This window comes from Cyclopterus lumpus, chromosome 13, assembly GCF_009769545.1.
Source record: "Cyclopterus lumpus isolate fCycLum1 chromosome 13, fCycLum1.pri, whole genome shotgun sequence".
Classification (NCBI taxonomy): domain Eukaryota; kingdom Metazoa; phylum Chordata; class Actinopteri; order Perciformes; family Cyclopteridae; genus Cyclopterus; species Cyclopterus lumpus.
The window spans coordinates 2,566,824-2,711,002 of record NC_046978.1 but is presented as its reverse complement, the minus strand read 5'-3'; the positions used below and the strand labels follow the sequence as shown (position 1 = coordinate 2,711,002).

The window sequence follows — 144,179 nt, the reverse complement described above, 5'->3', positions numbered from 1 at the left end:
TGCCTTATTTTGTCAAATGTTCTAGTTTTAGTTTAAATTATAGCTGGATTATTCTGCATTTGAAGACTTTTAGTACGAGCACACGGCGTCCTGACAACACAGATGTTCCCACAACAGATTTATACTATTTAGTTGACAGACTTATGCGATTGCAGTGCATCATTTTTAATCCTCACATAAAATGTAGGGCAAACAGGTGAAGGCTTCTAACTTGTCCTCGGCCATTCTGCCACACAGGAGGCAGAGGATGATGTGATTTAGCATTTTAATCCTGGAAAAAAATACATATATCATGGGTAGCAAAGATGATTATTACTACAGCTAAATTCTGCTCTTTGTAGAACTGTGCATCTCATTTTATGGTTTGTCTATTTTTCTGAGTACATTCCCGAATGACCACTGGTTGCATTCAGTTTAGAGGAAAGTGAAATAAGTCGCTTCCTGAAGACATACATATTTCTATAGAGGAAGTTTTGAGTATAACCTGACCCTGATCAATTATATAGTTTCAAGTTATGTGGTAGAATGTTATCCCTTTTAGGTCTCTTGTCATATTTATACAGTGAAGTACCTCCAAAATGTATTACAGGATTATTATAGTTAATACACATTATGGGCTGCTCTCTTCCTGAACAAGCCTGGAAATCTTAATGTAAACATGGCAACCGTCCACTGTGAACTGAGTCCCATCAGCCTGCAGAATGAACAAAAACAGGGGGAAGAGCTGAAAGGTGAAGGAGGAACCACCAGAGTGGCACACACACAGGCAGGCACACACACGCACACGTGCACACTCACACACACGCACGCACACACGCACACACACACACACGCACACACACACACACACACACACACACACACACACACACACACACACACACACACACACACATAGAGACAAAATAAGGCTAGTGTCCAGTGGGAGGAGAGAGAAAGAGAGGGTGAATGAGAGACTATGGGGAGGAGTGCAGCAGTGGCCTAGATGTATGAAAAGTCAGGGGTTGCTTATTTGGATCACTGGTCGACGACCAGAGGCAACCTAATAGTATACCAAATGTAATGGGGAAGGTCTGAACAACAAAACTTAAAGAAAAGTTTTTAACCCAATAATTTGGCAACTTTGAAACTTTAGTTTTGGAGGCGTTCGTCACTGACCACTGTTTCTCTATCAGCGGCGCACACAACATGCCCGATGATGGGAGACGCAGACACAGAGGCTAATAACTCTGTCGTCTTCCTGGACGGCCCGGGCAGCGTTCCGCGTGACTGACGGCGATGGCCTTGGAGGCACACGGCGACAGAGCTTCATCAAGAAGTGCTCATGAAAAGTATCCCCGGGCCGCGTTGGAGCGCCACGGCTACGTGAAGACGTGTGCCACCCCGTTGCGCCGGGACGCAGGGAGCCGGTCGCGGCTGAGACTCGCTGTGACATGGACTTGCCGAGGAGTGTCGTCTGCGGTCTGCGTCGCCTCCGTCTCCGTTGTTCTCGCTCTGCTGCTCAGATTGGTCGACTGGGACGCGAGCGGCGGCAGCGGCAGCAACGGAAATAGCAGCGGCTCCGGCTCTTGCCTTCATTTGGCGTCGGGCTACGCTGCGGAGCTGCTGTTGACTGCGTGCTCCTGCGTACCCCCCTGCACTCTCGTATGTGCCTTCTTCTGGGGCGTGCTGTATTTGATTCGCTGCGGGGTGCTCATCCGCACCGCGGTGTTTCTGTTTGCCGTGTGCCACTTGGGCGAGTCCGCGGCGCAGTTCCTCCTGCGCGGCGCCGAGGAGCAGCTGCTGTCCCACCCCGTAACCCTGGTAGTCCTTGGCTGCCTGGGCAGCGGGGCTCTGCTGGTCGTCCGGCTGCGTCAGGGAGTGTTCATCATCGTCTTCATCAGCGTCATCAGGGCAGTCTCTCTCGTCTCTCTGGACAGATTCCGGGCCAGCTGGAGACCCTACCTGGCCTACCTGCTGGGACTGCTGGGGGTTTTGCTTGCGAGGTATGCTGACCGGCTCCTGCCGGCCCCAGGGACCAGCGGGACGGGGTGCTGTGGCTCTGTGACCGGGGCGAAGGAGGAGGACATTCCTGTCTTCAAAAGGAGACGGAGGTCCAGCTCCATATCGGCCTCGGAATTGATGGCTCACAGTCAGAGCAACAGCAAGTCCCACCGCAGGACTTCGCTGCCTTGCATTCCGCGGGACCAGGTAAGACGTGTCCAGCTTCGGAAGTCCGATCCAGAGCCCCACGGATGTGTTATTGATTTGTTTGTGACCTTTCAGCTCCTTAAAGCCTGCAACACGTTTTGGTCTCTTTCGCTGATGGCATGTGTGACACCTTTACGCGCGTTCCCTTCATGACAACGGGCAAGCCGAGGGAACAGATCGTAATAACACACTTTATTATTATGATACTAATGATGTATGTGCTTCATAGACCAACATCTACCCTTTCCAAGACCCACTACCAGCTTAGTATTTGAGTGATTTACACCTGCTTATACTTCCTTTTCTCTGACACTGTTAATGCGGTCATCGCTGCGCTGTGTTTTTGTCTGATAATCAAATGCATGGCGCTCACAGCACACCAAGTCACCGTGTGCCTGACAGAGCACACGTGTGTGTGTGTGTGTGTGCGTGTGTGCTTGTGTGTGTGTGTGTGTGTGTGTGTGTGTGTGCGTGTAGGTGTGAGGTCACATGTACATATTTTGAAAGCGTCTGTTTATCCTGGGTGCTAATGGCGTGGTGCATGTGTTTCCAAGCCAGATTTGATTCAAGTGTGTCCTCATAAGAACCCCCTATTGTAGAGCATGATTATTACAGTCAGTGGAAATAAAAACACAACATAGTCACAGTCACATTGTATTGCTATTCTGATGTGTTAATTAAAATTAAACTTAAGAATCCCTTTAGTTGTTCCTGGAGATATATACATGTGTACTTTTTATGTAAACTATGTCTAGAGTATGCAGCGATGAGGGAAAATGTTTACATTGTGACCATTATAACAATTCTGTTTGATGTGACCAAAAATCCATTAATGAGTTGGATGTGCTCTGCCCTGCATACTTTTCCGATGTGCACTTGGAGCTTGAAGCACACTCTCTATTTGTTATCCAACTCGAGCTGCTCATACTAAAACACTGATTTCAACTTCTGAACATACACATTGTGTTGGTTTATCTATAATTGAAAAACGTATTTTTGGCATGTTAGTGAGACACTGTTTTGGATAATCAGCATGTAAACATCTAGCTTGTGTTCTGATTTTAAAATGTGCTTCTAATTGTGATTGACTCCTGCCTGCGAACTGATATGACATAAGAATATATATATTTGTATATTATGCTAGTTTATATATATATATATATATATATATATATATATATATAGACACTCTGGTTCTTTGTCTGTTGAATCAATGATGTTAGCTTAACCTGAGCCATAACAACTATTCATGAGTTACCTACTTTGCGATTCAAATTTTAGTGCCACATTACTTAACAAACAATTGATTGCTCACTAAAAAGTGGTACCCAATATACATCACTTTTCAGATATAGCATGCCCTGCACTTACTTCCACATCAAATCGTATAGTCACTGAAGAGCATATTATCATGCCAAAAGTGAGCTTAGAGATCTGTCACGATAATCAATTTGATAACACAAATGGGTGGAGGGAAACTTAAGGCTGTAAATGCATTGCTTGAACAAAAAAGGAAGGCCAACATTAATTATCTTTTAGGCCCGGCAAGTGGTCCAGGTTTTCTAGCTTACATTGAAGCATTTTCTTCGTAGCAACTTATATGCATGTCACTCACCTCACTTACATTTGCATACCATGAAAACGTATCAAATCATATTTTGATATAATGTTCTTTTCGGGTGTTTCTCTCCCGCTGAAACAAGTGATGCTTCCGCCGTAACTGAAGGTTACTTTCTTGCAGTCTTTGCCCCTGAGTGTGCTCGTGCCCTCTAGTGATAAACACCAAGAGATTTGTGGGGAATGAACAAGGAGTGGCAATGTTTTTGCCACATGGGAAATAGAGACGGTGATCCATACACATGCATGTGCAGTGGGGAATTTAGAGAGATAATGCTAAGTGGGTTTTATCGTACTCACCCATGTATGGCTGTAGAAGCAGCATAATCCTAACTGATGACACTGGTCTTTTCTCTCTCTTGGCAACATTGCCCTGATCTCATTTGCAGAGTTTGTGACGAGAGAAATAAATAAATTGTGACTGAGACAACAAATCTTTATAGCAGTAATTAAATGGCTCATTAGTCCTCTTTTCATTTCGCATGTAGCTGACAGGCCAACTGTTCAAAAGGTATAGATGATAGGTTGTGTTAGGATCTGTAGTGTTGTGTCGTGTTTCCTGTTTTATTTTGAAGTCCTTGTCTCTCGTGTCCTCTGTTTCTCTGTACTTCCTGTCCCTGTGATTGTCTGCTCTGTCCCTGATTGTTTCCTCCTGTGTCCAATCACCTGCACCAGCCCTCTGTATTTAAGTCTTGTTTGTGTCATTCCCCTTTGTTGGTTCGTCTTGTCTAGATCGTGGAAGATCTTGTGTACGTGTTTTGTATCCTGGTTTTTGAAGCCTGTTTTTGGAATCCTGTTTAGCAATAAAGTTGCTTTTCCATCGTTGACGGCGTTTGGGTCCAGTGTTCCTGTCGAGCTGCACATAACAGAACGAACCGACCAAGAATGGACCCAGCCTACAACCTCTTCGAAGGGACCCGCTTGGCCTATGGGGGCCCTCGTAGCCTCCAGAAGTGGAACTACAACCCCCATAGGGTCTCGGCACCAGACCCCTTCAACGGGACCCGTTTGGCTTATGGGGGGCCTCGTAGCCCCAGGGGCAGAGGTCACCCAGGCCCAGCCCCGGAGTGGGGGGCGCAAACCTCCGGACCGCGTCGGTGGAGGGTTCCGGCTGCCGCCTCTGTGCCGCAGACTACTCCGGTTCCCGCAGTCGCCTCCGTGCTGCAGCCCTCGCCCGTTCCTGTTGCCGCGTCCGTGTTCCGGCCAACCCCAACTTCCTGGGACCTATTGGACTTCCGGCCGGCCCTTGCTTCTTTGCCTTGTCCCAGGACGCTTTCCGGGACATGATGGAGTCCCTCCAGGCGTTAGACAGGGTCCTGCTTCGGCCGCAGTCCACGCCGGTTCCTGCCGATGCTGTCCCGTCGTCGCCCCGGCCGACTCCAGCTCCCCGTGTCCCGTCGGCGCCCCGGCCGACTCCAGCTCCCCGTGTCCTGTCGGCGCCCCGGACGATTCTAGCTCCCCGTGTCCTGTCGGCGCCCCGGCCGACCCCGGCTCCTCGTGTCCCGTCGGCGCCCCGGCCGACCCCGGCTCCTCGTGTCCCGTCGGCGCCCCGGCCGACCCCGGCTCCTCGTGTCCCGTCGGCGCCCCGGCCGACCCCGGCTCCCCGGGTCCCGTCGGCGCCCCGGCCGACCCCGGCTCCTCGTGTCCCGTCGGCGCCCCGGCCGACCCCGGCTCCCCGGGTCCCGTCGGCGCCCCGGCCGACTCCGGTTCCCCGGGTCAAGTCCCCGCCCCGTCAGACTCCGTCTCCTCCTGTCCCATTGCCGCCCCAGCCGACTCAGGTTCTCTGTGTTCGGTCGCCACCCTGGCCGCTTCCGGCTTCTGTTCCCTGGGTTCCCCCGGAGCCCGTCTGTTCGCCTGGTGGTCGCCCTTCTGCCCGTCCCCCGGAGCAGGTCTATCTGCCTGGTGGCAGTCCTTCAGCCCGTCCGCCTGGTGGTCACCCTTCTGCCCGTCCCCCGGAGCAGGTCTATGTGCCTGGTGGCCGTCCTCCTGCCCGTCCTCCGGAGCAGGTCAGTCCTCCTGGTGGTCGTCCTCCGGCCCGTCCCCCGGACTTCTTCTGCCAGGCTTTTGGTCCCGCCTCCGGCTCCCCTCCACCCACCCTGGGGGACTGTGTTGGGACGTCTGGAATCCGCCCCTTGAGGGGGGGGGGTTTATGTCAGGATCTGTAGTGTCGTGTTTCCTGTTTTATTTTGAAGTCCTTGTCTCTCGTGTCCTCTGTTTCTCTGTACTTCCTGTCCCTGTGATTGTCTGCTCTGTCCCTGATTGTTTCCTCCTGTGTCCAATCACCTGCACCAGCCCTCTGTATTTAAGTCCTGTTTGTGTCATTCCCCTTTGTCGGTTCGTCTTGTCTAGATTGTGGAAGATCTTGTGTGCGTGTTTTGTATCCTGGTTTTTGAAGCCTGTTTTTGGAATCCTGTTTAGCAATAAAGTTGCTTTTCCATCGTTGACGGCGTTTGGGTCCAGTGTTCCTGTCGAGCTGCACATAACAGGTTGAGTGTTACCTTTACATTGTATAGCTACTTTTAAAGCTGCCATGGCATTTTCAAATCAGATTTTCTATCTGAGTTTTGTTGATTCTTAATTGTCTTAAAATGTGTTTTTCCTAAAGCTTTTATTAATCAAAATATAGACTGATAAAATATATATATATATATATATATATATATATATATATTTTTTTTTTTTAAGGTCAATACATTGTCACTGTGCAGTTTAGCAATAGTCATAGATTTAGACCTTTATGAAAAAGCCTGACCTTTATCTTAGTACTAGTCTGTATGTGATGGTGAGTCACCAATGGCCCGGCTACAGCAGATCACAGACACCTTTCAGAGTGCCCTGATCCAGAATCACACATGTCCCATCTCACCCATTTCATTCTCTCATTTAGCTAGCGCTGATCCCTCGGGTTTTTTTGGGGGGTGCTGCGGGAGTATGGGGTGCCGGACCCGTTGGCACGGGCCATCCGGTCTCTGTACGCCTGCAGTAGGAGCTGTGTTCGTCTCCTCGGTAGTAAGTCAGACACGTTCCCGGTGGGTGTTGGCCCCCGCCAGGGCTGCCCTTTATCACCGGTCCTGTTCGTGACCTTCATGGACAGGATATCTAGGCGCAGCCAGGGGGCGGAGAGGATCCGGTTCGGGAGTCTCGGGATCGCCTCTCTGCTGTTTGCGGATGATGTGGTCCTGTTTGCCTCCTCGGACCGTGACCTCCAGCATTCACTGGGGCGTTTTGCAGCCGAGTGCGAAGCGGCAGGGATGAGAGTCAGCTGAGGTGGTTCGGGCATCTAGTCAGGATGCCTCCTGGACGCCTCCCATTAGAGGTTTTCCGGGCACGTCCAACTGGTAGGAGGCCCCGGGGAAGACCAAGGACACGCTGGAGGGATTATATCTCCCGGCTGGCCTTGGAACGCCTCGGGATCCCCCAGAATGAGCTGGAAAGTGTTGCGGGTGAGAGGGAAGCCTGGGTCGGCCTGCTGAACCTGCTGCCACCGCGACCCGACCCCGGATAAATGGGTGATAATGGATGGAGCTAGCGCTGATCCCACATCAGCTGTCAGACTTTGGATGCTTGGTTGTTCATTGCTAATTGGTATCCAGGGAACGGTGACTTAGTGGACTATCTGTACTATTAGAACAGCTCCATTACCCGTTCCAGCCCATCATGTTTGGAACAGAACTGATGACAAATTGAACTTTGAAAGTGAAAATACCTCAAAGTTGACCAGATGCTGAGGACAGCGTGTCATCCGGTAGCCTGTCCTCACTGTCATCTGTGGGACCAGTGAGAGGAACATGGAGATTGATGGAAGGCACAAAGAGAGAGAAACACAAACAAAAGGATTGCACCTTGGGTTTCAAAGAAGTTTTTTAAATTATTGAGTCATTGTACTTATTTTTTCTCATGAATGAACATTTAAATATTTGTACAGTTTATATAGTATAAAAATACTTAAACGATGTGCCAATACCCAAAAACAGAGGAGGATTTCACTTTCTGGCTCATTGATGAATGGGGAATTCAATGTTAATCTTGTCTTTTTAGCTCCATTATGGTCTTTTACCTTCCGAGAGATTTTACTTCCTTCACCATTTGGTCGCAACGTTTGTCCTTCTGTTGCTGTTTGATATTGAAATCAATATACAGCTTGTCAGAGCTTGTGTGTTAAAAAAAAAATTGTTTTTTGAGTGACCACATTTTAAGTGTAAAGTACAGTCACAGTTGTCGTCAAAAGTTTACATGATGGAATGAAAATGTGCACCATGAACATTACTTTTTGATAAATACGCAATATTGCAATTATTAGCTTTATAGATGTATAATTTAATGTTAAAAAATATGAGTTATTGTCAAACATGTACAAGCCCCTGTAGAGTAAGCTTCAGAGGGTTTGGCAATGGTGAATGAGTGAACAAGGGAGTGATTACAAACACAGCCCCAGTCTGCATATTGTGGTGTCACGGGCTGTCGCTAGGACAGGCTAGCCTGGGGCAGTGCAAAAAGAGAGCTGGACACAGGCACGTCCGAGGGTATTTAACAAAAAGTAAGGTTTATTTCCCATCCCACCAGCAAGGTAACGTCCAAAAACAACAAAGTATCAAAAAAGGGTCCAGTTAGACAACACAAAACATCCCGGAGGAGAAAGTGGTTAATTAACCAAACAAATCTCCACACTGGTGACTCCAGGCTACGAGGTCCTCTTCCTTGTTGTCCTCTTCCAGGTGCTTGTGGGTTCACCTTTCGCTTGTCCGTTTTCTCCTTCCCAGGTGCTCTCTCTTAAGTCTCCCAGCCCTGCCTCAATCAGGTGCCTTAAGCAGCTGCAGCTGGATGAGCGGTGAGGCAGGCTGGGAGATGTAGTTCTTGCACTGGTGGCCATTTTGTAGCGCCCCTCCAGTACCTGTCCCCTTGTGATGCCACAATATGCATAGAGATACTGCCATAAGGATTTCATATTTGAGCACTATATTTTACATCTAGTACGGCATGTTGTCAAACTGAAATGATTGTTCCTTTGCATGAACACACATACACATTTGTTTTTGTGTGGTCGTGTACCTAACATTTGGCCATTGGCTTGTTGTGTTGCAGAACAGACATTTAACAAACTAGTCAAATCAGTTGCTGACATTTTCTTTCTCTAAACGTCTTCTTTCCTTCTTCCACAAAGTCTCTCTCTGACACAAACACGTACAGTTTGTAGGTACAGTTTATCTGTACTGTAGATAATGAAGCTCTCCAGAGTGCAGTTGTACCTGAGAGAAGAGGAGGTTTTCATCAAGCGTTGGTTGTGCAGTATTTATGAAGCAGGCTGGTGCAGCCTGCCAAGCCAGAGGCAACACAGGCACTCTGCTGAACTAGTAGCTGAAATATAGCATCAGCTATGTTGCTGTACTTCTGTGGTATAGTTGAGAGGGATTTATTCTTTTTGGGTTGTACTGCTATGCAGAGCAAATTATCTTATAGAAATGTAATGAGAGGTTTCTATACTATCGATACAGTATATGATGACAAGTTGAGTCTGATTTTGACATGAACTTTACTCCACTGTGATCTTTCAGGGCTAGCTCCAGACAGAGGTTTTGTGTTTTAACCAAAGTTGTTTGTCTTTTACCCAGGGTCTCGGTGGGATAGGGGGAGGGGGGCTCTAATAGAGTTTTTTGGGTCACCTGCAACTGAAAGGCGCTCGCTGAATGCACGATAACAATAGCCATAAATAGAATGTCTAAAGAATGCAACAATGTTTTCAAATTGTTTTTTTCTTCTTTTCTTACAGTTTCTTTCCCTCTCTGTTACAAAGTCACACTAGTTTATTACATAAATGTTTTCATTCAGTTACTTGTTTCATCCAAGGACATAAACGATGACAATGTTTCTGTATGATAAGAATAAATAAATAAATTTCTAAAACTTACCTCCTAATTTAAATTTGGAGGTCAGACCTTGAATAAGGCCACATTGCATAACATATTCATCTCATCCTCATATACAGTATCTGTGTGAGAGTGTGGGGTGTGGGGTGGGGGCAGATTTTTTTGAGGAGAAACATGTGCTCGGAGATCTATTTGAGTGAAGGCCCACATTCTCTCATTGACGCAAATACATTTCCAGTATACAGTGATACTTCCATCCAAAATACATGCAGATTAGTTATAGATACAACTTGTATTACTGGTATTAATATCTCAGTAAAAAAGATAGATGAATGCTAATTCAATCAGTGCATAATCCAATGAAATACCAAGTGTCCTTAGGGACTCTTGATTGTGTATTGCTGGAATAAGGGAATGAAAGAGTAGTGTTTAGCAGAGAAAAGGGGAGAAGGAAGGGGAGTGAGATGTGCAGCATCTAGGCATGTTTAAGGAAACACATGGTTTGAATTAAGTAGCCAGGTCTGTGTGGCCAGAGATGTAGCTGTGGCCTTTATCATGTCATTCAAAAGAAGCACAGGAAAGAGGGACAGCCACCGAAGACAGTGGAACAGAGATGGAAAGATGGATTAAAAAAAAAGTGATTGAAGGAAAATAACACACTGGCATTAGCACAGGCTCCATCCAGCCCCAAGCAGCAGTCAAATAGACGAGAGAGAGAGAGAGAGAGAGAGAGAGAGGGAGGAAAAGGAGGGGGGTGGACAAACTAGCTTGAGGGGACCTAATGAGCTTCTGCGTGAGAGAGGAGCAGGGAAGGAGGGAGGGGAGGGGAAAGGGAAAGAGAGTGTTGAAAGATTTGCCGTGGAGGGTGAGGGAAGGAGGGGGAGTGAGAGGAGGTTTGCTGCCAAGCGCAGCAGAAGTGTTGATGGTAAAAGGACAACTATCTGGTCCCTTTGACCAACCTCTCTACTTAAACACACCATCGCTCCGAGCTCTAACACAGACTCACAGACAACACTGTTGAGTCAAGTTCGTATTGATCGTATGTTGTTTGAACAGATATTGCATGTGTAAGTTTGTGTTTTGTCTACACATGATGTGAATATGGTCCCGTGCCATATGCTCCTGTCAGAGGAGAGGGCCGGGGAAAGAGAGCAACACAAATGTGTGTATGTGTGTGAATGAGAGTGGCCTCCAAAGGCAGCAGCAAACAATTTTAACCTGGCCTGGCCACTACTGTATACACTAGCACACACACACACACACACACACACACACACACACACACACACACAGTGGCGTCCCTGCTGGCTGTCCAGATGAAGTTTGATGGCCCTTGGACAAGGATGGCCTTGTTACTTGAGTCAATGGTGTGTTTTAGCTCCAAAATATGCTCGGTGAGGGGGGAGTGGGAGGGGGGAAGGTGATTGGCCTGGTCAGGGGGCAGCATCGACGAGCAGAATCTAGATCTGTCCATATGTCCATATGCACATCTGTCTATGTTTCTCTTGCTCTACAGTAAACTCTGTCGGTAGAAACAAGTTATAAACAGGTCTGCTCTGACTGTTTACTGTGAGTGCTTTACTTTCAATGACATTTGTCAGTTTGAGAAGTGAATCATCTTTCCAGATCCTAACAGATGTTGAAGATGTGACTTTGCATATGATTTAATGATGATGACATGGAATGATAAAGTGTGTGGACAGCAGCGTGTGCATTTTTCTATTAGTTGACACCTCCTGACCTACCTGGGAGATGCTAGTGTAACAGTATTTCAGTGCTACTGACTGAGCTAGCTTAAAGAATCATACCGGTTTTAGTTGATCATTAGTATCAGCAAATCCCATGCAAATCAACACAGAATGTGTCCTGTAAACAAGCAACTTCAGGCTACAGGCTTCAGTGCCATTATCTTCCAACAACTATTAAAAACACATTAAAGAGCCATGCAGTTGCACTGGATTAATTGTTTCTTGATCTACACTGATAATACAATTTAATCTCAGCTCTTTTGTGTTCCATGTACTTCCTCTTGTTAGCAGGATAAATTTGTTGTATGTGTTTTAGTATTTTCATTGGATTTGTTGAAAGTAAAAAAAAAAGATAAAATAATGTCAGCCTAAAAGCAATTCTCGCTGATCTTGGAAGAGAGGACATTACTTATTCAGTAATCTTTCACAGTGACACAATTTCAGAGGCCATTTGTAAGAATCCTAATTTAAATGTAGAAGCAATTAAAAATTCTGCCTTTGGCCTTTTTTTTTTTTTTTTGTTGTGTTGTATGACGACAATTTCTCCAAACCTCTCTTTCTTTACAGATAAGTGAGATTATTTTTTTCACCACACGTTAGCACTCCCATCTAATTGCATTATTTAGGTCTAGTCAAAATACTAGGATGACAGAAAACAAAATATGAAGTCTGACTGGACTCATGTTCAACTGGGAAAAGGATGAGGGGTAAATGAGGTTACATGCATAGACAGTAGGTGATAGCAACCTGTCAATCTCAAGGTAGCCCCGCCCTAAAGCCTACCATGCTTTATGGTCTATTATACTCTAAATGGGCCAGTAATCTACTCATCTTTACTTATCATGCTGTATTGAAGAGGACCTGAAACTAGCAGTTGAGATCATAAACTCGTGTTTGCAATGTTTACTGGGGTAACGTGACCCTAGCCATCAATATTAACAATGGATCAAATGACATGTGAAGGCATCGTTCGTATTATGCAGTTCCCCTCAGTTGTGCAGGTCTCATGAACATGATTGTTCCCAAAACCTATTTGCCAAGTGCTCTCATGTGATCAATGATACAACTGTGTTTATAAAAGTTCCTATTCAAGAGATTATGACACATTTTAAGATGAGTTTTCTTTGCACTAAGCACTCAAATAGATAAATTACCCTATTTTGCATAGAGAATGTGTGTAAATCTCCAATTTACCGTAGTTTATTTTTTTACATACTGCACTTAAAGCACCCTTTGTTGGTAAATTAAAGTTAAACCTTCTTCCTTTACTACATCCTATTTGGTGTTAGTGATGCATGTATAATTAACATTGCATAAAGATACGTGCGGACAAAAACTGTACACACACACACGCACACTGAGCCTGGCCTTTGTGAAGCTTCCAGATGTGCTGTGTCTTCGTAAAGCAGGACCTCTTTCAGATTGAGTTGAAGTGTCATTGCGGGTTAGATCACTGACCCAGTCAAGCGATGTCTCCGTCTCTTGTGCACACGCACACACGCACACGCACGCGCACACACACACACATACACACACACACACACACACATACACACACAGACAGCAAATGCTGTCAGCTGCCAGCCTCATATGAATGGATGTTGTTTCACATATGTTACATTACAATCAGCAGCTCTGTTTCCTCAGCTGGCCTCCATAATAGACAGATTCTCATTCCCTCTCCCTCGCACGCACATGCAATATAGAGAAGACCCTCAAATGCAATTGTTTGTTTTGATGTATACAAATCACTGCTGCTTTCATCACAGCTTTTCCGCTTGGCGTTTACTATATCTATGCATCTTTGAGCACTGCTCAAATACAGGTGTGGGTGGATGTGTGAGTGTGCACGCGCTTCCTAGTGGTTATACTCGGTCAACAGTCTGCTGACAGTGTGTTTGCCTTGGACGCCTCCAGCCTGCCTGTAGATTACCCAATCAGATAATCAAGGGTATAATTGCATCACGTGCATCTGGGAGTGTTTTCCCCTTCCATTATCCCTCATAATGCATGCATATACGTCACACATGGACACACACACACACACACACACACATGCTGCAGACCCACATTGATGACGTACATACAGCATTTGATTGCCAGAGATTGTCTGTGTTGTGAGACAATATGTCTGTTTGTCGTCATCGGGACATACAAATGCGAGGGCATTTTTACGTGCTGCACTCTGTTTCCACAGGAGAGTGTCGCTGAGAGAGACTCTGGCATACCTGCTCCTTTGAAACTGGGCCCGAAGTTATTGTAATGATGGGGAAGTGGACCGTGAAATGATGGATAAGAGAATACAAAGTTACTTTTCCTCTGATGTTTAAAATAACTCGCAAGGGATATTTCGGTATGAAATGGCCCTCTTTTCGAAACAGGTGATGCGATGGACTCATTTAGTTACATACATTGTACCAATGAACAAGGTTTTTACATTTCACATTTGGTCCATCACTGAAAGACATTTATTACTCATGCCATCACATAAATCATGAATTACCAACGCGATGGCATTTTGTGGTGTAATGTAAAAAAACCTTCTTAGTTGGGCGACTGTGGGTCAGTGTTTAGCAGTCCGTCTTTCAATCAAGGGGTTGGCGGTTCAATCCCCGCCCTAGTCGATGTGTCCTTGAGCAAGACACTTAACCGTGTCTCCAGTGTATGAATGTAACATTATTGTAAGTCACTTTGGATAAAAGCGTCAGCTAAATGACATGTAATGTAATGATATAAGTTACATAAGTGTATTTTATAACTTATCATCAAAATACAGAATGAGAATCTCATTCCCAAATCTGTTAGCAGCTCTTTTAATACTGGGAATAACACTGGGTATAGACTAAGTATAACATATGAACACATAGATACACATAATACATTTGTCTGTGCCCATTATTATTACACACCACTGGAGTAGATATGCAGACATCACAGTCTCATCAAAAAGGATGTCTTAAGTTTCAAAGGGCAGATATGTCACTTAATACTTGACGGTTCCAGATTGTAACTAAATTCCACCTGGATCTGGGTTGTTCTTCATAAATCCCAAATGAGTACATTGAGGATCAGACCTCTTCTTGTGCATTAGCTTGCAAAACCCCAAATGTACCTTTTTCTGAGATGCAACTGTTTTTAAAAACACAACGTCTGAAATTCAGCGTAAAGCTAAGCAGCTATTAGATAAGCCTACATCAGAAGTCCCAACGGTCTAAATTGGGATGCATCTGATCTCCTGTCTTAAAATGAAAAGGATTTTTTTTCAGTTTTCAAGAGGACTCTGATTAACCATTCATGAGGAGTCATCTTAAATTAAATATGTGCATGTCTCGTCTGTAAATGAATTTCACTTCCCAAGTAGACCTTGTGCCAGGAGAATTGTACTTATTTTAATCCATCTACACATTTCTTTTCATTGTCTTCTACAGTTCAATATGCGATGCCATTATTCATTCCTATAGTGTTTTTAATTTGGTTACAAATGTATCATTCATTTATTATATCTGGGCCCCCAACCACAATGCATAAACCTCCGCCGACCTCACCTCAAAAGTTAGTTAGTTTATGTTTTAGTATGAACTTGCTTTAAGCATTGAAGGGTATTGAAATAATGCATGAAATATAGTTATGTATAAAAGTACTTTAGTTCTTTAATTCATAGTCTCGAGCTGCAGTGCATAGTCAAAAGGGAAAAGCTTTAACGACTCATGATGAAATAGAAAGCTGCAAAGACATGAAGATGACTGTACTGCAGGATTAATTTGGGTAATATTTTCCCTCAGGGCATTTTGCCCCAGGCCATGGGCAACTGTAGTAAAAAATCACTCTCTCTCTTTCTCTGTTCATATCTCTTTGATTCTTTCAGCCTTTGTCTGACATTCTCTCTCTATGTCTCTCTCTCTCTCTCACACACACACACACACACTCACACACACACACTCACACACACACACACACACGTTCTGTCTGTTTTCTCTCTCCTCTCTGTCCAACTTTCACAGGACAAATGCCAAAGGCGGTATTATTGTGTCCTCAGCTGCCATCACTCACTGTGTTATGTAAGACACTGTTGATATATGTGTGTGTGTGTGCATGTGTGATTGTGTTGTTGCCCATGGCTTCAGTCCTGATATGTCTTCTCTGAATTCACAATCATCCCAGCGTATCCAAACTAAGATCTGGCTTGTTTCAACCTTGATCTCTAGTTCTATGGCTACGCTCAGTTTTAAATCTATAGAAGATTGTCTGGAGTGGGGTGGAATAAGTAAAGAGAACCATGTTTATCTAAATGATGCCAGTTGTACTACTTTAATACACTGTATATTAAAGCAGATCTTCTATAGCATTAGCATTTGATGTTTTATTCCTTATTAGACAAGTTGTGTCCAACTAAATGGTTGCGATATAAACTTTGGTATCCATCCATAATTGCACCTGGATCGTTTATAAGCCTAAATATGATTTTGAACTGTTAAAGGAAGACAGTTAGACAATGTTTTAAGGAGAGGAAGGTAGCTACAGTGACAAGGGGCAGCTAAATTTACCATAGTCAACCTGAGTGTGGGAGAAGTAAATCCATCATGATGGAGAGAAAGGGTACCTGTGTTTTACATTTCACATCAATGCTTTTTTATTTTATTTTTTATTACATACAAAACTTGTAGACATGTAGAAGATATTTGTCTTTCTTTCAGTTATCTGTGTTGACAGTTTGCTCATCTTTGTAACTTAAGTTAAATGCACTTAAACATGTGACATGTTATATTGTCGATCTCTTCCTCGACTGATGAGTGAGTGGTTATTAATCAGAATGGAAACCAAAGCATTAGCCAGTGTACCCTGATCAGCCTATGTATTCTTACTACACTACATACTTTGCAATGTGACAATTGCACATGCACACAGTACACATAAAACCACTCTGTTCAGCCCCACTGTAACTGAATATATTGTCAAAATAAAAAGAGAACAGGGATGTGACTGACTTATAATTAGACAGGCCAGACTTATATTTAGCCATAATTAGATTGCATAGTTAATATTTTCACTTTTTTATTTGTACTAGTGTATATCAATGTGAACAGACTCCTACACAAATCCATAATGATAACGAAAGCTCTTCAAATACTAGAACATCAGATTCCTTATCTAATTTGACAGAAGTTGCTAACACTTTGTTCTGGCTATATATAGTTCTGGCTTTTGTAGTGAAATGGCTCATTAGCCACTTCCAAATGTACATTTCAGACTCAGCTTTCATCTTTTCCGGAGTTGATGATGGAAGTTGATCGGGGTAGCGAGTGTCGCGTGTTGTGTTTGTTTCAGTGGAGAGTAAATGAGGTGATAAATCATATCACGTAAAATCGGTGCATAGACTCACGATCCAGCTTTTTAGGCTGTAATGGAGGCATTTCCGAAACTGGTATTGGTATCAGAAAAAGCTTGATGATAACTAGATACTTCACTAGAAAATGCCCTCAGACTTCTGCCAAGAAGGCAGTTCGCAAAGAAGTGATTGTTAAAATCTGTAATTATATAGATGTGACTGCAGAATGCAGTCATATTATTCCTGAATGGCAACTCGTGCTTGTTTTTACAAGGAAGACGCAACAGACATTGTAGAGCGGCTTAAGCACTTTGACCATATTATGCTTTAATTCTGTTGGATATATATAGACTATCTTGAGAGCTCATCACCAGCGGTCAAGGTGAATTCATTAATATTCTGCCGGGTGGAAGAGAAACGTTGATGTCAGTTAACAATCACTGTCGTAGACAAGATCTTTAATTTCTCTAGTGCATTGTGCTAAATTGTAATACATTTTCATGAAGTCTCAAACATCTTTCAGGGTATGTTTAAACAGGTATAGAGCAGAGGGTCTATTTCAGGTCATTTATTTATATATATATATATATATATATATATATATATATATATATATATATCTATATCTATATGTGTGTGTGTGGCCTGTTTGGTTCCTTTAGGACTGATTAGCTTACGCTAATGTCAACGTGTTCCCTTCGTTCATTAAGCTTATTTTCACCAACATCTTTCACTCTCTTCTTCCTCCTCCCACTCTTTTCCTTTTCTGTCCAATTTCATTCAACAAGGAATTCAATGAACACGTCTTTATTGGATGAAGCTGCTCTGGTGGGAAACAGGCCGAGTGTCTTTGTTTAGCCTGAAGACAAGGCTACCCAGAAAAGCCACTTTCTTTCGAAGGATTTGTTCTCTTTCAAGTTTCATATTCTGTGTCTTTCTTTTTGCGTAGTAAGTGTTATCTTTTGTGTTCACACACACACACACACACACACACACACACACACACACACACACACACATAAACAGGTAATAGCTTATGTACGGACTATATACCAGCTTCTGTATGCATCGCCATGAATTGATATAGAGAAATAATCTTATCATCATTCTGTTATTTAATGGATACTCCATTATTATTAATAATATGTTTTAAATGTGTATCAACTAGGGGGATATTGCTCAGATAAACAGCTATAAAATACAATACGACTAGATTCTAAAATAAATATATTTTGTTTTACAAAAATAAATAGTTAGAACTTTGGATGTAGACATGTTCCTGTTTGATATTAACAATATTAAAGCCTCCACACATCCGTAGTCCACTATGCTTCCACTGAGGTTGACTGATTGGAACTCTTCTTAAGACGGTGTGTGTGTACAGACTGCGCTTGATTAAAAGCTCCCTCCCTCAGCAGTTTACACCTTTATCATTGTTATTGGTTCAAATCGTTATATTTATATACTGTTTGAATGCTGTACAGACACTAGTATGGGTAACCGACATGGTCCGTGTTGAACAATGAACATATATATATATATAAAAATCTGCATACTATTAGGAATATTATTTTCTGAACAGTTTGCCCAGCTCATGGGTGTATTATAAAATAGAAAAAGTGATGAAGTAAATCAAATATAATCATTATTACAGCTGGTAGGAAGTCGTCAGAAGTGGATATGTCATATTGAGAATGCTGGGCGGAAAGGTCACTCATTATCGGCTTGGCTATTTGTGAACAACTATTAGGACATGATAATGATGTAAATGAGTACTGGAAAGTGGAATTACCTAGAACAAAAAGGTCCTCTGATTTCCAGATACCTTTATACATCCATGAGCCGTATACATGGTGTTGTATCACATATGTTTTGTGCTGAAGAGCTGAAATGGTATATTCACCATACCATTTCAGTTGGACGCATATTTTCGATCGTCAGCAGGAATTGATTATTGCTATTACGTTTATGATTGCTTTAATGTTATTTTGCTGCTGTAGTAGCACCAACACAGGTGTTTACAGTACAACAATTGTCAGAATATGACTTCTATCTTTTCAAATATGTCTGTCCATAGAATACCAAAATACATGTTCATTACCACAAAACAGAAATGTTTGCAACACAAATTTGAATCTGAAGTATAACAGAAACAGTGTTGTGGCACAAATGTCTGTTATGAGTTTTCTCCCTTAAAGAGTATCGTCGAGGAGATTTTGGTGAGGGAAACTTGGAAAAGCAAAACTTCAAGAAGCACAGACACAAAGTGGGATGCAAGTCATTATACATGCAGCTCCAAATGGAAGACCAGTGTCTGGACGCTCACATGGTTTTCTCATGGGACTCAGCCTGAAATGCTAACGGTCGGCAATGTCGGTGTCAATCAGCGACAGCAGAAAGCTGACAGAGAGAAGAGGGGAGTGGGAGCTGTGACGCACTCCCCTTTCACAGTAATAGGAGTAGAGAATGACAAGCTGGCGTCAGTAGCCTAACACGGGTACAACAACATGAGGGAAAAGCACTCCACTTAGCCGTGGAGCCTTGGAGGGAGGAGGGAGACGGGAATTAAATTGTGTGTGTGTGTGTTCAGATGAGTTATGTGCATGCATGAGGGCCCGTTTGCACGTGATTCAACGTACTCAGTAAAGTAAAGATGACAAGTAGATCGTGCAAGAATATAAATGCACCCTGTTATCATTCTTACTGTTATGTATGCATAAATGTATTTTGTAAGCCACATTCTGTACACCATCAAGTCAAATGATCCTCTTTTACTGCTCAAATGTTGATTCTTTTTTTTAATTCAACATGGTAGTGTGATATGTATAACATCCGGTAGCCTATATATGTTTTTGTAGTGTGTATAGTGATATATAATAAAATAGTACATCTGGAGATCCAATTAGTAATTTAAAACAATGTCATTTATATAATACAGTATTATGTTGTTTTTGTTGGTCCAGAAAACCAAAACATAGAACTGAAACTGTTTTAAATAAATTACACTTAGTACATCAAGTGCAGTTTCAAAGCTCGTATTAACAAATTAGCATCATAAGAAAAATTGTATCTGGTTTTCCATACATGCGTACATAGTCAGTCAACACAGACAACTCCTCCCTCATTCATTTACGTTGGTGAGATTTGGAGCAGAGATTAATTAGTCAGGGCCCAGTTATATTCAGCATTCAACACATGAGCAGATCATGCTACAGGACATATGATCACACCAAGCTGCAAAAGCACTGTTTTGAGAGCAGTTGTTTATGAGGCATTCGTGAGGAGGAAATTACAAAGATGTCAAATCTAAATGTGCTGACAGATGCATGCATGCATTTAATTGACAGTACATGCAAAGGCTTAGTCATGCAACTCCGCTGTGAAACACACACATACTTGCCTGAGGATGTTGGTGGCTGCCATCAGCACAATTCATTCATCGGGGGGAAAAAAGGGTTGATTTATCTGAGTCAAACACTAATATATATATATATATATATATATATATATATATATATATATATATATATATATATATATATATATATATATATATATATATATAGATAGATAACTAATATGTTATCTATATATTATCTGATCCTGTAACATGTTTTTTTTCATTTGTGGACATATTTTGAAGAGTATGTACTACAAAGTGAGAGAAAGGCTTTTCCCCAGCTCTCTCGCAGGCCAACTTTTACTTATTCATAGCTACTGTGAACAAGTCATCTCACTGACTTCTGGGAATGCAGCAAATCTAGGGGAACTTGCATGGATGGATTGCCATGACATTTTATACAGAAATTCATAGTGCCCAGAAGATTATGTGTAATACTTTTCCTTCTAAGCCCTCATGAGATTAGCAATAGTGTTTTTTTTATGGAAATGAATATAGGACGGATTGACATTCATGTCTTCCTTAACTTCTCCATCTAGTTCCATAATAAGGTAGACATTTCACTTAGTTTAATACTTTTTTGACCAAATGCCAGCAAACTGTATGGCATTTCCATCAGCCTCCATTGTACTTTATGTTTAGTGCTAACTAGCATATGTTAGCATGGAGACAATAGTGCTGTATACCTGTATACACATCAGCATGTTAGCAATGTCATTGTGAGCAAGTTAGCATTTATTATTTAAAGTGCTGCCTCACATAGCTGCTAGCATGGCTGCAGACTCTTGTTTCAAGAAAAAAATCTGAGTTCACACGTTTGTTATTGATAGTGTGGATCATCCTCAGTTTTAAATGGTTGTAGCGTTGGGCACAGTCAAGCTCCGATTGATCTGTCAATGGTCTCACTCTTACATGTGCACACAGACGCTCGCTTGCTTGATGGAGTGACGTGAGCGTGTAATCAGATCAATAAGCAATCGCTGGTGTGTTCTGGTTTCACAGTGCATTGACAAGACCCCTGTTACACTGATTGGAAACAATTAGCATCAGCTGCGCTAACGTGGTTTTGAGTGATGACGGTGATGAGTGCATTTCTGAACTCACATTTTGTGAGTGTGTGGGTGGGTGAGTCATCATCATCCAGCCCAGGAGGCCCATCTCTCTCCCTCTAATACACACACACACACACACGCATGAACAGAACCACGCATACACAGGGAGCTTTGCCAAAACCTTTTGGCAAGCTAGTTGTGTTGAGTGGGTAGACAGTGATTCTTGGGGTTACTATGAACTAGTTGGTATATAAAACAGTATGTGCTGTATCATCAGTGCTTCTGATGAATCTGCTTTTTCCTCTGTCAGACAGCAACAACAACAACAACATCAGGGAACATTGATTAGCATGATGGGGGCGACTGTGGGTCAGTGGTTAGCAGGTCTGTCTTTCAATCAGGGGGTTGGCGGTTCAATTCCCGCCCTAGTCAAAGTGTCCTTGAGCAAGACACTTAACCCTGTTAAATTGCTCCCTGTAGCTGTGTCTACAGTGTATGATTGTAAGTAGCTTTGGTTAAAAGCGTCAGCTAAAATGACATGTAATTGGGTTTAAGATGAGATGAAGTTCCCTCCGATCATTTGATGTTATCTTTTCACACCACATATACTAAATATAACTTTATTTTTGACTTTTTGGTAAATTGGATTGTGACAATTTAAACATTATGTTATCATTTGCTAAATGTGGCTTTCCAAGAAAGCTATAATCAAAAGCTTTAGTTTTAACATTTTTCACGTTTGCCATATAAAGAGGTGGGATGAGGTTATGATGTATCAGCTCAGATACATGATATGCGCCTTGTCTCTTTCATTGTTTTCACTTGAATTATTCACATTAGGAACTATTTCTTTATTCTATTGTACGTTCTTGTCCTCCAAATTTTGATTTGTGATCATCACTTCATGTGTTATGTCTCTCCCTGCTGTTTCTTTTTCTGCTTCAGCTTGGATCTGGTGAGAACAGTTGCTGGCCAGTAGGGGTTTTGGTCTGGCTTGCTGGGTTCTTCAGGACCCGAGTGTCGTGACAAACAGAGCATGCCTGTCAGCGTGTGTTAATGTTTGTTTTTGCATGCGTGTGCACTCGTGTGTTGAAGTGTATGCATAAATATAGACTCACATGGGATCCAGGTAGATCTTTGGTGCCATTAGCCCTTACATGGCTTTGTATATTAGTATGCCATAACACACACACACACACACACACACACACACACACACACACACACACACACACACACACACACACACACACACACACACACACACTGCTAGTTAGTTTAAATAAGAACCCAGGGTTTAAGGACAGTTACACACTGTGTGCCATTCCTGTAAACAACCCAAAAGGGTTCCACATGAAAAGAATGGATTTAATACCTTCAGAGTAATTCAAGAAAAAAACAAATTCATTGTATTTCCATGATCTACTTGTGATGGATTGAAGTCATATTTTTCCCATGCAAGGATGTTTTACTTAAACCAAGAAATGCTACCTGTTATGTGGTTTTGAATGGTATCATGTTGTTAAATCATAATAAATTAGAGATGTGTGCACTACTACATGCTATTTAAAAGAAGTCTAGATTAATGTAATCTACGATGTGGGTAATAGACTAGAGTGTTTATTATGCTATTTGTTACATTCTTCTTTATTTAGAGAGCTTGATAAATAATGTCTCTTTAGGACAAAGCTATCATTTGTAATAGATTGACAGTTCTGTATTTGTACTATGACCAAGGAACACTCATACTCTCTGGATGGAGATTGTGTGTTTTTGTGTGTATTAAAAAATACAAAATTCATTGCAAGTCAGATGAAACTAAAAATACTGAGGTATGAAGAGTTGTTGTGTCTGTTTTAGTGCCGTGGAGGACTGGTGACCTCGCTGTCAAGGTTATACTGCTGACTGTCCAGTGCTTGATGGAATAAGATCCAGCCTCCTTTGAACTTGAACATAACACACAAAAAATGTGTGATCACTTTTGTGAATTCACAGAGGATTTGTGCTTATTCGAGTCTTTCCTTTAAAAACATTAACTTAACTGCAGCATTAAACGGTTGTTTTTAAATGCATTCTAAATACATTTTTAGCTCTAAGTTTTATGTTCTTATTAAATTTGTGGCTCTTATCACATATGCATGAGGCTTGTTCTTGTGAGACCAGTAGTGTACCAGTAACCAGTATCAAAAAGCTCTCTCTGCAGACTGCAGTGTGTTCATTGCATGTGTTGACCTTGTGTGAGAAGATGAACCATTCTTACTAGCACGCAATGTTGACATTTTATTTTACCTGTGCTGATATGAACTATGCATACATTTGCAAGAGTGCAATTAGAAGCATTCCACTTCAGACTGAATGATGGAGCTGTCAACGAGTATGTGCCTCAGAAGTGCATTAGGCCTCTGTGATTTCCCAGACTCTTATAGACTTGACATACAAAGTGTATTTGAGCCATAATTGAGGCCTTCAAGGAACAGCAGAGCACAGGGGAGGGTTTAAGAACCTGTGGAAATGAGAATGTGTCTATAGTTTGTGAGAGACAGAAAAGGGACTCATTTGGTTTTCTCAAGTCTGATTTCGGCCATGATGATGCAGCACTCTAACTGCCTCAATACTTTAATATGGCATTTTTTCTTGGCCGAACTCTTAAATAAACATTATCAACAAAAAAGAACGGCACACACAGTATTCCGAAAATGAGCTATGAATATTTTACATGATGATGGAGTTCAGTGGGATTCAGCATTCCAGTGCTTTTATTCTTCCAAACAACCTCCCTCCCATCCTGTGGGGCTCACATAAAACATGAATCCACTGTATTAGGCAGATTATCTCATCTGCCATTCAAAATGCAAAGTCATCCCCAGTGGATGACAGTTGCGCTGTCATGTCATCTCACTTTATGCCATTTTACACATCAGCCTACTAACTATGACAGCTAGGGCAGTCCACAGACGCAACACACACTCCCAGACACACACAGCCATGTACACTACAGTTTGCCTGGGACCAGTTATTATAATGGATCATCATTATCAAGAATTATGCAGCATCTATCATTGAAATGATCCATTTATTTTTGCACAAGAAACATTCTGCACGTTGACCTTATTCAATGAAAGAAACAGTAAAGCCAAAGCTATGTTTACACGTAAATAAGTAAATACAACATGAATCTCTTAATGAATGACATGGCATTTAATATTAGCTTGTTGTATTTGAATGAAAAGGGTCATCTTTATTTTATGTCCAGCTGAAATTACAAAATACATTTCTGCTGCTCAGAGGATCAACCGTGTGGTGAGTCTCTCTGATCTGAAGATTAGCACTTAGCTATAAGGAGCAGTATATTTACATAAGTATACTTACTGACTTTGCTTATTAACATGGCTAGAAATGTCTTCCAGAACCACATTAAAATGTTGTGATTCAAGGATAGCAATTAATAATAAGGACATCATTAATGTATTATGTCACTAAATGATGCAGTGTCTTACTATTATTATTATTACTGATACCAGGGACACATTTTTTCAACTTAAAGATAACTCTAATATTGCCCTGATTCATTGTTCATTCTTCGTTTTTTAATTACTGTATATTTTACATATTACATGACTACAATAGTTGCTTTCACCTTGTTGTTTTGTTTTGTGACATTATTATTTAAAATCTATAGTAACAGAACTTTAACAAGGTTTCATGCTGGGGATTATTGTGTAAACCTTTGTTCTTAGTTGTGGAGACAGGCCCTGTAAGGCAAGGGATGGAAATCATGTAATTAAGTGTAGTGTGAAGCGCCACTGGACAACATCTTTTTATGCAAAATAAAACACCACTCATTTATAGTTCATGCAGTGGGGGATGCAACATGGCGTCCTAACTGAGATGCTATTGCTTCCATATTAACCTCAGCTGTAAGGTACAATAGGATTACTAGTGTCAAGCCCTCTGTACCCGCCATGATTCATCAAGATTAAAGTGCAAAATGTTCAACTTGCTCCAACAAAACTGTTTTGTTTTGGATTAAGTCTGAGAGGGGCTTCATATTTTTGGCTCTTCGTCATCCCCACTTCACCAGCTGTTAGTAACATGAAATGTAGGTCAGAGATGAGTACACCCCATGATTTTTTCATTGTCTGGAATTTTCCAAATTCAACAACAATTCAAACACTTACATCTTGCTGCCATGTTGGATCACTAGTGTCTATTGCAGCTTTAAATGACCTCTCGTAATCCGAGTGCAGAGCAGAGGTTTTGTCTGGTACGAGTATCTTTTAATCTAGCTTCGCACACGTACTAGAAACAGGAGGAAGCGGTTAATCCATCTCTCTTAAAGGTGCCTCCCAAAAACTTGATGTGTTATTTTGGAAAAGCCACTCGGAAACTGATTGTCTGACTGTGAAATTGAATTACAGTTTCCTCTCATTGAACAAAAATAGAAAATCATTGCAGTGAGGGGACAGATAGAGGGTGGTGGAGTGCAGTATGTAGATCAGCCCTCCGGCATTAAGAGTGATGTGTTCTTTTCTTTTTTTCATCAGCAGTGCCAGCTCTTTTTTATTTTTAGATGGGTTGACGGAGATAGGGATGAAGGAAGGAGGAAGTAAATGAGACAAGTTCTGTGCTTAGATACAGTAGCGCTGTATTGTGTCACAAAGTGGACAAGTTTCTGAAAGTAGCTTCTGTTTGTACGTTTCTAGCTTGAGATTATGTGCCAGCCAGAATGGGACTTCAAGAGAGCTCTGAGCAGATCTCAGGTCAGTGCAGCCCTGAGGGAAAGGGGAGGAATGGTGTGTGCGTGTTTGGCATCATTTTTCTCAGCTTTGTGTAGTAGAATAGTACTTGGCTAGTTACTGCATGACGTTTTTAAGGAACTCATTTTGAATCGTTTGTGAGTTCATAGTTGTGTTCCGATTTAATCGCTGGGCTGAATGCCTTAATAAAGCCCATAAGCTGTTTGGTCTCTTTATCTCTCCTAAGGTTTAGGTCAGTAGATCCGTCTACTTTTGCTGGTTAATTTGCCTGTGCAATACTCTTTTAGTTAAGTAATTAAGTAGCTTTGTTTTCTCAAATAGGTGTTTCGTCATATGACATTTTTAAATCATCGAAATGGTCTTATTTCAATCTTGAATGTTACCTTGGTTCACATTGGAATGAGCTGAAAGCCTGCCACGTCTCATACAGGTGATAAAGGGTGCCCTGTGCATCTGTATCAAGTCCCCAGAGGTCACAAGCGTGGATATTTGACTCCCTAGGAGTGAGACTGTAATGGACTTATAACCTGTGGAGCCAGACCTTTCTTTAACGCTGACACAGCGCTTTGGAGAAAGGTCTGTCTATGTGAGACTAGCAAACGGCTGACTACTTGCTCATCAAGAAAAAACAGAACAACGTTGACATTCTCTTGGTTCATCTTCATGCCCAAGTTAAACACTTGCCTTGTTGCCATGGTTTGGTTTGTGTACTAATGAGGGAAATATCTTGCTCTTGTTGGCAAGCTTAATGTTTGACATTTTTCACATCGCATTATTTATACTCTATGGTTCATTCTAGCAGCGTTATCTCATGTTTTTCTAGTAGCTAGCCAAGGTTTTTTACAAAGCACCATTGCTAGGGTTTATTGCTAGGGTTTGGGCTTTATCCAATCAAGACAAATCATAAACTAAAAGCTGCTAACATGTATAGTACCCAAGTACAAGATGGACAGGTTTGTGACCGTTTTTTTTTTTCCACAAAGCAACTCATGTCAAAGTAAAAGAACCCAAGAAGTTTATCTTCATGGGATCTTTTTCAGCGTCTTCCCTCTGAGAGGCTCGACAGATGTGCAGTTAATAATTAGGCTATACAGTTGGCCTTATCATAATGTGAAGTTGTGTACTGTATGTTTTCTTTTGTGTACTTGCGTCACATCTGTACTAATGTCAGTCAGATTCCACCAACCTAACCGTGTGGTAATAAAAGAAACATCAACTTTCTGGGATTCGAAATAAAGTTGACCCCATCTTTAAAGTGTAAAAACAAGATGCTGCTCGTTGAACTGGTCACACATCTCCCTCACCACTAATGGGGCCAGGATCCTTTATTTTAATTGTCAAAAACATGCAAAGCAAGGTACTTCAGGGACATCTAGTTTTCACCATAGATATTGCTGGTTTGACTTTTCACAACAAGGGTCCTAGATTAAAGAAATCAGCTCTTTTAGATACACAATTGAAAGCTGACTTTATATTATCCTCTCCACCTAGGTATTACATTGGTTTAGATTGAATATTTAACTTCTCTCATACTGGACATGCATCTACAGCAACCCAACCATCTTAATAGACTTTTAATGAATCAATATGTAGCTCAGTTTCCTGATAATGCACATTACTTGCTGCTTGGTTGTCATGCATCATCTGTTATCACAGGAACCACTTGACAAGTAGTGGGCGTAGTATAACTGTGGCAAACTGAGCCCCAACAATTTTATGGTCCATAGTCGAGTCACTTTGATCTTTGTCCCGATGTATCCTAGCAACCAGGTATTTTCAGCACAACTGATTTCAATGTACCTCTCATCTCTGAACTACCAGTGAGCATTTGCAATTGGCAGATGCAGAGGTAGGGGCGGGTGAGAGGACAGAGGGAGGTTCATGAAGCAGCGGAGAAGAGGAGAGCAGAGGAAAGGAAAAGAAAGGGCGAGGAAGTGTTCGTGGACTACATTATTGAAATGTCAGTTGCTTTGGATTGAGATTCTTACGACATTTGAACAAAGGTTAAAGGAAGGAAGGAGTGCATGCAGCTCCTGTGTCATATCTATCTATAGGAATCTAGACATCAGAATTGTTATTGAGCAGTTGTGTTTAAACCGAACACGAATGATGCAGAGAAGGCACTCAGCAAGTATCATGGGACACCATCAGGACAATACACATCCTCCCAAACAGGTTGAGTAGTGGTTTAACTGGAGTCTCTCCCCTTTATTCTGGGTGTATGTGCACATGTGTATGTGCTCTGTCTTACAGTGTGTGTGTGTGTGTGTGTGTGCGCACATGTGCAGGAAAAGGAGAGCCATTTAATCAGTGATGATGAGATCGTTTAAATAGGACAACTTGAAGCAATGTCTAAATTAAGCTTCTTGAGTTTTTAGGTCAATCACGCATGTGAGAGACTGGTGTTCGTGAGCAGGAGAGTGAAGCCACGGTTGAGAGATTCAGTGTCACTCTTGTTCTATTTGTTGAGCAGCATGTCTTATACGGATGGATGTGTTTATAGATATGTGTTATCTCAAACTAAGACAATGGGTCGCCTAGTTTCATTATCTTCAACTCAAACTTGAAGACCATCGATATCTATCGATTTTGCGTTAGCACCACCTCTGCACATTGTGAAGATGAGAGACAGGTAGATTCATTACAAATTGGCAGACGGTCGTGTCTGGCATTCAAACATCTTGACCAGGTTAGAAAACACACCTGAGCTAGCCTGTACGCCGTCCTGTACTTACCAAATCAATAGATATACGTGTTAATGATCAATAGCCTTGCAACTGTTTGCCATTCTGCAATCATCATCCATAACATGAACTTGGACTCTGGCATGTTTTGTTGGCTACTACTGCTTCAGCATTAATATGAAAGCAGCGAGAGGTGTGAAAGTTTTACTTTTTTTCTGCATAGTTGGTGTAGCAGTACAGAAACAATGGGCAGCGCCCCACTGTAGTGCTGTATTTACAGTTGTTGTAGATTAGTCTGTGGAGGAGCTCAGCTGGCCTGCTCGAGTGAGCTGTTCTCTTTTTCACTTGACTGGCCTGCCTGTGGACTCAGCTCCCCTCTCTCTCTCCATAGTCCCATCACTCTCTTCCTCTGTCTCTCTGTGTCGCTCTCTATCTCCCTGTCTCCGCTCTCACCATCTGCCTTTTTCCCTGATCTGCCTACATATCTCCTTTACTGTTTCTCAGTAGAGGGCTGGGGGATGGGGGGTAGAGTGAGAACTGAAATAGTGGGGAAAGGGGAAAAGACAGATATGAGAAAAAGGAAGACGGGATGTAGGACACTGGAGGATAATACTTGCAAGAGGGGAAGAGAGAAAGGGAGTGAGAGAGTACATCACCATGAACACAACATAAACAAAGGAAATAGTCGAATAGTGTGCGTGGTTCAGGCATGTGACTGTAATCAAAATTGAATATTAAATGCCTGAGTTGTCTTCAGTTTCGTAACCTGAGTGGACTCTGTGTGGACTTCCTTATTCAAGTTTTTTGTGCTAGGCTACCTTTTTAAATGATCAAATATAAAGGTAATTTAATAGAGAAACAAATATTAGAGGGGATATCCAGTGCTGAATAATTTATTTATTCAGCACTGCTCCTTTCTTACTTTTCTTGGCTAACAGACAATATAATGAAATCTACTTGGATGAAATAGTCCACCAATAACTGCTATAAAGCTGTTTATTTAGATGTCAGACATGTATTGACTCATTATTATGAGTCATTCTATAAACTTTTAAAGTTCACATTTTGTATATATCCCTTTCTCTGAATGGATACTTGTTTATCTTTTAACATTGATGATGTTATCGGCTTTGACTAGAGATCCAAATCAGTGGTTCTATTCTTGGGAGCTTGTTGTACAAAGATCCTGTTTTACTTATTTCATCATCATATACCAGTCTTTTAATATTGTTTTCTGTTACACTGCACTGCGTTTGTTGAAGGATTATGACCCATTTTTATGTGCACTGCATGTACTGTATTACCCTGAAAGCCTGACAGAGTCCCAAGGGCCAATTCTGGTACATGCATGCCTGTGTGTGTGTGTGTGTGTGTGCGTGTGGTTGTGTATACACTCATCTGTTCCCTGTGTTGATTTACCCATTGACCATTGCTCTGCCTGCTGTCTCCTGTGGGCCTTTATGCTCGGAGGAATCAATAACCTTCTTACTCGCCTTGCCTCTCCACGTTGTTTCTACCAGAACGGTGCTCTGTAACACTCCATCAGCTCAAATGCTTATGCATGTCGCACTGAATGAGCGTGCAAATGTACATATATACCGTAGGCTTGTTCTTTTTTTTTAAATGCTCAAATATCAGAAATCTAACAGATGAAAAGCTCCTAAAACACACACACACACACACACACTCACACACATATATCTCCCTCTATCTCACTCTCTCCCTGACATTAGCTGAACAGAGACCATTACTGCCAGGTAATAGGTAAATGTCACAATAGCAGGATGTCATAAAGCTCTGGAGTGGTCTAATGGGTTTTGTTCAGGTTGAGGTGACACATGCACACTCGCACATACAGACACGCGCTCTTCCTGGAAACTATCTTCCTAGGTGCTTGATGCATTTACTCATCACAGCACAGCTCTAAGCTGTGACATGTTTTAAAGAGCTCATGCGATCTGTTTATTGAAGAAACATTTGGAGTCATCTGTCACTTTGTTTAAAAACAGATGGGTGGTTCTGCTGTTACATGTGATGCGTTCCCATGTACTCCACCAGCTTTTTGTTTTGCTTAGAGTAAGTACAGAGACAGGTGATGGCGAGTAAGAAGTACAAAAGACACAGATACAAGCAGAGAGCCAAAAGCAGAGGTTGCTGCTCGTCACCAAGCCCAGTAGCCTCGGGAGGCAGGCAGATGGGAGGCTGAAGGCTTATGGATGGAGGGATCACGTGAGCTTATTTGCTTCATGTGTTGGCACAGTGGGGGAGAGAAGGATGCAGGAGGAGAGCAGGATTGGAAGATGAGAAAACTCGACGGCTAGTTTGAATGTCTTTATAAACCCATCCTAGCAATCAGCAATTTGCTCCTTGAGCTTTCCTGTTATTCCATTTCAAAACTTTTTCTTTTTACATTCAGAGCATTTTCTTTTTGGTTGCTTTCCTCTAGCTGTCAAGAGTAGACGCAGCTACATTAGCGGGGATATCTATATTTCTTCCTTAAACTTGAGGCATGAACACACATCCCTGGGTAATGAACCAACTGAAATGTGTCTGGAGCACAAATTTGCAATCTTGTTTATTACATATTTTTTAATTAGATAGTTCCTGGTTTAAAGGAACTTGTTTTTTGTTCTGTTTTTGTACTGTTGCTTGTCGTGTGTGTCTTCTGAGAAGTATATTTATTTATTTTCTTAATATGTCTCAGTGAAAATTATGCAAACAAGTTTCTGTATTGGTAAAAAAAACTTGATTCATCACTTGTATCGGCAATCAATATCCATCGCCAGTGTTTTGCTGAAGAAAGACGTTGCCAATCACGTTAGTAAAAACTTTAGCTTTCCATTCCAGTCCAGTCATTCCCAAGATTATTTTAAACACACACAAAGCTCTATGATTGTATCTTGAAGTGTCAACACCACAGGCATAAGTGGGAGAAACACAACTTTGAAAAAATATCTAAGAATGGCAAGTAAACAGACAAACTGTGTGATCAGCCACGAGTTTGACAGTATTGTTTCATAACACGGTTCATCCAGGGTTCAGTGGGGAGCCGCAGCTCAGCTGACTTACAAAGTTCACTCACCTCCAACTCTCTCTGCAGTCCTCGTTGCAGGTGTCTCTTCTATGTTGTTACCAAATAGTGCATTTTCCTTTATGTGTTTTCGCCGATTCCACAGAAGCTGCAGCAGAAATATGAAAATATTGGGTTTTTTTTGTAAATCAACTTCTCTTTTGGTACAGTCAAACAAGTTTTAGTTTATTTTGTTTGTGGGTTGAGTTAGGGTTAGGGTTACTTATCGACACAGCTCAAACCACTTAGTTTTTTGAGTTGTTGAAAATATGTGTTATAATACATCTTAAAAACACAATTTAACTCATTGCTGACAACTGTGATAAATAAACACGTCTATTCATTATTACTGATTTTAACTTTGTAGACTGTTAAAAAAATCCTCCTTACACGATCGAAAACATTCACGTTTTCTATGATTGCAATGTGTGAGTTACATCTAAAGTCTACAGAATCGACTACTTCTATTTCATGTGTTCTTTAGCTTATGACGCATTCATATGGATTAACTTTGCTGAATGCTAAATGTTGCATGCATGCACTTATATATACTGTACACATATATACATGTGTGTGTGTGTGTGTATACATGCGTTTCAAAGTGTCTGGACATTGATTATACGCTAAAAATGAGCTGATTAGCAAATTGTGACATTAATGCTGAAACCCATTACTGAAACCTAACATGATTGACCTTTGACATAGATGGGCCTTTGGGTTTATCAGTCAATATGATGAATCTGTGACAGCTCAACGTAGGCAGTGAGGGGTGGCGCTGGAATGGAGTGTATTATTCTTTATAGGAATATTGTAGGTCTATTGATGTTTTTATTGCTATGATGTGTTTAACACTGTTGTTACTAACCTCTACATGTTCAATGCATGAAGTCATCATACTACTAGCTTTATTTTCGATCACATTTTAAGACTTTCACATCACATGACATAAGACAGGATGTAAAAGTCTGTTCCTTCTGGGACCGTAAAATGTTTAATTTAGTATAAAGACAGATGCTCACACACACACACACACACACACACACACACACACACACACACACACACACACACACACACACACACACAAACACATATCCTCTTTTTCTCTCAGGTAAGATAAAGAAGCTGTGTGCGTCAGTGTAGTGTGACGTTTGTTCACTGCATCATCAATGCATTACACAAAGAATGATTATCTAATTTTCGATCTCTATCTCTTCCTCCTCTTCTCCAGTCTTCGAGCACAAGCGTGGTGGTGGACATCGCGGTGATGGGAGAGGCCCACGGTCTGATCTCAGACCTGCTGGCAGACCCTTCGCTGCCCCCTAACACCTGCAGCTCTCTGAAGGCCGTCAGCAGCCTCCTCAGCACCCAGATCAGCCTCCAGCCACTCCACCGGCTTCGCATCCCTGCAGACACACACACCTGCTCTGACTCTGAGGAGGGGCCAGAAAAAGCAGAGAGACTGGCCATTCCAAAGGTAGATGTTTGGCTTCCTTAAAAATGTTTTTTTGTTCATTCTTGTGTCTTTGGTTCAGTGTCCAATGGCAAACTCCAATTTTTTATTTTGATGTAAGGATTTCAATTGGAAGTTTACTCACCAGTTAATAGGAAGCGATGATTGGCCGTCTAGAATGACTAATTGCCCCAAGACTGATTGTAGGAATTATAATAATTGCGCTCAATCACAACTGTGGTCTGTTGTATAAAGCTGATTATTACAGATTGAAAAATAAACCTGAGGGTCAGGACCACAAGGTGATTCAAAAGATTAGAAAGAAACAAGAAATTATTTTAGCTTTTTTTTCTTATTGTGCAATAACAAATATCCTCTCACCTCCTCACACCTCTAAATTGCTCATATTATATTATCTGAGAAGTAGAAATCGTATTTTGGTTGAGCTGCTTACAATGCATCACAATCCAATATCACTTAATTTGAAAAGAGTACTCTGAAGCTTTAGTATTGCTCTATTATGACATTGTGAGACTCACATTTGACAAGAAAAAAATATAAAATTTAATGCAGCACCAGCAGAGATATCGTTTTTCTCCTTCCTTGTCAAAAGCTTGTGTATAATGCATCTCAACCACCGGCAGTTCTGTTGAAAATTGGTGGGTGTTATTGCAGCCAAAGCAGAAATGAGGAGCGTGTGCAAGAGGTCTGGCATGCTCATATCTTTTTAACTCGACACCCCCGGACCCTGTAGTGTCCAACCCCTTGATCAGATTTCATGCAGCTCCTCCTGCAACCATTTTTCCATATGTAGTAGTTGTTGGAGTTTCCCTTTAGACTAAAATAATGTGTACCATCATAAAATATTACAAACAAAAATATTTCTGAGTTAGTGACGCTAGAGGTATTATGATATGTGTGTTCATAGAAACAGGCCCAGTTATATCAAAAGCAAGTTGGGTTGTCTGCTGCAGAACATGTCAACACACACACACACACACTCTGATGAACCTCTTCCTGCAGCCATCACCTCCATTTTCTCCGTCACTGCTGGCGTAGCGTGTGCCTCTAATGAGGCGAACAATGACGCACAGGCTTCCAGAGGGCTTTTTAATGTTTTACAAGGCCAGTGCTTCAAAAATGTGTGTGTTCAGTTCAGGCGGCAAGGAAACTAAACACAGCGTGTGATGCAATGCAGGATAGCCCACCAGGAGGCTTTAACGCTGCCTTTGGTGCACTCAACTGCTCGACCCATGTCGTGAAACTCAATGAGATACCGTCTCCTTTTAGCTCATTGGAGATCCGTGAGTCTGCATAAAGCCACGGTTAAAGTTGAGGGTTCAGCTCACTTGTGATGTCCTCTTGTGAAGGTCCAAACAGAAAAAAAAAAGAAATGTTCATGACTGAGGTGCATTTGTTTATCTCGTTTTGACGTACCTTAACGTGGCAGCAAAATGTTGTTCTACCCCGTTTACACACATTACATTTCTTGTTAAATGAGGGGGAGCAATTTTGTTACGGTGTGTGTGGTCTGGAGGACCCAAACGCATGCTCACGCAGCAGTTTTCAAAATCAAAGTGAGGACTTTATTCTCCTAATATGCCTGGTCCTTAAATCAGCTGGTGGTATTCACTGGAATGAGCCCCAGCTGAGCCAAAGGAGAGGGGCTTGGCCGTGGGCGGAAACCGGGGGTGGAAACTGTAGGCTGACAAAAACAAAACATTAAGCACATGGCCCACAATAACAAAACAGACAGGAGGGGAGAAACAGGGGAGCACACACTAAGAGCGGACAGGCATCCTAACAAATTTAACTTCAGCATATGTCAAGTGTATTGCATCTCCTTTTTATCACACTTCTGGTGCACATATTTGTCTTCAAAATATCTCATATTACAGCAACACATTTCCCGAAGCATACCATAGTGATTTATATTTATTTAGCTGTTGTATGCAAATAAAGAGACTTTATGTAAAAATGTCCACCTTGACATACAGCAATCCATCACTGCCAACAGCAAGTCTTTGAATATTATTGTCAGCTACATTACAGATATTTCAGATCTGCACTTAAAGCTGTATTCCCTCACAGTTATACATTCACAAGCAGACATGACGTTCACAGTAATTGGTTACCACAAAATGTCCTTTCACTCTTTCTTCCTCGGTCTCTTCAAATAATAGATTACTTTGATGAGCTTTTCTCGACAACAGGAGGAAAGTGTACCACAGAGCACTAGGAAGTTGTGTGTGTTTGTGTGTGTGTGTGTGTGTGTGTGGGTGTTTATCTGCTTAAGAAGTGAACAGACAAAGAGGGATGGTTATGCTTTGCTTCAGTAGAAGTTAAATCCTCTGCTGCCATCTATAGTCCTGTGTGTGTGTGTGTGTGTGTGTGTGTGAGTGTGAGAGAGAGAGAGAGAGAGATTGACACCACAGAGGAAACTTACCATTCTGTCATCTACGTACTTTTAAAAAACAGGATTGGGCTGGAATAACAAATATGGCATCCCTCTAGTTTGATGTCTTTATGTTTCTGCAGCTAAATAAAGCTCTGTTTATTGGTTAAAACATGTTCCTGAGGCTGACATTTCGTTTGAAGTACAAAGTAGAACAATATTTGTAAGGTACTGTATCTTCCTCTAGTTTTTGCAAACTGTCTGTTACTTTTAGGGTATTTGACTTTTTTATGGTCATAGAGTACATGTTACCTGAGCTCTTTTTCAACCTTTCCTGTCATTCTTAAAACACTGTTGTTTAAAAGATGAAACAAGATCACAAACAATGATGGAGAATGACACCATTGCAGCATAAGGCCATATCTGTGTTGTTTCCTTTTGATTGCAGACATGTTTTTGTTTATCTTTATTACAGCGTCTAAGACGGAGTCTGCCCCCAGGATTTCTGAGGAGAATCTCGTCAACTTGGACCACGACCACCTCAGCTACAGGGCTGCCTACCTTAGAGCCGGGCCCTGTACGCCGAGACCGCTCAGCCAGCATCAAACACACCACAGACAGGTAATCCTCACTCACTCATACACTACAATCAGCAGGACGACTGTATTTTTAAACTGTAACAGTGATGGTTTTCTTACATCAAATCAGTGAATCATGGAACAACTCAGTGATGATGACCATCTCAAAGAGTCGCTCCATGTCTGCCTCCTGTGCTGCCTCTGTCATCACCTCCAACCACCTCTACAGCAAACCACTGGGAAGACCAGGTGTGTGTGTGTGTGTGTGTGGGTGTGTGTGTGTACTTAACACACTGAGAAGTGTTGAGTATATTACATGGGTGGAAGACATCCTTGTTTGCACTAGTTTTAAATTGGAAAAGAAAATGTCCAATGAAAATTCTTCTCAGCTTGACTATTCATTGCACATAATTCAAAAATAGATGAATATTAGTATCAAGAGCAAATCACAGAACGACTGAAACATTAGAGTCAGTATCGCTCTCTTTTTCAGCTGTCCCCCCCTCCATCGTATCACCTCTAGGCTCTCCGTGCCCATCTCCTCCAGCCCAGGGCACGCCCATCTTAAGCCCTACCATCAAAACATGTTCAGTGCAGCTTCCTGAGCTGTCCGGGCCCCTGACAGAGCAAACCCAAGGCTCTGTGGCCCACAAGAGCCACCACAGAGCCTTAACTCACAGTCAGAGCGCCCCAAGCTCCACCACCCCTTACTGGCGGCCTCCATCACTCTGCGGCAGGTAACATACATGCGATCACACACTGGATTAATTCTCCGGTTACACTTTGATGAGCAGTTATAAATATAGACAGTTTCAATTTGTGTTGGAGTATATGTGTGTAAATAAGGGAAATGAGTCCATCATCAGTCTGCGCTGAGGGGAACAGGACTGGTTTTGATTATCAAATGAGAGAGAATGATCCGGATGGACTGGCTTCTCCTGTGAATGGTTGGTGTTCCTCTGCTCTCTTTCCATCAGCTGTGGCAGGCCGTTCAACAATCGACTAAACCACAGGGTAGAATCCGTCGACAAAGGGGACAGAATACCCCATCCAGGTAAATGGGTAGCAAGCACAGCCTGTGATAGCAGCCTATGAGTGTGATATACAAGAAAACGCTTTTAGAATTGAATCTGGTTCATGAATATAGACTATTCTTCCATCTTTCTTTCTAAGTTGACATTTTGTTTCACTCATACTATTGTTCTCCACAACTGCCCTCATTGCATCTTTGTTTAATTATTACATGGCGACATTAAAGAGCACGTCTGACATGTGTAATGTCTTCACAGACGAGCGTGCCATCATTTCGTCGGACTATGACAGCACCTACGACAGCACCTATGAGACCAACCACAGTGACAGCAGTGACTTTGCACAGAATGAAGAAGAGGGTGAGGGAGGCAAGAAGCTGACTGAAGCAAAGGAAGGTTGTAGGGAGTATCTGGCAGAGGACATCGTTCTTCACCCACTCCTGCCATCACCAGAGGTAGGCAATCATGGAAGCTTAATTTAGTAACGGGAAAAGGGTCTTTTATGTGCTTTAATGTGCTTTCAATCCCTCCAAAGACGGGGAGATTATATCTTTTGATTAGGATTATTATTACAATTATATATCCAATGTCCTAAATGTCATAGAAATACTACTCAATTAACATCATATTTTTGAAAATGCTTTCGCATAATGCTAGAAGACCAAGCAGCGGTGCAGTCTAATAATGTATATCTACATATTGGTCCAAGCCGGTTGGACCAACAGATGAAACTGTGGTGACATAAAAGTTATTTTACTGTACTTGCAAGTGTGTTTCTGACCTCTCCTCTTACCTGGTAGGACAAACATATCTTGGCCGCAGAGCCTTTAGCATTGACAGCGCTGCAGCCTCTGATGAGTCAACTCAACAACTGGAACTTTCCCATTTTCCGTCTCGTGGAGAAGACTCATGGCAAGACAGGCTGCATCCTCAGTCAGGTAAACACCAATTAGTGAGGAAATGTTGAAACCCAGATGACATTTATGTCATGAAAATACATCAATACTGTTTCTATTAAAATGATCTCATAATGATGGACACTTTTTAATGTATGCAGTTAGCAGCTTAATGTGGTAGAGAGTCAGTGCAGGCAATGGGAAGACTGGATTTACATTTTAAGCTTGCAGCCACAACAATCCTCGAAAATGAAAGCAAAAATCAGACATGCAGTGTTGGCCAAGACGTCATCTGTTCCAAAAACAATCTTGTGTGAACAGATACTCAACCTTTCTATGAGAAAAGGTGTGCTGTGGAATGGGAAGGGACTTGACACAGCTTTACGTCTGAACCTCTACAAAGATGATATATGACTCGGTGTGTTTTCCTCATGTTCCATCCCAGGTTTCCTATAAGCTCTTTGAGGACACAGGTCTTTTTGAGACCTTCAGAATTCCTGTAAAAGAGTTCATGAACTACTTCCATGCTTTGGAGAACGGATACAGGGTCATTCCTTGTGAGTAGAAGATCTCCATTTGTATCAAATTCTTCAAGTAAAATATTGATATCCAGCATTACCTTTATCTGCCACGAGGGGGATGTAATGTAATGTAACTATAAATCATAGTAGTAAATCACCAGACCTACTTTCTGGCTTAGTAATATGTCATAATGTGATTGTTCACAGTTGGCAGGAATATCATGTACTATTTTATAATGTGGTATTCAATTTTATACTTAACAAAGTTTCAGGGGGACATTCCACTTTTGTAAAAATGTCTGGACTGCTCTTCCTCAGACAGATGTGATACCAAGTCAACAGCCTCAGTCCTCTACATTTACTGTCAAAAACATGTATTGCTGAGTTACATGCCACATAGCATAGGAGCATTGTCTCCATTGTCGATTTTGTGTTAACTCATATTTAAACATGGGTCAACATGAAACCTTCCCATAAAATAGATCTATATTAAACGTCAGAAGGCCATTATTTCAGCAATGGTATATTCCTTGTCTGGAAGGGGCTTCGGTTATTGTCGGTATTGATAGTGTTACACTTAAATCTTACACTAAAAAAATACCACATTGCAAAAAAAGAATGTTTAAAACTGCTTCAGCTGGAATTTGATAACAGTGACCTGACTGCCCTCTAGTGATGTAAATAAGCATTTTATTTGACTCTCCCCAGATCACAACCGGATCCATGCCACTGACGTGCTACATGCTGTTTGGTACCTCACCACTCAGCCTGTACCGGGCCTACCCATTCTGCTCACTGAGAATGGGATACACACTGGTGAGGATGTTTCATACATACAGGTTAAGAAAAATAGAAAAGTATGCAAACTTAGTTTTCCCTGTAATTGTTCCCATGTTAGTGTTCATTTACAAATCCAGTAGTACAGTCTGATAGCATTCCTCCTGGTCATTCTACCATCACATTTATAGACCGAATCTATTTTATTTTCTCACCTGTTGTGGCATGATATTGTTTTGTCACTTATGACTCATTTTATAGTCAACAACATCCTGTTGATAGATACTGTAGATGTATTAAGTCAATATGCTGAAAGTTTTTTCCTGAATAAGTCCAACAAAACAAGGTTGTACAGCAGCCAATGGGGTGGCAGTATTTTTGCAAAGAGCACCATCAGTGACTGGGGAGAGTGCTGTGTTTTGTTTTTGCCAGTAGACTCAGAGAATGGCAATAATCCTGGTGCCGCAGGCTTCCTTGTGTCCAAGATGAACTCTGTGCTGGAAGACGGCTATGGCTCCCTCGCCGGCCTTATCCCTGGTCTGGAACTCATGGCCCTGTATGTAGCTGCTGCCATGCACGATTATGACCACCCTGGAAGAACCAACGCCTTTCTAGTAGCTACTAGTGCACCACAGGTAACACTCTTTACAATAGGAGCTCAGTTTAGATGCTATGAAGAAGAGTATTTATATGTTGCAGTGTATGTACCAATCAAAAGACCAATAAGCTCAACCACTACGAGACAGCAATTCACAACCAATACAAAAACTTTCGATGGTGAAACACATAGCCGCTTACATCTTGAATGCCAAGACTGAATATTAATTTCATTTTTTCTCCTCTGACATTCCATTGTAGGCTCTTCTGTACAATGATCGTTCAGTCTTGGAAAACCACCATGCAGCATCAGCGTGGAACCTCTTCATGTCTCGACCCGAGTATAACTTCCTGGCTAACCTTGAACATGTGGAGTTCAAGCGCTTCCGCTTCTTAGTCATTGAAGCCATTCTGGCGACTGACCTCAAAAAGCACTTTGACTTCCTTGCAGAGTTTAATGCAAAGGTAAAAATCTGTATAATAAAATGTAGGACAAAAAAAGTGACCATCCATCGTCTATCTGCAATAATTGTCTGTTCTCAGCTCCTGTTAGTCAATTTGTTCTTTTCCTGTAATAAAAGAAAAGTATTTTAGTCCGGAACTCAAACTGAAAACCAATCAGTGGGGAATTCTCGACAATCCAGAGCTGTGTTTTTCTTTTTTACACAAACCTTCCTGTGCACATCTCCTCAGGTGGGTGATGAAGGGGTGTCTGGTATTGATTGGACCAACGAAAACGACCGAATGCTGGTGTGCCAGATGTGCATCAAGCTGGCTGATGTCAACGGGCCGCTGAAATGCAATGAGCTGCACCTGCAGTGGACAGAGGGGATTGTCAACGAGTTCTACGAACAAGTATGTTTATAAATCTCTCTCGAAATCACACTTTTAAGTTATTAGCATTCAGACAGACTAGTGTGGTGTCCGATTACCTGGCTCCTAGTATTGCTGCTTTCACAGCTGTCAAGGGGCAACTAATGAAGGCAACGATCACAAGCCAAGAACAAGGCCTTTTGGGGCGTATGCTGTTCGGGGCTTGGTCCCCTAAAGAAAAATAGTGTCTCTCGACCCACGTTTTGCCAAGATGACACACACACACAGATTCACCAGCTGAAAACAACACTAGCGTTATGGTTTTGTTAGACTTAACAGTAAAAAGTCAGCACATCTGCTCAATTGTATAACAGCCCCTCTGCGAAGATAGTAATGTACTTTTTTTGCTTGGGGAACCCTAAGCAAGTGTTTGATGTGTGCAACTGGATGTTCCCTTTGAACAGAAATAGAATAGTCAAAAGACTTACGGGATTGGACTATGAGGAATTTGTTAGAGACTTCTGCAGACTACTGTTTTTTGACTTGTAATTCTAACAATTGTAAACAACAATTTAAATATCACTAACAAAGCAGACAGTGAGGACTATTTTTTTTACAATTGTTTTAATGCATGTATCAGCTCTGCAATGGGTAAAACTCCTGTCTTGAAATGTTATCATAATAAAATATAATAAGTGTGTGTGTTCCATTTTCCAGCACATTCACAGTTTATCATGTGCTTCTCACACATTTGCCATGTTTTTACCCTTCCAGGGTGACGAAGAGGCCAACCTTGGCCTTCCCATCAGCCCATTCATGGACCGCTCTGCTCCGCAGCTTGCTAAACTACAGGAGTCATTCATCACTCACATCGTGGGACCTCTGTGCTCATCCTATGACTCTGCTGCTCTTATGCCGGGACGCTGGGTTGACCTACCTGAGGGAGAGACGGAGCCAGACAACGCGAAGGACGGACATGATACAGAAGAGGAGGATATGGCAGATGAGGACGCATCAACAAGTTCTGATACCTCCCGTATGACAACCTCTTTATATTTCTCACAGATCTGTCTCTGTCATTGTTTTAAATAGAAATTATCTTATTTACAATCGTAACACTTGACCACTTCATTCAACTGTGATATAGTTGGAAATAATGCCAACAGAGATTCCAACATATCAAATGATCCATTTGAATAAATAGTTTGACATTTTGGGGATACGACTCATGTCTTTCTGTGATAATATGATGCTGGAGCCAGGAGATGGTTAGCTTAGCTTAGTTTAGCATACAGACAGGAAACAGGGAGAAACAGCAAGCCTAAACCTGTTCAGGGGTAAACTTTTTTTATTAAAGAAATCAGCTTACCAGCGCTGCTAAAACTCAACAATAAGAATGAAACTATTTTTTTTCTTTAATCTGTAAGAAACAGAAATGTATTGTAGTCTTGTTAATGTGAGGTTGCCACGCAACAATCGGATGTATCAGACTAACGAGATACGACTTGTTGATTAGAGGCTCTTGGATGTTCTGTTGGCCAATTTTCTAAACTATGGACAGTAAATCAAGCTGTTTCACCTTGTTTGCACTCTTGATGATAAGCTGTTAACAGGATCCTGGCTGTAGCTTCATATTTAATGTGCAGACATCAGAGTGTAGAAATCCTTTCATCCAACTCTTGGCAAGAAAGCAACGTCATGGCCAATTTTCCCAGGATGTTGTCTAACTGTTGACTTTGTGTCTGACAGAGCAAAGAGAAACCAAAAAGCTGAGCAGGAGGAAAGTGTTTTGCCAGATAACACAGCATATTCTGGAAAACCATGAAATGTGGAAAAGAGTCATTGCAGCAGAGGCCATGGAAGAGGCTGAGAGAGGGGACCCGAACTGCATCGGCAGCCCCACCGATCCAATCACAGCCATTCATGAGGAAGAGGAGGAGCAAGCCAGCAAAGAGGAGGAGTCGATTGGCGGCCTTGATGAAAGGGAAGAGGTGCCGACTATAGAGGAAGAAGAAAATCTTCAATCAGAGACTTCAGGGGAAAAAGAGGAGGATCCAGAGTAATATTATGAACTTTGACCTCCTCTTATAACCAGGAATCTGAGCGTTATCTTAACAATTTTGTTTCTTTCCTAACTAAACTCTTGATATGGTAGCCAGCACATCACTTTGACACAACACTGTAGAAGATTTTTTTGGGTAATATGTGCCTAACAAAAACTGGGAGGACAGGGATGATGCATGCCCAGTTCATCTGATGAGAAGAGAGCGATGAGATGAGCAAAAGATGATGTGACAGCAGACTAGTAGAAGAAGAAGAAAAAAGAGAATGATTGGGACTGTACTTGTTTTTGCTGTAGTATTTGTTTTAGTCTGGATCTGCTGCCCTGCCCTTACCCAGGCTGCCCATCATGCACTACAGGCCATCCACGGTGATTCACAGATTCACTCCACCAGTGAGTAATACACTGTCACCCTACATCCCCCGCTTTTTGCTTCTGCTGTGTTATCAGCACACTGTAGAGCCACCCAGCGGGTTGAGGATGTGTAACAAGTCCTTTCTCCTTGAAGACAAAGGGATGAAAGCCAGGGAAAAAGTTGTGTCCACTGAGGCTCAGTCGTGTGGATTTCAGTAGGCGACGGAAAAAAAAGGGCCAGTTGTAGTCCATTGTGTATACAAACATAGACCCACACAAGCTTCACAGACACATATACACATGCAGCGACTGTAGAAACACATGTTGTACTCATAACAGATAGGAAGTTTAACAAAGAACCCTGTTGCTCTAAAAGCTTTACACTCGCTCAAGGAAAAACATACAAAACTGTTTTTTCTTCATGTAAAACAATGTTGGTCCCTGCTTTTCTCCCTGCCTTTTGTTACTCAGAGTCAGTCCAGCACTCCTACACGTTTCCAGGCCACATAACTCAGGAAGCCAGAAACCTGCAGAGAAAATGAAACAAAGGAAGACTTGCAGTTTCCTTCTCTTTTTACTTGCCACCGCTTCAGGATATTCTGTATCTTTCTGTTTGCGGCGCTATTAATTGACCTATTTTTTTTCATGTCTACTGAGACTTTCCAAATCTTCAAGAAACCACAAGAGAAACAAGATTATTGATCACATTATACTGTGTATGACAATTAATTATGCCTGCTCTCAATGTCAGCCTCCCATTGGTCCCTATCCCCCAACACAGCAAATCATGCTGTTAATCACATTCACATTACAATACTCAAAACAGCTAATAAGGTAATAAGGTTTTTCTAAGAAAATATCATTTGTGTCCACATTTTATGCCACTTCCCAACTTATGCTTTCTTACTTTGACAGTAATGTATTCAATAATGACAATAATTCTTTCTTCTTTCTTTGCAATATCATGTATAGCCTGGTATGTAGGTCAAGTTTCCACACCTCCAAAGAGGATTTACATCAATAAGACATAACGAAGAGCCTACTGGCATCCCGGGGGGTGCTGTGTACCCTCAGGAAACTATCTGCAAGACTCAATCAGATCTAAATCATTAATTTGTTATAATCTCAATTGCTGTTGTCTGTAATCAGGGTTTCATCTACCGACACTGAGGAAATCAAAGACAGCAAATAAAGAAGCCAGAATGAGAGAATTTGACTTGCCTATAAGGAGAGAAATGTACTTTGACACAAGCTGTATCTGAAGATGAAATATGCATTTTGCGTGGTTTATTTTTAAAGAATCCAAAGTGCAGTAGCGTAATAGAAAGTTCCACTGAAATCATAAGTTAGCAGACCCTTTCTTCTCCATTTGTAGTCCTTACTGATGACAAAGAGTATGAGTTAACAAGCTGTGTCTGTGCTCTCCTTTGATGTCCTCAGTTTCTGATTGGTGGTGATGGAGGAAAGTGTGTACCAGGAGAACAGCCTCAGTAATGAGACTAATGAAAGAGGAAGGAGGAGAGGGAGAAGCCTTTTAGCTTGACTTGTAGCTACTTATGAAGGGTCAGCGGGTCTCAGATCTTTTTCACATCTGAGTAAATTCCCCGAGATGTAACTCTTTGATGGTGAGCCAGTTCGGTTGGATTTAAAATATGGGGTATGGTGGGATTTTATCTGACATTCGATAAGCAACTCTGGGGATTCAGATCCAGAGATTTAACGATACGTTGTGTGTTCACTTTCTGTAGCAGGTACTTGTCAGGAGCATTTAAGCAGTATTGATTTGTACATTTTGTTTTAGCTCTTTAGCATGTTAGCAATTTGCAACATCGCAGTTGCAAATCCCTCAATGATTAGCTGAGGTGTACAGGAGTATTGGAAACCCTTAAGTCTCCAGTATTCAGACACAATATACTAAACAGACCATTTGAAGCCATGTAAGTTGCTGGTGGCGGGTGAGGTCCTGGGTTAGGGTCGATAACTGATCACTACCTGAGATGATGAGACGGAGAAAAACACATTGCCACGGAGGAAAAGTTCAAGCGGCAACCCCAGCATAAGATAGAAATACAAACATCCACCAAGGATACGATATAGTCGCAATGCAACTAGTCCATTAAGCATTAGTCACAAACAGACAAAGCAATAATTTAACAGGCTTGTTTACAGACATTACATTTTTACTGGCTGTGCCCCAATTCCTTATCTCAATTCGAGTTGAGCTAACGTTAATACTAAATCCTCAGCTGTATCCCTTGCACTGTTATCATAACGTCCATTGTGCAAAGGAGGGCTAAACCGTGCAACATAATGCCATTGACTGCTTATTCACTGTACTTACAACAGTGTGCAGTGGTTGAGCTTTCTTTTACTGCTATGAAAAAGAAAGCATGTGCTTATTGTTTGTCTACTTAAGAGGAAAGGCAAGTTCTCACCTTCCAACAAAGCAACTGAAAGTGCTTCACATAAGACATGGAAGACATTAAGAAAATAGATACAAGGCAATATACAAAAAAACATTTAAATGGGAAATTAAATAAAAATGGAAGATTTAAAAAAGAAAAAGCTCAAATAGAATAATATTAAACTGGAAAACAGAACATTATTAAGCCCTGATTTATAAGACACACTAATTGGAGAACTGTTTCTCTAAGAGTCTGTTCCAGATATGTGGTGCAGAAAAACTGAATGCTGCTTCTTTGTGTGTAGTTTTGACTTTTGTGTCAAATGTCCCAGATGATCTGAGACGTCTGGGCATTTCACAAAGGAGCAGCAGATCAGAAATGTTTTTGGACCCTAAATCATTCAGTGCTTTACTAACCAACAGTAGTATTTCAAAATAAATTATTTTACATTCAGGAACTCAGAGCAAAGATCTGCTCACTGGACCGTCTCTTGTGGTCTTAGTGAGGACTCTGTTCAGAACCAGCTGTTTGATCAACTATTAGAGAGAGCCTACTGAAGATAAATGAATGGAGATGTTTTTCTAAATCCTGCTGCAACTCCAGTGTTTTCATTTTTGATTGATTCTTAAGGTGATAGATAGTTTGCTGATTTAATAACTGTCGTAGTGTGGCACCTAAAATGTATGTCTGAATCCATGATGACACCAAGATGTCTAGCTTTATTTGTGGTCTAAAAGATCTAACAAACTTTCTTGTAATAAAGTGAATTTATTACAAGAAAGTTGTACCCCCAGTGTTGAAGTGAATTAGACAGGAAGCACCAGACGAAATAAAAATCCATAATGTTGCTTGGCAACCGAGAAAATGAAAAGGAAAAGGGATATCTCACACCTGAATGACCGGCCAACACAAAGTGCAGCAGTGTAGCTTATACAGCACGATGGAGTTGGACGTATCCAAGTCCCCACCTGGACAATATGTATTGCATTGGCTTGTCACTATAAGTCTACCTGTAGCAGTAGAAATGATCTGGAAACACCAGCTGATACTCGACTGATCGTCACATCTGTGGGTCATGTGAGGCATCGACCGGGGTCTTTTTTTTTCTTTTTTTGAAGCTCTGTACAGCAACATAGTTTTTAATCTTCAGTTATTCTAAAAATAACCAATACTGTAAAAAGCTCTGCAAGCATCCTGCCACCGGTAAACAAACAACAGGCATATGAGCCCACATGAATGGGCTTGTGCTCCTGCACTGTAAATACTTGACGCACCATACAAGTATATTGATGCTTCACTTGCAGTCTAATGTGCATCCTCTTGCTATGAATTTTTTTCTTCTTATATCTTACATTTGTATCATCCCATGCTCCACTTCTACTGTACGTCTGGGAATTTATAGACTTCCTTTCACTCCTTTCACTTTATTTGCTTGAACTCTGATCAGAGAATTTAAAGCTCACTCGGGATCCAGTTAGTCAAAATGGACCCCTCCCACCCCTGATCCCCCTTTCAGCCCTGCCTCACTTACTGTGTTCATTTCAGTGCAGCAATCAAAGAGACTTAATCAAAGCTGTGATAGCATTTTGGGTTTGCTTTATTTTCAATTAATAATCCAAAGCTGTTTAGTTTTTTTTTAAGTGAGACATGAGGGAGTTATCTACTTGTTGTTTCCTACAATCTTCTAAGAACAGGTTTCAGTTAATTTGCAATGAAATGAAAGGACCATACTAGTGATTGTGTCAATGTTTGCCATAAATGTATACTTAACATATTTCTATTTTCTAAATGTTTATTTCCCAGGCCAGACAATTGTTTTTCATTTATTTCTCCACAGTATAAAAACCTTTAGCACAGTCCATCACACTGCATTCCTTTAGAACAACAATGCGACTTGATGTTCATTCAAATGAATGGAAACCAATGGGATGCCTGGAACAGTTGACCAAATAATCCAAATTTGAACAATTTTGACAAATTGAAACACAGCAGCATTGTTTCCAAAAAAGTGTAATTGATTTAGTTAAAGGGCCTAACACATGGGAACCACTGATATGGTCTCATTTCACAGTAACTTAACGACAGTCTGGAAAGCAGTGTTTCACATCATTTAGCAAGATCAAAAGTTAAACCACTAGAAGTCAGCAACAACAAGATTTTTAGAGGGTGTTGTTCTTAAATTTCGTCTGACTCCCCTCCATTTGGTACTTGGTAATATCAACTACCAGCAGGCTCTCAACATTTGTGTGTGTCACTTTTTTTGTTTTTGATCTGAGTTGTCGTGGTTTCTAGCAGACATTCACAAGTTATTCATAAATCTAGTTTTATAACTTCTTTGTGTAAAAACCGGGCCAGAAAGCAACAAACATACAGGGTCAAAATGATATTAGTTTATCAAAGCCAATGTCAGTGGTGTATTTTGAATGACTATGAGAAGAAGGGGCTTGCTGCACACTGGATTAACTTGTGCAAACCAAAGAAACTTTTTAAACTGTGCTTTTTTGTGATTTGCACAACATGAGCCCTAAAAGGAGCATTTTTCTTGCATCTTCTTATTTGTCAGTGTTATCCAAAATCTTGGGAAGGACGTCTGGATATGCATATACAGTTGTCATGTGAAGACGGGACAGATTAAAGCAACATAATAACCATTTTAACATTCATCTAACAGTCCAGAGCGGTCCTTGCTGTCTGTTGTTATTTCACTGCCGTGTCAATAGGCAGCAGTAGCACTTCAGTTATGACTAAAGCCCTTGTAGCTACTTTTGTTGGTTCAAACCAAAAAACATTCCTTTTTTTTCTATTGTTTGTTGTTTCGGTCATTTTAAAATGGGGCTATGCTCCTGTGCCACATGTTCACATGTATGTACTGTATGTATGTCTACATTGTTTGAACGCTACTACATTCATCAGCTTTCCTTGTTTGTCACAAGGGAAACCAAAACAAACTTGTTTTTCATCATCTTAAAAGCAAGAAAAACAAGACTGGTATGTTTATATTTTCAATGGCAGGCACTTCACAGATTCAATTCTTTTCTTCTCTCCAGTATCTTGCACTTAACACATGTAGCAATACCTACAGGATGGGGACATTGTGTCATTCACCAGTATTTGTTTAAGTGGAATATTACATTTTATTTCTAAACATTGTTTGACTTTGTATAGAAATATATACTGTACAGATTCAAAAGTATATTATAACAAAAAACTTTTAGAAAAATATTTATTTTTACTGTTTTGTAATTTAGACACAATACTGTAGCTCCTCTATTGCCAGACTTACTGGAAGTGCCTCTCGATAATGTATTACAAAGTAACTATACAATATATTGGGATTATTAGAACCTGTCACTAGCAGAGCAGTGTTGATGTTGTAATGTGAATATTGTTGAATAATAAGATTTATAAATGCTGCACACGTGTTGGTCTGTTTCTTTCGCCATTTCTCAAAGTTTCAGTGAGACTTTACAACATGTTTGAAAATAAATTGTAATTAGACAATATGAGTTTGACTTAATATAAGTTGCAATTGTTGAATTGTTTTCAACTATACGTGACATGTCCTCCATACCTGCTTCATTATGCCTCCTCCAAAGCGACAGCCGTGGCCTTTGGCATTATGTTCCCCGGTTCTCTGTCCGTTCCTCGGTCCCATGAAAGCGATATTTCAGGAACGTTTTGAGGGAATCTGTTCAAATTTGGCACAAACGTCCACTTGAACTCAAGGATGAACTGATTTGATTTTGATGGTCAAAGGCAACTGTCATTTAACAAAGCACGTTTTTTGGCCGTAACTTATAAATTCATACACCAAATATGACAATATTTCACACAAATGTCTATAGATGAATTCATAAAGTTAGTTATTTTTTTCCAAAAGGTCCATTATTTCACTCTATAACTCAGGAACAGAAGGGGAGATTGTGATCATATTTCGCCTTTGGTCAAATATTGATTGGGTTACAAGGTTCATCAGTGTTGTTTGTCTATAATGAATCAACTTGACTCACAGTACAGCCGAGCCTAACAAACATAAAGCGCAGCTCTATGCCTTTGGCCTATTTAATTATGGCTCTGACCGTATGTGCTGATGACTTTGTAACAGAAAATGCTGTTAGACTTTAATGTGTGTATAATTAACCTCACAATATGTGTGATGTCCAGTGAAATAGAGTAACACTGCTCTACACAATATGAAAGTAATCCCTTTGGTAATCTTGTTTTTATTGAAGCTGCTTTCTCCTTGAAGCGCTCCTTGTCTGATCAATTTTGCCTCAGCTTTTGGAATTTATCAGTGGGTGTGTTAAATATCCACATCAGACATCCTTTTCTTCCATTCACTGGGTAGACTAATGCCGTATTTCCACTGCACAGCACAGCTCTACTCAACTTGATTTGCTGTTTTTTGGTTTCCCATCAGCAAAAGCAAATTGTTTTTTTTCTGTTCCATTTTGTGAGCTGAGCCGATCCTAGAAGGAGATGAGATGAGATTTTTCACACTACAGATGTTAAGTGACATTTGTCATTTAATTGACATAGGTGTTTGATATAAACACCCAGAAATAGGGTTCTACTGAAACGGATATTTAGAGGGGGAGTTTTTGTTTTTGTCAGTCAGATTTGCAGATACCACTAGTCCCAAAACACAGTTCAGATAACTTCAGTGTTTATAAAGGTATTAACGTAACAAAGTAAAGGAACAAACATGGGTAATTCCATTTGAATCTGAACGTTAAGGTAACTTGGACCACTTCTACCCAATGCAATTAGTAAGCAAATTGTTTGATCCAGAACTTAATGATAGGCCAATTATAAAAAGTGGAAGCAGTAAACAGTAAGCAGGACCTTTTACAAGACTATCCTGGCACGTGAGGAGCATATATATAACATTTGAGCAGCCTATTGACACCTGCACGTCATTGTGCATAGTATATATATGATTATAATAATGCTTCCTCGATTTGTACAGAAATGAGGGAGAGAGAGGGAGAGGGGGGGGGGAGAGGGAGGGAGAGAGAGGGTGGCTCAAGGGCGGGAGACTGAAGGAAAGAAAAGAGAGGGAGAGAGAGAGAGAGAGGGGGGAGGGAGAGAGATGGTTGCTCAAGGGCGGGAGACTGAAGGAAAGGGAAGAGAGGGAGAGAGAGAGAGAGAGGGGGGAGGGAGAGAGATGGTTGCTCAAGGGCGGGAGACTGAAGGAAAGAGAAGAGAGGGAGAGAGAGAGAGAGAGGGGGGAGGGAGAGGGAGGGAGAGAGAGAGAGAGAGATGGTGGCTCAAGGGCGTGAGACTGAAGGAAAGTGAGGAGAGGGAGAGAGGGGAGAGGGAGAGAGAGAGAGAGAAAGAGAGAGAGAGAGAGAGAGAGAGAGAGAGGGAGAGCTGCTCTACTGAAGCTCATCTATCTGCAGGTTCAATTCTAGAAAAAGAGGTCTAGCAGCGGGGTCACCTCACTGGGCTGCGTTAGATATCTCCAAGCTGCCTTTCACGGATGAACAACAACAACAACCAGAAATGTTGCAGGAGATAGAAGAAGAAACCATCTCTATTTGATCTGGATCGGTCTGCTTGGGAGTTACTTTGAAGTCGGCTGGAAATGAACTGTGGAGATCCAGGTCGCTGTGAGAGCATTGATGATAAGAGTCGACGCTTCTCCTGCGCTCCCCTCCCCGTGAGAAGTTTGACCGGAGCTGGTTGAAAGGAGGCTCCCCGTGTTTCCGATTGGCTGTCAATCTTTGCAGCTCGAGGGACTGGAAGACTGTTTCACAGGACACTGGGGTAAGTGGTGCGCCCTTCTCACACGATGCTATTTTTTCATTTGTCTTTGTGTGGCTGCGCTATTACGAAGTCACAATCTGACTTCAATGCACCTTTAAACTGTGTTTTATTAGTCAATTAATTACAATCCAAGGATTCCTTAATGAAAACATGTTCATCCGACTGGAAAGAGTATTTCAATAACTATTGAATGATTATTTTGATGAACTGTTATACATCATTGTTATCAGTGACCAGGCTGTACATGTGCTGGGGGGAGTTCTCCGCATGGCACCTGCTGTAAGCATCCTGGCTCAGGACTACTTTATCCTTGAGTCCAGGATGTCACCTTTGAGTAACTTCCCTCTACTTCAAAATATTGCTTAACGACACCAGACAGATGGACTGACAACCTGACAACGTAATGGTAAACTATAATTTAAAAATGCATTCCAATTTTGAAATGTATGCTTTAATTTGCTATCAGCTAAAATCAATGTTTTCTGAGTTCATTATGTATGTCTTGTAGGACGAGAAAATGATTTTATGGAATATCATTGCTGTAGATTACTACTCAATAGTAGAAAATGATCTGAAATGGACACAATCTTAAACATCCACAGTATGCCACATACACATTAATGCAGCATAAATCCAGAAACATCATATGCAGTATAATAGTGAAGCAGTAACACATCCCCTCACATGAGCACTGTTAGCGCTGCCAGCCCTTTGCCTGTTTCCACGGTTTCCACTGTTAGCAGTTAGCACTGTTATCACTGTTATCACTGTTATTACTATTAGCACTGTTAGCACTGTTAGGTATGAGCTGCTGGCTCACATCTACATGTTGAGAGCCATTGATTAACAATCGATATGCTCCTACTCTCGGATCTTGTACCTTTAAGGTTTTACATGCAGGATTTTTAGTTCTAGCATTTTCAGAGTGTGGTGTTTAATACTTTTATTTAAGACAAAGGATCTCAATTAATCGTCCATGACTCGCTTTAACTATAGTTTTTACTGATTAAAAGCATTTGTGTTTGGTGTTAACGCATTACATTACTTTAAGTGGCAGAACCATGAAAAAACAAGGCTTGTGTTATAAGTGAGCTGACTTATGAGACTATATCGGGTTTTATCTGATTTGCTGCAGTCAGTGGGGGCTTATATGAGTCTGGAAAAAATCTATGTGTTTGTTTCTCATTGGTTTCATTTGTTGTTGTTGTTGTTGTTGTTGACAGCAACCCTAAATGCAAAGAAAAGTGTGCTCATTCTATCATACAAATGAACTGTTTAGTGCCTTCACATGTAACAGAGTGAGAGGCTGATGTTGGCTCTCTCGCTTCTTCCTGAGGCACAGTTACTATCGCTCTATTTTTAAGAACTTTGTTGTCTCAATAATAACAAATGTGTTGCAGCAGCATAAAACATGTTGAAGCAAAGAATAACCAGTATTAGTAGTGAATGTAAGTTGTGATCTGAGCATTTATATGTATTCCTAACCTTTGAGAACAATATATTGTAAATATACACCAAGCACAAGGATCTTCGTGCTGGCTACAGAGAGTTAAACTCTGGTGTTTGAGTCTGAATAAAGAAGTCCAGTTATTACATAACAGTGAAAGAAAAATGTTGTTTAAAATAATACTGTACTGAGTGGGAATGATTGGTGGCACACAACAGTGCACTATACTGCTTCATATTAGCCTACTTAAAGCTGTTGTTTGTCTAATTCCTTTAAAGTAGGTCAAACTGGTTGCTGTGGTATTATGTATTCATAGTTCCTGTATGTGTTCTTAAGACTGAAATCACAACTAATCACGTTTTTCTTTCAAGACAGACAAATAATTCAGTCAGAAATAACGTGTATTTGGTACTAGACACATTACAATTGACAGAAATGGGGATGGTAATGTGATTGTGTCCTTTGCTGCATGTCAATCACTAACCCAGTCCTCTTGAGCAATTACATTCACAGTTTCCCATGACTACTGGAAATAAACTGAGGGGGGAGGCAATAAGTGAAATAAGAAAGATGAATGTGAAGAGTTAGAAGAAAGTCTTCATTGAAAGGGAGCGATGGAGGTCAGTCAGGAAGAGGCGGAGAGAGCTGGCAGACTTTTACAGTGAAGCAGCTGCTCCCAGGAAGTATTGTCTTTGAGGCAAATACAGTAGCCAAAGAGGGGATCTGATCAGAAAACATTGAGGCTTCTTTCCAGACTTTACACGGGTTATGAGAATGGGAACCTGAATGTTTAACACAGTTCAAACAACAGCATCTCCTACTTTAGAAAGGAGCTTTAAGACAACTGAAGAGTTTGCATATATGCAAGGGTTTTACTAGTAATGCCTTTTTTTGGTTTGTTGGAACCAGTCCGTTGACCGTGATGTCAACACAGCTCAGCTGAGGGGGGCACAATCATGCGTTGGCCCTGTTCACAAGCACTGCGTGGATACTGCAAAGGTTGGCTCAGGAATTTCCTGCTGAAAAAGCATTATGGAACAGATCGGCACAACAGCTAAAGTCGGTAATACCATGCCAAGTGGTTAAAGTATACTGTACATTATCCAGCCATTGTCACATTTTTGCCTTGTACTGCCTAAAGTATAACCATGTGGCAAACAATTGAATTATTTCTCTTCTGTATATATCTCTTTACATTATACCTCTAATACTTATATGTGACATACACACATCCAACACATGTATTCCACACATTCACTCATACACGTTTGCCAGTTAAAACATTTTTAAAGGTAGTGGAGGTTGCAAAAAATACCAGCCCGAGTTTAAGTAAATGTCACCATGTTGGCTCTGCACCAGAACTGCGTTTGGTGAACCTGAGCAGTAATTCCACTTGTTGCATTGCTAAAGCCTTATTAACAGATAAGAAAAAAGATAACAGAAAAAAGTCTAACAGTCTTAAGATCTCTCGAACACATACAGGAACTATTGTCTGTGTGTCAGTCTCCCCTCTGCTGACTGATGGCTGTTTGTGTGCAGAGGATGAGAAGTGGGTCACATGCTTGAATTATCAATTTGCAGGGTTGCATGCATCAGTGCCAAGAAACTGCATTACGTGGGGGACTTCTGTAAAGGAGACAGACGTTTCTGAATGATGGAGGTGGGAGCTGAGCAGGAACGCTCACAGGGGAACGGACGCAGTGACGCCGCGACCAGAAAACCGCGCTTCTCTCCCTGCACCAGCCTTAAGGTACTGAAGTTAACTTAACATGTCTAAGATTAAGGTGTTTCAGTTGAGCCCTATTCCTCTTGTAGATCCTGTGTGTGTGTGTGTGTGTGTGTGTGTGTGTGTGTGTTGCGAAGGGGTCACATACTCTCTTAGTATGTCGCTTGGATGCATCTCTGTGTGTAGAGACCTGTACTAAGTAAATAACCAAATGAATGCCAGCGAAACATATAACTCTAAAAAGTCATTTTAACGGTTTCCAGCTAGTTGCTTTATTTCTAAATACTGACAATACCCATATACTGTATAAGTTATCTTGACTTTGCGATGAGCTTTCCTCCACAATGTTGCATAATTGTTTGTTAACAGGAAACCCATTTATTGGCTTTTTATCTTGTTGCCACTTTGATGTAAATCCTAAAGGCAAGGCTTTACAGTGTTAAAGCTTCCTTCCTTCCTTCCTTTCTGCTCACAACACTTGACTTGACATGTGTATGCATTACAGTATCTTACTGTCACGAACACTTCTGGACATAGTGGAACAGATATATATTGGGCTCCTGCTCCAGTTCAACAAAAAATGTTGAACTTGATTCTGCATTGAGCGTGAGCTCTGCAGCCGGCAGACACTACAATGCAATGCTTGAGTGCAATTCAGAATATACATTATAGACATTATAGAAAGAACAATCTCATTCAGAAATCTTGCGAGAGGTGACTTGTTGCCAGAAGACAACGATGGAAACGTTAAAGTTGGAGAGGAGTGCAGTCAAGTGCGTTTGGAATACGATTTTTAATGTCATGGCTGATGAATTAGCTGATTTTGACAATGCGGATGCAAATTAGGATTTCAGAACAAGGCCGCTCCTTGAACAAGACACAATAACAAACAGACCAGATTTGAGTGGACCTACATTAACGCTGTACATTTGCATCAGTGATTACATTGCGACCTGTTTCACTGCTGCAGAGAACTCACTCAATACTGGACTAGTTTAAACAAAATGTGACCACATTTGTCACTTACACACGAAGCATGGGAAAATAAGGCCTGGTTGAAAAAGAAAACTTCATTCACTTTACTTGATTCAAAACCCTTGAATTCAAAACCTTGAATTCAAAACCCTTGAATCAAGCTAACTTAAACTAACGGGTTTCTATTTCAGCAAACTTTTTTTTTTAGCAATAATGTTACTCTTTTGTCCTCTTGTTGCCATAGTGCCAACATTTCAACATCAAAGATGAATATTTCTTCAAGAAAATAGGGCAGAACATTAGTGAATCTCATATTGTTGTAAAAAGACCACCTAGGGCGTTTTTTCTTTCTCTTTTCTCTCTCCAACCTCAAACAGCCTTCTCAAAAAAAAAAATGGATCAGACTTATCTGACAATCTTGTTGCTTTCCCCGACATGAAAGTGATGTGAGACAATGGTGGTCAAGCAGCTTATGATAATACAGACTGCAGTGGCAGGACAGATTTGTATTTCTTAGAATTGTTTTATTCCCTGACCGGCGGGGTGGGACATGGCATCAACGCTAATCCTGGGCTCTGTGTTATTTTTTGCTTTTTTGTTAATTCCATCAATAAGATGGTGCAACCATGTCCCCTTTTATTCTTATTCTTTTCTTGTTTCAAACACCATCTGAACTCCTGAAACACTTTCTAATCATGTTATGCATTGTAAAATAAATTATTGTTCTACTTTATTATATCACTTACAAAGAACTACAACATGTGTGTGTGCGTGTGTGTGCATGTGTGTGCGTGTGCGTGTGCGTGTGTGTGCGTGTGCTGCAGGCTCATGATGACGTCTAAGCGTATTAGGTGTGTGACATCAATGAGCAAAGAATAAAAGCGGGTTGCAGGCTTTGTTTAAATTTTCAAACACACTTACTGTGAATCCCTTTTCAACGACCTTTGATCACAATGTGGCCACTGCTTATTTGGCACATGCTAAAACCAATTAAAATAATAGAATGAAAATCTCACAATGCATACCATTGTTTTTAACGGACTCTGATACCCACTACAAACAATGTCATAGTGAGCCACTTAATAACTGAACAGGCGCCAGCAGAAACTAATCAACCTATGTCTCCCAAAACTGAGTCTTTGGTGCCAAACGTGAGTCAACTTAAGCATTTTGCCCTGACCCAAACAGGTAAATGGGAAATAGAATAACAACGAATGGGTTTGGAGGAAATCAACCACTGGATTTACTGACAATTACTAGCAAGGGCACAATTTCACCAACAAATGAGTGAGAGATAGACAGGAAGTATATAAGACAAGTATTTTCTTTGTTTGGGAGGTAAACATTAATATTGTATGCATGCTTGCTTGCACCTTAATCCCTACAGGAAATGCACATGTGATAAGCTAAGTTAAATCAATGTCCCCCTCATCCACACACACACACACACACACACACACTTTGTATGAGGATGTATAAGACAAGTTATTTCAGCAAAACTCGTGATTATCACACAACTGTTGTCGTATATGCTGAATAGACTTATACCCAATGCTTCTCTTTCCCTCTCTAACTTCGTTAATGTTGTTTTTATCAGCGCTGGTAACATAGTCAGCTGTCTCTAATTCAACTACCACTGAATGTTCAAAAGGTCAAACTGATTGTCTGCACTTTTTGAGCGATTCTTTTGAGATATGTTATATGTGAATACTACTTCCAGCCATTGTTCTGTCTGCGACCATGGTGTGTCCTTGCCTGGTCGTTTATGTAAAGGAACTCTCATGTGTGCTGCTTTTCTTACGTCAGCACTGGATACTCAGCAAGGGGCCGGAATGTAGTACAAGAACCATGACCAAGGCAACACACCATTACTTATTCACAAGCATTCAGGGAGACTGAAAGAGATTAGTCTATAGACAACAAAAAGGCTTTTATTCTCCTCTGTGTTAAAAACCACCGTCATTTTGTCCTCAAGGCAAATTGGTAAAAAAACAGCAAGTACTTATATGAAGTGGAATGAGAATCTACAAAGACGAGTAAAAGAAACAAGGAAGCACAAGTAAAAGAAAAAGAGTTGTGTGGCCGTGTGCACACGACCTGTACAGATGCATAAACCTGTACAGGCGGAGGTAACAAACTGTGGTTGGCCTTGGTGAGGTGCCAAGTGGTCGTATTGTCCATATTGATGTTGTGTCTTTAAACTCCATGATTCAATTCAATTCAATTTGAATTTATTTTGTATAGTCCAAAATCACAAATTGGCCTCAGAGGGCTTTACAACATATTTGTCCCGGGACACTCATATCGGTACAGGACAGTTTATTAGATTGCCTAGTCCCAGTCAATGTTGAAGGTGGCTCTCAGCTTTCCTGCCTCATTGTAGCACAATGTCTAACAATCAAGAAGAAAAAAACATACATCCATGGAAAGTCTTTCTCTGTCTCAGCTATTGGTTACACAGCTGCCTTTCCTACTTGGTGTCATGCATGGTTTTGACTTATTTTATTATGAAGAACTTCCATCAAGCACCAACATGGATAACCTTCCCTTGTTTATCAGTTCATCCATGTGTCTATCTGGCTGTCTTCACTCAAATGTAAGCCAGTTGTTCTCTCATTGGAAGTCTCTGGTATCCGACCTACACAAACTAGGTTTAGGAGCTGAGTTCATGTATTGTGATTTTTTTTGTTCATTCCCAGTGGATGAAACACAAGTGTGAACATCATTCAATCAAGTAGATTATTATTAGTGACAATTTGGTTAAAACACTTGACGTATGTATTTACTCTCCTGTGCATAATTCCCTTTCTCTCTTTTTTCCTCATCTCACTCTCTTCTACCAGATGTTTCTGGTGGCTTTGTCATTTGCCTATTTTGCAAAAGCTCTGTCGGGGAGCTACATGAAGAGCACAATAACTCAGCTGGAGAGGCGCTTTGACATCCCCAGTTACCTAATAGGTGTCATTGACGGGAGCTTCGAGATAGGTGAGTAGACCTGGCGGTCACTCTTGTTATTTTGATGTTCTGTTCGCAGCCTCTGTTTCCTGGGCTCCCCTCCCTTCTCTCTTTCTGTTTAATGGGACAGAAATATGAATGGGTCACTGAGGTATACAAGCTGCAGATAAAGGATTCATTGGGCTTCCAAGAAGAGGGCTGAGTAGTGTGTGTGTGTGTGTGTGTGTGTATGTACTGTATATGTATATGTGTGTGTGTGCATAGTGAGTCATGGTGTCGAGCAGGGACATAACAGGCTCCATGTTCTCTCTTTGCTGTGGACAGTCGGACTCTAGAATGTGTACAGTTCTGCTATGCAATACATCAAAGTCCGTTAACAGGTTTTGCAGAGTACTACTACATATGTATGTGGAATCAAAGTTGTAAAGCCTGTTGTGGCTCCAGAGGGAGCTGTCTGAAGTCCTATTGTCTTAAAGTGATGTCACTTGAGTCAGTGTCAGTTAGAGTTGAAGAATCTGGGCGTGTGAAGTTAGAAAGTGAGTCCATCAGACCTCCGTAGTGTGCTCCTCATCTCTGCTTGAGGCTAACAGCTTATCAGTCACTACTAGCACAACACACCCAAATCAGGAATCGACTGTAGTTGCATTGTGGGAAAAGTAGACGCCAGGTTTTAACAAGTGAGACCAATGCGTGGAATATGATTTTTATTTTCCTGCGTCAAGCACTTTTCAGTTGTTCAGGTACCACTTATTATATATAACATGTTGAAATTTGTACTTAAATTATTGGACCAAACCACAGGTTTACTTTGTGAATGTACAGCTACTGAGTAGATCTGGCTTGCATGACTTTCAGCAAAGTGTGTTCCCAGATTTTTCCCGAAACTAGTTTCTAGGTAAGAGTGGTTCAGTCAACTGAAGTGTCTTTGTCGGTTATGAATAATACAAAGCTTCAAGTGTGAGATGAGACCCTGAGAGATGATTCATACAAGATAAAAGTCCTGATCCACGGTCAACCATTCTATTTCTGTGGTTTCGCTGTCAGGGAGGCGGTATTGACCCAGGGTGACACCATAGTAGTGAAGAATAAATAACAGTTTTTTTCAGTAACATTATAGTGGCGTGTGCAGACTGCTGTTACTCTAATGGAGACGGAGTGTAAATGCTGGCGTGCAGTGCAGTCAGAGTTGAATATCCCGGATCTCTCTCCTTCCGTATCTCTCCATCTCATGTGAAAGCTGCTTCTATCGCGTGGCCTAGGCAACAAGCTTTTTCTATAAGACCGTTGAAAGAAGGGAAGAAAATGGGAGAGGAAAGTGAAGTGAGGAGAGCAGAGCGGATAGAAGACAAAGGATGAGAAGAGAGAAATAAAGAAGAGTTCAGACAGCTAACTATTAATGAGGCACAGGTTATGAGCACAGATAATTGGCTCCAGCTGATGTATATACACTATACTGAATATATCTGAATAATTCTTAGCATGTACTTACACACACACATACTGTACATCAAAAAAGTTGAGAATAAATATATATTTTTGTCCCCGGACATACAAAATATGCAAAAGTATTTACAAAGAAATCTATTTAAAACATTTAAATGTAATCAGAATCCACATATGAAATAACTAATGATGCACACATACATACTTTTGGTTTTAAATTTAAATTATTTAATAATGTCATCAGAAACATATTTGGATGTTGTTACATTTATATACAAACTGTTGAAGCTTCATTTACAAACCGTGTATGAACTTCACTGCAATTGTGTGTGGATATTTTGAGACTCCTCCACTAGGGCTGAAACGACCAAACATGGCCAAAAAAGTCTGCAAAAGATCCTGAAAACAATCCAAACAAAGCGAAATATAGCAACTAGATTATGAAAGTGGCGAGCCCGTGAAAAGCGCTAACACAAAGTTTTATAGTTCAGCCAAGTATATGCTAACTTAACTCGGCTGACGCTATCTAATGTCAAGTAGTAACGTTAACACGCCGGGTGCCATTGTGGATCTTCATGACAGTCGCTGTGTCCCTTTGTTTGGATTCATTTTAGGATGTTTGCAGACTTATCTGCCCACTTTTGGTTGTTCCAACACTTAGGCTAACTGTGGTGCACAAGTCAGATGTTTGGACCTCAAAAGCTACCGATGTACCTGCCTTTGTCTCTCCTCACCGTTCCTTACCCGTGTATGACGTAAGGGTATACCGTCATCTGTTGGCTGCACATGTGTATATCGGTAGTTACCAATCAGACGTCTGATTGACTACAGATAATTCTCTACATTTGTGAATCCTTTCATAGCCACGTCTGTATACATCAAACATAATGAAGCAATGATTATGTTCCTTTCTCAAAAATGATTTCCTGATATTCCTCACAGGTAACCTGTTGGTGATAGCTTTTGTCAGTTACTTTGGGGCCAAGCTCCATCGGCCAAAGATCATTGCAGTGGGTTGTGTACTGATGTCCATTGGGACCTTCATTATCGCTCTGCCTCACTTCATTATCGGACGGTGAGTTAAAATAGCCAATGGGCTGGTTGTTGTATGACTTCAACTATAGATTCAATCTCAGGTACTTAAATAAATAAAAACATTGAATTCATTTTGATTTAATACAAGTGAAGCTTGAGTTTTCAACATTTGTGAATCTGTGGCAATTTTGGTGTGTTGTTGATGTGATTTATATCTAATTAAAAAAAACATGCTTTACAAACTGGGCCAAATATTATTGTACCAAATCAGATCCACAAGAAGACTGTATAAAGTATACTGTATTATTAACCAATTATATATAGTCTCATTAACACCACATGAACATTTCCATAATATATTACTGCATCTTGTATCACACTGTAACTGGGTCAGACTACACCAGGTAAAGCACATTAATGTTCCAATGAGACTGTAGATGGGTGGCTTCACTTTTTATGCAGGAACTTCCTGACTAACATTGTACTTACAGTAAGATTCACAGATTGTTTCCTATAAATAATCATGATTATTTGTCATTTCTTCTCCGTCCCCTGTATTCAACAGTTCCATTTGTGTTTTGTGTGCAGCTATGAATTCGAAACATCGGTGCGGTGGGTCGTGAACTCAACACAAAACCCCTCTCCTTGTCCGGTGGGCTCACCAGCAGACCCGACTCATGATGGTAGACTGCCTCAAGTGCCAGCCACAGGTGAGCACTTTTACACAAACACACTAGTATAGACAAGTAAATATGTCTAAGATTGCATTCATCTGTTCTTCCAGGTTGTGAGGGTGACTCCAACCTGTCGATGTGGATCTACGTGCTTCTGGGAAATGTCTTGCGGGGGATTGGAGAGACGCCCGTTCAGCCACTTGGGATCTCTTATATCGATGATTTTGCAACTGAGGAGAATGCTGCGCTGTATGTTGGTAAGGAAAATCTCACCCAGTGGTAGGAATATACTTCTAGTATAAAAGCAAATACGCTCTTATCATTAATTATATTACATGCACATGATCCCCAAAAGTAATTTCAGAATTTGTTTTTAACCCCAACCAAAAATGAGCAGTTCACATGGGTTCTGTAGAGACACACCTTGATGTTAGTTAAACACGACTTAAATTTCCGCTCAACTGCTTTTATCCAGGACTTTACAACTCTGTGGATGTATATTTCTTTGATCCATTAAAATACAAACCTGAAAAATTATCAAGATACATACTCTTTGTATTACACTTTTTCTAAAGGCCGCACTTGGTGTCATAATATATTTTATAATAGTTTCCCATCAAGTAGCTGATTTTTAAGACTGAGACAAAAGTCACAATACTTGATAAAATACTACTGCTACTTATTATTATTGCTGCTACTCAAGTACTAAAAAGCTTTAAAAAGACCGAATAATATTTGGAGTGCTTGGCCGTCCACAAAACTGTGAGCAGATGTGTTCTTTGGTCGCAAATCAAAACAGTCAACTCAATTTCAGAGTAAAAGCCTGTGAATAAAATAAGCATGTTTCATGCTTATTGCAGCCCTCATGTGAAGCAGCCAGCACTGCCTTCTTTGGAGCGCAATGCTGTATCTCACAATAACGCCATGCTTGCTGAAAGCTCTGCCATATGTGGTGGTGTTTTGCTCGGATATAAGCAAGGCAGTAAATCCCTTTAGTGTTCTACAATAGCAGATGAGTATTACTGAAGAAAAACATGCTTACTTAGCGAGTCTCTCTCAAACAAATGAGGCATTAAAGCAGGGTTAATACATGTTTATAGTGTATTTACAATTTGTGGTAAAATATGTGTGTACTATCTTCAGTGTCTCAGTTGTTAGTACAGACAGCTAGAATCCTAAGCAGCGTGTGTGTTGTGTTTCTCTGTGGGTATGTGTACCATATCCTAGGCTGTGTGCAGACCATTTCAGTGTTTGGACCTGTGTTTGGCTACCTGTTAGGCTCCCTTTGTGCCAAAATCTATGTGGACATTGGATTTGTAAAGATGGGTGAGTTTAAACAAAAATACATGTATAAATAGTTTAAGGCCAGACCAGTCTGTGAATTGGCAGACTGTCTGGACATAGTTAATGTCAATACCCCCTTATCTAAGACTCTTAAAGAGCTTGTTTTTTCTCTCAACATCATAGGAAGCATACCCATCTTATGAAGCTTCTTAACACTTGTTTTACAAATTAATACTTTTGAATATTCTGACAGTTTGTATCGTAATTACCGATTAAAGGCACTGTAATATTGTTGTACTCTGTTGTACCAGTAAAGCAACCCATGCCATGACAATTGATAATAGTTTTTTATTGGATGTATATTTATTAGTGATCCACTTGGCAATTCTAAAACCTGTAAGTGGGTCACGACTCAGACATTGTAATAAAATAATTGAGATATGATTTAAGTTTAAATTTTAATTTTCTCAAACCCCAACATGTAAAGTTTGTCCCAGGGTGAAAGGCACATGTATAAGTATTGCAATGAAGGATGGCTAAATATAGTTTCAGGGTCACTTGAATAGAACAGTCATCTGTAACGTTATTAGTCAAACCTGAACTTTTCCAACCATTACAGAAATATCTGCTGTGAACAATGACCGTTTCGTTCATAAAACTGAGGCTTGATTACATCAGATATAATTACGGGTGGATCACAGGCAGTATATGTATGGCTCACAGACCCCGAACAGGTGTACAGGATTAGCATCGATTAGCTAATGAACAGGGTATGGTGGGGGATAACAAGGGCAAAGCCCAGTGATACACTATAATCAAATAGAGTGCAGCAGGGGGAGAAGGAGAAGTAGCAAAATAAATTAACTGAAGAGAGAAAAGACAGGACAGAAGAGAGAGAAACAGGGGGATTTAACCGGCAACATAAAAAAAAATCCGACTACAAATTGACTTGTTGGACTTTAATTTCAGAAATTGTAGCTCTCAAAAGGCTGACTGCAGCTTGTTCTTTCATTTGAGTACTCAGTCAAGTATAGAGAGTTCAGTAAGCTTTAGAAAGCCTGAAAAGAAAGTATAAAAAAACACTGCATTTAATATTATTTAATTGTCCCACTAAACCATACAGGATCTGTGTTCATCCATTTTCACTGAGCATTCATTCCATGTCATCATCTGTACCCCCAACACAGAAACTATCACCATCACCCCAGCAGATTCCCGCTGGGTGGGGGCCTGGTGGCTGGGCTACCTCATAGCTGGGTTCATCACCCTGCTCTCTGCTATCCCATTCTGGTTTCTGCCGCGCTCCCTTCCCATATCTGGGACCCAGGGCCCAGAGAAATGCACCCCAGAGCAGACAAGTTTCATTAAAGAACCTCCTCTTCTGAAACACAAGTATCCTGCAGAAGAAAATACTTCCTTCATAGAAATGGCCAAAGGTAAGGATGGATTTAGAGGTTTGTAGTAATTTAACAATAAGTGTGACATGTTCATACTTGTTAGAGTTGGAAAACATCAGAATTATATCATAGAATAAAGGTTCAGCACTTTAAAACAATGGTCTGATGGATTGGATATTTTATAAGTGTAAAGCCCCTAAAGAGCTTTGATTGTTTAATTTATCTCCAATGAAAAGTGTTTCCTATTAAAATAATTCACGAATATTAATATATTCGCAGCAAAATCCTACACATAGGGTCTTTGAAATGGAGAAATATTTGCAAAGCCATATATATACGTATACATCTATGTTTACACACTCAAAGTCTTGTTCACCGTCTTTGTTGGCGCATTACCAGGTTTATTGAAGCGTCAGGAATAGTCTGAAACCAGCAGAAGGATGTGAATTGTGCCGTCCATGTGCTTGAACTAAAGTCACTACAAACACTACGTGTTTTTATTGACATTAACATTTTTAAATTCTACGTGTCGGCTTAATTTTGTCCAACTGTCATAAGGCAATACTCCTTCACTTCCTGCTACTTCATGCAGACAGAAAGGCACACTTCACATCATAGCAATAATCCAACATTTTTACAGTCAGTAGTCACTTTTACATCGAGACATTGCATATTTATTTTTGGACAGGTGTGTTTTAACTTAGATTTGTATTCCTCTACAGACTTTATTCCAACCCTGCGAACTCTGCTGGGACACCCTGTGTATTTGGTCTACCTGTGTGTGACAATCACCCAGCTGAACTCTCTCATCGGCATGGTCACCTACAAGCCCAAGTACATCGAGCAGCACTTCAGGCAGTCCACCTCAAAGGCCAACTTTCTCATGGGTGTGGCACATGTGCTCCGGGTTACATCAATTATTTGTATATTACAATCTGGAAAATCGGCACATAACCGACGAAGGGATGGCTTTTCTGCTTGGTTCACATTGTATTGGATATAAATTGATCAATTTTAATGTCAAGTAAATACACCACACAGCTTACATATTTTAACATGTTTATAATTCCAAATGTATGCGTTTTTTAGTGTCACATTGTTTTTCAGGTCAGCGTTGTGTTCTCAGTTATTTTATGGTATTATGCATTTGCTGAATAAAGCAGAAAAAAAGATGAAGATGGGATATCAATAAAGGAGAACTGAGTCGGGTTTGTAATTCAGCCTCCTAACCGCAACCGCTGCAGAGAAGTGAGCTTAGTGGATATGACAAGTGCTTTGCATATAAAAATTAAATATCTAATAAAGCTGATAACACAAGATGAAAGTCTCTACATGTGGTCTCATCAAAGGAGATGCCTGCACTGAATAGACTGGCTGCATATGAAAGAGAATGCAATATTAGTGACCAGAGCAAATTACATGGGTGTAGATAAAAGAGCATGTCATCACAATGATGTTAAATGACAGGAGAGAAGAGACTGAACATATAAAAAAAGCAGGGCTCTTTTTTAAAATCTTTTATCAATAGAGTACTCTTATTTCACCCCTCTCTTTTAGCAAGTGTGAATAATGATAGAAGAGCTTTTAGACAATATCTGATTATATTGTCTTTTTGTTTTCCAATCCAGACTCAGGATATTGAATCCTGTGTTTTGCTGTCACTCTTAATAGGTGTGATCAATATCCCAGCTGTGGCACTGGGGATGTTTTCTGGAGGTCTGCTGATGAAGAGGCTGAAGCTGAACATCATGGGAGCAGCCAAGATGGCCTTTGGCACTTCTCTGGTCGGTTACATCCTCTCGCTGTTCTTCTTCGCAATGAGCTGCGAGAATGCCAAGGTGGCCGGTGTGACACTGTCATACAATAGGTGAGTCGTAGGAAGTCACATGGTGTGTCAGGGTTTCTGTCTTCAAGTCGTAATATTATTCCAAATGCAGTACTGCACAGTACACGTATTGATCTAACAGACAGGTGGTTACGTACTGTACCTTAAATGCCCCGCGTGAGCATCTGCTTCTGGGATTGGAGAATTCAGGTAGATATGGTTGGATGTAACAACAACAAGAAATGCTACATGTACAATAGAGACAGAATCAAATACCAAGTAAGGTGTGTAAAAGTTAAACTAAGAGAATTTGGACTAGTATCCAGCAACAAAATGGCAAAGGTGTCCATGGGGGCCACAGATGAAAGAGCAGCATGACAAGTGCAAACAGAACAGGAGGAGCATGCAGACGGCTTCTTAACACTGATGCAACCAGAGGTAATCACACGCCTAAAGCCAGACGGAAATACCAAAAGGTGTTTTATAAGGTTTGACATTCAGGAGAGAAAGCAACATTAAGATTAAATGAATACCTTTCTCACCAACGTTATTCAAATATGTTTCTGCGAGCTACCAGTAGGCTTCGGCCATCAGCATTTAACTTACTAATGCATTATGCTAAGTTTGCTTTTAAATTATAATGATATAAAGCGTACTATAACACATTTGATTATATACAGATATATAATATCTCACGTGCACTTTAATCTCGCACTATTCCTTCCAGCATGGATAGGATATCTTATGATAAACACTCAGCGTTCGCAGCCTGCAACTCCAACTGTTTTTGTTCAGCGGGTGACTGGGACCCAGTCTGTGGAGAGAATGGCATCACGTATGTCTCTCCCTGTCTTGCTGGCTGCACCACCTCTGCTGGCTCAGGGAAAAACACAGTAAGTTGACATGGTACTCAAACTATAAGAAATATTACACATGGAAAATGTATTTCTGGTATTCGATACCGTAGCATTGTAGCACAACTTTGGCAGGTTCACACTATTGGTACATAGCTAAAACTGAACGTTATGCGTGGTCAATTACACTGTTGGCGTTATGTTGATAAAATGGTGATGTTACTGTGTGATCACATGTGCAGTACTTGTGGCAATTTGTTGATGCATACATGAGAAGGTTATATACATATACATACACATACCATATTATTGTTTGTTTACAGCTATTTCATTTTCTGATAAATGAGATCCCATAATCTTTATAGCAGATTATGTGAGTTCTATCAATCAGAATCAGAAGGGTTTATTGCCAGGTACATTGAACAAATTTGACTCGGTGAAAGGTGCATAACAATAAACATAGACATAAAATAAAACAATAAAACAATAAAAAGATATAATAAAAACAATAAATGTAGTGCAATAACCGATAAATAAATATTATCTTTTCTGTGCCTGGTTGGCTTTTAAGAAAATGGATCATTATGGATCATTTGCGATTGCAGTAATGTCGTAGCTCTGCAGCCACATACATGATTGTTTGTAAATATACACAGAATGTGTATATTTGTGTATTGTCCTGTCATACATGTTCACGTGTGCGCAACTATGCGTGTCTCTCCAGCTCTTCTCTAACTGTAGCTGTGTCGGTGTGGCTGGTAATTTAACGGCCAGCACAGGCCAGTGCCCTCACAAGGATGACTGCGAGAGGATGTTCCCGTACTTCCTGGCTCTCTCTGTCGTCACTTCCTTTATCATCTCCCTTGGGGGCACACCGGGCTACATGTTTCTCATCAGGTCAGATTTAAATTTAAAAAATAATAATTGTAATGACGAAAAGGACTTTAAAGTTACTCCATTACCATCACTCACACTGCTACAAAGGGTCATGTGAGCTTTAATGCCATCGTGTCCATTGTTTCACTTTTTGTCTGTCAGGGTTTCCCCCAGATTCTACCCCTGGACATATTAAATTATTTTACATTCAATATATATATATATATATATATATATATATATATATATATATATATATATATATATATACTGATGCAATGTTAATTTGCGCATAGAGGATGGACCCTTTGGAGCTGTGTTTGACGGTGCTTGTTTCAGAAGCTCTTTTATAGGGAACAAATGTTGCTAACTGGCATTCCACTTAGTATGGTCTATATTTGTAGTTATGTTTATTAGGTTTGAGTTCTTCAGTGACATGTCCAGTCGATAGCAATTTCTCTCATTTTTTTCTGTTATTATTTGTTACTTTGATTCATTTTTTCCTAAAGACAAACATCTTGACTATATTTGTTTAGAGATAGATACAACAATCTCATAGAGAAGCGTTTTCCCCGTGTAGGCCCTGGTTTGATTCCGACCTGTTGCTCTTCCCCGCTCTCGCTCTCAAGCTGTTGGAATAAAGGCAGCAGTATGTCATACGAAATCAGAGTGCAGTATGACATAGAACATCATAGAATAATAGTATATCAGAAAAAGTCAGAAAATAGTATGGGATTTAAAAGAAACTGGCATAAAGTCAAGGCATATTATGTCATGGCATAATAAAATGTGCCATGAAAATGTAATTCGAAAGTCATATGGCATAAAAACTTGAGTTAACCTTAAATATTTTTTGTTTTGTGCTGTTTAGAGAGTATGACCAACATTTTCTAACCATTTTGTTTATGAGATTTCCTAAAAAAATTTCTGTAATTTCTCTTTATGAAGGTGCATTAAACCACAGCTAAAATCTTTGGCGTTGGGTTTCCATGCTCTGGCAACACGTACCCTCGGTATGTTCAAAACGTATCTTTTATCAAGCATGTTCGAGTGGTTACAGGTTAAGATGCTTTCCTGTCACTTGAACTACCAGATACAATCAACAATGTCAGTGTTTCAGTCTTTTTCTGACTGCTTTGACTGTACAATCTTTTGTGTTTCAGTTCTTGAGGATGTGGTTGTGAAAATATGTGTTTGGTGTTACAGCGGGGATCCCAGCACCCATCTACTTTGGAGCAATCATTGACACCACATGCCTAAAGTGGGGTCAGAAAAAGTGTGGAGGCATAGGAGCCTGTAGGATCTACAACACCACTTCATACAGGTAGTACTATCGACTCAGGACACGGCATTCAGTTTTTTATGGATCTTTCATTTTCTGTATTTGTAAGATGAAGTTAATCACAGTTTCAGGCAGTCTACTTCAGGCTCAGACTTTTTATATTCTATGTGACAATGACCTACAACATTTAATTTCAAAACGACTTGAACAAAAATAACAGCTCAGCTCAATTTGTGTACATTTTTCCTTGATGTATTTGATCGCAATGCAAAATATAAGTAATATTGCATTATACAACTTGATGGTAAACTTTGAAGTAAATAGTTCTGTTCTGCAATTGCTGCTGCACATTGTCTGCCATCCGTCTTTTGGTGGAGCTCTAACTTGTGACCACGGCCCCTATTTGCCATAAATCATGCTGCTTCTAGGAGCCATAAATCAATCAAATCCGAACACACAGACGTGACACATGCATTTAGATTGAGTGGAGCTTACACTTACCAATATCATTGTCCTTGATAAAAAAAAAACATGAATCCACTCCTGAATCATAGAAAAAAAGAGAGAACTTGCCCTTGGTTGAAATGGTCTGTTCAGCCAAGGGTACATTGTTGTTATTTATCATTTCAGACATGTCCTCAGTCTTTTCTCGGCCTCATTCCATGTAGAATTCCTGTAGAATCAGAAGAAACCTAATATTTACCAAATCAGTGATATCGTTACATCTTGACTTCTCAGGATAGCATACCTGGGTCTGACTCTGAGCCTCCGGACTGTCTCGTTCTTTATTTGCATCCCGGGCTTCATTCTACTCCGTCGACAGCTGAGGAAGGAGGAGAGAAATGCCGCCCACGGGGATCCGGCCAATGGCAGAACAGAGCTGGAGGCACTCCGGAAGGAAGAGTTTGTGACTTCTAATTCTGACCAATCCCAACAAACGCCAGACAACAACACAGACAGGGAGACACGGCTGTGACAGATCCAGCAAAACTAACTCACCTTGTGTCTCACACACACACACACACACACACACACACACACACACACACACTCAAATTTGCAGGGACTCACATGTTGTATGAGATCATCTCATATAAAGCATACATTCTATATGTGTACTACTGATTCTGTGAAAGCTTTGTGAATTTGAAAGAAATTTAATATAACTGAAATATTTCTTGAATGCACATGCTTTCATTTATTTTTCAATATAAAACTTTTTTTCAGATTTTAATGGCTGCACTTGAGATTAGATGGGAAATGTGACTTGTGTAGACTACTACTAGCACTTATAAAGCTGCCTCTTTGGATTTTTCCTACAAATGAAGTTTTTCTTCCTGGAATTACAAGAGGAAAAGTGGCCTTATAAACCAGAGGCAGGGCACTAAGTTTAAACATTAAAAGTATTGTTAAGGTGAGGAAAATTAGGCCTTCAACGGGACAGGAAGTAAGGATATATTTTTCTCAGAAAAATACAAAAGATAAAACAGTTTGTGGTGGAAGTGAAGATGTATTTCAGTATCTTTTAAAAGGCTTGGCAGAGGTTGATATGACGTATGTGCCTCATTTACTCAACTGTTACCTCTAAATCATGTCTCACATTTTGAACATATATATGAATACTCAATTAATTTCAAGTCTTAACACTTGCTCAGAAGTTTAATTTCTGACAGACTCAAACTTTTGTGTATTACTTTAAGCCCAAAGTCAGGCGTGATTGTCTTTACAGTTTCTGGATCTGAACCTGTTCCTCTGGTACTCACACTCAGGGAGATTTGCTTACTTGTCCAGTGGAGGATGCTCCATATTTCTATACTTTCAACAAGCATCAGCCCCAATTAACTCACAAATAAATCTGGTATTAAGGAAAAAATAAATGTTATATCCTGAGCACACAGCATATAAATAAACTATGTCATGACACTGATTGTTAGGATTGGACTGAATTTGCTCAGATTATCTCAATGAACCTCGGCAGGCTCTGGTATAATACAATATTTTAAAACAGAATTTGTACTTTTGCAACGTTGACTAAAGATATCACCACAGGAAATGCGCATTTGTTATGGATGTATATAAGCTCTATGTTTCACTAGTCAATCTATAGGTTATGTTTTTTGTTTGCATTTGTATTTGAGTGCATGAACTCCTGTGCATGAAACTACAAACAGAAAGTTTATGGTCTCTTCTCAGGTTTTACCATCAATTTTATTCTTATAAACAGCTTCATCCCATAATCAGAACCCATTTCCTTGAAAACTGTCATCATTTCTGAAGCAAAAATAATCGACTTGCTACTGTATTTCTTTTGTCTTTGTAAATGTATAGCGTATCATTTTATAAGACTTTTCCAAAATGGTTATGTACCATTTTGTTAACATGTGGTGATGGAATCGTCTTTTCAATTCAGGTTTAGTTTCAGGCAGAGGTCACAAGCACAGACTCAGGTGTAGAGGAAGGATGTCATTATCTCAGTAATACAAGGCATTTACTTGCATTAAAGAAATCACAATGTAAATAATTTCTTTTTGTAAAATTTCAAAGAGTATCTTAAATGTAATCCTAAAATAAAACTTTTAATATTCAATGAAATGACATGTTGGTGTTATGTATTCAAAACAAGGCATGTCAGAGGAATGTATCTTTATTACACAAATTGGAGCTAAAAAAGGCACAGAAATATCAGAATACAATTTAAATAGGACTTTTTTGCAATTTTAAGACCAGAAAGGTAACTTTGGTAAACCCAATAACCTATTAATTTTTCAATAAAAAAAAAAAGAAGTTAAGCATCTGGTGATTGCAATCTCATCTCCTCTTTCAGTGACATGGACTGTGTGGGTAACGGAAATATAACACAACTTTTCACAACACACAGCACAACACACGGTGCAGCAAGTATGGACATTCAACGTTTTAAGTGAATACATAAGTGGTTGAATCCAATTTTCAATTCCTACAGGTATTCAGTTGTATCTATATCCATCTTCAACTTTTACAAGTTCAAGTTAAGGAGGGAACAAAAAAGAAAACAAAATGTATGCACCAGTTGTACAGATCACCAGCTGGAATACAACAACAACATGTGAAGTGCAACTGTAAATGCCATCTATATTTGCATAACATACAAGCACTGACTGTTCAGCTCAAAGTGGTTGCAGCATGTGTCCCTGCTACACAGAAATAAGTATAAAAATACATTCATAGCTGCTCCAGCTTTTGAGAAATCGTGCACTCTACAATATGCACCGGGCTAATGACAAACCATGAAGCAACACTCATCCTTGTTGCATATTTCTTTTAACATCTGCAAAGAAAGGCATTAGGCAGAAACAAGAAATCATCCAATATTACTCCTTCCAATAAACCGCCTCGCCCCCATGCTTTAAAACCATTACAGATATCAGCAAAAGTCTGTATCTCCTTGTTTTATGATGTGCACTGTGACACACGCTGTTATATGAAGGTAAAGTATGTGTTGTGGCTCTCTCGTGATTGGGTTAATTTTCTGTGTAAACACTAAGTACACTAAGTATCTTACAATAACTAGTCGTCTTTTTTGTTTTCACTGTCTTCAAGATTCTGAAACGACAAAAAAAAAAAAAAGAGTCAGTTAATATGTTATATAACACAGCAAAACAATTATTCCATTAATCTAATGTATATTTAACTTTTATATTTATTTTGTTGAGATCCTAGAAATAAATTGGATTTGTTCTCTAGAATTACCAACCTTTTTTTTCAATATCACAACAAAGAAAACATAGCCTTTGAGTTTATGAAGAAATGAACGGACTTCTTAAAAACGTGAATTATTCTGTTGCGTTCAGGACTAAGCATCACCTGGAGCTCTTGATGTTCCTTCAGCAGCCGGTCATACTCCCTGGCGAGGCCCTCCATCTGCTTCTTCATTACATCGGCTTCTGACCGAGAGTTCGTCAGTGCTGGAAAGGAAACACACGCACATCAGCACAGGGCATCCTCATTGGCTTTAGGCGTGAATAGCTTTAAAGTTCTATATAAGAAAATAACACTAACCCAAACATTACAGTGGTCATGTGCACATGTACAGGAGTACTAACCATCTCCTGAGGTCCTCAGTTCTTCATTCAGTTTCTCCACCTCTTTTCTCAACAGCGTCATGCCCTCTGCGATGGCCTTATCACCCTTCCCATTCATCAGAGTCTGAAATACATCAAATTAAATGAGCCTCAAGTACATGAAATAAGGCTTTTTGTCATCTGTGTCACTGATGTAAAATGTTCAGTGTGTGTGTTCTCATCTCAAGGTGGTTAGTGGAAGGGATTAAACCCAGTGTAAGGGTTTTGGTAGAGAACTGTTTCCAACACATGTGAAATGTGTCTTTCTAACTATGTATAATGAAAGCTTGACAAACCAGTAGAGTTGAAATTAAAAGCAAAAAAAAACTCACCACCTAAAATCTGACATTTATATTTCAGGTGCATACAAATCCATTTCATCATTCAATAGTATTGTCTGTTCAATTAAAAGGTATATCTTGCAGTTGTGGTTATTTATAAGAACAGTGACAGCTTTGAGTCTTCGCCCAATCAATGTGAAGTCTACCTGTTTCAGCAGCTCATTGTCCTCTTTGTATTTATTTGCAGTCTGGGTAGCATTGTCAGCCTGCGCCTGAAGAGCAGCCGTAGAGCCAGACGCTGAAGCCAGTTGGTTAATTAAGGTGACCACACGCTTCATAACCCTGTAAATAGTATCAAATACCAGGGGTTTGAGAAACATTTTTGACATGTCATTTGAGTATCCGTAAGAGAGCCAAGACTCACAGCCAGAGGAAGACAGCGAAGCCAGAGATGTAAAGGTTCCTCTGGGCTCTGAAAAGCTTCATGTGCAGGTGATCAAACATGTTTGGCTGCAGCTTGACGTTGGTGCCAAGCTCTTTAGCTGAATATTTCCTCACCTCACGCACTGCATCTAAAGAAAAAAATACAATTACCAAAATATTACTCCTTTTCTGCTACATATTTCCCCCAAGCTGACTGTTGTTTTGAGACTAGACAGTTCACACAACATCGAATGGTCCAACTTGGAGTTACTGCCTACAGCATCTACCACTAGGCTGTAAGAAGAAGAAAAAAATGACACACTTACCAAGGAAGAGAACAATGAGTATTATGATCATTGTGAGAAACACTTTGTTCCAGAACCTTGTCACACAGCTCCAGATCTTCAGCTGGAAGATGCTCTGCCATCTGCAACCACACATATGCACATAATCAACACAATGTATAGACAGGCGGCATTTTTGAGTACGTGAGCGATTCTGAGCAACTATTACTTACCTCCTGGCTGAGATGAAAGGCAGACAGAGCATCACAAGGATGCCCATCTCCACATAGAGAAAGAGAGCCACAACCGTCCATTGCAGCGTCATCTCCAGCGAGGACCTCTGGCGATAACCTGACAAAGACAGACACGAAACCTCACAGCAACACAGTTATGAAGAACTGGGTGCTGACCAGCCTCCTCTCCGAGCCGTGTGCTCTTTAGAGTGTGTGGTTGTCAGGGGCGTGAGTAGAGCTGGGAGGTTCAGCTAGCGTGCGTCGCTTTTATTCCACTTGGACAACAATGCAGCCTCAGTTGAAAAACATGCTAATTTAAGCTCCTTATCGAGTCTGTTCAAAGTGGACAAACCTTCACCGTCACTCGCAAAAGCTACAGCTAACTCTGTCAAACGCACGTTATTGTTATATACTTACGGTTACGTTAAAGCAACAACACTATGTTCTTAAATGCTTTTTAGAGATAAATATGCATAGCATGTGCTTTAAACTATGATTTCAGTCTTTTCACCCTCGGCCCACGTTCACAATCATAACTCATATCAACGTGAGCTAACTAAACGTTGAACTGTTCTGGGCGAGTTACAAACAGCTAACGCCAACTAGCTAGCAGTAAACAGTTTAAAATGACAATATGATAATATCTAAGATAATGTCAGTATTCAGGCATTACGATTGACAACTTACCAGCAAAAATACGTACTTAAAACAGAGAACGTTAAGAGAGAGTTCACTTTTGAAAACGATCACAGAAAAGTTTGTGTCTGCGTCCCACTTCCTGTTTCTGTCGTCGGCTCCAGTCAGCTCATGTGAAGGACCTAGCTTCCGGTCCCATGTTTCATTTTCCAAAATAAAACAAATTTCAAGATGATCTTCTCTATTATAAAATATTTGTTTTGGCTGCGAAATACATCGTGTTTGTTAATCAGTTGAGTAATACCTTTTGAAATTGAAGCCGTCTGTTCTAACTAGTGTCTATACAACCCATCAACCCCTGCCTTTTGGATTAATTGTAATCACTTTATTTCCGGTATTAACCTTTGAAGTATTCTAAAAAATGTAACCCTAATATACATTTAAATTGTTATTTCTGCAAATACAGTATTTATATTCATTATGGCACTAAAATAGCAACACAAAGAAGTAATCATTGTCAATAAAGATTTTACAGAAATTACATGGAAAAGAATCATTGTAAATTTAAATAAAAATACTTATCACTAGTTATAATATCATAATTGATGATTACTTCAAATATTGTACTATATGAAATGCTCTTGTTAATACAACTGATCAAAATGATTGTCATATTTGAGGGTGTGCAGCTACATGTTCCATATTACATGTGGTAAATATTAAGTCTCACTATGTAGCTTACATGTAGTCCTTACTGTTTAAGACAATAATTAATAATAACCAGATACACTTAGCTACATAATTACTGTTAGTGCTTATTGGGAGAACATATAGCAATACAAAAGACACACCTTAGCAGTTACAGACCTCTGAAGCTTTGCAGATTTATTTGGCATAAAAACACATCAAAGTTAAAAAACAAAATTAAAAAACAACATTTCAATAGGCTTATGTTCCCAGATCATCCACTGGGCCATATGTGTTCTGGAGGTAATCTATTACAGCTGAGGTACTGGATAGAGAATTAAACACTTTTCTCTCAGGCTGGGAGCTAACCCTCTCCAGCATGTAGATAAGATGGTGGTGGAAGCAGGTGAATTGAGTGCCCTGCTCAATAGAGATGTCCACCCAGTCCCAGATGCACTCCAAAGGAGTGTCCTCATAGCCGGCGAACATGGCAGGGTTTGCAAGCAAGCCCCGAGCAACCATCACACCTAAGGAGTAAATCCAAACAAACAAGAAAATGAAAAAGGAATATTGTATATATATTTTTGAATCCGTCATAACTTGTTAAGTGGATTTGTCATGAGTGAGATTTGTTGAAAGCAAACCTACCATCGACACCAGTAAGCTGGTGAGTGGACTCCACATCACGGAGGTACTTTATGTCCCCATTGGCGATTACAGGAATGGATACGCTGTCTTTGATGGTCTTGATGGACTCATAATGGACTGGCTGGTGGCGTTCTTCTGCCGTGCGGCCGTGGACCGTTATCCATGACACACCTGCTGATTCGGCCTTCTGGCACAGATCCACTGTCCGCCTCAGGTCCTTGTGAATTCTGTGGGAGAAGTGAATTTCTCTTTATTGTTGTTATTATTACCATGTATTATTACCATGTATGAATTTCTCTTTATTGTTGTTATTATTACCATGTTGTTATTATTACCATGTATACATTATATTGTAAATGTACAATATAATGTATGTATTAGTCTGGACATTTTACAGTTGAAAATAAACTTGTCAGTGCTCTCTGGTGGAAAAACTATGTCATATATAATCAAATGTAATGTCAAACTGGTTCATTATTTTACCTAATTTTGATGGACGCTGTATAGTTTGGATTGTTCACTTGATTTCTGACAAGTCTGACCATGTCTTTCACAAGTTCAGGCTTGTTGATGAGGCACGCACCATACCCGGCTGACATCGCCCATCTGAAAACACAACACAACAATAAAAAGGTAATCAAACAACCAAAATAAAGCATTCTGAAAGATTCGCAAGCATGTTTAGTGGTCACATGGTTTAATAGATCTTTGTACAGGAATACATTATGGCTAACACTTAATTAGTATTCAAAATACTGGTGATGAAAACATAAACGAAAATGACATGTTTTAATGTAATAAACAATCGATTTTTATTATTGTATTAGAAATTCATAATTTAAAAAAAAAAACAGTCGGCTTTTGATCCTAAATCAAAATGCTGAAATAAGAGAGTAGTAACAAAAAATACAAATAAGAAAAGGTGGCCAAAATGTATGACGGCCTACTCTCAGTAACTGTACCTCTGGGGACAGCCACAGTTGAGATCAACTCCATCAGAGAAAGGTGCGACCACACAGGCTGCATCGGCCAGAGTCTGGGCATCATGGGCAGCAAACTGCACTATCAAGGGCCGGTCACCTGAGGGGTGGAATAAATAAGAAGAAGAAATGGTCATAAAAACTAAGACTCTCAAAGTTACAGCAATAAACTGTTATGGTAAAACGCTCAAAATGAACAACACGTTCATCATGTGGCAAGATGGCCATCTGTGTGTGAAGATGTGCACATTACATGTGGTACTCACTCTCATTGGTGGTGAACTCGCTGTCCCTGGCTTTGACAGATTGCATGAAGTCAGTAGCGACTATCATCGGGGTGAAGCAGATATCACAGTCGTATTTCCTCACCAAGGACCTGAATGCAAGCCTACGGGGACAAAACATACTTTATTGAGCATAAAAAGACAGAAGGATTTGCTCCTTTGCTTTTTCACGTGGTTTGTAGAGGAATAAAAAACGAACAAACGCAACACAGACTCCACTTACTTTGAATATCGAACCATTGGTGCACATATTTTCAGGACCTTTCCCTTTTCAAACATGTCCACGATGGACGTGTTTCCGTTGGAGGTCTTCATTCTTCACGAGTGACGACAAGCTAACAAGCGACAGTCGAGTTAAGGTCGGATTCTGTCGTCTGATATCTATTTCCTCGTCTCGAGGACGAGAGCCAGCAGGACATGCGCCATGAAACCCCACACAGTCACATAAAGAGACATATAACGTTAGCTAGGTTCACTTTGGAACAATAATAAACAGCGACGCTTTAGTCCACCATGCTGGAAAGAAATGTGGGCGTGTTTACGACCTCTGAACTCTTAATACGTCACACAAGTATTTGTGCTTATTTTATTGTTTTCTAAATCTTAAGCACCAAATCACCAATATAAACAGTTTAGGCTGTACAATGCTGTAATTGTGTGAATTAATTTAATATATTTAATTAATGTATCGGTTCGATGTTACAGCATACGCGACCCTGTAATGCGGCGTTCAGGTTCTGTGGGTAAAATGTAGATCAGCTGTCAAATCAAACGAGATGCTACTTCATTTGTAAAATTAGAATAACTTTCTCAAAAAGGAGATACGAACAATTTAATGCCCTCAACAATTTCAGACATTTCTCCCTCAGATAACTATAAAATGTGAATGCATAAATTGACCAAAAAAAAAGAAAAGAAAATCCTAAGGGACAGTAACTAAATAAACTAAATTATTATAAGGTTGAAAAAAACAGCTCTGTCAGTGCAACAGATGGAGCTAAATGTGTAGTGAGAAGACAAAAAGAAAAATGCACCTACAAGTTGATGCAAGGTTATCCAAAACTACGGTCCCTAAGCTCTCATTAGGTAAGACTCCCAACGGCGCAGACCTCTTCCAAGGAAACTCAACATGCTAATGAAACCTTGAATTTATGAAATACGGTATCCTGCAGACTTTATTTTTACACATACAAAAGTATAGTTCAAACAAAATCAGTGGACAAAAGATAGAGTTACGATGTTTTATGAATAGTTTAACTTATGCTATTTGTGAAAATGCCTAAAGATGCAAAGTTCTGGCTGATATCAGAAGGGGCTTTCGGATTCCATTTGGTATAGAAATTTACAGTGACAGCATATATTTTCCAAGATGACACAATGGGTGTAGCTGCATTTTCAATGCGTTACGGTTCTGTATCGTCTCCGTCCCAGAGACTGATGTGTCATGTATTTTAATACATATAAACTCAATGATGCCCGTTTCTTAGTGCATCACTTGTGTCGTGCCGAGTAAACAAACATTTTTTTTTTTAAAAGGGGAAAAAAAAAAGCACACGAATCAACCTCGACCTGGAATTTAAGTCCCCTGTTGTACTTCCCCTCACTGACCACAGGAGGGCGTTAAAGCAGCACATTACTTAAGGTCTAAAAATGGGACAATCACCCAAAACAGAGCGACAGCACAATCTACATCCTAGTACATCAAGGATTTGCAAACGTTTCAATGTATTAGCAAGGCATTTTATTCGTGGCATTCAATCAATGCATTAAAAACTGTTCGCTTTTGTAGTAGAATGTAAAATCATTTGATAACCCAAAAAACATGTAAACAGTTTATTGTATACACTACATTCCTGTGGTCATTCCCTTTTAGCCAATTTGAATGCCAAAATGACAATTTTCACTTTCTGCTGAAATCTTAAAAAAAAATAAAAAAAAAATAAAAAAAAGACGCAATACCTCCTCTTAAAACACAAACAATTTGAACTGATGAACATTTCAAAAGTGGCCATTATCAAAAAAAGGAATTAATCAGCCACAGTAAAATGGCACAAAGGGCATCACAAAAATAGCCCTTGCCTGACTGAATGGACCCGTTAAACAGCTGATAAAATCCTGAACATCAAAGTCTAACAGAATAAATACAATTTCAATCCAAGTCAAGCCAAAGAAAGTGAAGGCAGTGGAATGCAGCTTGTTATTTTGTCTACTAAGCCAGTGAGTGATATCAAAAACAATATCCACTTTGCAGTAAACTCCACACTCATGATCCATCCATACCATCTATTTAATTGGTTTGTTTACGCTAACACATCCCAACAAAAACAGAAAATGTATGAACAGTTTCATAATACATTAAGAATCGCAGCCATATACAGTGGTCAAAGAGAAGGCTCGAGAAGCGCTTAGCTTGTGTCTGTTGTGCAGAAACACACAATACCCTGTGAACAAACAAAAACATGCATTAAGTATTTTCACCACATCCTTCGTACAGTGTGGAATAAAGTAGTGATTTCTTACCATGCAGCCAAACTCAAGCACATTTCAGTTGCCCTTCCTCTGCCTTACATACGAGTAGCTTTGAACCATATACTAAGATAACAATTTTTTTAAGAAATCTCGATGATCGCAAACAAATAATTTGATCCGACAGGCCTTTCTGTTTAAACTCTACATACTCGACCAACTTGATGCAAGAGTATATGCTGGGGGGCAAATAAGTATTCTCTTCATCCATGACCACACGAGTCAATCTTTCTGCCAGTAAAACAAAAAAAATGAAATGTGAGCATGCCTCTGGAAACCAACAAGCAGCAAAGTGAAGCATTTAAATGAAAAATCCTCATCAGGAATAGAACGACAAAGACATGGACTGAATGGACATTTTAGCCACTTTGTTCATGTTTGGTCATCTCTAATATCCGTAACATCACAGCACAGGGGCTTCCTGTCCACAGCTTGAAAGGGTTCTTAAAAAGAAGGAAACAAAACAGGCTACACAACTGTACAAAGACAACACAGCAGGTCAAAAACAGCCAGCTTTGGGGCAGCTACAGTATAGGGGCTGTGCGTCTCCAGCCACCTGTCCCCTCCCTCACTGAGGTAGCTCTCTGCGGTCCGCCGCCTCCAGCTCCACACTGGAGAAGAAACGCTTGGATAGTCGGTGGCAGTCGTAGCTCAGCTCTGTGGTGTAGAGGGAACTGGTTTTCTTGGGGTATACAATGGTGGTACTCTTGAAGTACTGTGGCCGGTGGCGAGGCTGGAAATCCAGCTGTGTCTTGTAGTGGCGCCAGGTGCTGTGGGGCACGGCCATAATGGTCTGCCTGCAGTGTTCAAGGCCCTGGCCCGTAGGCTGCAAGGCCACACCCTGGATGAAGTGCCGGTCCGAGTTGTAGTGCACGGATGAGGTAAATCTGGGGGAAGAGGGAAAGTGGAAGGGTTTGAAAAGGAGGCAAACTAGGCTGCAGCCTCCTGCGCCAACTATCCATTACAAAGCCACATTTGTCCCAAGTTCACTGTTCTGTGCATCTTGGTGCATATTCAAATACAATTTGCTCCAGCATGCATGTCCCCCTGATGTGTTATGGTTGAGCATATCCTCCAGCAGGTCTACCGCTTCCTAGAACAGAGCATATCAAAACACACCTCATTTCCTTCGACGGTAATGGATCAAGTGCTATGCCTTCCCCGTAGGACAATGGGTGCAGCTGCTGGAAAGAGCCAGAGATTAAAACTGGAACCTGGAATGAGAATACAAAGACATTTTAAAAGAAATCTGCCTCACAAGAGGAGCCACATACTCCAAAAGCTGTCATATGTGGCCCTCTTCGGCTTCTCAGGGGATGTCAGAAGAGTTATTGTCAAGAACATCCACAAACATTTGGTTTAAAACTACAAATTGCAGAGTTAGCAACAGTGTTGTTCAGTGGAAACAGCTCTTCCAATGCAAGCAAACCTGCAATTTGTAGAACAAACCCCCAACAAACTACCACCACTTAACATGTTCCCTTTGTGGAGACCAGCAGGCTGAGAACATGTAACGTCAGAGGAGCAACTCCTCCATGAAGTGACATTTAAAATGTCCATGTGCATTTAGCGGTCGGTTGCCAGAGTACATAAACGGCTGAAATCACAGCGGTAATCAGGTAGAAGTGGTACCAACCAAAGAGCCCCTTCCCTCGTCTTCAGACACCGGGCTCACGCCCCCGGGTTTGTTCGCACACGCGGGCAGCAGCCAGGCGCTGGGGCTCGGGCTCGGGGGCAACCCGGAGTCCGGGCTGTCAAGTCCTCTGTCAGCCCTGCAGCTCATATCCAGCGGATCTCCTTCACATGCATTTGGCAAGTTCAACCTGCCGACCATTTCTAGTTAGACAACAAAAAAAAAAAAAAAAAAAAAAAAAAAAAAAAAAGAAAAGTTGCAAAATGTCCAGCGACTGAAACGTAGATTGCGAAAGAGAAATACTTCCAGATTGCACTTCCTTACGAGTCGGTTTTCAGTCCTCGGGTTTTGTCGCAATTAACGTCCGACGGCGTTGCCGCTTAACCTCTCCCCGGACAGGATGCACTGCGGGGCCGCTGGGAATTTGCTCGACTCGGCGCTAATTCAGTCCCCCACCCCCGATCGCCAGACCTTGGAAATACGACAATTAAAAAAAAAGTTACTTTGACATAAAAAAATAAATATATATATTCCAAAGCACAACTCAACTTCGCAATAAATGTGTGTTAAGAGATGGGATAATTAAAAAAAAAAAAGAAGAAAAAAAAGTTGCTCCGCATTTGGACTGAGCAGAGAGGACGCGAGAGATCCTGCCGCCCGCGGCTCGTCTTCAAACTTATTTCCCTCGAAGGGGCCTTCAGATCCACGGAGGCACGACAGGAAACGCCCTTCGGAGCATTTTGCAGGCTGCCGATTGGCTGGAAGCTAACTTGACCCAGCACACACTCATTAGATAAAGCACGAGGGGGACATTGATGATAATATTTTAATGGTGTTCAACAATTGCACGTGTCGCATACAATTCAGACAATATACATACAAGCAACATCTTGTACCTGAAGGCATGGATGTGTACACGAGGGGTAGGCAACCTTTCTGATATGAAGTGCCAATTGTTTTTCTTGTTATCAGTGTGAAATATCAACATCAAAGTTACCATTTGAGATTTACATTTTGATGATGCACAACAATCTCCAATGGATCCAATGGGACATTTTCTCCCATCATTAGGTCATTGTAATTGTATATGATAGCACTATACGAGAAGGCTGAGGAAAAACAACCATATCTGGTGGAAATCATTAATACTATCAATCGTCCACCTATCTTGTTGATGAGCAGTACAATTCAGCAAAGAAGACAACAAGTACTAGTCGATCAGATGCAGAGTATGGTGGGTATTCAAAATCAATCAAACTCAAACAACAGGTCACACAACTGCCAATGGCTGTCAAAGAGGTAATTTGTGATGCAAAGAAACCTCTATTGCGTCATTGGTTAAGCAAACTGATGGTGGCACTCGTGTCTCCATTAGCCTACCTCTAGTGTACACTGATGCAGTCACAACAGTTACTACTGAGAGGCACTGGCATTCAAATCAGTGATCAGGACATTGACTTCAAATAAAGAGATGGTTTTCCTTTCTTACTGTGATGCTTTTGACATTTAAGAGGGAGACCCAGAGATCACTGAACATTTTGTTGCTGTACGAATATGTTAGGACGAATAAATGGATACACTGGAACTAAACCTTGTTTACATGCACATGTGCGCTTGTATGGACGTGACTTAGTGTACTGCCCAGGCAACGGCACAAATGAAAAGCCTTTTTTTTTTTTAAATAGAGAAAGCCAGCCTCACATCACTGAGTGACTGGTGATGCAGGAAATCAAAAATATTCTATATGTCCCAGACATGGGGACTCTCAGTGATTCATTTTAGGCCACCGTTCACACAAACAATCCCAACACCCATGTCCACTTCAATGGATGGCGGACATGCACATACATTTTAACCTTTTCATCCTCTACTTGAAATTAAAATAGTTGAGATAAACCATGGCTACCATTGAAATATGTTATGTTCAGAAAACATCAACTTAAATTAAGATCAGGCTTCCTGTACTCATTGTGGATTAGACATGTCCCGAGAGGCAGCCACAGGCCCTCGGAGCACAATTTAGTTAATAGCGCTGCAATTGCTTTTCTGAGTGCATACACTGTGCAATGATGTTCTAATGTTACAAAATATTGGTGTCACGAAAAGAAAGGTGGGAAATTACAGAAGTCAATTACATATGGAACAACAGCAAGTAGCGTTTGAGGAAGTTTCTTCATAATCCAGCGTCATCTTGGGTTCATATTACTGTCAGTCAGAAAATTTCGTCAACTTTTTGCTCTTTCTCCGCGATAACTGAATGGAGCACAATTAAGTTGAGATGAATTACAGTAAAAAGGACGTGACTACCATCCCAGCCGGCAGCCTTTTTCATTTCCAGGATGTAATTTCAATGTGTGTCTGTTCAAAGTCTCTTTTTGATGAGTTTCTCGAGTTTGCGGATGCGAGACGACTCCTGTTCAGGGGTGGTACTGAACAGAGAGGGCCCGCCGTCGGCCCCGGAGGGTGGAGTGGGTAGCCGCTGCCTGAAGAGCTCCAGCATGCTGCTCTGTTCACTGCGCTTCAGGCCCTATACGCACGAGTACACACAAACACAGGGGAAATCACACAAAAAACATTCTTAGAACACAAAATAAGAGGAACATGAAAAATGTGTGTAGGTTCACAGGAACATGTTAGAAAACATTATGCAAAACAGAATCATATGGAAAAATGGGGGAAAAAAAGACGAGATAACAGTGACAGAAAATGCAATATTACAATACTAACGTTAGATGACAGGATACATACAAGCCTGGTTCTGTACAGCGGAAACAAAATACACCTAGCAGCACCTCTAAAGTTCACCAACATATTTAAATAAATACACAAAACAAAAAGGGACAAAGACTACAACTTGTAGTTTTATGGATGGTTATGTTCAGATGTTAAAAATGAATGATTTATAAATTAATTAATTAATAATTAGTGAGCTTCAGAGGTGTTGGTGGGCAGATTTAGTTCCCTTCGAAGAACCGGGCTCGCTGATAAGCTAAGCAGATCCAGGTCCATATTAAAGCTATAGAGTTGAAAGTATTGTCAATCTTTTCATCTAACTCTCAACAGAAAAAAAACAAATAACCAGATTTTCCAAAATGTCTAACTATGTCTTTACATTCTTGGTCCAGTGGAAACAAACTGACCTTCATGTCCAGAATCTTTTGGAAGGTCTCAGGATTTCCATCAGCCAGGAGCTTGATGTAGTTATCGACAAACACCACTGGCGGTTCATGTGGGGCCATCACCACCTGTGGAAAAGTAGAGTTTAATGTTGGTTTCACCCCTCCCTTCCTTTTCTGTGAACCATCATGGAACGACCCAAGTGATCTTTAAATGATCCCACATGGGGCGGCTCGGGCCCAAATGAGGGAGAGGGGGGCTACAACTGACAACCCAAGTAGTTCTAGCAGCAAACAAAGTTGAGACTATGGTTCTGTACTTAGGAGCCCACTACTCACTCTTTATTTTCCCTTTTCTACACGCCAATTACTCCATGCATCGGTTGGCAAGAATTGGTTTCACCCGTAATTATTTTGTGGGTATAATGAGTCTGGGCAAAAATCTGCGAGAGTCAAGATCAGACAGAAAATATTGAATGGGGCACATGTCTTTCTGGAGTGGATTCTATGTTTTCCCTCCCCGACAATAGAGCCTGTGAGCAAAACGTGGATCGGGTAGCATTACTTGCAGCCGCTACAGAGCAGGCAGACCGACACATGGCCGACAGACCGCCACCTCCCATCTCATGCATACGCATGCATGCAGGGATCAGCTCAAAAAATGTTTCTCTTTTCCTTCACTTCTATACAAAAATTAATAAATAAATAAAGACTCAATATCTCCTTTCTACATAAGGTGAAACATACTGTATGAGGGAGGGAGAGAGTGTAGCATTTGAAGCAGCAGAGAAACAGAGGGAAGAGCAGGCATGAAAGGCTCAGGATTGTGTGGAATTCTTTGCTTTCTTACTAGCCCTGCTGACTGAGTGATTTACTTAGCAACTGTCCTGGAGCCAGGCCAAAGGAAAGGCCTGTAGGGACCTTGTAAAAAAAAAAAAAAGAGAAGGAAAGGGGGAGAGGTAGTTTAAGAATGAAAACGAGCATTAAAAGGGAGAGTGAGTGCAACTGAGTAAGGAGGGGGGAGTGGGGGGCATTTAGGCTGAACACGAGTGGGGAAGGGGGTTTGACTTTTAAATATGTCCCAGAAGAAAACTATAGAAGTTGGAGAGAGAGCTGGGCTGGAGGAGCGTGGAAAACAGCCACGTCTCACAGGCATCGTACCGGCCAGGAGAGGCTGCCTCAGACAGAAACCCATGTGCTTTGAACACAACGGAGCACTAGCTCTCAAAACAGACAACACACATATATCATCTTCAACACTCACACATACTCTGACAGCTGCACACAGACTGTGGAAGGAGTGGAAACATAAAAAGGACTGAAGTGAAGCCCAATATTTAGTTTAAACAGTCACAAATCAATATTCTTATATTAACAATAAATGAAATGTGAAAGGAATTGCTAGTATTAATAAACCCACATAGTTTATCAGGATTCCCTTCAGCTTCATGGGCTGTTTTAGCACCTTTAAGCTTATTGTTTGGGTTTTAGGACGCAGAATGTCATTGTTTTGGTTTCCTCTCACTTCATTCAGCTGCTTTTAGCAAACAAGCGGTGACAAACCCCTGTGTGGTACCTGCCCAGCACCAAACAGCTGAGAGACAAAGTTAGCAACTAGCGGGAACACATTGTGAAGCTATTGGCAGCTAACGAGACAAACATTCCCCTCGGGAGTCAACACCACAAACTCAAAATAAATATCTATGTTCGTCCATGTGTGCTAAATGTATGCTGACATAACAAATCTAAAGAAGAGTGGTACTCAGGGTCACAGTTACCTCACACCTGTTTGCAACATCAACCGGATACTTTTGATTGGTTTGAGATCATCAAATCAACTCGAGAACCATAATCTAAGGTTGAAAAGGTGCAGCTGCGTCCATGCCATGGCCAACAAGTCAACATCAAACACTAACCACAATTTTAGGATTTTTTTTAACACCATCGAAGGGGAAAACAAGGGACATAGAATATATATATATATATATATATATATATATATATATATATATATATATATATATATATATATATATATATATATATATATATATAATTGTTTTGCCCCTTCAGTGATGTTAGAAAAAAAAATAGTAATCTTTCCTAAAATTGTGTTTAGTGTTTGATGTTGACTTGTTAGCTCAAAACTATATAGTTTTTCTAAATTCTTCTCTGCATTTAACCCACCCTTAGTTATTAAGGAGCTGCAGTAAAGCACCCATGGAGCAACTGGGGGTTCAGTGTCTTGCTCAAGGACACTTCAACATGCAACAATGGGGAGAGCGGGGAATCGAACCGGGTAGCCTGTAGTTGCGGGACGACCGCTCATCCCCCATGAGCGACAGCCGACCCATTTTCAGGACTAAGTGTAGAAACACAAGCTTTGCTTACACTCCAGTTTACGGACTATTTAAAAAAGATCTTAAGGGTATAAATAAAAATGTGCAAAAACAACACGGTTCCACTTCTAAGAATTTACATTATGCTTAATTATTTGAAATGTACAAGGAATCCTGCAGTTGGAAATCGGCTTAAATCTTAAAATGAGATTTGAACATTTTAAAGTGCTCCTTCGAGTGTTCCCATGAATTGCAGTTTCTTGGTGGGTGTAAGCCAGATTTGATTTCAAGACACAGCATCACAGCGTGGAATTTAAAACTATTGTTGAGGCCAGACAGAGGAATTCTTGTATTGACCCTCTCTAGATGGGTTTGTCTTTCAGAGGCTTCAGTCTCAGCCCAAGGTGGAAGCAATTACCTGTGAGCAACCTTGATGCTGCTCAAAGTTGATGGCTAAAATGCTGGCCATAGTCCAAAAGCTTCTCTTTACTCATATGGGCTTTCTCTCTCAAAGGCCGGAAACGTTCACAGAAGATACTTCTTCTTTTATTTTTGAGGGATGCAACGCAGAGAACTCATCCTCTTATGCCTTCAAGGACCAAATGCAATGTTTGATTGCATCGTGTTAGTTAGGACTGTATCATTCTAATTATCACTAAGACTTTTCTTCTGAAGGATGTTTGCTGTTTTTTCTTCTAACCTCCACAATGATTATTATGTCTTCCTCTGTCTTAGTATTCGATGTAAATCATTCGGAGGCCTTCGTGCAGTGTTAGCTACGTCTTTGAGAGCTCTTCAGAAGCCATATAGATCACATTCCAGCTGAAGGGGCCCACTGGCAGTCCAATCCAGAAAAAGTGAATGCTGATGTGAATGCTGATGTGAATGCATTCTATAATTATAAAATGTGAAAGCCCCTTTAATGTGTGGCAGATGAGTGGAAATCATTTTATATACAGTACATTCAGGGCATTTGTCCAGGGAACAAAGAGAAACCTTAAACAAACCATATGGAACAGTGTGCATCCCAGTAGAAAACAGTCAGAAGAGGCTATCAAATCTGAAATGGTCAGAGGGGTTTGCTGGCAGTCAATGTCTGAGACAAAACAAAGTTAATGTGCCGGAAGGCCCAAATCCAGGCCAGTTTTTAAGAGTGGTTGCAATATTATAACAACATTAAGTATAGCACAGCATAGCAGGATTAAAGCAGGTCACACTAACTGCTACAAACGTCAAGGCGGTCCAACCACCATAACTTCACAGGAAGGAAAGAAGGCCTCCTGGGAGTCAAAGGGAAATAAAGGGACAAACATGTGTGTGTGTGTGCATTTCTGTACACGCTAGAGACAGTTAATTAGGGTGTGGTTTATCTACGGCAGCCACATACCATTGTCCTCTAGGGTCTCATGAGGTTAATTATGAAGGCTAACAGGCAGAAATATGTTCAGCCTCTAAGCACCATGTTGTACCGGACATGTTTTCGTGAATAGACGCATTGTTGCATAAATCTATGTACTTACTCACTCATTTACACCTCTCCGTTGGCTCAAGGTCAACCACATACTGTGTTTAAGTATATGTTTGTTTGTTTGTGTGTGTGTGTGTCTTGTGTTGGCCCATCTCTCACTCATTAAACCAGTAGTGCATGAGCTCGATGACTATTCCCGAGGTGGGTTATTTCATAGAAATGTGTTCATAAAGTGCTTAGCGAGAGGGGTTAAAGACACAATGAAAGGATTATTCTACCCAAAATAAACTCTAAGTAGATAATCTGCGTGAGCGACTCAAAACCAACACTTTAATAGTGACTCGTCAATCAAGCCACAGATACTCAAAGCAGAAATGTCGTCTTTTGTTGTTTCTTACGATGGAGCCTTAATCAGTGGAAAAAACTGTTCTCTGCACGTTGTGCCAGTCTATTCTTGGTAACGCGTGAGCGTCAACACCAACGCTCATGTTTAACTGAATATGTCAGAATTTCAACATTAACTCTGTACAATGGCAAACAAGAGATAAAGAAAACTCATTCAGACCGCACTCACACAAAAGGGTCTCTGTAAAGTTCCAAGCCTTTAAAAGGTCAGAAAGTGAAGCTTTGGTTGTAAAAATGGCCAGCATGAATGTAGCCACCCAAGGTAAATGTCATAAAATCTGAAGTGTCCCATAAAGATCAAGTGGCTCTGATAATGTGTTGAAGTTGAACTACTTTGTATTTAGAGAAGAACTCAATTTCTCATTAAAATCCACCAGTTAAAGATACAAGCTCATTCTGAGTTTATACGTGATAAGTAAACTGTTTGAAATAATCTCTACTGGCCGTAAGAGCAAGCTCGAGTGCTTTTTCATCTTGCATCTAAGGTCTCTTACCTTAAGGATCATCTCTGCGCGGGTCATGCCTTTCACCACTATTTTGGTGTAGCTGGCAGGTGCCTTGCGAAGCACCTGGGAGCCGATGGAGGGCAGATCCAGCAAGACTGTCTTCAGGGAGTGAGTGTCTAGTAGGAGCTGGTGGAATTGGATAAACAAGACAGACAATCAGGCATAGGAACAGTTGTTCAAGATTAAACTTGTATAAAAGTGCACATAACGAATGTAAAGCATGCATTTTGTAATATGCACGGTTTAAAAGGTGCTGAAGATGATGACTTGCAGTGCAGCTCAAATTAAGCTTTAGTGTTAAAATAAATTAAACTTACTTGTTCAGCGCCCACCATGCTGATAGGTTTACATCGGAACAGGTGGTTGATAAATTTGGGAATGAAAGAACTAAGGAAAGAAAGATGTGAACAACAAATCAACTTTAGGAACACCAAGACTTCTGGATAGAACAACGATGTGCATATTAATGTGTGTGTAGAGGTTGTATATGTATCTATTGTACTTTGTGAACTTGATGCAGAATTGTGTGAAGTATTTGCGTGTGGAGGCCAGATTCTCTCTGATGTTCGGCACATTTTGCTTAATGTGCATGATGATTGACGTCACATAAGGACTTTGGTCCCCCACATGCTCCACACTCTGCCACGGCATCTGAGAGAGAGAGAACAAGAGAAGGGAGGGAAGCATTAATATCACAGGCTACATACCTGTAGCGTTCAAATATTGTTCATCTTCAGGCTTATGTGCCTCTTTAAGATATATTTTGTGTAGAATATGGGAATTTTAAAGTATCTGAATGATGATTGGTGCAGAGACCTTCACAAAAAACGCCAGAAACCATGTGTTATGTCATTTTCTTTCAAGGGCCATGATATGTACTTCTAATGAATGGCAATGGTATTGGATAGCAAATTATTTATACTTTATGACCTGAATTTGCTTGTATGTGTGTGTGTTTGTGTTTGTGTGAGTGTGTGTTTGTGTGTCAAACCTTGCTCATAGCCGTAAGAGCAGGGTCACAGGCAGCATCCAGATCTTGAACGAGTAGCTGGATACTGTTTGAAATCACACTGAGAAAACATGAAAGTAAATAATTCACACCATTAAAACATACTCGTCATATTCTAGGTCGGCTCTTTTTTGAGGAGAGAAACATTGCTGGTCTGGTAGTTGTTACTTACGTGCTGAATGTATCCATCTCCCCTGTCAAATGTATTCTTTCGACTAGGAGTTTATCTACCTTTTCCTTAAGTTTCTCTTCCAACTGGAACATAGAAAAACAAAAACACAGATATAAAAACGCATAAAAAGCTTGCTTTGAGTGCTTCCTTTCAACTGTTTGTCGGACTATTCTTTTTAAATACTGAATAAAAAATGCTGCATGTGTTGAAAAACCGCATGGATGAAACCTTTCAGGTTTTATTGTAATCAGAACTGCCACTGTGAGTTCCTTAAAACGCTGATGAAACACAGGTCAAACATTATTGTGTAACTGCTACATGATGGGCATTGTTTATGCTCAATAGCGTAAAGTCACTGCTACAGTCAACTTAAGGCAGGGATTCATAGATTCTTCAAGCTTATGCATCTGTATTCCTAATTTGTGTGCATGCCTGTTGTGTGGTAGCCAGGCAGTACTCTGCAGTGCTCAGGATGCTACAGATCAGACAGAGCTCATCCACTGTGAACTTTGCAGCCTCTGAGCCTTCCTTCTCCTTCAGCAGGCTGCTGATGGTAAGACCCCCGCTGTTACTGTTGGATCTGGATAGAGAGATAACAGGAGAGAACAGAGACAGAGACAGAGGGGTTAACATGAAGAGTGGGATATTACTTAAGGTCCAATCAGTAGTTTCTGCCATATATATATATATATATATATGTATGTGTGTACAGATGATAATTCACAAAACTCTGACTCTGTATTTGGGTTTGTCAACTGATCATAACTGTAACAAATATAGTCTGCCAGTGATGAATAATACAGATTTAGCTGTTGTAAAGTGCTAGTACTCGGATTGAGGTATCAATCAAATGTTGAGTGATTGCTGGTTCAGTCTTCTGTTTTTTAAATGTTTGTGGTGACTGTGTTTGAATAGATTATCGTGTGCCGTTACGTTATATGGTGAATTAAAGGGATCAGGGTTTCAGACAAACCCCCAGATTTGCTTTTCCTAAAACTGGCTGATGTGGACCTCCTTTGCTATCGCGCCTTAAGAAAAACTATTTGTGGAACCACAGGTAAAGAAGTAATAACCGAGGCACAACAGGCATAACTACAAGCAGACGCAAGTGTCGGGATGCTGCACCAACGAAGCTTTAACGGCGGCCCAGTCATTAATAAACGTCATAACAAGAGACGTGGGTAAAAACCACAACATAGTTCAAGCTCCTTTCGAGGGCCTCTCCAAACCTCGCAAAACCAATTCACAGCACACCGCATTGGACGACCGTGTCTGCAAGTGTACGCTCTTGCAAAAAGCCGTTGAGTGCATCTCTGTATCGTGTTTGCATATAGCTCAGAGTATGGTCTACATTAGTATAGTGTAATTAGCATGCATGCATATCTGAGACAGAAACAGAGCACGCCTGTGTGTTTGTGTTCACCATAGCCAGTGATGAGTTCTAACGATGCCACTGAGCCAGCTATGTTTTTACTGGTAGCACATTAGGCTTTGCCACAACATAACCAAATCCAGATCCCTCATAGCATGCCATTCCAATCCATCAAACACAGCGAGGACTGAAGACATTACATTTTAAACTAAACTCCCAAACAGCGCAGTCACCAAACCAAAAGAATTGACAAATATGGGAATGATATACTTGTTTATAAAAAAATGAATCCTAAATAAATATCTGTGTCACTGCCCAGAACATTTACTGATTCTTATGGTTGGAAACTGTTGAAATACTAGTGAGTGTTCTTGTCAGCATGATGGTGTGTGTGTGATTCATAAATGGTGTGATTTGAAACGTTTTTGGAAAGTAATGGAGATCTTTGGCACAAAGAAATACACTATTAGTATGATTGATTTATTGTTGGTTTTGGCTTGGTTGAAAAGAAGAAAAAATTTATACTATAATATTAATATGAAATTTTTGTTTGAGAAAGAAAATTAGGCTTTTCTCTGTCAATTCAAATCAATCAGACTGTCTTAGAGCCATTATCTACTGACCATGACATAACATATTCACTCTTATTGGCTCCAGCAACATAGCATGGAGTGCTGAAGTCACTCTGGACGTGACTTCCTATTGAAGCTGGTTGCTTTAGGAATGTCAGTAAAAACTACAGTTGGTGTTCAGCAGCTCGCAACAATGCCATGCTCATGCTAACCTTCTTTGCTACACTGAAATCTCTCTTTGTTTTAATTCTACTAGTTTACTCTCGGAAAACCATAAGTATCCCTCGCTCTATGTTAAGACTATAACTTCACTGATAAGAGAAAGGACAATTCTAAGATATTATTATTATTTTTGTTTTTAAATGACCAAACCTGAACCATTCTTACTTAGGCAGGTTGCCAGAGAGGATCTTCCAAGCATACTCTCTCAGGAACTTCTGGAAGATGGTTGTTAGGGCGATCATTGGTTCTCCTGTGCTCAGTTGGGAGCACTGCACCATGCACTTCTTGTAATACACAAACAGGTCAGCACAGCTGGGCAGCACTGCTCCGCCCTCCTCTGTGCCTGCCTTGGGTGGACCTTGTGCTCTGAAGTCAGCCACAAACCGGTCAATCAGTTCGCCCAGGTTCCTGCAGATGCCCAGAAATGTACAGCCAAACCCACATAGGTTCACAAACACATGCACCCACGGGTGGTTGGATCAGGGGCACATGAAAGGAATTACATGAATCAAATATAAACATTTAAACATACGATTAGTTGTTAAGCCCAAAAATAAATAAAAGGATATAATAACAAGCAGAGAGACAGAGTGCCACATGGATAAATAGGAGAACATATTCCAAGCATATCAAAATCTTCAGTACCACAGTCAACAGGTCCACAGTCAGTTGGTGTGGTCCATTCCCACTGAATCTTGGAACTAAAGCCAAGGACAAAACAAGCAGGCCACTGTTCTCTCCTGCTATGTCCCACTGGGAACAGGCTGATCTGGCTGTTGCCTTGTTTAAGGCTTTTGGATTGAAATGAGGTTGTAGCTGCGGAATAGGTCAATCCTGTTCCCTCGGAGAGACAAACAGTATTTAACGGTCAAGAGAGCCAAGAACCCGGGACTGCATGCAAGCAAAGCTGTGCTCAGTTTCAGGAGCGATCACCATGACTGGGGAAGGGGACTGATGGAGGAGAAGTAAAGGATGGGGGTAGAAAACAGAGGAGGCTGAGGAAGGAAGAGGACAGAAAAAGACTGTACAAATACAAGAAAGAGAGAAATACACAAAAATATATAGAAATAAAAGAAGAAAGAAAGACATTTAGATGAAGAATGAAAGACAAATTACACAGAAAGAAAGAGGGGTACTAAAAAGGAAATAAAATACAAGAGGTGGGAAGGAAAATAAGCAGATCTGCTGTCGCAGCACTTATTCAACCTCCCTCTCTCTCTTTCTCCCAGCGTCTGTGGTCGTGTAGCTAATGGGAAACATTTCTGCCACAGTGGAGACAGAGGCATGTACAGGAACAAGAGATGGAAAGACAGAAGAGGCCATAAAGTAGAATGGGAGGTGGGGGATCTGATTGATGAGTGGGCAATGGAAAAAGGATGCATGTGCCAGCTTTAAACACAACCTGCTCCTGATCCTGGCTGTGTACCACGACCGGCGTGTATGTGGATGTGGCTCACTTGTCTTGGGATTCTATGTAGACGTAGAGATGAGGTTCAAAGCACTTGGAGACAATGCCATGGAAAGGGTTGTCTGGAGCTTTTGGCTTCCTTGGCTAAAATAATGGGGGGAGACAAGGAATTAGGGATAAAACTGGATTGAGTTGTAGCTACTGATCAGGAAGGTTATGTTTTGCCTCCAGCTCAGCAAGGTGGTGTCATTTCCTATGTATAAAATACACTCAGCTACCACATTATTCACTCCACTTAACTCTAAAGAAAGGTTATCATTTAGTTTATTTTTTGTTAACTTGTCCAAAACATGGTAGAATATTTAAATATGGCTGCTACACCACTGTTCTACTTGCCACGACATTGCCAAGAGCAAATTAGCCAATCATATTCCCCTTTATGAGCGAGCGAACACCCCCCCCCCCCCTAAATCAATGTGGCCTAAAGAAAGGAAGCAACAACTGATTGTCCCTTTATGCTGCAGAACAGGTTTAGATAGGGTCATGGGTCAACTCACCTTAGCCAGATCCTCGTCCTTATCTGCGCCCACATCCTCACCTCCCTCATCATCCAGGAAGGGGTTAGTGGAGGCGAGAGGGCTCTCTGGCTTCTTCTGCTATAAAAGCACAGATGACATTTTTGTATTTTTTTCTACTGCTCAATTATTAGAGCAACATTAAGGGTTTGACTGCCACTAAGGCATTCCATGACTGACATAACTGTTTCTGTAAGTATCACACACTCTTTTACATATAATCTAGGTCTCATCACACCATGTTTGCGTAGACTATTTAATGGGAAGTTTTGGTGAAACTGTACCTCCAATTATAAAATCCACCCAACTAAATCCCTGATTGAATTACAGAACCAAACAGGCATGGGTGTAAACTGGACTGAGGACCAAGGGGCCTCGGACTAGCCTAAATATGATCAGTTCTGAACAAGCTTGGCCTAGATTCCCCCCAACAAAATAATCATAATCTGTTCATTCTGTGTGTATCGCTTTTACCGCCACACACCATCATTGACCTGGATTAAAAGGCTTCAAGCTGTGACACGGAGAGTACTCTTTGTCTCACAGAGTATTTAACACAACAAGCTATGAATCTGCAGTTTCAAATAAATGAGATTTTGGTACAAACGAAAACCAGCAACCTTAATTAATTAATGGGGCCAATCTGCACGCTTCCATTTTGCTAAAACAATACTAAACGTTTTCAGCTGCAGTTAATTATGAATAGCCCTGTATGTTTGTTTTTCTGTGTGTGCTTTTCTCACTCCGGGTGTGTCCGTCAAGGTGCATCCTGTGAAACGTTTGGCCAGAAGAACCTCAAAGTTTGTAGTCCTTTGAATAGCAAATAGAAGCAGCTTCACCTCGATCTCTTTAGCCCGTGTTCGCATCACTTTGGCTAGCTCCACCCTGAGAAACACACATGAAATCAAATTGGACATACAATCAGTTTGACGTCTAAGCTTTAACATCACAAAATGTTTCCAATGATCCTTGTTAGTACATCATTGTTTCATTTGTTTTTTTCTCTCTCGCAAAAACATGTCTTTTTTCTAAAGACACTTCGGCGATTTTTGCCAGATGTTCTTTATTGTCAGCTGCAGCTGGGAGTAACGCACAAACAATGCCCACTTCTTCTTCCCTCATGTAGTTGAGGGGAAAAGACTGAGAAATGTGGATACCAGGTCACGCCACTTTCTTCAACTGTACAGGAAGCCGAATCACAGACTCAAGTCAGGCACGCGATACCAGTGTGGTTCGCTTCATAATGCAGAAAAGTCCCACAAGCAATTTTTCAATTGATGCTGTTTTAATTTAAATTAAACTTAATTTTCTTTTCTTAGTTTGGGGAAAGAGGAAAAAACATAAAATATGAATTAAACAGGCGAAAGCCACAAACCAAAACAAGAGTCGAAGATCATTTAAATTGCGACGCTTGTTCCGAGATGGTTTTTTATACGTGTCAGAATGTGTATTTACCTGGTGATGTGGCAGAACTCCACAGCAATACGCTCCGTCATGCACCACTCCTCAGGAAACATGCGTCCATACTTCTCCTCATAGTCCACCAGCTGCCGTTTGATCCAGGCATAGCGGCGATCAATCTTGTCTAGCCATGCAACCTGAGCAACAGGATACAAACCTTTTACATTTAATTCCTGAATACCGCCTTTTTCAAGTATTTCTATAATGACATTTTAATTCTTACTCACATCTTGGTTTTCCTGGAATAACACCAGGTACTCTGAGAGCTGCTGCTTGATGAATTTTTTTATAATCTCCTGTTTAATGCGCAGATCCAGCACATTGGCCACCAGACAGGCATCTCTTAGCACGTTACTGGGACCACCTGGTCTCTGGATGGATGAATGGGTTGACACCAAGTTTAGTACGGGGGGGACAAACAAGACAAGAACATTGTCTAAATAGAGAAAAATGGAATGCATGGGTAGAGAAATAAAATGGAAACTTAACAAATCTGAATTCAGATCCACATTCCCAGACAACATACTCTTACCTTAGAGCCTTGAGAGGGGAAAGATTCTTCAAAATCAGCCAGGATCTGAGTCCCCAACTCACTCTGAGCTGCCTTTACTCTGCAATAAACCAATGACACAAAATGTTTCAGTGGATTCTCAATCAGTCAAATATCAAGAGGTTTTTTTCAGTGTCACAGCACACACGCAAAATCGCTAGTTCAACATATTTGGAAAACTACAAGAATGATGGATAATTGATAATTAATGAGGGCAATGAGCCAATCCGAATATGTCCAGTCCCCAGAGATGCTGTGTTCGCCTGAAGGCATCCAGGCCGGGTTAACCAAGGACAACACCCGAAGCCACCCAATCGTCCAGAATAAACAGGAGAGGGTGCAGAGATAAAATCACAGATGGATGCCAACTGAACTGGTCGCCTTCAGTTCAAGTGCCCGCTGTCGGCTACTTAACTACCCACATGCGTCTGGCCAGCTACTGAGTATGAGACTCTAATCACACACATTGCTCTACAGCTCCTGTTTAAGCAGTGTCTCACTCTCTGATAAGCTGATGTCACAGAGAGCAAGCTGTCAGCAGCAGGACTGACTGTGTTAGAGTATACAATAGGGCAACAAAGCCAAAGATGAGGTCTGCCTGTCAGTTGAACTGTGACAGTCACCGTGTAGTTCAGACAGCATCGAGCAAAGAAAAGAAAAAGGCTCATTAAAGAAGAATCTTAGTTGATCCTGTTAAAAGGTGGCAGCTACACTGACTCCACGTAGTCACAATTCAAAGTGCTGTCAGGACAAAAGGCACATTCATTTTTTTAGCCTACATAATAATAACTTCTTTATTCCTCTTCAGTTCTTTTATTTATTTCGTTAATTTAATTGACAGAAATATTTCAATGAAATATACCTTCCCACTCAGATTAGTTTTTACATATTTCTATGATAATTCTTACAGATTTAAAGTAAGTCTACTCTTTTGTTTCATGTATGAATTCAGAATTTAATAGAAGAATGTAGTAATTTATTGTCTTGCTCTTATTAAATATACATATATATGGCTGTAATTCTGTGAACTCACCATCCGGGCCAACATTCTGCCTCTATATCCAGTCTGCCCTTGTTTGCAGAGAAGATTTTCTATTATTTAATTTCTATTAACTGTTTGTGTCCAGCTGTCTGTCTCTACCACACACACACACACACACACACACACACACACACACACACACACACACACACACACACACACACACACACACACACACACACACACACACACACACACACACACACACACACACACACACACACACACACACACACACACACACACACACACACACACACACACACACACACACACACACACACACACACACACACACACACACACACACACACACACACACACACACACACACACCCCTCTCCTATCATCTGTTTCTCCAGCAGTGTCTCTTCTTCTACACAGCTGTTGCTTGGTATGAACACAGTCTGCCACACCTCAGTCAAAACAGAACAGATGGTCATCCTTTTTTTGTTTTTGAGGATCAACACTACTTTGAACTTTAACATCAGCTTGGACGATATGTCCCAAGTTGATTTTTATGTTCTTGGAAAATAATATTATAATGGAAATAGAATCAGTCAGGACTGTGAGAAACAACAATGTAACAAAGCACTTTGTTCTGTGCATAATGTATTAAATGCATTTAACACACACACACACACACACACACACACAAACACACACAAACACACACACAAAATGATGCCTCTAATCTCTCACAATGAATACGATTCTGGTATAATAAGACCCTTTTCAGTGTTTCCTTCCTGTGAGTTCCTGTATGTGTGGGGTTGTGCGTGCATGTGTGTGAATATCTGCATAAACAGGATGTAATACACAAAATACCTCCAGCCAAATTCAGTTGACGAGCTATGGAATATTTCAGCTGTAAGCAGAGATCAAGCTTTGTACCGGCTACTGGAAATGAGTTCTTACAGCTATGCTGCTCACCCATCAGCCCCGGTGAGCTCGAGCAAGGCATTCAAGAGCGGCTGCAATGTAGCAGATACTCAGAAAAGGTGTAGCTAAATAAAATATGTGAAGAAATAACTTAATTTGGTGAGTGTGTGTGTTAGTGTGTGCATATTAGTTACCTCTCAGAAAGCTGTCTGATCTGGGGTATGCCCATGTACTTGTGGAAATGTTCAAGCACATTGACCACTCCTTGCAGCAGGTTGGCCACCTCACCATACTGCCTTTTTCTGGTCATGGCTCTGGAACACAACAGAAATTTGATTTACCGGTATTGATATTGTTATATTGTTATAGAAAGAAAATATCTATATTGATATCCTCTACACTAGAATTGTAAAGTGGTTACGCCACAAAAGAAAGCATAGCATCAATCAAGTCTAAATTCATTCATACCATAATATAGGTGAGAAGCTTAGAATGGCAGAATACAGAGGTATATACAGAGATTAAAATGATTAAGCCCCTTATGGGGACTGCACAGTATGATTTTCTTTCCACCGATCTGAAAAAAAAGGTGAAATTGTGTGGGCTTGTCTTCTTGTTTTGCAGTTAAATCAGATCATTCGTCACTTTCATCAATATACATGAGCTGCTTTGCCCACAGGTTTTTGGAATTTGTCGACATCACTGAAAACAGATCGTACTGCAATAAAACTCATCATTCAGCCTATAGTTTTGGGGTTTAATACAAGACCTGCCTTGTACCGGCAGCAACTAATCCTTTATCCTAAAATAGAGAGGGCATGTCACAATTACAAAGCCACTGAACCACCAAAGATACTTTATTTTGGTCTAATAAGCTTGAGAGTAAATTGTGTACGTGTTTTGGTCTGCTCAGTTAAATGTGATTGTACCCACTCTAAAGAGTCAACACCCCCTGCCAACATATGCAAGTGGTTGAGGGTGGTGATGGATGTAGTTAGGTGGCGCTTGGCATGGTCCAGCTGCTTTATGTCCCTTGTAATCTCCTTGACCTGTGCAGAAAGAGGGACGAGTCAGACAGGTCGGTCGAATCGCATGAAGAAAAGAGAATTAAAAGAGCAAAGATGGGAAAGGAAGAAGTAAGAGAAGGCAAACTAATGTAGGTGGTTCACTGGATGAGATGATGGGGCAAAGAGAAACAGAGCAAGATGAACGACACACCCATTGGTTTGAGAAAGCATTGCTCCTACATGCCTCTGCTTGCCAATCTCTCCTCATCCTTTCTTTACGCACCCAGCCCACCAGCCTTCCTCTGACCCCCCCCCTGTCCCACACACACACACGCACACACACACACACACAGACTGATACATGGAGGGTGCATTATCTAAACTATAAATAACTCTCCCCGCTGTCCTCTATTGTAACGAAAGGATACAGGATGTATCTACCCTGTGCTCCTACCCTGTGTCCTTTATAAGCATCAACAGAACACCTTTGTGCGTGTGTAGCTGTGAATGTGTGTACATACCATTTGTTCAGATTTCTCTGCCTTGTCCTTGATGTCTTTGATTTTTCCAAACAGCTGCTGGATAGCTATTTGGGCTTCTTCCAAAGCCTGCCCAAAACAAACAATATGCAATATGAAATAAACAGAGAAGACCCAATATCAACTGGTGTGTAAAAAACATTGATACTGTTCTGATTTATGTTCTAATTCTAGCACCAAAGTCCATTCATCACTAATCTTATATCTGTTGGTGGTCAATCAATGTTTGGTGCTTCCACGAGATTCAATATGTGTGTATCTTTAAGCTCATAAATGATTCCTCTATCTTCATCCCTAACACATTACTGTTCCTTCATACACAACAATACCAGACCGTACTGTGCTATAATTGTGAAACAGTCAACCTAACAAATGCACAATAAACTGCTGGAAATTTCAAAAATGAAACTAAAAAGAGACAGTCTTGATTTCTTTTCATGGACAAATTCATGGGCACTTTTGAATGAAAATGTATGATCCCAAACATAAAATACAAACTTGCCTTTAAATGTCCTAAATTAACAAATAATATGCTACACTCAAAATACTTTGTTGTGAGAAGCAAGGTGGAGTGTGGAATAATTTTGTGCCAAACTGGGGTTAAATTTCCAAAAATATTTTCTGATCCACACTCACCGCTGTTTTGTTTTTTTCATTTTGAAAAGAAATCCCACTAATGGCTGTTTCCAGGTCTTCTTTCCAGACTAAGTGGTGAGCTATCTAGATATCTGACATTGACAAGCTATACACTAATCTCTGCATAAAGGCTGTCACTGTAAAGGCTAAAGAGACAATGTCAGCAGTTTCAACAGCCTGAAGAGCCAGACTGGATCAGATAACATTAGACAGCTACAATTGTAAGATAGTTAATCTGCTATTTTAATATTTCCTCATCATCTGACATGGCAGCTGTTCTTTGATGGTCCTAAACAGAGATTGTGCTCTGACATCTGATGTGAAGGTAATTGGCTTCACTTGACCAAATGCTGTAACACAACTCTCTCTCTCTCTCTCTCTCTCTCTCTCTCTCTCTCTCTCTCTCTCTCTCTCTCTCTCTCTCTCTCTCTCTCTCTCTCTCTCTCTCTCTCTCTCTCTCTCTCTCTCTCTCTCTCTCTCTCTCTCTCTCTCTCTCTCTCTCTCTCTCTCTCTCTCTCTCTCTCTCTCTCTCTCTCTCTCTCTCTCTCTCTCTCTCTCTCTCGGAATGCTAACAGCCGGCACCAACTGTGCAAGGAATTTACCAAGTTTACAAGCATCTCCACACAAACATAAATACAGCTTTCACTGGCAGCAGAGGATTAATTCTCCCAAAGCGCAGCACTTGGTGACAGTGTCACTGAGACAGAGTCAAAGTCGAGACGACGCCATACAACCGGGTCATGAAATCACAAAAAAGCTATGTCGATAAAATTGTATTTGTTAATTACATTTATTAATCATTTCATTTCATTAATGAGAGAACCTGAATGTTCTTAAACTAACTGTATGATATGATTTTTCTGTCAACAAAAAAGAAGTGTGCATGCAACTACAGTCGGCTTCTGCACACTCCTTTTCATTATTTAAACCACCCTTTGGTTGTTGGGTGATTTGATAAATGAATTGGGGGTAAAAAAGCATGCAGGTTATACGATTACTCTTTGATCTGAGCGTTAGGAGGAAGGGAGTGCCATTGAATCTTTAGAGAAGTTCACTGGAGGACTTCTTGAGCAAACAAAGTGCATGCAGATGCCAGAACCTCCAAGGCTGCAATTGTCGCTCATGCAAACTCAGCTGTGTCAATCTGGCTCGCTTCCTAGCTCTCATTTCCTGTATTTAGCCTTGAGGAAAGCAGAGAGACCACTGCCCAGCAGGCGCCTCCCTGCCTGAGATTCTTATCTACTCTCACACAAACACACAAGTCAATGTATCCCTAACATGCAATGAGCAGCACAGGTCCCAGGACGCATATAGGTGGTATTATAGTTTCCACAGAGAAGCTTAAACAGGCTTGGGATGCACTTCCCCCTCAGACAGACATCAGTGTTGAAGGGCAAAAACAATACATCTGATCAATCAAACAGGGTTATTTTGACAGTTGGATCATTGCCTAAGCGCAACGCTTCATGTAAACCTTTTTAAAGATACAGTTTAGCGAGAAGTGTGTTTCACTTAACAGAGAAAAGAATAGCTCATGAAGAGCTTTTATATAGAATCACTCAGTGTTATAACAATTGTTTAACCCTAGCTAAGCCTGACAGTAAATAATATCCAAAGCACCACTTCTTCTAATGTACTTTGTTATAAATATAAATATGCTACTATGCCGCTGCAAAAAAAACATTTTTTTCCATTTATAAAGCAAAACTACATTTTGGCACAGCTGGTGTTTGCAGATGATATTATAGTCAGATATAGAGTGTGACACTTATTCTTTTTAAAAGAAATACAAATACAGAAAACGATGTATAAACACAATAAATTATGACACAGAAGACAAAAAAAAGCAACTGTTAAAGCATACAAGAAATCTGTGAACAGCCTTTTCTAAAGTTGACATTTACATTCTATCATCATTAATGCTGTTTCCATAAGAACACCAACATTACGTATGTTCTATTGCATCCATATCAATACTAAGTGGTGGAACGTAACTAAGTACTCAATCAAGTTCTGTACTTAATTGCAAATTCAAGTTAACTGTACTTTAACTTTACTTATTTTTCTTTAAACTTTTAAATTGTACCACAGCGTATGTATGGGGTAGGAAACGCTTGACTGACAGACTACAACCAGATACAGATACTGTCTGTGTATCTGTGTTAAGTTGTGTACATTTGACAACACAACCGGACTGGTCGGGATATTCCAACAATCTGCCCTCATCTTCAGCACTTTAGGTGTTACTTTAAGTAACATCCCGGAATATTTTGACCACATGAAATGATCCAGATTAAAAGGGATTAGTCCAGATTGTTCAGAAATTAGCCGCATATGAGCACCGCCATAATTACTATTTAGAGACAAGCGTTCACGTCATTATAACTAGGTCTGTCTCTCTGCCACGGGACACCATTTATTACAGTCAGTCATACTGTCACCATTTTGGCTTGTGGGGCCATGTGTGTATGCATCCGTTTTAATGTAATGTAATAGACATTTCATTATTTTTACAAATTTAATTTTTGTTATCGTTGCTGAGTAACACAGCCATCAACAAACTAAATATCAGCTCTGTTAGCTGCCAGGGTCTGAGCTGCAGCATTTAACTGTCCCTACAGGAAAAAGTCAAATCATTCCCCAGCTCAGACTTCCCCTACTTTCTCTCTCCTCCTATCTTTCTCTCTCCATCCTGCATAAATGTTGCCGTCTAGGATTTCAACCTTGGGATTGCATTTAGCTCAGTCAACAGCAGAAATGACTACATTTCTGATCTTGTTGGTTTAATTCTCCTGCTGTCTTTATGTTTCAATCGCCATCTTGAAATGTACACCTCTCTGTCTTTCCGTCTGCAGAAAGGATTTTCCCTCTGGAAATGTTGGAACTGTGGGGTTGGAAAAACAAACTCAAATTAATGTGTGTGACTGTATAATGTTATTGGTCTGGAGGGGATTTGGACCGTTTCCGCTACCAAACGGTAGCTAAACGTTAAAGACAGGGCCACCAGGCCAGACACCCTGACGACAAGGCACACCTAATCATGTCAACTGGTCAGAACATACACGACTCACCCGTCAGGTGTCACATTCCCTTAAAGTCACAACTCCTTGATAGAGCGACGACCTGAACTAAATCAGCATGGGCTGTTCCTTTCCGTCATGCTCCCACAAGAAAAGGCAAGGACTCAAAAGCCTGGGTTTAAAAGAAATGTAAGTATTTACATACAAAAATATATTTCCCAGGCATGCTTTCTGTGGAGAGGGGCCGTTTGAGCAGTGGGAATGGTTCTGAGTCATCTTGTCCTTTTCCATGGAAGCAAAGTGGAGAGAGGAATGAGCAGGCAAGCGGGTTGGTTCTGGGTTGGGAGCAACCAGTGGCTTGAGTAGAAGAATGATGTTTTTAGCACCACAAGTGATGACCAGATCTGGTGGTTTGTAAGTACAATATGTCGATGTAGTTAATCACCCCCATATCCCCCATTAGGGCATGCAAGGTCTACATGCTGTATGTCTACAATAATGTGTGAGGAACAATACTGTATACTCTCATTTTATCTGAGACCAACAAAAATGTCAATCCGCGTATGTGAACAACTCATAACGGCTAAGCCTCTGAAGGCAAGGGGCAATCTTGTTTGGGGTCAGGTATAGCCCACGGATATTCGGGCTAACACTGCATTTCTGTGTGCTGCTCAGCGTTTACGTCGTCACAAGATGGCCAGAGGGTTCAGAGACCAGTTCTGCTTATTTTGCTCTACACACAGACTGTTTACCTGCATCTAACCAAACCCTACTCAAATTTGATTGGTCACAACAACTCAGTCTACAAGTGGAAACCAGAACTCTTCCGATGTCAAAATCCTGTCCAGTTGCCTGCTGAATGCATATCAATGCAGAATCTGTTTATAGAGACCACCGTAGCAAATAAATATAATTCAAGCACTTATGTAAATATGACAACTACTGAAAAATATATATCAAATAAAAGAAATGTGATATTTTTATCTGAAAGGTGATGACCTTCATTGCAGAAAAAAATTGGTTGATTAAGTTTGTATGACCATTGTAGTAGGTCCCCATATGACCTGCAGCTCAACTCACCTGTCTGCCATCCTGGCCCACATTGGTCTGGCCTCTCACAACTGTTCTGATGTTGTCATCCAGGCGCCTATCATACGTTACAAAAAATGGCAAAAGTAAATTGAGGGTAATCTACAAAAAAAGCAAGACATGCATTATCAAGTTGTTGACGTCGACTCACCGGATCTTCAGCCGAATCTTGCTTACCACGTCATCAATATTAGCCAAAGACTAAGGTGAAACACAAAGACAAGAAATCAGGAAAACATGAAGAAACCTTACATACAATCGATAATGGGTGGATTAAACAAGCAAACACAAGTTGTCTTTTCTATTAGTAATACACTTTATTATATCATTCTGAAACGTATCCTGCTCTTTAATATGTTGTGCTGGTCACCCTATATTTTATACAAAACAAAACACATCTGTACAGAAACACATACTTTGTAGATATTCAGGCATTTGTGCTTAAACACGTGGATTACTTTGCTTCAAATTATAAAAAGCTGTTCTATTATATTTACATATCAAATGCAGGGTATGTGCAACCCCTCAACTGTTGAATAACTACACACAAAATCCAACGAGGTAAAATACATGCAGACTACTAGGAGCCCTTTTATGTATATGAGCACAAACTACAGTGACCCCTCATGGTGATAGAGTATACAAACAGACATGTATGTGGATTAGGTATATCATATACAGTATATATATAACATCTTTTTTTAAAGTGCAAACCCTTATTTTAGGTTATACACTGTCATGAATGTGAGTCTGCATTACACCAGGGTAAGTCTGTAGCCAGACTTACCCTGGTGTAAACTTCACTGTACCTGCTCGGTGGGGAACAGTGTGTTGATGTATTCTACAGCATTGAAGTCTGATCTGTCCAGGGGGTCCTGGCTGGGGAACACCTTGTTCACGAAGGACACACGACGGTTAGTCAGAGGGTGGCAGACTAACTTACACTGAATATTTGATGCTGTGTACATTGGGATGCCTTTAACATGCCTACTGGTTATGCCTTGTCACGTCATCGTTATTCAACGGTTCTATACTTGAGCCATCCAATGCAGACACACCTGTTTATATATACGTTTGATTGAATATATCATTACAGATGCTAACGGTTTTTTAGTTAAATTCACGAGCAAAAACTTTAGAAGAGTGACAGTAACAGGTCAATTTAGCTTTGTGAACTAATTATTACATCCAGCTCACGTTGACGTCACATCAATATATATAAACAACCTTCAGACAAATGTGTCTGAAGCTAAACGACGTTCATATAGTGGGGGCATCCACATTGTATAGCTATCGTGAGCGGCCATAATAGAGTAACGTCAGTGTCACATCCAGAGAGCCTGATAACAGCTGGTCTGTTAGCAACACCCTGTTACATGGTTTAAAAACACGCAGAGGTAACGAGGTCAAATGGGTACCTGTTCAATGGCTAGTTGCACCTCTGGGGTTAGATGCAATATAGCCTCCAAATCCTCAGCAAATTCCAATTCCTCTTCTTCCATCATTGTCAAAACAAAACCAGAGCTCTCCGGCATACCACTTCCTGGTGAGGAGGCTTCTGGGATACCAGACGACGCTGGAGAAGCGGTGCGTTCACGGCTATCGGAAATCTGACGTAAATGTTGAGCGATGGAATATCATACACACATCTCTCGCTTCACCCGTTCCTGTCTTTCATTGGATTACACATGTATCACTAATCAGACCTTTTGGAAATGCACATGCATTATCCAACCAAGTGTTAAATACGACTAGGGGTTTATAACTTTGCTTATGATACATTATCGGTTGGCAAGATGTGACAATTAGAGGGAGGGAGTCAAAACATTGATGAGTACAATTCATTGTAATAATGTATATGTCTGCAGCATATTGTTAGCTGATATTCAAAGTATATAACTGTTTATATTATTAGTTCTACACATTTAACACATGAATACATCCGTATGAACAAGAGCTGTTGAAGTCTGAAGGTGTGATTTAAGGGTAATATTTTTTATTATTATTGAAAACCATTCTAAACACAAATGTATGCATTAATCAGAATAAGAAGGGGAAACATGGTGCTAGGGGGACAAAATAGATATGTTGATTATCGGCTTGGTTATTTTGCAACTTAACTGAAAGACTGACATACGGCTATTGTCTCTGCTATTGCTGCTGTTTGTGAATGATGCCAATTCAAAGGGCAATTAAAAAATGCTACATATTCTCATGACTGAATCAATGGCTGTGTATATTGAAAAAAACCGTCCACAATCATTACTCACTGCACTGACCTTTCCATATTCAAATCACAAATCAAAACCCACCTGTTCAGAACTTCTTTTAATGTGTGATTGTGTGCTCTATGTTCTTTGTAATTGTAGTTAATGTTATTGTATAGCTTTTAGGATGTTTTAAATATGTTATGTAAAGTGCATTTGAGTACCTTGAAAAGCACTATATAAGTTAAATGCATTATTATTATTATTATTATTATTATTATTATTATTACAGTTTAATTTTTAAATAAAGTGCACTTAAACAATATTACATTTTACTTTTAATTCCACCTGCTTCTCTGACATCCTACGTGAGAAAATCCCAAACTATTTTAATAACATTTTACACAGCTTTGGTCTGCCCACAAATCTCTTCATCGTTCTGCTCTGATCTTAATATATCATGAGCTATCCTGACCTGTACACTGTTTTCATTGACAATGTGCCCTGCAGTTACAATTTTACAAGACTAAAAGACTAAAATTGTCTCTATTGTATCAGAAAACCGGCCTCCTATAGTGAACTATTGCTGTCATCTGCTCCCATAATCTATATTTAAGGAGCAACAGTGCCATCTGCTGTTATAAAACGCAACACACGCACACGAATATTCCCATAAACCGTATTTTTAGGCATTACACTGTTCTGTTTTATTCCAAAGAGGCACGTAAACCCTCCAGAGAGCTTTTAGAAAGGCTATTTTAAGGACTAGACAGGAGAAAGGAAGAGGCTTGACAAGAAAAATGAAAAGAATGAGCGGAAGAATTATGGAAGAGTAAAGAGAGTAGAGGACCAAGTATAAAATAACAAGAATGGGGCTGAGGAGAAATAATGGACATAAAAGAGGGAATAAGACATACATGAAAGTATCAGGATTACCAGCATATGATGTAGGGATAAAAATCAATAGGTTATGGAGAAAAAAGGAAACGGAGAACAAGACATGAGCTGATCGGGTGTAACATGTTCTCATCTTACACTATGTGCAAAGACATCGAGGGAACATCAACAGGATTTTATGACTGGTAGGACAAAGTAGCAATGGCTTTTTATAAAATGTATAACATTCGTTAGAAAATAAGCATTGTTTGCTTTTCGACATTTTAAAGGATGCATGAATGTCCTGAAATGTAAAAGAGGATGAGATTGGATCGCAGACAAGATTTTGAAGAAAAGCAATTAGAGAAAGAGGGCAGGAAGAGTGAAGAGATGGCTGCTGTGTATTGTGTAAGAGTGGGTCAGAGCAGTTGTGAGACAGACGATATCTCTCCCACGGAGAAAATACATTACGTTCCACAACTCACTAGGGGCCACAGCTAACAACATAGACCAGCAGTGTGTGTGTGTGTGTGTGTGTGTGTGTGTGTGTGTGTGTGTGTGTGTGTGTGGTGGGGATATTGCAATACATAACTGGGATATGGATAAGGGATGTAACATTAAGACTGTGTATGATGCCTATAAGCTTCAAAAGAAAAATGGCTTCATAATTCTGCTGTATTTACATCTGGTTAAAATTGAGACAAATTTGTTGTCAGACCGGACATGACTGAAAGTGCAACTAAAACTTGTTACACACACAAGCTACTTAGAATTAGAAGAGAAGATCTGAACCAGTGACACATGCAGTTGGAGCCAGCAGTCAGTTAGCTTAGCTTAGCATAAAGATGAGAGCAAGGCTAGCTTTTTCCTCCTATTTACATCGTATCAAGCGCATGTAAATCTTGGCAAGAAAGTGAACAAGATAAAAGTACTCCTTCTGCAGAGTGGCCAGAAATGGCGCCATTTTCACCAAGGATATAAGCACATTCACAACCACATTGGAAAAAGCTGGGTAGGAAGAATAAGTTAACCATTTAACCATTTAACCATTTAAAGCATTTAATTAGCCAGACAATTTCTGATAGTGTGTGTAAAGCTATTTACTGCTAATGTCTGATCGGACTACGCTGAACTGTTGTCACTAACAGCTTCTTATTTTGTTCTTGTTGACCGTGAGTCGAGCAAAAGCAAATGGCTCAGCATGGCTCAGCATATCTGAGTTTCTGGAGAGGAAAAGAAAGGCAGATAAGATTAGTGCATGTCATGATGAAGTCATCAAGGTCTTTGCTATGGGTGTGATGTCTTTCAGGGTCGGGAAGAGGTTAAGATTCAAAACATTTATGATAACAGCTGTTTAAAAGCCCTGAGAAGGATACCCTACCCTTGATATGTAGCCTATCATAGTGTACAGCCACACAGTTTTATTTCGACATACCAATATGTAAAACTCCGCTGACCACCACCTCCAAAGCTGTGTTGAAAGCTTTTCCCCCAAAATCAGCAGCTATTGGCATCATTTTCAAATTGGAAACACACTTGCAGATTTGCAAAGTGGATGCAGCATTCATGGTGGGTGTTCCAGGGGTTTAACGGCTCCTGGAAGAAAAGAAGGTGAACGATGTAAGCAGAACCAAATTTCCCTCAATTTTCAGTTCAAGATGTTCTGCTTGACGAGAAAAAAGTTCTTTTAATTCAACAACTTCTTCAAAAAGCTTGAGAACAAATTGGCTAAGATCTCTGACTTTGCTCAGGACATTGAGGTATCACATGCATAAAAACATTCATTGCATCTTCTCCTGGTCTGTGCTCTCACTTGCCTCTGGGAACAACCTGCCGAGTGACATGAAACATGCCACAAACTTGGAAGATACAATCATAGAGTAATAGTCATAAATTCATCTTTATTGCAAAGGTGTTCATAGAGTTGAACGGAATCAGGACTGATGAAAATCAGATGAGATCACTTACACAGCTGGTCTGGCCTCTTCAAGCTAATAACAATGCGTACATCACAATGCAAACAGCAGTGGAAAACAGCATGAAACAAAAACAATCTGCAACAATCCACTACCACTCTCCCAGTAGGTGAAGAGCTAGCTGCTAACAAGATTTAAGGCTGGCGGAACTTGATGCTTTGTGCTCCAGCCAGCCTCCCAGCAGCATCCACACAGCTTGCTGATCGAGCTTGAAAACCGACCAACTGAACATTCAGATCTTACCATTTGAGCTCACACTTTTCCCACTTGGTCTCCACCACTCATCTAGAAATGTTATCCATGCTACCAATAAAGAAACAGTTAACTTAATATAGGGTAAGGTGAGGAGTGGCGGAATTAGAATTGTATTAGAAAACATGATATATAAGAAAATGAAAGATGATTTCAGATTTTCTGTCTGTATGCCTTATGATAATCGTAGTATAGTGAACATTTTAGATATCACAACCGCCCGTGTTTAGGTGAGATTATGTGAAGCTAAATGTAATTTTGAAATAGAACACCCCGTCATTAGCCCTTTGTGGTACAGTACCCCTGTGTGACACAAAAGAAGCATACTTGTTTAACTCTCCCTTAATGAAAAATAACCAATAGATTTAGATGTCAAGGTTAGGTTTAATATGAAGATTTAAAGTGCACAGAATAATCTTATTTGGCCAAGGGTATCTGTCAGGGTGGATTTAGAGCCTTGTCTGTCTTGGAGCTGATGAGGAAAGGGAGATTGTTAATTTTAACTCCTGAATTAATCCAACCACAAGGATTCATTATTGCCTACTATAGCATGTGTGTGTGTGTGTGTGTGTGTGTGTGTGTGTGTGTGTGTGCGCGCACTGATTGAAGGGTAATATCATCCTTAGCTACATAAGTGTCCACATGTCTTTCTCATATGCAGGAGGAAAAAAGAGATACAATTACATTACATTACATGTCATTTAGCTGACGCTTTTATCCAAAACGACTTACAATAAGTGCATTAAACCATGAGTCCAAACTCAGAACAACAAGAATCAAGCAAGTACAAATTTCTTCAATAAAGTTAAACTACAAAGTGCTATCAGTAAGAGCCATTTAAGTGCTACTAAAGTGTTAAACTACAAAGTGCTATCAGTAAGAGACATTTAAGTGCTACTAAAGTGCTACTACGGCTCTACCTTCCCTATTCAAGGTATAGTCGAAAAAGATGTGTTTTTAGTTTGCGACGGAAGATGTAGAGACTTTCTGCTGTCCTGATGTCACCAATGAGGAGCTTGTTCCACCAATGAGGAGCCAGCACAGCAAACAGTCGTGACTTTGTTGAGTGTTTAGCTCTCAGTGAAGGAGCTACAAGCCGATTGGCAGAAGCCGAGTGAAGTGAACGAGCTGGGGTGTACGGTTTGTCCTGGATGTAGACCGGACCCGATCTGTTCGCAGCACGGTACGCAAGTACCAATGTTTTGAAGCGGATGCGGGCGGCCACCGGTAACCAGTGAAGGTCGCGGAGGAGCGGAGTAGTGTGGGTAAATTTCGGGAGGTTGAAGACCAGTCGAGCAGCTGCATTCTGGATGAGCTGTAGAGGTCGAATGACATTAGCAGGTAGACCTGCCAGGAGGGAGTTGCAATAGTCTAGCCGTGAGATGACCAGAGCCTGGACCAGGACCTGTGCCGCCTTCTGAGTGAGAAGAGGTTGTATTCTCCTGATGTTGTACAGCATGTACCTACAGGAGCGTGTTGTTGCGGTAATGTTGGCAGTCAGGGAGAGTTGACTGTCGAGTGTCACACCGAGGTTCCTGGCAGTCGGAGTCGGAGCCAACACTCAGTTGTTGAAGTTAATAGTTAGGTCGTGGGTGGGAGAGCCTTTTCCTGGAAGGAGGAGAAGTTCAGTCTTGTCCGGGTTAATTTTCAGGTGGTGTGCGGACATCCACTGAGAGATGTCAGTCAGACAGGTAGGGATTCGTGCTGCTACCTGTGTTTCGGATTGGGGAAACGAGAGGATCAGTTGGGTGTCGTCAGCATAGCTGTGGTAGGTGAAGCCATGCGAGCGAATGACAGAGCCAAGAGAGTTGGTGTACAGAGAGAAGAGAAGAGGACCAAGGACTGAACCCTGAGGGACCCCAGTAGTCGAGGACAAGGCTCAGACACAGATCCTCTCCAGGTTACCCGGTATGAGAAGAGTGAGAGTGCGGTGCCTGAGATACCCAGGTCCTGGAGGGAGGACAAGAGGATCTGGTGGTTCACTGTGTCAAAGGCAGCGGAAAGGTCTAGAAGGATAAGGACAGAGGAGAGAGAGGCTGCTCTAGCAGTGTGAAGCTGCTCAGAGACAGCAAGGAGGGCTTACTCTGTTGAGTGGCCTGCCTTGAATCTAGACTGGTGGGGGTCTAGAAGGTTGTTGCTGTGGAGATAGGAGGAGACTTGGTTAGAGATAGCTCGCTCTAGAGCTTTGGAAAGGAAGGGGAGGAGAGAGACAGGTCTGTAGTTATTGACTTCAGATGGATCGAGAGTGGGTTTCTTCAGGAGAGGGTTGACTCTTGCCTCCTTCAGAGAGTTAGGGAAACAGCCGGTTGAGAGGGAGGTGTTAATAAGATGGGTGTAAAAGGGAAGAAGGTCAGGAGCAATAGACTGGAGAATGTGAGACGGGATGGGGTCAAGGGGGCAGGTGGTTGGGCGGGCGGAGGTTGTCAAGGTAAGAACTTGATTAGGAGACAGGGGGATAAAAGAGGAAAACGAGGGGGAAGAAGATGAAGTTACTGGAGGTGTAGTTATAGAAGATGGATTAGTAAATGAGGAGCTTATGTTGTCTATCTTTTTTGTAAAGTAGTCAACAAAGTGGCTTGGTAGAAGGGTGGAGGGAGGGGGGGGGGGACCAGGGGGGTCAAGGAGGTTGGAAAAAATAGAGAAGAGCTTTTTGGGGTTGGACAAAGAGGATTCGATTCTGGATTGGTAGAACAGACTTTTGGCTGCAGAGATAGAGGCAGAGAAGGAGGAGAGAAGAGATTGATAGGTGAGCATGTCGCTGGCGTGTTTGGATTTTCGCCATTTCCTTTCCGCTGCTCGCATAGTGGCTCTCTCGGCGCGCACTGGTTCGGACAGCCACGGAGCCGGAGAGGACTTGCGGACCTTTCGAGCCATAAGAGGACAGAGAGAATCAAGAGAGGAAGACAGAGTAGAGAGGAGAGTGTCAGTGGCAAAGTTAGGCTGCATGAGTGAGAAGGAGTCAGTTGAAGGGAGGGCTGACAGACCAGACGAGGCCAGAGAGGAGGGTGAGAGGGTGCGGATGTTGCGACAATTGAAAATATATTGAAGACCCCAATGAATACCTTCAACCTTTTGAGTCTGTGTGCACAGATTTCTCTGTGTGTGTGTGTGTGTATGTGTGTACTTTGTACACATGCTTGTTTATGCATACGGCACATGTGAATGTGGTGTGCGTTTGTGTGTGTATGTGTGTGCAGTGACAGATGGTCCATTTAATAACCTTGCTTGCATGGTTGCCTGTGGAGTTGGCATGCCCAAGATGTGGGGAGTGACCTTGTTTTTTCATGAACACAAAGAGAGCAACCTGTTACACCTGGGAGGGTTTATTGTGTCTATATGTGTGTAAGTGTGTCTGTGTCTGTGTGTGTGAAGCAGGACCATCACTTAAAGGTCAATGTTCAATACCTCTACTGAATTTCTCAAAGCTTTGTTTTGTAAACTTGGATAGTTTTACATGCAAAGGTTAAAAAAGAAAGCAAATATAGAAATCCTTAAAAAATATGTTATAACAAAGTAGGAGTAGTTAATAGTAAAATGTCCTCAAAACAGTGGTAAACATAATTAAAAGGCTCATGAGAAAATGTGCATATAATATGTTTATTTACTTTCTTGCAATGATCAATATTATTATTCAGACTAAGACAGCAGCCTTGACAGCAGCCTTGAGCTTTGCTTTGAAAAAAAAATTGTAACTAGCTGGCTTTGTCAGAAATGTTTAATACCTACAAAATCCAAAGTGTAGAAATGATGTGCCGGACTCCCGAAAATATCTGCGCAAGGCCAGGAAGTTGCACTACCTATCAAACATATATAGAGAGATATGAAATGTAAGTCAGTGGGCTGTAGAGCTGCTGGTGGGTAGTTTTTGTTACCTTCTAGGTTTCCAGGTCTTTATGCTAAAAGTTAGCCATCGCCTCATACTTACCGTACAGATGAGAAACCAAATGAGCACATTTTACAAAATGTCAAATAACTAATAATTTGTATTTCACAAGAAACATAATTGATCTGAACTCTCAATGTCTTTGAATTCAAAATCATATAAAAAGAGAAGAAACAATCAAATGAATATAAGAAAATAAGGACACGCTATGCACTCTATAGAGTGCATGGATCTGAATCCAGCCAGAATGTGCTGTTATAACAGAGAGAGAAGGCCTCTCCACAACCTGATATGACACTTCAGGTGAGGCAAAATAAATCCATTTCCCGTCATTGTGGTGCAAAATGAGACGCAGCATCAGCATTCAAGTGAAAAACCTTAATTTTGATGTATCAGATTCGAAATAATCACAAATCCTCCTTCTAACAAAAAAACTATTATTGTGAACGAATTTACATTTCTCCCTTTATTTGTTTCATCTACCCTATTTTCTGTCTTTTTTTCCCTTTGAGGAAACCGTGTGTAGGAGTGCTGGTGTGCTTCCATGCAGGTGTGGATGAAAATGACTGTGAATGGGCGTGCGTACGATCTAGTGTGGGTTGCACGATTGCGTGTTCCCAGGAGCTTGTGTGCATGAGGGTCCGTGTACCTTTTGTGCCAGGAAGCGTTGAACGAATCAGAGCACGTAAGACCCTATGGTGGCTATAATAGTAGCAGAACACATCATGGTAGGGTACAGTAATGACTATTTCCATAACAATGTTTCTCTCTCTCTCTCTCAATCTTGATTTCAATGTCTGTCAGAGAAATCAACCGGGTAATTACATGCATGATTCTGTTGGCTCTCTGTCCCACTGGGAGTTCCTTTCTGTTTTTTTTTTTTAATGCTTCCATGCTTCCCCCGGGGTGTTTTTGAGTAAGAGTGAAGGCTTTGTGCTGATGTTCCTTTTCGTAGCATCGAGATGGAGAACGTGGAAAAATAAGAAAATGCTGATGTTGAGGCGAGACAATGAATCACATGTGGAGGAAGAGAGACCAGAAAAGCAGGAAACAAGAAAGCAATCAAAAAGGGAGACTTAAAGAAAACAGTCTGTATACAGATGTTCCACATGAACCTTCAACACTCTTTACATTGAGAGATTTCACCTCATTTCTTGCTCATGTCTGCTGCTCAGAGCTCCATCTTTCTAAATTCAACCTAGTCTATGTGCACATTGTGCTCTCATTAATTTGATTGTTCTTGACCCTGAAGAAAAAGGCTTTCCTTTATGCTGCTAGGGACCTATAGGAGACACTTTATAGCTCACCGTGTGCTCCGCCAAGACCATATTATTATACTGTTCATGCCGACGTTTTATATAAGCTTTGTTTGTAATACATATGGCTAATACAGGGTAATGCTTCTCTTCTTGTGAGTAATCAGTGCACACAGGCAAACACACACTTCATTAGACCAGATTTATTGGATTTTGAAGAAAATCCGCTGCTGGAATTAACAGCAAATGAGCTGAAGAAGAGTGTTGGTGTTTTATCCACTTACAGCATGTGTTTCTTATAGTGCTTTAATCAAACGTTGAGCTGTGTCCTCCACAGTAGCTTGTACTGCTCATCCACTGTACTACAAAACATACATTTATGAAAGCCATAATAGGTTGTCTTACATACTTTTTGCACTCGTTCTCTCCACATAATGTTCTCATGACTTACGAAGGCAACAGCTCATTATAAAATCAGTTCATAACCTCCGATATCATCATTGGGTATAGGTAGATGCATGCAGGTCTCAGGTCAAATAAATACAAAGTTAAATCCAGCGTTGTGTCCGGTGTTGCCATATTTTTCTTTTGCCAGCATTATGTTAGCAATCCTTGCAAGTCTTGCCATGGTCAGCTGAAAAGTGAAATGGGCGCAGTATATACTCGCTGTTTTATTTCTTACTGTGGGCTTATTTGGCGGCGTGTGGGTACCTACTGATTTGAACGGTGTATGGGAAATATGTGAGACTGCAAATGCAACGTATACATACCTGTTGCTATAAAAGGACTACAGATTAAGACAAATCACTACAGACTGGCTGGGTTTAGAATAGGGAGTACTTAGTTTTTTTTGTTCTTTCTTTAAATAAAATGTTTTTCTCTTCAGTTCTAATCCACCAGCACATTTATTTTTGTCTTCTTAATATTCCATCCAATCTGTCACTGCATTTAATATTAATGAGCATGCTGTAGTTCTACGTAGTAGAGTGTGTGCATTTGGATCCTCAAGTCTACCCTTTATGATTTTAGAGCCTAATCTTGATAAACACTCTCCTATTGTACAGTCCTGTTTTGCTAATGCATTAATTTCAATTCCTTGAGACCCAACTGTAGATCCTAACATACACTCAACATGCTGACGTGACATAATCTCTTCAAATCCAACTCTTGTGTGTCTCAATTGCAGTAAACACACCTCCAAAATAATGTAAACCTAACAAAGAAAGACTTCATTGTTTTGTTGTGTGTTGTTGCAGCTTTTGAAGGAATGTATATTTTGCTAGTTGGTGTTAATCTTGCCTTCATTCAATGTGTTAATGCCCAGTGTTAATCGTGGCTTCTGTTGAATGTGTCTGTACGAACAACAGGCTGCGAAAATGTCAACTGTTACTGGATTATCTGCTGCCTGGAACCCTGTGATAATGATATAAGAAGAATGGTTTTCTGTGTGGGTGCTTCTGAAACCACACATGGGTGCATGTGATTGCGAATGTGAACGTGGTGATTAACAAGCTATTTCTATTTTTTTTCTGGCTTCCTAAATTATTTCCTTTTGAGTGTAAATCCTTTAGCTGACACTTTTATTAAATCAGAGGGAGACAGAGAGAAATCGCAACAGATGAAGAAAGAGAGGGTGAAAGGAAGAGGGAGGAAAAGAAAGACTAAAGCGGAGTGAGACAGAGAGACAATACTTTTCATTTTTGAAAAATACGTTTTTTTGAAAAAGAGGAGGAGAACGTGCCTGAGACAGAGGATGTTGAGGAGGTCCTGATTATGAGGCATCCTTCTCTGATGAGAATGAGACTCTCAGTGCTGACCCTCCTGTAGTCTCTCAAACACCAGCAAACATGTTACCTTCCAAAAATGGAAAGTTATTATGGTCCGTCTCCCCACTTGAACAACAGGGTAGACTTAGTGCTGCTAATGTCATCAACATGGTTCGAGGCCCACCAGATATGCTGTCAGCCATATCCAAGACATACAATCTGCATTTGAGCTCTTCATAACACCATCAATCTAAAAGGATATACTTGAGATGACACGTTTAGAGGGGAGGCATGTGTATGGGGACAGTTGGAAAGACTTGGATGTGACCCACTTGCAAGCCTACTTTGGGTTGCTCATTCTGGCCGGAGTGTACAAGTCCAAAGGCGAAGCAACAGCAACCTTTGGGCTGCTGACACTGGAAGGGCAATATTTCAGCCCCCATGTCTCTAAACACATTCCATGTTTTCTCCCGTGTCGTAAACTTTGATGACAGAGAAACAAGGCCAGGCCAACGAGAGCGTGACAAACTCACAGCATTATGGGATGTATGGGACAAGTGGGTTCAGCAATTAAACAAAAATTATCTATAATATCCTTCTACATTTTTGAAATTGTGTTTGTTTTCTTTCAATAACCAATTATCTAGCTGTGTCTTTCTAGTATAATTAACACATTCTCTTGCCATCAAACTTCATTTATAATTGTGCCCACATTCCGGCTTCACCCTACCATCAAAGAACAAAGCTTCACATTCCAGGTGTCTCCATATCTGACAAATCATCTTTTTTTATGCATTCAACAAATCAAACAGCCTGTGGATGTTGAACTTTAAATGTCATTGCTGAATCTTTGATTCTGTCTTTCCAGCTGAATGCTGCTCAACCCACCTTGTCCCCTATAAAGTATTTGTATTATCCAGGGAGAGTTTCCATCAATGTCTGCAGTCTCTTCAGCACCACAAGTATCTTGAGTCTATGGACACAATCTTGTGTTTTCTTTACCGACAATTTTCATGGTTATGGCTTGGTAAAAGAAAAAAGTTGTCAATCATATTTGTAGTCTTTAAGAAACAGGTGAAGGAAGATAATTCTTCAGGTTCTTATTTCTCATGTCGGCTGGATGTCCTCTAAGACTGTTGGAGATGTTTATGCTTGCAGTGAGCCGTTGAGCCTGCAGTCTACACTTGGTTAGTTTTTTTTTTTTTTTACTTTAATTTGGTGTCTTTTGTTATTTTGTTGTTGTTGTGTGGTCTGCTCTGTTTCCTTTTGTTGCTCTTATATGTGCTCTGTTCTGTTCTTCAAACAAAATAACACATGGCTGGATTTTGATAATGATATTGTATAGAGTTACTTTGAGAATGATTTGTTTTTTCTCATGAATGTGTACAAATGAGTAACCCAGGTTTCTAAATATTGTTTGCCACCGTTACCAAAGAGTCTTCAAAAAGATAACTAAGACCTACAGCTGTGCCTTCAGTTGATATGTTGGAGCAGGCCCTTCAAATACAATTCACTTGTGTGTCTGTCATAAGAAGTTGTAAACACTCAAGAGACCACCATTATGGTACTGGTTTCTGCACTTTCTGTGTGCGATGTTTCTTTCATGGGAAACTCCCTTCCTCAGAATAGTCATAGTCACAGTATGCAATTGACTTAGACAGTCATCAACAAGAAAATAACATCAGTACACAAAGTACAGTAGGGGATTGAGTTGTGTTATGGGAAAAGATCCATTTACCCATAACTCATATATTCAAAACCCAGATCAGCATTTAGGCTGACACTGATGCAGTTCCACTGGCTGCAACAGTTACTCAGTGAAAAGAGGTGCTGGATGGTGTATTTATCAATTATTGGCATGCATTATTCAAACCTAATATACCTAAATATTCCTCTATGTCATTTCCACTTGACTTAAAGTTTTAAACTGCGTTTTGAGTGTTGTCTTATTAAATAGAATTTCTCTCCTCTCCCTTCAACGCTGTTGAACCCCCCCACATCCCCCTCTTTTTCCATCACTACGTTTCACAGTTTTCCTTCTCACTACACATCCTTAGTTCTGTCAATGTTGATGTTTCCATCTTCTCCTGTCAGTCATTCCCTTCACCTCTCCCTGTCTCACTGCTTTGCCTCAGTTTGTCCTTTCCCTGGAGGCACACGTCTGAAATAATTTCAGACAACAGACAACACAGTCAGGAAATCAGGCTAAAGGCATAGAGAGAGAGAGAGAGAGAGAGAGAGAGAGAGAGAGAGAGAGAGAGAGAGAGAGAGAGATACAGATCAGGAGATAAAGATAGAAAGGTGGTTAAATGAGGAAAAGAGGAACGGAGCGAGGAGGAGACATAATAAAGAGGTGAACGAGGTAAGTAAGAGTTATATCGGTGCGCTCAAGAAATAAACTGCCATACGAATCCAACTGGTAACTAACAGTAGAAAGATGCTGAATCTCCATGGGGGTTCACTATATGGAGTTCACGGATTGATTCATAGATTTATCCCAAAACTGAATTCAACAGCGTTCACAGCGACAAAAGGTGGAAGTATATTACTAAAAACATTTCCCTTTCATCCAGTGTATGAATTACCATTTTGATGTACAATATAGTGAGTGGCAGATGTTTCCGGAGTCAGTCAATCAATTTAACGAATGTGTGATAATTGTTACTTTGTTTTAAATGATCTAACTTATGTTTAATTTAATTTAATTACCTCCATAATATAGTTCAATAGTTCACAGCAGATACTTCCTTATCATAGTTCATAATTCATAAAATGTGTGTTTAGAATTTAAGGTATTGGTTATCTAAACTACCCTAACTTATTGAATTACTTATAATTTAAAATGGTTGGAAAGTCACTGCTATCAGTTTAGTATTAAATAGGGCAAATTTTTTTTTGTATAAACCTATTACTGGAAACATTTTTGACTTTCAACCTTCTTCACTCATTAACTTTAAAAATAAACTGTTTTTGGTTGAATCGCTGAAATAAACTAGCTGTGACCAAAGTAAATACTACAAAACCTCTAATCTGCTGCTCAGTAAAGGCTATTAGTAACTAAAAGTAAAGTAATACACACAGCTCTTCTGTTCATTGTTATTTGGACACTCATTGTTGCCTGGCTTTGACTGTGATGTCACAGTTCATGCAAAGACAAAACACTCAATAGACTAACATTAATCCCCCAAATAGCCGTGGCTCCCTGTATCTGTGATCATGCAGCTATTTGTTAGCATAATTACATTCTAAAAAAACCAAAATATTAGACCATAAGATAGTCCTGTATAGTGGATGGTTTCTTCCTGTCTGTCTATTGTGATCCTGTGATGAACCCAAAACTTTCACTAACTTTAACCTAAAGGACTTTTCTGCTGGCTTATGCTACAAAGAAAAACAAAATACAGAGGACCGGAAAACATCTCTTTGGCAGAAATGGAACATAGCTTTCTGCCAAGCAGCCGAGAAATATTGTGTCATGGGATGTCTTGTTGATGGTGAGACAGTATTAAACATGGTTACTGTCAAAGAAAATCTTTCCTTGGTCCCAAAATCACCCATGTCAAAAAGCTTGGCAGGAAAGTGTGTGAGTATGACTGAAAAACACATTGAAGGAATTCCTATCATGATCAGGAAGGATTCTATTAGTACTCTTCTGATGCTAATTTTGAGACCTAAACTAGAATATCAGAATCAGAATAAGGAAGTAACAATGCAATACCAATGCTAATTTAAAAAACTATACACAAAGCTGTCTTACAATGATGGGCAAGGTTCTTCTATGTGTAAGGGAGGCAGTGACTCAACTGGATTTTGGCTTGTGGGAGTTTTGTTGTCATGGAGCTCAAGCGGAAGTTCAGTAATGAAGACACACTTTACACTGCTGTTCATTCATAATCCGTCGCTAATTCACCCAGCAATTACTCCATTAGCTGATTGGGGGCGTGTACGTTAAATTAACCAATCAAGATTTGGGGTTTCTGTAAGCCAATCACATTGTTGTTGTCAAACCTTTAAACAGGTTCTCCTCTCTGCTGCTGTGAGTTGTCATTTCAGCTCAAACCGATGTGACCCTCCTCCCCCCCAGGCTCCTCCAGTCAGCATTTAGTCCTGCTCATCATTCATCATCGGGTTACAGCACCTCTCTTCTTCTACTCCACCACCACTGTCTGGATTCCAGGGGTGATTCTGCATTCATAGATACCAGCATGACTACCCCGTGCTTATCCTAAATTAGGATCCAATCGCCAAAGATTTTGCACTATTCAAATATATCCAATGGTATATAAATTATTTTTACACTCTCAACAAGTCTCTCCCTATTGAATTATAGTAAGTATTAGGCTATTAGTGTCAATGTGCTGAAAACCGGCCATTTATCAGTGCAAAATTACGGGACTAATATTTAATAATAATATTATCTCAATTACAAAGGGAAAAACAGAAAGACATTGTGGCATCACAAGGGGACAGGTAGTGGAGGGGCGCTACAAAATGGCCGCCAGTGCAAGAACTACATCTCCCAGCCTGCCTCACCGCTCACCCAGCTGCAGCTGCTTAAGGCACCTGATTGAGGCAGGGCTGGGAGACTTAAGAGAGAGCACCTGGGAAGGAGAGAGAGCACAAGCGGAAGGTGAACCCACAAGCACCTGGAAGAGGACAACAAGGAAGAGGACCTCGAGTTTTGTTTGGTTAATTAACCACTTTCTCCTCCGGTATGTTTTCTAACTGGACCCTTTTTTGATACTTTGTTGTTTGGACGTTTATTTCCCATCTGGTGGGATGGGAAATAAATCTTACTTTTTGTTAAATACCCTCGGACGTGCCTTTGTCCAGCTCTCTTTTTGCACCGCCCCAGGCTAGCCTGTCCTAGCGACAGCCCGTGACACTACAACATCAAAGGAACAAAATTTAATTCATCAACTGAACATTGATCATTTATAATGTATTGCCAGCGGAGAGTGGGGATTGAATAAGTGCCGTGTCATGGGGTTTATGTGAATTCAGAAACTTAATGAAATGTCACAAAATTAACTTTTATGGTTGAGATTATTAGCACCGGTTTGTGTGTTCTTGTCTATGTCGACAACTGATTTTGTGTCTGTCTGTGTGTGTGCATATCACTGTGGACAACTATTCGAGTGGAACCTTACAGCTGAATGTCACACTAAATGGAGGAAGATAAATGAACTGGATACACCAACAAGCGCATTATTGTAGAGCGTGTGCACACATACCACACACACTGACATGCACACTAGCACACACACCGCAGAGACTTATTACTGCTACTGTAGTGACATGAGTTGCTCCCCCTCTGATTCTCTCAGTGATAACCTCAGTTGCTGAGACTTAAAGCTACTGATACAGAGGGGCAAGAAACAATAGTGTGAACACGTATACAATATAATGCATCCAGTTCAGAGGGTTAGGGGTTTATTACTTGTGTGAAGTACCTCACAACATTTTTTGAATTTAACAGGATGTCCTCGTTTTATGGTTGCATTGATATGTACAATTGAATGTAGTCTACCTTTTGTACTGTTACTTCCACCTTTTTTAACACTTAATGTTCATACAAGTTGTATTTCAATTTTCGTGTTAAAATATTTATTTAATACAGCCAACAAGTGTATATGCGACACAGCAATATTTGCCTGACATAATGACAGGAACCTAGTAGCAGCATTCAGCATATATAAAACTGTTAATATCCGGTATTCATTTTGACATTCACAAAGATGTGACTACGCATCATGACGCGTGGAGTCTAAACGCGACAATGTGAAAGATTGGATTTCTGGACAACCCGTGAAAGTCCTCTCTCAACATTTGAATGAGTGCTGCACTACAATAAATTGGAATTGACTTGTAACCCCATCGACCTTGTCCTTTCACAGAGAGAATATGTGTCCGGTCTTTGTGGTCAATTTGACAGTTTTGAAGGGAGATGTCTCAAATAGTTTGTGATTTCTATGAAGCAGACACTGACTGCCTCTGCTTGGATTTAGAGTGTGAACCGTCTGGAAAACTTCTAAAAACTTAATATATGGCATGGTTTCAGTTTTTTTAAACACAACTCAACTCTACGTCCACTAAAACTATCTGCACGTCTGCCCTGAGGCTGCTGAGGAAACACCTCAAGGATCCATGGAGAAAGGGGTTCATGCTCAAACAAGGTAAATATCAAACTAATAAGAAGAAAAGAGGGTACAGATGCTATCTCCAATGTTGACGCTCTTCTATGATGAATTCATGTGTTTTTGATGTGGGGATTCACTCACCAGGATCAATGTGTTTGTACTGTATCTCCCCTTGTGGGGTTTTTGCTTTGATTTACACATTTCACTGGCTTGACACTGGCTAATCAGCTGGCCAGGCAACCGAACATTCCCAATGGAAAGTCTGGGCCTGCATTGCTGGCTGAAAAGCTGGCAGTCAGAGGCAGGTGTAACATACACTAATCATTTAAAGATGAGGCTATTGGGGCACACTTCAGATTCTACTGGAAGGCATTCATCATTTTGATCCTTTGTTTTACAAATGAAATGTGACAGAAAATAGTTGTGTCAAGAATGACAAAAGAGAGCTTGAGAGATAAGTTTAAACCCTCCTCACTTTCTTGTGTGCACTCGCCATGTGTGGGAGTGAATATCCAATTGTTGGTTTTGGAAAGTTAGAGAAATTGTCCGATGCGGTCCTGTTGAAGTTTACTGGCACCTAACAACTCGATGCATAGCTTAGCAACTATAGGCCTGGTATATGCAGATTATGATTGCAATGACAATCTCCGGGCTTAAAAGGAACTCTGAAGGTGAACAAACTTGTATTAAACTAGCAGGGGAGAGCTAGCTTTTTACATTAACCTATAATGTCTCCATGCACGATGCAAGTGGGCATATATTTTAATAAGGACTGTAGCCTCTGCAATGATAGGAGTGGGGCGGGAGTGAGGGTTGTTAAAGTAATGTCAAGGTTGAGAATTCATATGGCCCACTTTAGCTGAAATCATTTTACAAGGTTCTTCCAGACATGATAGTGGGAAATATATTGTAATATTGAATCACAATCATTTGGGGGTCCAAGTCCTAATTATGGGGGTTAGAGCACCCCAAACACCCCTGTAATTTGAACCCTGATGGGAGGCATGTCAAGCTACCATCCATGGGGGCATTATCAAGAGTGATGCTCTGTATGTAAGAATGGTGACTTTTTGGGGATTTATAAAAGGAATTTTCAGCATTTTTATTTTATTTTAGTTGTCAGTATGCGGAAAAATAGTGGTTGGATTGAAGTGTTACTCCTGAAAACAAACCTGTATTCTGCTGAACACAGGTTTGTAATTTTTTCTTTTCATTAGATTTGCCAGATATTTAGAGATGTATTTCTGCACTTAAACAGTTTAAGCCTGTGTATCAATAATTGGGTATTCTTATTTAATTTATTAGGAATTTGTATTCTCTTAGGTACTTTTGTATTTCCGCTGATACACCAGCTACTTCATGTTCGGTTTTATATATACTCTTACATAGAACACCTTATTCAAAGAGAGCTACAAAGAAGAAGACAACGAATAATGTATTAATTCAGAAGTGTAACCTATTCTAGAAGTGGTCATCCCAGTCCTTTACATCCCTGTCCTTATCCAAATGATTTAAAATATGTCCTCAAACCTCGTTAAATTTATTTTTACTTCCCTCCAGAATATACTTTATTTCAAATTACCTGAAGTGAAACAGTATATGATTCAGCCATCTGGCATGACAAGGAGGTCTAGACCCCTTTTAGTTTAACAGAATAACGCAGAGTGCCAGAAGTGTTGTGAATGCACATTAACAACAACAACAACATTATGCATATTAGAGGAACAATTTGAATTGACACCAAACAAGACAGTATTGGGTTGCACATCAATAGTGCTACCATATGCCTCACTTAGAGTTCCAAACACTGCCTGCCAGAAAGCATGAAGGCTGAGCATGACCACAACATATGACACAAAGTTTCCGTTTGCCAGTTTAGTTTCAGAAAGGTAGGACTGATGGGCTACTTTATATTGGATTAGATTGTGTCTCCAGAATGGGGATGATGTATGCTTTTGTTTTAGTATTGTCTCTCACATCCTCAGTAAAGGGGCTGTCAAAGTGTTCCTAAGGGTGCAATGGGTAAATGTTCACGTAATTATTAAAAACTATATCTAAGAAAGAAATTATTTTTAGTTAAGGTTCAAGTACAGTCGTTCATCTACAATGGTAGATGATTATTGTAAAAAAGAGTGTAGCCTATGAATGTTTCATGAGTAAGTGGTTGCTTTTCATTTCAAATGATTAGAAATCAATTATTGCGTTGTGAGAATATTCTCAAGGAGATGAAAATGGGTATGTTCTGAATACGATATTTTCTGTGTAATACCCCCACTATGTATTCTATCATAAGATGTGCTCTGACAGAGAGAGCCAACCAGGACTTCAATGACAATGTAAAAAGGTTATGGGGAAAATGGGCACCCCTGTCTCAGTAGTCGAAGGAATCATCATTAGTACGGATGGAACAGAAGCTAGTGGGGACGAATATAGTAATTTAACTCATGAAATAAAATTAGATCCAATTCCAAGCCTGTCAGGATCTGTAGTGGATCTGTAGTGTCGTGTTTCCTGTTTTATTTTGAAGTCCTTTTCTCTCGTGTCCTCTGTTTCTCTGCACTTCCTGTCCCTGTGATTGTCTGCCCTGTCCCTGATTGTTTCCTCCTGTGTCCAATCACCTGCATCAGCCCTCTGTATTTAAGTCCTGTTTGTGTCATTCCCCTTTGTCGGTTCGTCTTGTGTTGATCGCTGAAGATCTTGTGTGTGAGCCTGTTGTGTCTGCGTTGAAGTCTGTTGTGCAATAAAGTTGCCTTTCCCTCGTTGACGGCGTTTGGGTCCAGTTACCTGCAGCTGCACATAACAAAGCCTGTGTAAAATATCAAACATCCCATTCCACACAATAAAACTCCTTCTTATTCGCAAGTTCTGGTGTGTCTGACTCAGACTTGGAATAAATAATGTCAAAGAGCCGAGTGTTGGTGAAATAGTTGTTTTCTAATTCTTTATTTTTTCCAATCCAAATTTTGCCTTACCTATCTCACAAAGACGAGTTGGTGATGTCATTCTCAAATTCGGGGTGTTTTAGTTGAGATGTGTTTAAACCCATTGATAGTTTCTATTCAAGTGACCGGTCAATGGTCACTGATAGTAATGGGGTCAAACTGTGAGTCTGAGATATTTCATATCAATGAGTTGGTGGTTAGAAATACGTCAATTTGTGAATGATAGTTGTGATCAGGAGAAAATAAGGAATACTCTTGCAGATAGGTGTTGAAATGGTCAACTATTGTAAAGTCACTTCTTAACTGAATTCTGTGACCTAAAAGGATCAGATTTTTGTTGAATCAGATCAATAAACTTCTTGTTTTGTGTTGTAATAGGCAGAGGGAAAAGTTCTATATGATGTCTGATGGACGAGGTTATTGACGGTTCTCTGGTCTGTGTCACAAGTTTATTTTTCTAGAATGCCAGAAAAGACTTGTGTTCCTTATGCTGCACCCTTGCCCCCATATGGGGGGACGTGGGGACAGTGGCATGATTAGGGAATCAATATTACACAATTTTGAGCAAATATCATAATGCTGCACATCAAATTAAACAACGGGACCTGGGCTGCAAGAACAAGTCAGCCACTTCAAACACAACTCAAACACCAACTAAAATAATTGTAAAAATATAATAACCATAATTCACCAGGAGTGAGCTCACTTTGCATGTTTCCAGACCTAGCTGTCTGTACTAAAACATAGCTAATGTTGTTCTGCTTCACTTCGTCAAAGTCAAACATTGCAGAGACAATGAATGTTCACATATTGTGCTATATTATTGAGAAGTTTAAACCTTTCAACTGCATAATTTCAAAGAGATAATCATCCTAAGAAGGCAAAACTGAAACTTTCATTTTTACTGTGCCATCTTAATGTACTCTTTAACCAGTAACATATATACTTATATCTACACATCTGAACAAAAGATTGCATGTGTCGCCTTTATTATAACACCAACAATATTCAAATAGCCCTTGTGGTTGCAGAGATAAAAACCCTTTTTAGTTTGGCTATGCAATTTTTGAGCAGAGGCCTAACAATACATTTGTTTTTAGTTTTCTGTCATGACGGAGGTGAGTTGAGTTGTGAGATTTTTTTATGGAGTGTTAAAGTGTTTTATTATCGCTGGTGAGGGACTCTTGGCTGTATTCCAGGCTGTCATGTAAGACCTGAAATTCTCTGTGCAGTACTGCCATCAGATACATTGAGTCCTGAAGGTTAGTCCTGAAAGTTATTCTCGATGTTTATGAGAATGTCACTCACTTCTGTGCAGCATAATGTTTTCGGTTGGGTGGATGGCGATGATCCAAAGCTGGTGAGCGAGTTTAATAAGCCTTTTGGAGTGGAGATCATCTTCTTTTATCCATTTCATTGCGCAAAGACGAATGAGACACTCTTCAAAATCATCTTCGAAAGCATCTAGTCATCAGGGTCGCTTGTTTGTGTCGCCCAAATTCAATAAAATTCAATAGAGTTTATTTTAAAGGAGTGTTTTGATCATGCAATAGGTTGCCATCTTGAATCACACATCCAGTCTCTTGAGAGTTGCATACATGAGTCCATTCCAAAGGGGTGCAAAAACCAAAGAGTAGGGGTCCCTATGAAAGCCACACAGCAATGAGCCCTCACTGGCTTCCCACCAATTGAATTAACCCAGACAAGCTGGAGGTGAAAATTGAGTTGTTCACCTTTGCATCATTTGTGTAAGAGATTTTAAATAGTAGACATGATTTTGCCTTGTCCCGAGCCTCAAAAGCCAAAACATGTTGAATTACCATGAGACTTTGCCTGTTTTGTCTGTAAGGTAATCTTGCTGAGCTAAAAGTAAGAGAAAGAGACAGACAGGGAGTGTTTGTACGTCAGAGAGCAAGAATAAATATCAAATGCACACTTTAAAATACCACATCTGATCCAAAGGATCTAAAAAAGGACCCTTAGTTTTTGGGAACATGATGATCTGGATTCTCTTGTCCCTTCGTTCAGCCTCATTGTGTCGTATCTTGGCTTTCACACAAACCTTCATGGCCATGTCCCAACAACCAGATTATGGAAAAGATTAAGCAACATTTTTGACAGTTCTAATGAAATCTGATAAGTGGATATGTTATGCTTATTTTCTGTTTTGGAGAAATGGGAACAGAAATGGAAAAAATGATAGGCAAACATGTTGCAAGAAATAGACTAAAACTAAACAACTTCTGCCTGAAATTGCAAAATGATGTGGATACTGTAGGCCTACATGTACCTTTTAAAGCATGAAATGTGTTTAAATAAACAGCCTGGTGGGAGCTGATTGAAGTTAGTTTTCTGAAGTAACAGAAGATGGTTGTGTTTATATTTATGTGTACTTATGTGTATGTGTGCCTGTGTGTGTGGTGTGTCAGAAAACAAGTAAATCAAAGTTAACCAGATATGCGTCACTCCATCCTGAGAGCCTGGAGTGTCGTTTTTAGAAACAACAGACTGGTGAGTGTAGGAGGGTTCTCTCACTTTTCCTTTCTTTTCCCCTCTCAAATCTTTTCTTTCTTACTTTCTCTGTCTTTCTTTTTGACCACAGGCCATCCTCTCACTTCTTCCCACATGCCTTTAAGAGGAAAAGCATCTTAAGAGAGGCTGTCTTCCCTTTCAGAGCCTTAATCCTTGTCTATTCATCTTCTTTTCCTCCATCCTCCCTCTTTCACCAGACACTAAAATGTCAAACATTCTCTTCATTACCCCTCCTAGCTGCCCTTCTCTTCCATCTTCCTCTTCTCTTTGCCATATTATATACTCTAGTTAGTATGTCTCTGATGGTCTCTTAATCAAACCCATACAAAAGGAACTTTGTCTTGGTTTCCTAAAATTAACTATATGTTGAAGACTTGACAAGTGTTAATTGGCATTGGTCCAATAATACAACCGATATGAAGAGGGTGTTAAAAACTAGGCCAGACCAATACAAACATTGGCATTTGACCAACACAATTGTTACACCTCCGAAGTTAAACTAGACAAATATGTTTTCATATTGTTGTTTCTGGCTAGCAGAGTTTGGTGGATGTGCTGTTTTTTTTGTAATGTGAAGCAAACTTGTCCAACCGCATGTCTGTTTTTGTCTCCTCCAGGAACATATTTTGGCGAAACCACACTAGGAAGACCGAGATGAACTTGAAGTCAACACTGACAGAAGGCAGGGATTTTACTTAGAACTTGCATAGAGAATTGCATTTTCTTGATGCATCTTCTGGGTAACAACCACACTCTACTGCTGCATTGGGATCTGCTAGTGAAGGTCTCTAAACATGTATCTGGTGCACAGATAAAGCAGAACAGTCATTAAACTGGCTTAAAGGAAGTTGGATGAGAACCAACAAAAATGCCTAGAGGAACCAATTTAAATGGTTTGAGATGATCTGTTCCACATGGTAGGCGAGGCAACGGGAATCTCTTCGGGAGCAAAGCAGGAATGTCTACACCTAAAGAAATTAAAGTATTCTGTAGAGCTGCAGCAGCAAAAAAAAGCTTTGGAGACGGGAGATAAAAGCTCTTGGCAGAAAACTAAATGAATATGATACTGCCACAGTAAATCCTACCAAGAACCTTTCTCTAGCCAAGGTGTCTGAAGTTACTATTCAAAGGAAGTTTGACATCTGTGCCCACAGAATTGACAAGCTCTCAAACACCAATCTGCATCCGATGCAAAGGGTGTGGGCTGATTTGTGGGGCGACTATGGGTCAGTGGATAGCATGCCCGTCTTTCAATCAAGAGGTTGGCAGTTCAATCCCCGCCCTAGTTGATGTGTCCTTGAGCAAGACACTTAACCCTGCATTGCTCCCCGTATTGGTGTATAATGTAAAGTGTCTTGAAAAGCACTATATAAATGGATTATTATTATTCATAGGCCATCAACGCTTTGATAAAGGTGTGCCCTTCTTGAAATACCCATCGAAGTCGTAGAAACACATCAAAGGGACTTACAATGGACTCACAAACCCGAGCAAAAGCAAAACACTTACCAAGAATTCTATTTAAATTAAAAGAAGAAAAAAAAGAGAGAGAGTCAGAGAAAAAACAGAACAATCTCCACCACCAAACCAAAACACAGGATGTGCTCACATTTTTGTAAATATGCTGCGGGAAGAAAAACAAGATCCTGTGACCAGCAACATATTTGACTACAGAATGAGAAATCAGAGACCTGCTGCACAGAGACCGATAGGTGAGAGTTGTGAAGCTGTAATCAAAGAAGTCGAGCATGCACAGAATGATTAGCACAGATGGGACCACACACTTGAAGAATCAAACCAAGCAGGTTTGGTGAATCAGTGGTCCTAGCTTGAAGTTAAATCATTGGTTAATCACATTATTGCGCAATTGCAAACAATTGCTCTCAAAGCCGCGTTCTTTTGATTCCCAGTGATGCCCAGGCTGCTAACTTAGCTAACGAGCGACTACATGAGTAGATGACTGATCTCATGATGGAAGCAGAAATGGAAGCACCTGCTACTCCCGCAACAAACGACAGTGGTGACAAAGACCAACACCGGATGGGAGTATATCTCTGGCGGGGTAGGGGGGTGACAGTTGTCTGATCTTCTGATGTAGCTATACGTGGTCTATGTTAGGCTAACGTTTGCTAGCTATCGTAAATCAAATGCCATTTTGTCACCAATGTGTGCAAGTGCCTCAAGAACAGAACGCAAACAGATGTGCATCTAAGTATTGAGCCCATTAAACCAGTCTAGTTGTTTCTACCTGACTGTGCATCTTTAAAAAAAGAAGACACTTGTAATAATAACCCATTATATTGGTTTATTTGAGCAAATGCAATAACCAGCTAATGAGCAAACAACTTTTTGCAGAAATGCTGCACCACAACTCAGGATGGGACTAATGCAGGTTCTCTTTTTAGAGCATTCATTTAGCATCAACCATCTATTTGTATTGTAAGGATATTGTGGGGTAATGCCTAAGCAGAGAATGAATTAACACTCTGTGTTTGTTGTAATCTGAGCTCATCTGTGTTTTGTTCACAAAGCTGATGGCCACTCTCAGTTGCTAGCTCCTCTTCCAGCTCCGTCAGTGCTGCCATCGCTTGCACTGTTAGCGCTGCAAGCCACCACCTCAGCCGTCTCCATGTTGAGAGCCGCGTGGAGAAACTAGATATGCTCAGAATTTAGAATTCAGCAGTCCGGATTACTCTCAGGGAAATGGACAAAGAGAGAGGTTCAATGGAATTGTTCTCTTTATATTAAGAACACTTCCCGATGAGCATAAATGAGATTTAAAAGTTCACCCCCCGAAGGTCATTGGTGTAATTGCACAGCTAATGCCTCTTATGTTGGCAGACAACCCACACTCCCAATAGACCTTCTGTTCAGAATTAAATGGGGAGACTGTCTTGGTTCTTACAGCAGGACATGTAGGGAGCAGATGGGTTCTGCACTTCAAGCAGGAAGCCACATCCTGCGGTCTGTACTCAACATATCCCGTGTATCCTTTTGATATTTAGCTTAACTAAACCTCACAACCACGTTCCTGCGATGGTGGTTAACAAATTGGTCAATCAATTGAGGGTTTCTCCATCTGGCTATGTGCATGTTCACATAAAGGGGCTAGTGTTTTCATCATATGACCAATCACAAACATGGACAAGTCGATTATCAGCAGAGCGGCATATTTTACAAACCAAAAGCAAACTATATCAGACAAATACAAGGAAGTTAAACACATAATTGCAGCTGCCACACACATAAAGCCCAGCTGGTAAAGACATTGCATGTGAATGTGTAAATTAACTGACTTATATCCATCAAGTTAATCTGTTGTTTAAATGTATTTGTAAAGAAAAGAGTAGAAGATAGGTCTACATTATTCATTTTTTTTGAGAAATGATTGCATGTTTGCCAATCGTAGCCTTATCTTTCAGCTGCAACCTTGTCAATTTGAGCTAATAGGAAATAGCGTGAATTTAAAAACGGTCAAAGTGGCTTACTTTCATATCTTATAATCACGCGCAGCATACATCAAATTAATTATAGCAAAGTGATGAAAGGCAATGTAAACTCCAGCTACAACTTACAATTCAAAAGCTGACACACATAAGTGAATATATGATATCAATATATGATAGAATATTTACACATTTTGTGTTAATGTGGTGATATAAATGTTTGTTGCTATTAGATTGCTGCTAGAGTGTTGCAGGAGACCAAACTGTTATATCAGTGAAATCTTTTTTTTATAAGGCTAAATACCAAAAAATATGTATTAAAGCAGAATATGTTGTGTATGCTGTGGGTTTTGGGAATTATTACATCTATCTTTATTAAATAAATCTTGACTTTTGGACATTTGTCGGCTCTCACTCAGCTAAAAACAGCTAATTTAACTAACACAATTCAATGACAAATTGCCCCCAAATCTCCCTGCTGATCTTGTTTGTCTCTTCCAGTTGATCTTTAGGGTCCTGAAGGAGGTATCCAGAACACCAGTGTCTGAGTTAGGAGGAAAACTTTCATTTATAGTAACGCACACACACGGCTTGTCATTTATGACACTCAACAAAAACGGCCCACACTGACATTTATTATTGCAGAATGATTGCTATTCTGTTGGCATCTGAGGACAATTTGAGGAAAGGCTCCTAGTCGGTGTTCTTTCTCGGCAGGTCAGGTTCTGGAGGCCACATCCACAGGCCGTATCCTCCCTGCAGTAGTAGCAGCAGTAGCAGCCTCAAACAGTCTCTCTTTGGCTGAACATGTCCAATTCAGCCACAACAATGCAAAATCTACACTGTAAACAATTCCCATCCATAACATCATCTGCATTCATATTTTGGGATGTTTTTTTGGCTATTGAAAATGTAACAATAGCAAAGAGACATTTTTAAATGGCATTGTGCCCCACAGCTACCAAAGCTGAAGGAGTACTCTGTAGGTCCTCCTGATACCTACTGTGTTACTGTCAAGTCACTGGTATACAAAGTAAAATAGATTTTGCAACTTTTTGTCAGTTACTGCATGCATTTACCACACTTTATATCTAACTTGGACAAGTACAGATACGGTTGAAAATCAACACATTTTCTTTTTCTTATTTTCTTATTTCAATTGGGTAAACATGGACATATGCTCTTATTGGGTGACATACAACAGATACAATTAATCTATGAAACATTGTGTTGTACAGACTTGACAAACGTCTGCATAGACTAATCATAAAACTTAAGGCATACAGGTGACATTATACTAAAAATACAGTTGAAGCCTCAGGGGTGGCGTAATACTTTTTCTCTATATGTTTAAAAGCCAAGAGTGCTGTCACAGCTACTATAGTTATCTATGGCAAAGTACAGATGTTTGGTGCAACTTCTTCTTCCTTTTTGCTAAAAACCTTGACTGAATCTGCATTTTTGTGTGTGCTCTGGAGAAACCAGGACATTTAGTCTTCAAAATGGACCAAGTTGCTTGCTTTAAAGAAACTTCTTGGTGGCAGTGCCAAAATATTTCTGGCTTGTGAGTGAATTTTTGTGTCCACATTAGCCAATACACAACCTTGTGGTCTATTATATAGTCTAAGTGATTGTTATGTCAAACCCTCTTTCTTAACTCCAGTCTTTGGCAATGAACACTTTATTTACACACTTTACAAATGATTGCAGCATGAAAATAAAGATTGTAAAATGTGATTCATGACACGTACATAAACAAGAGGTACTCATTTGTGCAACCACGGTTTCTTAAAATCAAAGTAAAGATGAAACTCAAGCCCTGCATTCTTGTTATTAAGGGCCCAAATGAATGGACCGAGTCTGAATTGAGTTTGATGATAGACCACAGGGACGGATGATAGGTTCAGTAGGGCTGTCAGATGGCAAACCTAATCCCCCTGTCAGTTCTTTGATAAGTAATAGTACCTTGAGTTCTTTTTTGGCTTATTCCTGCATGCGTCCCTTTTATTCTCCGTCTCTCTCTCCAATGCCAGACACAATATTTCCTCTACACCTTTGATGTTTCTCTCTTCCACTCTTCACTTCTGTCCTTTATTCTAATCCACTTAGTCTCCCTTTTTTGTGCCTCTCTTTCCTCCCTGGTCCTCGCTGTAAAATTTAGATGAAACTTCTCAATTTAAGAAACTGCTCTACTCAGTTCCTGTCCCCCTATCATCCTTCCCTCCCATGTTAGCTGATTAGCAGCTGCTCTGCTCCTTACCTCAACCCTTTGCTGCCGTGCTGAGAAAATTATTCAGACTTAGAAGATTTCAAATAACCACTGAGCGGAGAGAATGAGTGAGACGGACAGACAGAAATAGGAAAGAAAAATGGAAAGTGGTTATTGATGATGGAAAGAGGGAATACACCAAATTCCCTGTGGAAAGGAAATGAACAGGATAACCAGAATCAACAAAGTTTAATGCGGAAAAAATAGTAAGAGAGGAAGAAAGTTACAAGCAGATCCAGAAACATATACATACCGGCCTCTCTATCAGAGGCTGTTAAAGAGACATATGGAAGTGGCAGAAGGACATTTTCAATTTATAATTGTACATTAGAGATACATAGAGAGGGACTTTAAATAACTGCAACAGTAAAAAATAATAAAAATAAAAAAAGCCCCAAAACATGGATAGACAGATTTCAAGGTCAATATATGCAATCAGCCATGTTGTATTCTGATTGGCAAATTAGCAGATGCTCAAGAGGAAAGACAGGTAATGTGGAGAGTGAGAAAAGAGAGACGGGAACGCAGAACATGCGAACAATCAGACTGGCAGACAGTTTCAGAGGTGTGCAAATATGCAGGCCTCTGGGTGAGCAACATACAGAGAGGCGAGCAAACTTTGAAATGAAAAGGCAGGTACGTAAACAAGTAAGCAAACAGGCCCAATGAAAGACAGAGAGGCAGACAGGAATATTCAGCATCTTATGACGATATTGCGCTACTTTATTTTTTTCTGTATCATCAGACACACTCTCTCATGCACGCATACACATGCTTACAGACACAGACATACCAGCAAGCAATCCAGTGCTTACCCAGGCATGCCAGGCTGAGTGCCATCAGGAGCCAGCGAGAAGCAGCATGCAGCTTTTGAGTGCTTACACACAGACACGCACGCACACCGAATGAAAAAGGGAGAGAGGGCATTGACATCTGTTACTGCTTCTAGTTCAGGCAAATCTACTTATGCCATGCTAGAATAGATTCACATATGTTCCTATGAAGTGAGTCTTCATTCAGTATTCCTCAACAACACAAATATTTCTCAAGTCAAAAATATGGGAGAAAATGACCGTTCAAGGCTCCAATCTACATGTATAGAAAGGTAAAAACAACTATTTGGTTAGGGATGGACAGGCTTCGTCCGGTCCTACCTGCTTGTGCATCTGCCTTGGTCAAACTGAAGCACGGATAGCAGCACACATCAGCCACTCTGCACACATTAGAGGAGAGAGGCTGGGAGTGGAAAAACACAGCGATGCAACGACCCATTCTCATCCTTTAAATGCTGCCGCTTTGTATCTGACAGAGCTAATGGGGGACTTTTGCCTCGATGTAAGATGTGGGGCGTGACAAAGTGGCAGTATTTGACAAACTTTACTGGCTACACACCCTGTGCTCTGTGGCTGGTTACACCGCACGACCCAAAGACAATTATTTGCTGACCCCCAGAAACGCCCTGAACACAGCAAAAAGAGAAGAAATGAGAAAATCCAGGCAGAGGGCGGGGTCTCTGTTTGATACCACCACACACTTCTAGTGGGTCATAAGTGATGATTGAGATGATGTTTGTCACAGACTATGGTTTGTTGTATTTCTCATACTCTCAAAGACAGTATTGTGAATACTAATTTGTTGAATTTGCTGAAATGACCCAATTTCCCCACAGGAATAAATAAAGTTTTATGTGAGGAAGAAAAAGTAGGTTATTAATTTCTCTTGGGGAATCTTTTCACTCTATTGTTATTCAATTACAACATTCATATCGGAAGAGCACACATTTGCACAAACAGTAGTTGTGGAGAGATGCCACGGGTTTAGTGCCTTGCTCAAAGGCACCTCAACAGTGCCATACCTGAGCTATTGTAAGTAAATGTAACTAAATGTAGGGATACTGGCATGTTTAGAAAATAAAAAAAACACCTGCTAAACTGCAACTTTTAAGCTGTCAAATGTAGTCATTCATATGCTTCCAGTGATCCACTATCCTACTTTGCTGTGTGTGTCAGGTTCAGCTTTTACATTGAGATAAGGGAAGACAGCAATGGTTCTCACTCGACTCTGCCTTCTCTGCCTTCTTCTTGAGTATTGCCAACTAACAGCATCACATCTCTCCCTCTTTAGTTCCCCTCTCTGTAATTTAGCTGTGAACTCCTACATTTGCAGCTGCAATGTTCTGCTTTGCCTTCTCATTTATGCGCGTCTCCCTCTTCCTCCTCTTCTCTCTCTTACGCCCTCTGGGAGAAAAAACTATCCAACTTAAAATGAAAGTGTGACATTGAAATGAGCAAGAGCATACAGCAGGCGTAAAAGAGAGAGAGGTGTGACAGAGGTAGAGAGAGACTGGGGAAAGAGACGGTAGAGGAAAAGAGTCAGCACAGGGCATCTGGGTTAAAAGATAGCAGGTTAGCAAAGGAAACTAAGAGGAAGGTTACACATAGTGTGGGGAAAACGTTGATTGAAAAAGCAAAAAATATTAAATTAAAAAGTCAGTTAAGATGAGGAACAGTTTAACAATATTGTACGCATCACATACTGTACATGTCTCACTGGGCCATACATTTAAAAAAAGCACACATTATTTATCACACCACATTCCTATAATGCAAAAAAACTACTGATACATCACAGTTGATACCATGATTTAAATTTGTTTTGTGCCGGTATGTGTTTGAAAGCTCTGGGAAACGTTAATGAAGCGAAAGTTATGGCCATCCATCACAAAAAACAATACACATTGTGAAATGGAAATGAAGACTAACCTTTAGCATAAACAGATGTTCCTACTTTCCAACAATTGATGATTCCTGTTGAGAGAGAGAGAGAGAGAGAGAGAGAGAGAGAGAGAGCTCTTTAGATCATTTCTATTTTTTCTGTTTCAGGGCTACACTTACATAACCCATATGAATGTTTCCTTATGATTTGTACTTTATTCAGCCCACCGTGACTAAGCCTGAGGGTGGTTATCTTGAGCATCCCTCCTTTCATCTGACATTAAGATATCTTTCCATTTCATGACTTCCAGATTGAAAATTAAAGTCTTTAATTCCCCACACTATTTCACCTCCTCTGCCCATATCAGCGAGCTAGCAGGGCTACTTTTAAGTCACATGTGAATTAGTAGAGTTGAGCTTTAATGTCCTTGAGGAGAAATATTGCTTGCAAACAGTAGTCAAAATAAGTTATTATTAATTACCACAATGAACAAAATGACAATGCATACAATATATACGTAATGTATATATATATATATATATATATATATATATATATATATATATATATATATATAGTATATAAACACATAAACACAAATACAGGTTAGCGCCAACATCCCTGTTGTTATTGTCACATGTCGTAAAAACCTTCAAAGAAGTATTACAACGTTATGATACCAAATAAGTAAGCTAGAGGTCAACCCTTTCACAGTTATTTCCCACAAACAACCACGACTGCCTCATCTCAAGCAGACAGTGAAATGTTTGATGCCTTCTTTATGCACAAGATAAACAATATTAATGCAAATATAACTCCTGCAACATCTGTGGATATTGCTGGCCCAACAACCATCGGACGCCATTGCACCTCATCTGCTCATTATTATAAACAGTTCCTTTTGCTTTGGATGTGTGCCTAAACTCTTTAAAATGGCATGCGTTCAGCCGCTTATGAAAAGGCCCACATTGGACCCGGGAGAGAGTAATTTTGACGCAATTTTTGTGGCACTGGGTAACAATTATATATTTGAAAGCTATGCAGGACAGAAGCGTCTCTCCTTCGTGTGACAAATGAGTACTGGGATCTTTTCTTGGACCTCAACATGGTACCGCTTGGCCACACATCATCTTGTTTCACTGTTACGCCAAAATTAAATACAAAACATTGCTAGTGTAATTTAAAAAAAATTGCAGTGAAGTCTTCGATAGATCTTTCATTCATCAACCCTTTGAGGCACAGTATATTCAAGACTCAAGATTAAAGATGGAAGATATTTTATTGTCATATGCACAGTTCCTAGGTCCTCCTTCCACACAGAATTACTTAAACTTAAGGTAAAAATAAATAAAAAATAAATACTAAAAAAAGGACTATAAAGAAATAATATATAAAATAAATCCCAGAAATGTGAGAAGAATTATTAAACAATTATTGAACAATTATTGAAATATATTGAAATAAAGTATTTCTATGTCTATGGAAAATAGATGCATCCTGACAGACTCTTGATTTAATGTAGATGTCCTGAAGTACAGAAAAAATAATACAGAAGCATATCATGAGAAGCAGGCTGAGCTGCAGTAGAGTGACTGTAGTAACATCTTGACTCTCAGCTATGGTACATCTGTGAAGTGATGCAGCAATCAGGCTAATACAGGCTTTATGACTGCTCCACGTTAGAGAAAACATCCATTCAAACATCTACAGATTCCATTAAACAGAGTAGTGATAGTCATGTTTGTACGTTTGCAGATGTGGCCCACCATGAGAGTGACCAATGAGGGCACAAATGATTCCTGTTTTCTTCAGCGACTATCGGCTGAAGACATTACAGCTCTCTACTACATACTTGTCAGCAGAAATAATTTACTGAAAACATTGACAATCAAGACAGAACACTCAGGAACATCAGAGAAAAGGGTTAATGGATGAGGATAATCCTGTGAGACGGAGATAAGAAAACTCATATTATTATTCTCAGCCCATACATGACAACAATCCCCATCGCGTTTGGATTTCTACCTCTTGCTTTGGACCCTCTGAGAAAACTTGGCATACAACTTGTTTTTCTTACTTTCTGGGTAGCACAGTATGCTCACTAAAGCTTATTACAACAAAGCCAGATGACGTTGAGATATAATACTCGTCTCAAAATAATGGTCGAAGCTAATTTGTAACTTTAAATACAGTAACACTGTTATCTATGAGATAGTTTTTATTTTCTTGTTGGTCTGTTTCTATAACTTCAGAGCTCCTTGTATATGTTTTCATCTTAAGATTTAAATGACACAATACTGATGCAAATTGAGCATGATAACAGACACAATCACATGTGCCATATCGTTTCAGTCCCCTAGTGCTAACTCATTGCAAGTCAAAAAGTCCTCAAATATCCAGAATATTATGCATTCCCCTTTCTATCGTTTCATGCACCAATATCAGAGCAGATGCTGAGCAATATTCTCTCCTTACAGCAGATGGGCATCATCAGAAACAGAGGCATTACATTTTCAATCTATTCAATAGTTCTCCCCTGATGCCAGCAAACATCTTGTATGAAATTACTTTCAGAGTGTCATGCAATGTCAAAATAGAAAGTGTTGCACTTTTTTAAATTCAAGTATATTGTTGTCTTGGAGGTTTCACTATATTGCTGTATAGTTTTTACTTGTGAGTTTGTAAATGTGCGTGTGTGTATATCACAAGCTAAAGTTAAAAATGGCAAACATGGTGCTTGCGCAAAAAAAAATCTCACTTCATCATGTGATCACAATTCAAGCATATTTTAATAAATGTTCCAACTGGTCGAAGAAGCAGTAGTTTGGATCGGTTCTACTGAACAAGCCTGTGTTTTTTGCACAGTTAGTGATAGGCTTTTCCATCTAGCCATTCAAAACCACATAATCAGCTAATTAGCTGAGCATATTTGCGATTAGCTTTTTGAAAAAGCCTATCAGAAACAGCCTGCTGAGGAAAACCTGTATTGTTTTATCCTCGTTTTCCTGTTCACTTTGTGTCACAGTAATTCTCTTAATAATGTGTTTCATTTATATCTGTGTTATCTCCTCATTCCAATATTTCTCTGGGTGATGCACTGAGCTCCACAAACACAATTTCTTAGGTCTTTAACTATTTAGTCAGGTTTCTCAGGTTAATGTCGAGAGGGAGCTTTGAAACTGTTAGTCGGCACTTCAGTCCCTTTTTTTTTCAGCATTAACTTGCTCCCTCTGACACATAGCCTACATCTGAAGTCACTCTGTCAAGCTTACTGGCTGGTACAGTAGAGCATGTTACTTAATTTCCAGAGTGTAATATATTTTAATAATGATACTGCTCATGCTGTACGGTATTCTATATTTTGCAATGTGCTATAACTTATAAAACAGTAATTACTGCCCTCTATAAAGGGTTTTAAATTCAGAGGCTTCTGCTTGCAATGAAACATCTCATGTTTTATTCATGAGACCATGGTTTATTGCCTTTATTGGCATGTCATGGCTGTGACATGTAAATCTCACACAGCAGAGATAGCAGTCATTTCCACAAGTGTTCTGCAGCTCAGATGAGGGCAGTAGAGCGCATGAGTGCTCTACTGCACATGTGCGTTCCCCCACCACGATCCTATGACGTAGACAGGTATGACCTACTCCTGTGCTCCCTAAGTATGCTATTTGAGTGACCAGTAAGACATGTTTCATCAGGTCTGCTACCAACCAACAGCAAAACTCAGTTTCAACTGGACTTAGAAATCAGCAGCCAACATTAACAACTACTAGTGGCCTATTTTGCCATTGGACACAAATTGTAGCCCTTAGTCTGCCATCTGTGCCCTTCAGCAACACATCACGGACCAGAGAGCTTGAGATGACTTTTAAGTTGTGGTGGTAAAGACTTTCTGTGCAGACAGCTGCTTGGAGAGCCTGTTGTCATCCATTGGAGCAAAGCAGTTGGTAGACAGATTAAGAAATTAAACGTCCTTGTCAATGGTGGGTATTAAATTCAACTAGGGTCTCTTGTGTGTGCATTGTGTAGTGTAATATTAAAAATAATAATTATAATAATGTATCTTTTATTGATCCCCAGTTGGGAAATTCTTCTCTGCATTTGACACATCCTTAGTTATTAAGGAGCAGTGGACTGCAGTTAAACGCCCGTGGGAGCAACTGGGTCTTGCTCAAGGACAATTGAGCAAAAAACTATGAGGAGAGCGGGGATCGATCCGGCTATGTCACGCCGGGGCACTAATGAGAGAACCCAAATGCACGACCCGAGGCAGAGAGTAAAGTTCACAAGGAATCCTTTATTGATAAAGGTAATATTGTAACAGGATAGAGTCTCTGGAGAAGGACCGCCGAAGGTTCTCCCGATGTCACTGGGGAGGGACTGAGGCCGGTCGGCAAGGCTCTGACCCGCTGTGGTGAGAGCAGCTGTCTCACTCAGGGGAGAGTAGAATCGTCAACGTAAACAGTCCAGGGTCATTCACAGGAGGGCAGTCAAACTCGGCAGAGGTACAGGCAGGGATCGGGCTTACTCAGAAACGAAGGGACGTCGGAATCAGAACAGGATATCAGGCAGGAAGAACGCTGGTAAGTTGACTCACAGGTGAAGAAAAACGAACTGGCCACGAGACAAGTGAAGCACAGAGTATATATACACACTGGGAGGGGAGTTAACGAGACACAGGTGAAACACATCAGGGCAGGGAGAGGTAATCACATATGAGGAAGTAAAGACAGCAGACATGACACAGGAGGAAACAATCAGGGACAGGGCAGACAATCACAGGGACAGGAAGTGGAGAGAAACAGAGGACACGAGAGACAAGGACTTCAAAATAAGACAGGAAACACGACACAACACTACAGATCCTGACAGGCTACCTTGTGGTAAAACCTTGACAAAGGTCCTCTCAAACAGCATAACAATTTTGTGGCGATAAGATTGCCAAAAGAGATGCGTTCCCAACTAGGCTTGAAATAGATGTGCATTGGTCATTCTCTCAGCAAGAACCTACTGTGTGGCCATAAAGCAATTGAGTTTCAGCATAATCCCATGGAATTGCTTTTACCATTCTCAGCCTTGCCCTTCTCTAAAATGTCAAGATTTATTTTTAATTAATCAAAAGGAATGGGTCACACAAGTATTCATAATCACTTTATGGCTGATTATAAAGTTATTGTTGTGTTAATGATCCCAGTTTCCTCAGAACAGCCCCAATTTGGGTTTCATGAATGACAATATTGACTTTTCTGCTCCTTTCGAATTATATATGTGTATTACAATATTTCACCTTATTTAGCTCCAATAAGTGTTACTTAAACATATATTTAGAGTAGGTTGAAAACTCCTTGAAAGAACCAGCAATATGCTTTATTCTCTTGATAATTTGCTTGGACAGCTTGTTCTGTGCTTGAGGCTTGTTGAAGCTTTAGTGCAACATCCTGGCATGTGTAATAGCATAGACCGCTCAAGCAGCTGCAATAGGCTTAGACAGCTGATGAATTCTGTTCAGTGGTGGCTGGCTAATAGAGGGCCACGGGGCCTGGCCCCACCCACCTTGAGCCACAAAAAAAAAGAAGAATTATAATAATAATATTAATTATATTTATAAATTATACAAATTGGCAATATTTGTGTTTTGGAGATATGGAATATACCCAGTAATATTTGTAAAATAGGATATCTGAGCAAAATATATGCTTTTCCTGCACTTCCTGCACCTTCTCTGCCTGTCTGCTCTGCAGCTGGGGCCGAATCGTTCTGGCCCAGAAGAGACGGTTCTAAGAAGCAGTTTGGCCTATTACTGATTAAAAATATAAATGAATGATATACAATTTAGCCAATCCGCGTCCTAAAATAGGTTCAATTTTGGGCCAAAGTCATCTGGCCCAAAGCTGCGCAATCTCGTCACTCGTTTTTTCTTCTTTTTTTTTACGACATGACGGCCAGCGAGAGCACTTCTCTTCCAAGAAGACCCGAACCCGGTAAAATCAACAGGGACAGATCCAGCATGGACAGTTACGGGAGTAAGGGACATGAAGCACTTCTCAGAAGAATTAATAAAACATGAGAACACCAGGACACACATGGATAACTCCAACAAGCAGCCATATTGGGAAAAGTGAACGTCACGACCTGCTGGATGACGAACACAGGAGAAACACAATGAGGAGGTGGATAAAAACAGGCACACTTTAACCCTAACAAGGTTCATAGGGGCATCTTAATATATAAACATGTTCTATTATATATATATATATATATATATATATATATATATATATATATATATATATATATATATGTGATTTATATTATACAATGTTTATATGTTATTATAATATATTTATTATATGTATATTGTATATTTACATTAGATGGTATTTATAAATCATATTATACTGATTATTATATGATATATATATATATATATATATATATACTGAATTATGTGAATAAGATGATTTATTACCTTATTATGTCAGTGTTGGAATAAATGTTACTACAAAGTAGAAAAAAAATTCCATCAGCCGCCACTGATTCTGTTCCCTTTTTGACAAAGAAAAACCCAACTTCACTTCTTATACAGATATAAAAAAGCGGGTCAGAAAATTCTATGAAATTTAGTGGGAACTACATTGGACCCTTTCGCCGCTCTTACAACTAAAACAAGAACAAA

The 144,179-nt window shown here is 40.4% G+C and overlaps 5 protein-coding genes across 10 annotated transcripts; 2 read left to right on the top strand and 3 right to left on the bottom strand.

The window, feature by feature from the left end:
- The first annotated feature begins 1,278 nt into the window (after positions 1–1,278).
- LOC117741541 (cGMP-inhibited 3',5'-cyclic phosphodiesterase A-like) lies at positions 1,279–42,832 on the top strand. Its single transcript, XM_034548630.1, has 16 exons — positions 1,279–2,190; positions 25,907–25,957; positions 32,940–33,185; positions 36,032–36,177; positions 36,265–36,383; positions 36,628–36,871; positions 37,112–37,188; positions 37,424–37,620; positions 37,966–38,103; positions 38,507–38,618; positions 39,291–39,398; positions 39,795–39,994; positions 40,218–40,421; positions 40,650–40,811; positions 41,544–41,805; positions 42,519–42,832. The coding sequence occupies exons 1-16, from the start codon at positions 1,279–1,281 to the stop codon at positions 42,830–42,832; spliced, it is 3,492 nt and encodes a 1,163-aa protein (XP_034404521.1).
- An 11,640-nt stretch (positions 42,833–54,472) lies between these two features.
- On the top strand, positions 54,473–70,108 carry LOC117741558 (solute carrier organic anion transporter family member 1C1-like). Its single transcript, XM_034548665.1, has 14 exons — positions 54,473–54,556; positions 58,351–58,492; positions 60,848–60,980; positions 61,529–61,650; positions 61,725–61,871; positions 62,842–62,940; positions 64,086–64,334; positions 65,018–65,182; positions 65,967–66,162; positions 66,848–67,013; positions 67,699–67,871; positions 68,799–68,863; positions 69,057–69,174; positions 69,871–70,108. The coding sequence occupies exons 2-14, from the start codon at positions 58,351–58,353 to the stop codon at positions 70,106–70,108; spliced, it is 2,013 nt and encodes a 670-aa protein (XP_034404556.1). The 5' UTR covers positions 54,473–54,556.
- Positions 70,109–71,760: 1,652 nt separating this feature from the next.
- On the bottom strand, positions 71,761–78,225 carry LOC117741557 (tRNA-dihydrouridine(20a/20b) synthase [NAD(P)+]-like). Of its 2 annotated transcripts, XM_034548663.1 has the most exons (12): positions 77,912–78,225; positions 77,671–77,792; positions 77,387–77,504; positions 76,908–77,030; positions 76,425–76,651; positions 74,454–74,571; positions 74,263–74,363; positions 73,938–74,085; positions 73,720–73,855; positions 73,215–73,317; positions 72,976–73,076; positions 71,761–72,714 (listed from the first exon to the last, which is right to left on the bottom strand). In XM_034548663.1, the coding sequence occupies exons 1-12, from the start codon at positions 78,001–78,003 to the stop codon at positions 72,679–72,681; spliced, it is 1,425 nt and encodes a 474-aa protein (XP_034404554.1). In that variant the 5' UTR covers positions 78,004–78,225; the 3' UTR covers positions 71,761–72,678. The 2 variants fall into 2 exon arrangements, with proteins under 2 accessions (XP_034404554.1, XP_034404553.1); XM_034548662.1 differs by lacking the exons at positions 71,761–72,714; positions 72,976–73,076; positions 73,215–73,317; ... (2 more) ...; positions 74,263–74,363; positions 74,454–74,571 and adding an exon at positions 75,949–76,303.
- A 1,181-nt stretch (positions 78,226–79,406) lies between these two features.
- On the bottom strand, positions 79,407–82,536 carry rflnb (refilin B). Of its 3 annotated transcripts, none has more exons than XM_034547897.1 (4): positions 82,155–82,536; positions 81,851–82,037; positions 81,334–81,428; positions 79,407–81,101 (listed from the first exon to the last, which is right to left on the bottom strand). In XM_034547897.1, the coding sequence occupies exons 2-4, from the start codon at positions 81,995–81,997 to the stop codon at positions 80,783–80,785; spliced, it is 561 nt and encodes a 186-aa protein (XP_034403788.1). In that variant the 5' UTR covers positions 81,998–82,037; positions 82,155–82,536; the 3' UTR covers positions 79,407–80,782. The 3 variants fall into 3 exon arrangements, with proteins under 3 accessions (XP_034403788.1, XP_034403786.1, XP_034403787.1); XM_034547895.1 differs by having other exon boundaries at positions 81,851–82,050; positions 82,172–82,536; XM_034547896.1 differs by having other exon boundaries at positions 82,172–82,536.
- A 119-nt stretch (positions 82,537–82,655) lies between these two features.
- Positions 82,656–106,817, bottom strand: vps53 (VPS53 subunit of GARP complex). Of its 3 annotated transcripts, none has more exons than XM_034547893.1 (22): positions 106,656–106,817; positions 106,047–106,127; positions 105,389–105,438; positions 105,229–105,295; positions 100,475–100,561; positions 99,880–99,995; positions 99,141–99,260; positions 97,005–97,083; positions 96,700–96,843; positions 96,467–96,609; positions 95,755–95,896; positions 94,994–95,089; positions 94,486–94,580; positions 93,194–93,436; positions 91,295–91,442; positions 90,863–90,945; positions 90,673–90,751; positions 90,184–90,332; positions 89,999–90,068; positions 89,670–89,807; positions 84,988–85,092; positions 82,656–84,374 (listed from the first exon to the last, which is right to left on the bottom strand). In XM_034547893.1, exons 1-22 carry the CDS (start codon positions 106,770–106,772, stop codon positions 84,210–84,212), a joined length of 2,517 nt encoding a protein of 838 aa, XP_034403784.1. In that variant the 5' UTR covers positions 106,773–106,817; the 3' UTR covers positions 82,656–84,209. The 3 variants fall into 3 exon arrangements, with proteins under 3 accessions (XP_034403784.1, XP_034403783.1, XP_034403785.1); XM_034547892.1 differs by having other exon boundaries at positions 94,994–95,092; positions 106,656–106,803; XM_034547894.1 differs by lacking the exon at positions 106,047–106,127 and having other exon boundaries at positions 94,994–95,092; positions 106,656–106,792.
- Positions 106,818–144,179: the final 37,362 nt, after the last annotated feature.

Bases quoted from the DNA above. Each gene is read 5' to 3' on its own strand.
- vps53 (XM_034547892.1), bottom strand. From the start codon at position 106,772: ATGCCGGAGAGCTCTGGTTTTGTTTTGACAATGATGGAAGAAGAGGAA. The intron at 97,084-99,140 runs GTAACTAATATG...GGTTTATTGCAG, and splicing joins ATCAGACAGCTTTCTGAGAG to AGTAAAGGCAGCTCAGAGTG. The intron at 85,093-89,669 runs GTAAGAGACCTT...ACTTTTCCACAG, and splicing joins GCGCAGAGATGATCCTTAAG to GTGGTGATGGCCCCACATGA.
- LOC117741558 (XM_034548665.1), top strand. From the start codon at position 58,351: ATGTTTCTGGTGGCTTTGTCATTTGCCTATTTTGCAAAAGCTCTGTCG. The intron at 58,493-60,847 runs GTGAGTAGACCT...TATTCCTCACAG, and splicing joins TGACGGGAGCTTCGAGATAG to GTAACCTGTTGGTGATAGCT. The intron at 61,651-61,724 runs GTGAGCACTTTT...CTGTTCTTCCAG, and splicing joins GCCTCAAGTGCCAGCCACAG to GTTGTGAGGGTGACTCCAAC.
- LOC117741541 (XM_034548630.1), top strand. From the start codon at position 1,279: ATGGCCTTGGAGGCACACGGCGACAGAGCTTCATCAAGAAGTGCTCAT. The intron at 36,178-36,264 runs GTAATCCTCACT...ACATCAAATCAG, and splicing joins ATCAAACACACCACAGACAG to TGAATCATGGAACAACTCAG. The intron at 38,104-38,506 runs GTAAACACCAAT...GTTCCATCCCAG, and splicing joins CAGGCTGCATCCTCAGTCAG to GTTTCCTATAAGCTCTTTGA.
- LOC117741557 (XM_034548663.1), bottom strand. From the start codon at position 78,003: ATGAAGACCTCCAACGGAAACACGTCCATCGTGGACATGTTTGAAAAG. The intron at 77,505-77,670 runs GTGAGTACCACA...TCCACCCCTCAG, and splicing joins CGAGTTCACCACCAATGAGA to GTGACCGGCCCTTGATAGTG. The intron at 77,031-77,386 runs GTACAGTTACTG...TTGTGTTTTCAG, and splicing joins AACTGTGGCTGTCCCCAGAG to ATGGGCGATGTCAGCCGGGT.
- rflnb (XM_034547895.1), bottom strand. From the start codon at position 82,048: ATGGTCGGCAGGTTGAACTTGCCAAATGCATGTGAAGGAGATCCGCTG. The intron at 81,429-81,850 runs GTTGGTACCACT...TTCTCATTCCAG, and splicing joins ACGAGGGAAGGGGCTCTTTG to GTTCCAGTTTTAATCTCTGG. The intron at 81,102-81,333 runs GTGTGTTTTGAT...CTCTTCCCCCAG, and splicing joins TTACCGTCGAAGGAAATGAG to ATTTACCTCATCCGTGCACT.